The sequence below is a fragment of the Lonchura striata genome, chromosome 3, assembly GCF_046129695.1.
Source record: "Lonchura striata isolate bLonStr1 chromosome 3, bLonStr1.mat, whole genome shotgun sequence".
Classification (NCBI taxonomy): Eukaryota; Metazoa; Chordata; class Aves; order Passeriformes; family Estrildidae; genus Lonchura; species Lonchura striata.
Window position 1 is genome coordinate 71,141,749 of NC_134605.1, and position 144,179 is coordinate 71,285,927.

Consider the following 144,179-nt stretch of genomic DNA (forward strand, 5'->3'; position numbering starts at 1 on the left):
TGTCTCAGACTCCAGCACCCTGGCTTTGCTTGCACTGACACTGTTTAAACTACTTCTTAAGTAAATAAAATACATTCTGGACCCTGCTTGGATGTGATTTTTGAAGACAATGAAGGGATGGCACGTGACTTTCTTAGGCAGCCTTAAGAAATTGTTTATAAAAAGCAAGAAAATGTAAACTGGGGAGCCCTTTTAATTTTGTTTTCTCACTCAAGCAAACAAAGCTCTATTTGGTTGTTTGGGTTAGATTTTCAACTTGGGCCAAGCAGCTTTGCCAACTAGTCTATTCATTACCCTAAAAAATTACTCCACTTAAGCAATCAACAAGACTCATCCTGCCATTTCCATGTGCTCACTATCAAAGAAGGTGAGCTGAAAAACCCTGTATATGAGATGTGTGTGGGGAATCCAGGGTGTCCTTCTAACAAACCATGTTGCAACAGGCTTTTTGGTACCCAGCCACATTCCAGTGTTTCCCTTATGAAAGGGAGACATGCAGCAGCACATCCTTCTGCACGCTAACCCAAGAGGCTACAACAAGCTGTTCATCAGGGTCCTAAACAAGGGATGGGTGAAATTGTTTTGTCTAATTTCCAACCCACTTGAATGTCATGGGTTTTAAAGTTCACCAGTCTTGAATGGTTATTTGGTTTGCATTCCTCTGAGGTGAAGCTGCAAGGGTGGGGTGAAGCAGAGAGAGGTCCTGGATGAAAAATGGGGCAGAGAAGACAAACAAAAACAGAGAGATAATGAAAACAGAAGCACAGAAGAGGAAGGAAAACAGTTTAAAAAATGAAACATAGCCTATAGGTATCCTCTGTATGGCATTTTATTGTATGGGGCTGATATGTGCTTCAAAGCCAAATGCAATTGTATTTATGTTTATAAGACTTGAGGTCTTAGGGGCAGTAAGGGGTTGAGAGGGAGAAAGAAGACAGGTAAAAGAGATTTAGAACAGAAACAGGGAATAATGGGTTTTCCCCACCTCAACAGATTAGGTTTTTTAGTGTATGTAAACAAACCAGTGATGGGGTAAGGGAAAACTAAAACATAAAACCAGGGAGAGCAATGATTAATGGATTTGGGAGTTAGGTTCTTAGGACAGGGTTTAATTAGGAAGAGATTAGTTACATAGAAAGACAAGAAAGGGAGTGCAATCACAGGAGGAACTCCAAAGAAAGGGAAAGAATGGGAGGGAATAAGAAGGTAGAAATAGTGAGGGCACTGGCTGAAAGTGGATTACCTGGACTGGCAATGAATTGGCAATGAGCTGGACTAGCAATGAATTGACTGCCAGCTAATTACAGTGTCCCCATTTCTGCAAATTCTACTGTCATGTAATAATTGCTACCAGTTTGGGAGCATCATAAGGACTCCTCCATGGATGCTTTTTTACTCTATATAATCTTCCTCATATTCTACAGGAGGAATGAAAGTCTATGCTTAACCAGATGAGCAAACAAGGTCAATCTGTGCTTGCAGAAACGGCTTCAAATTCTGGGAAAGGAAAGTTCTAAATCAGTCTCCTGAGCAAGCCCAAAGAACTTTCTCCCAGTAGCTCTTGCTTTCCCACTGCCATGACTATGAGTTTCCAGGAAAAAACAAAAACAAAACCAAAACCAACCAAACAAACAAAACCAAAAAATACCCAACAAAACCTTGGAATGCAGGCAAATGTCTTTCTCCTGTTGCTGGGGGTCTCTGGAGGGCAGAGCCAGAGACACAGCAGAGCTGTCCTATTGTCGTCTTCCCCTTAGACTCTGCTGCTCTGGAAGAGCTGCACAGTGAGTGGGGGACAGGGCTGCAGACCCTGCCAGGTCCCCCTGCAGCCCGGCAGTCAGAAGAGGATGCTCACTCTGCTGCCTCCCCCACTGAGCTGCCCAGGGCCAGCAGAGCCCTGCACCACCCTTGTTGCCAGCCTGTGTTTAAAGAGTACATTGAGTTCCTGGGTATTAGAGGGGGGTCTGTGGGTGCTGTGTGTGCTCTGGGACACGTGCGTGCCGCTGAATCCCTTTGCAATAGAAGGAGTACCATCAGCACCTGCATGGGTGCTGCTTGAAGGAGTACCATCAGCACCTGCATGGGTGCTGCGCGGCAATGAAGCATTGAAAGAGCACACACACTTTTCTGGTAGGACCCGAGCAGGGCTCTTGCATCACCGACAGCACTTGGCTGTGCTGAGAAGGGTGTATCAGGCACCTCTCTGCAGCCTCACCCGCAGCCTGCCCTTTTCCCTGGCTTGTGGCTGCCCTGACTGACATGCACCTTTCCTCCCTCTGCAGGAGTGGCCAGTATGCAGAGGTGCTGGAGTTACCAGCTAGTCTGTAGCTTTCTGGAAGGATACTAATGAGAACTGACAGCAAAGTGGGTGCAGTAACAGAACAAATGTTAATGGGATAATGTCCTGCTTTTATTATCTTCACCTGCCTTCTATATTCCCTTACCTTCAGAGATAATCCCTAGCATTTAATTTAATGAGGTTTTGCGTGTGCACGGTAGCTTTCCATTGTATTTTTAAATCAGAAAAGCAAGCTTATCAGGCAGGATTTTTCAGTCTCTTGCAGCTGCAATTGAAATGTTTGCAGAAAAAAAAAGAATAATCATGTGGTAAATTTCTATTATATAGCTGTGGTCTGCATTGTTTTCTGGATTAAAAAAAGCCCACCACTCTCACCTCACATCATAAAACCTGACAGACAAGAACATCTATGCACAATATCTTCCATAAATTCTCTAGACCAGAAGTTTGAAAACACTTCATTATTTTTTTATTTAGCCTTTTGAATGAAAGTTTTTAGATTACCGTCACCTAGTAAAAACATTTTAGGCTGCACAAAAAATGGTGCTAGAGAAACTCTCTCTTATCTTTGTCTTACTTATCAATGGATACTTGGGTAATATATGTGTTGGGCTCTTAGCACTTTCCCTTTCTGACATTCCCGTGCCTTCAACAAAGACCTTTGGTTTTTAATCATTAACTTTCAATTAGACATCAGAGAGCCTGATAAAAGTCTGCCACTAAAAATTAAACCAATTATTTTACAGATCTAGAGTTTAATAGGTAAGTTCATTAGTTAGCAGTAAGGCAGATGGATGCAAGTCTCTCTATTATTGTTATGGCAGTGTGAAACCTAGCATTGCTGTGCCATGTGGAGTATTAACACCCAATGTGAGACAGTGCCTGCCACAAACCTCTTGCAACTGAATGTATCATTTAAAGGACAATGAGAAAACAAGAATTCTAGTCACAGGTGGAAAGCTGAGCATTCCAAGGATGCAGTCAGTGTAATTTTCTATCAACACAAAAACCAGGACAAGTCTTCTAAGTTCCCAGTCAGTGCATTTGGCTTAAGGCCATTTCTCTTTTGATCCCCACAGATTAATATTGCTTTAGTGATTTGGGGTTATGGCAGCAAGAATACTACCAAACACTTAGATATCCTAAAAGCAGATCTGGGCAACCGTAAATGTTATCTGACGACATTTTATGAAATCCATGATACCTCCTGGAGTTATTTTTTTGACGAAGGGCATTGCCTTAGACAACCCAGAGAGAGGAAAGTGCTCGCTGCTCCTCAAAGGAGCAGATTTCACTTGCTGCTGCCCTCTTTGCCTGCTTCCTATTTCTCACAGCAATTGCCGAGGATTACTCCTGACCTATCAGGATGTGTCTGTGGCAGCATTCCAGGCAACTAAACAACACTCAACAGTTTGGCAATATCAGGCCAGGAAGGGTTTAGAAGCACCATCATGGGCTGTCTCCTTCATTGTGTTAGTGACTGAACCACCCTGTGCTTGTTTCCTCCAAATAGCAGCCCTATAATTGTTTCCTCTTGTCTAGTTCATTTTTAGAACTGTTTTAATTTCGCCTATTGTTGACCCTCCTAGTTTAGTCTATTAAGCTTTACATACACATGGAAAAAAATAACAGCACCTAACTTCCTGCCTTCCACTAGCCTCAAGAGTAACTCTCAGGGCAGCAAATATAAGGAACCAGGAAAGATATATTTTAAGCTGTGACATGACCACTGTGGCAATTTAGAAGATTAAAATGAGCAGGATTTAAGGTATGAAAGGGCAACTCACCCTTTCAACACCTGTGTTGTTGACTTCTGTCACACATTCTGTGGGGCAATGCATCTGGTCTCGGTAGCTGCATTTTTGAGATGTTGCCCAAAGACTGACTCGCTGCAGCATTATACTACAGATTTATCAGTTTGCTCTGGTTTTATTTCACAATCCCTTCTTCTGCCAGGACAAAAAAATCCAGGCACCTGGTTAAATTCTTGGAAGATGCTGCCTATTTTAAAATGTTACAATATTTTATATTTTAACCAAGATCTCTGAAATTTTCCTTTAAGATGTATTCTTGCCTCTAGTGTAATGTAGTCAATTTAAAATATTTTCTTTTGATTTCCCAATAAACTTCATGTTAGTCTGTTCTAAAGTTTTAACTGTGAAGTGGCTTAATGTTGCTTTTGCATAGCAAGCCTGTGCTGAAAAGATGAGGTTTACTTCTTGCAGCGAATGGAGTGGCTCCTTCACACTGAAGACAGCAATATCTGTTTCGACTCCTACTGGCTTTGGGTTGGATTCTGGTTACTGCAAATCTGAGATTTTGTCTTGCAAGAGCTCTGTGTCCCTCTGCATCCATACCTGGAATCATCCATACCCTTCCAGGTGAGTTTGTGGTGACCTTCAGCACTTGATGGCACATGTTGTGCATGGCAGAATGAGAATGTACTGAAGCAGCTGGCTCACACCAGTGAGTGTCTATTACCTAAGCCATGGCACCAGAAGGAACTTCAGCCTTTTAATAACACACTACAGGCTGGAACACCTGGCTGTGGAGGGGGATATCTGGGTGAGGTATTTAGCAGGCTGAATGGACAGTGGTAAGCACCCAACAATTCCTGCCTGAGTGCTCTACTCAGCGTGACAGTACTTTCTAAACAAACTACAATGAGGACTGAAAAGAAGAGGTGTCAGGAAATATTTTTCTTTTGCTTTCATTTGGTACTCTTGTGAAACGGCTTCAGAGCTTCAAATAGTTTTCTGTGTTCAGGGAAGAAATGTTATATCCTATATTTCCTTAAGCTTGGATGAAGAGGAAAGTACCTGTACCTATATTAATAGTGCATGATGCCACAGTCCCTTCATCCAGGAAGAAGAAAATCTTCTGCCTTAGAGAGTTTGACTCCAAAATTCCCACACCTTGTAACCATCAAATCAGTTCTTCTGGGACAGAAAAATCTCCACCATTCCCACTGGAGATGAGTCTGGCTGAGCAATGACGGGTCAAGTCAAAGGTCCAAAAGGAGAGCAAATAAGCAATCATGCTCCCCTGAGGAGGACATGCACAGGTGAGAGGGGTGCTCCCATCTGCCAAAGAGACTTGTGTACAGGGTCCCACAGCAGAGAGACCTAGAAGCAGTGGTTCACTGAGAGCCTTCCCTGTTCAGAAGACCGATTCCAAAGCAGAAGCATTTCAGTTGCAAAAATTATAGTGGGATTTGTTTTCTTTCCCTGAGTAAAATCTGTTTTCAGTTAACTTCACATAAAAATCCTAGAAGAAACTGTAAATTGTAGGGGTTTATTATACTCAAATGAGCAAGCCTACAATATATAGACAGAAAGAGCAGGAGATGAAATATGACACATTAATATACTTAGCCCTTTGGTTGACAAAGCAATTTTACCATTAAGAAGAACGCTCATAACTTGTAACCTTAATGACTTTCCTTTTGTATACAGTAGGGTGACAAGAAATATACACAAACCCCTGACTTTGGTTTTCTATGCATATTTCTCTTTTTATCATTTCATGTCTTTTTGCTTTCCCAATAACAGAATATGAATTCTCCAGATCTTTTCAATCCCATTTTCCTGATTCCAATTTAATTTCTAGTTTTGTTTCTAAAATGCATCGCAAAACAAGGGCCATGAATGTATAAAAATAATCAAGGTCAAATTGAGGTGCACTCTGTGAGCAAAGGCACAGATGGAAAAGAGGGACAGGTCTCTCTTCTGTCTGACACACCCAATGCTGGAAGCATGGTTCAGGGGCAGTGGGAAGGAGGCTGAGCATCATTAGCTGGCAAGAGGAGCAGAGAAAATAGTGTGTCACTGCTTTGATTAGGAAATGCAGCAAGTTTCATTCCCGGCTATCTTGGCTATCTTGCGCATTTTGGCTTGCTGCAGCTGCAAGCTCTTCAGTATTTTCAAAAAAAAGTTCCAAAAATATTCCTGTAGAAGAAAAAAAGGACTCTTCTTTCATGTGTTCCATTGGTATTGATGCCAAGCTCTGATTCAACAGTAATGCAAGCACATTTCTGAGAAATGGAGTCTTGTTTATTTCTATTTCAGGGTGCAACATAATTTATCATAAAATATGAATCATATGACACCAATATTAACTTGACATACAAGAACAACTCTAATAGTTCCCAAGTGCATTGAGCTATCTTCTCTTTTTTGTGTGTGTTTATCTCACCAAATATTTCTATATACTACTGTATACTTCCTCCACAATTTAGATTTGAATGAAACATAGTACTCAATATAACAACGAATTCTAAGTTAACTCTGACATATATTCTGCTGTTACTAAACAACATGCTATCAACTATATCAGAGCATCTAATCAATTAAATAAAAATCTGGAAGCCTCCAAGTATTTTAAAACTGAATTCACTAATCCTTACATTAACATAGGGGCATATGGTTTCTCTGCTCACCAAGAATGCTTTTACCTTCCTTGTAACTACATAGCTCTGAAGAAATCAGGACCTCTTAAGCTCTTCATAAATATAGTTTATAATAGGTAGATTCTTCATCTGTTTGAAAAATTGCAAGCACTAACTGAACTGCAACTTGTTAGCACTCCTGAAACTCCAATGCCTTATCTATTAACCTGAACAATGTGAGTGATGTATCAGGTAGAACAGAGTGACAGTGTTTGCTGACATTCCCGTTTGTAGAAAGCAAGAGGAAACCTAATACTAAAAAGATCCTGACAACTCTGGTTGCCACACTTCTTAATTTTCAAGGAATGGAGAGCTAGCAGGTGTTAAATTGCACATGCCTGCATGCTGCTCCTTTGAGACTAATGGATGGGAGAAAATCTATTTTTCAATACTCCAGTTGCAGGTTAGTGTGCCCTAAGAATAAATACATGACAGCTTGTCTCTGGTCTCTGTGCCAGTTGGTGCAACTACAATGCTGTTTACTCATCTGCACGTGGCTCAGCACATTATATATCCTGTGCCATGATACCATAGCTGGTGCTGTGTCACTTGAATGCCATTCAGTGCATTAAATGACACAATGAAATGGAGCAGAAAGACTGATGTGACATTTCTCAATAAGAAGTGTTTATTTCTGTTCCATCAGTGGTTTAATTGACTTGCAAACCACTCAGGACTGTGCAAACATTTAGTGAAGAGGTCTTTAGCAGACAGTAACACTTTTTACTAAAGTGTCTTTAAGTACACTTATTCATAGTACAAATGGTCGATAAATAACATAATTTAGATACACATGCTGCGAATATTAACAATTACATTTACCTTTGAGTTCTCCTATCTATGTAATAGAAGGAAATTTATGCTTAGCATGCTAAAAATACTTATGGAGTTATACAGAGAAATCTCTGCTTGTCTTTGCTATTTTCCCATATATTCTAGTCTGTGCTTTAGAGTCTTATAGCTCAATTGCCAGAAGTTTGCAAGTAATTGTGATTAATGCATTAAGTAGCACAGGTAGTGTTCATGATACATGCACAAAATGTTTTCTTGCCCTCTTCCCAAGAGAAGACACATGCAGTGCATTGTTTCAATTTTCTGTTAGCATAATATGTCCTTTTTTCTCCTTAATATACTGTGAGATCTAAGACTATCACACAGATTGGGGACCAGAAAAAAAGCCTAAAAGAATGCTGGGCACATGTATTCCACATGTCTCCATCTACCACAAGCCATATAATTCCCAGCATACCACAGAAAAAAAGATTTGTGAAGATTCTCGCAGGACCATGTAGTGCCACAAGAAGGGAGCAAGGGAAATCAAGATCACTGGCAATGTCCTGTTTATGTTTGCTGTTTGCTCACAGGGCTGCAGGAATTTATTTGTGTTCCTCTGTAGAGAAGCCCTCACCCCTTCCAGGCACCTATGGGCCTCACCAACTGGGCATAAGGGAAAATGTGTTTCTGATCCCAAATCTGGTGGTTATTTTATGCACCCAAGAGAGCAGATAGGAGCCCCAGCACTTCTTATGTGATATCCTTTTTCTTACTGTAGGTAGTTTATTGCTGCAGAACGGAGTAGGAAGAAATAATCTTCAAACACAAAACAAATTTGGAGTCAAGTTTAATGTCAAGAGAAAAAAATCTTTGGTTTCTGCTAGTGGCCAGTAGAAAGGTAAAGCCTTTCCTTAATGTGACACAATTCATTTCATGATCTGAGATCACACTTATTTTAGTGCTTATCAGAGGGTCCAGACATGAAACTAACAAAGCCTGATGGCTTAAATATTAACGTCCATGCTTGGAGATCATCATCATCATATCTTGCTGTTTAATCCCATTCTTAAATTTATCTTAGAAGTAATTTTGTATTCTTTCTCCATGAACTCTGGCAGATATTTCAGAACCCTTTGTTTCAATGGTTGAAAAATATGTTCTAATATTTGTTCCAGATATGATTATGTAAGGCAAGCAAGTCCAAAAAATGGGCCCCAAGGTATTAGGCCCTTGGAAGGGAAGTTGACCAGGAGTTCACTCATGGATCTATAATTTGTCTTCCTCAAAGACCATCATCCTTATTACATTTAGTTTTATTAGAGCAGGGGAAGGGTTTTGCTGCCCATGGTCTTCACATAGCATGGGAATTTCTTGCAAATGTAATGGTTTGTCGAAGCTGAAAAATAAAAGTTTTCTGATAGCTTTAGATAATTTATATGCTGTAGTGTCCCATGCCATCTAATGCTTCAAAAGCCTGTGTACATCATATTGCCAAAGAAAATTGGCAGCTCTGATGCCATGTAGGACAATATTTCTAGGTTGCATCAAGCTATCAAAGCCAGGAGACTTATTCACTATGGCCACAAAGCCATTAAATACTTTCTACAATGCCGTTACACATTTTTTGGCATGATTTTATGTCAAATCAATCACTCTTTACTATAATTTTACCTGTCAAATAAATGGGTTATTCAGGCAGAAATAGTGTAAAAGAAAAGTGGAAGAGATGTAAAGATTAGGACTTCTTCCAGTGAGATATTAGTTTAATTTATTGACCTAAAATCCTACCCCTTATCTTAATGGAGACAACAATGTCTTGGTCATGATTTTTAGAAGATAAACACAGGATTTTAGGCACAGAAATGCACGCATATTCCTATAAGTATGTCTATTCACCGGAGTTATGGAATAATTCATAATTTTAAGAGATTACCATTTGAAAAAGTAGTTCTTTCTGGACCTAAAATATTGCTTTTCAGTAGGTGTTCTTGCAAATGGCATATTATTCCACCAGATTTATGAGCAGGGTGTTTATCTAATGGCATTTTACAATGGTATAGTCAGACATCTATGCATTTGTTAAGGGCGAGGAATACTTGTTCTCTGTGTGAAAATTGACAATTTTCTTTCAGAGATCTCCCAGTGAAACTTTCAGGAAGGACACAGTATGTCTGTAATTCTTGAGCTCAGATCTTCCTTGAGTGTTAGCAGCTTTAAAAGCAAATTAAAGAGCAAGCAATGCAGATGAACCACTGATAAATAGGTACCATGATGTTTGAGAAGGCAACATGTATGTGTACAGAATTATTTACACATACACTTATATATGTGTTCAGAGCATTACTTCAATGCCTGGTCCTGAAAGGCTGCAGGTACTCGGGGCTGAGGAAGAGATTTTATCTTCAGTAGAGTGGATATAAGGATGCTCCTAAATTGTAACATAGCTTCAGCAATCAGAGTTTATTTTGATTCCTCTGTCTGTACAAGCAGAGATGTCTTTTTGAAACCAGGAACAGCGTTGTGGCAAAGTGCATGGAAGCTTTTGGAGATTATCTGTCTGTCCTAGGTACATTTTTCAGGTATTTTACTACAAATACCTTCCTTTTAAATAGGCCCTGCTCTCTTTCTTGCTTAATCATAACTGAATTTCCTTGGAGAGTCTGGTCAAATATTTCAGCAGGCACTAGAGAACAGTGATTTACAAAATCTGTTAAATTCTGTGCACTGCTCATCATATTTCTATTAGGTTAAGAATTTTCACTTGGTTTGCTTGCTTTTTTTCAAATGTGAAACATTCTTAAGGTATTTATTATTATTTGCATGCCACAGATTTTTGCTTGTGTTTATTCTGTATTGCAGCAAAACAATTCAGCAATGCAAGGAAAAGAAGAGGTTGCTATTAGTCCTCAATGTCATCAGTGCTGTGGTGAGACAGTGCACGGGGTGCTTTCTCTGCTACATTTATGGTCAAGAGAAGGGACTCAGCTACTCACCAATGTATCTCTCTGCAGCCATTTAATTTGCACAGGATTGGTGTCTTTGAACAGCAAAGTCTGTCTCCCCCTCTCCTGCCAGTCACCAGGTGGTGCCCCACCTGAGCAGGTGATTAGGAGACCCTGCTAGCGACAAACACTCCCAGCAGCAAATGACCCACTGCGGGCACATCTGTGAGAAGCACGTGGGAAAAGGAGTCACAGATAGTCCCGTAGCCCCAAGCAAAACTCTTACAGCAAGGATGGTTTCTTCATTTTAGAAGAAAATTTAATCAAGACTTTACGCCCTAAAAGTACATAAGAAATTACTTTTCTACCCAAAGTTTCAGTTCCAGGTTAGTGAAGTTTCTTAGTACCTGATCTACCTCATAATATAGCATGTTACAGAAGCAGCCTCCTTCTTTCAAATACACAGATCACTCTGAAATAATTTGCACTACAAACTTAAGCAATTACTTTTTTATTGCTTAAAATACCCTTTTCAACTTTCATTGTCACCAAGGCAAAAGAGCTTCAATAAAAAAAAATCCTCTTAAAACAAACAAATGATTGAAGGGTCATGAATACTCAAAAATAACAATGCAGGTCTATTTTGGTAATCCACTTGGCAGAGTAACATGGAAGCTTCTCTCCAACAAACTGCTTCCAAGTTTTCAAGGGTACAGATCATAAATAGATTTTTCAGGAAATTCACAAAGTTTGGGTATGATAAGGAGAGAGTAGATAATTAAGAGCAATTTTTGATTTTACCTATGTGAGTAGGGAGAGTGGATTTGTTCCCAAAACAGGGCACCAGCATATTTCTTTTTCTTAACCCTTTATGGTGTTTTTTTCTCCCCCAAATTAAATCTCCATCCTTCTTAGTGAAGACTTTATCTCCAGAGCCAGAGATAGCCTTTGAGTCTGAGAGGACACAGTACAATAGAGGACATAGAGGTCTTGGTGATGACAACAGGAAAAGCTCAAGGAAGAAAAGAGAGTGGCGCTGAAGGATGTGTGCCAGAGAAGGACTGGGGAGGGAAGGGATGCCGGGGCCGGAGAGGGAAGAAGGTGAAGGAGTCCTGGAAGTCGCTGTTATTTCAAGAGATGGCACAGATAGGCAGAGAGCCGACTGCAGAGCGCGGCCGCTGACCTTTCCCGAGCTTCATGTTACAGCAGCCGCGGGCTGCGAGCACCGACAGAGCCGGTCCGGCCCCAGCCCCGCTGCCCCGCGGGGACTCCGCTCTCCCTGCAGGGCAAAACCCACCCTCTCCATCCAGCCGCTCCTAAACCCTGGCACCTCCCGGGTGTCATGCAGCCTGCGCTCGCTCAACAGGGCTGGCAAAAAATTTGACGCTACATGGTAAGAGGAGGAAAGGAAGCTCATAGAAATGATTCACAGAACTACAGAATAATTTAAATTTGACAAGAATTATTTGGGAAAACTGTTGCTTTCTTTTCAAGACTTTTTTTTTTTTCTGCTGACAAAAATAAATCTACAGACTTTTAAAAATAGAAACATGGGAAATAGGCATTGTTCAATTATTTCTCTATTTTAAATTTCATCTGAGCAAGGAAGGCTAGCTTTATTCTGGCCATCTCTCTCTATACAGACATATTAAATGGGAAAGACACAACATGATTGGCATTGTAAAGATTTTTTCCATTAGTAGTAAAAAGAAAATAGCAGATTCAAATTTGTGATTTTATTAATGAAGAAAAGGTTTGGATTAACCAGGTCACTTTCTCCTAAAGGATTGTAGGAAAAAAAATCTAAAGGACAATGGATGTGCTATTGACAGTCAATCATTCTTCCATAGAAAGTCAGCACCTTGTTGGCAGCAGTACTACCCAGTTATTTAAGACAGGAAGTGAAATATATTTCATTTAATTGCAGGAATAACATATATGGCTAGAGCAGTATTTTGATATGGCATTTGGTCACGTCACACACTTAATAGCTGTGTTATTGTGACAACTGCTATGCCATTCTCCACAGCCCAAGCGGTCAACATCATTACATCTGAATTAAACAGTATGGCACTACCGTAAACATCAGCTGGGACACTGATTCAGTGCTGACTCAGAGGGGATATGCTCGCATGCTGAATTACAAACATTGTTCTCCACACAGTGGTTACTTGGACATTTTCTCCTCTAAGCAAAATCTTTTTTTCACATTAATTTTGAGAACTGAAAGGTATCATAGAGTGTGAAAACCTCCTTCAGAGAACCAGAATTACCACTCATTCTTAGTTTGCTGTTCTGATCTAGGTAGACTGCAAACCAAAACCTGAATAGAGAAACAGTACAAGTTCTGTGACATTTCAGAATACTTTTTATTGAAGTCTGAATATATCCTCAAAACAACTTTCACTCTGTTTTCCAGAAATATTTCAAAGAGTTTGCTTTCTTTAAAAATGGGATAAGCAGGAAGTTAAATTCTGCAGCTCGACTTGTTCAAACTTGTATGCAACTGTTCATCTCAGTAAATACACACAGGTACCACAGAGAGTATCACATCAAAAAGCTGCAATATAGCTTTTTTCTCAACAGAAAGCCTGTTGTGCTTGTTGTTTAGGATCTTTTTCTGTCTTTTGGGTGTCTCCTTGTCCTGGAACTGTTTTCCAGGTATGTGAAGAAGTATGGCCTCTTAGTTACTTCCCCCAGCCTATTTTGTGAGAGTAAGACAAGTTAATTGTGCTTGACGATATGGATGACCCTTTCAAGTCATGTAAAATGATACTGCTCTGCTTATCACAGGTAGATAACCATTAATATTATGTGTACTGTCTATGGGAAGAGAAAGGGTCTTGTTTGTTTTGAATGTTTTCAAAGGTAGGAAACAAAGGATCCTGTGGGGACACCAGCACACAGCAGACAGTGCAGCTACACAAATCAAAGTTAAAAGACAGGAACCTGCAGTAAAAAATAGGTGAAAGACAAAAACCTGTTTCTTTATAATAAGACTAACACATTTCATGGCAGTGCATAGTGGTGAAGAACTAAAATACCATATTTAACTCATGCAGAGCTCCTAACTGGAGCTCACTCCTGGCCAGTCATTATTTTTACTTAATGAATTCCACAGTTCTCATTCATTTTAACTGGGTTCATGTGTGTTATAGAAAATTCCTTTTTAAAATGGGCATCTCTCAGAGTAAGGGTCAGAAAATACTTTGTCATTTTGTTCATATAAGACCCAAAGAGAAGGAGGCCTAGAGCCTGAAACATTGCATTATTGTATCATTTATCATTACAGCTTAGGAGCACAGGTCACTAAAACTAACTATGAACAAATTGCCCTAGTACAAGGGTCTTTCTTTGCAAACATGGGCACCAGTCAGCTTATATTCAATAGAAGGGCAAAGCAGGTTGGGGAAGGATCTAGTCAGCTAGGTAAGTGATGGGTGCATTTATGAGCTGAATTTTACCTTAGTGAAATATTAATACTTACCGAACAGAATTTTCAGCTTGATTGAGCCTTCTGAGTCCACTGGACTTTGGAACTAACTTTTAAACTGATTGTTTAAAAATCTCCACACCACAACACCCTCAAAAGCATGAAAGTAAAATTCACCTATTACTTTGTAATTCATAACATGTTTTGCACTCTGAGGAGTGACATTTTTAAGTCACTGGAAAGTGTCTCATTAGCTTGAACTGGCTTTGGATCAAGCTCCTGAAGGTTTTCAAAAGACATTGCCAGCATCTGTGGACTTCAGACAGCCTCACTTTGGAAGCAGAATATAATAGCTTCTGGTGCTATTTTAGAATTGCATACCATGCACTGCATCATTTGTGGTAAAACAATATGATAAGAAAGATCAAGTATATATCTCATTTGACAGATTTTGTGTTATCTGCAAAACAAGAATGTAAAGTATAGAATTGCTGGGCAGGCAATGAGCTGATTGAGGAAAGGGATCTCTCAACAGAGCTCAGTGGAAACACCACATTTTGGAGAATAATGAAGATCCCAGATCCCCCATGCCTCAGTCCTTTGGAATAATTAAGGGGTTCACTTACTAAGGGTCAGATCATCTCATTGACCTCTAAACTTTCTGATCTTTAAGAAGTTCCTCAAGAAAGACATAAATCAAACAAGAAAGTACTATCTGCCTTTTAAAGTGAGTTTTCAGGAAATCAAAAATATATGATTTCTCTGAAGTTAATAAAACATTCTAAAATTTTTTGAGTTTGAAGCCTTTCAAAAAGACAATTATGCCACAGCTGAGTGAAAACTTAATTTATTTGTTGTATGTTACATAGAAGAAATGCATTTTTAAATTACTCCAAATTAAAATTACCATTGCTAGTTTTAAAAAGAAAACTTTGTTTTAGGGCAAGTTTTTCTTTACATTTTGACATTCAGTTTTTAAGGATGGAAAAGCTGTTAATTTGAAATTTCTTGGAAAAGCAGAAATCTGGGGGAAAGCAATCAAATTATTTGGGCTGATTTGCTTTGAAAATCCTGCTGAAATATCATAGTATTAGTTAGTATATTTGAAATAGTAGGCACATATTAAATGTATAATTAATAAAATGTGCCACATAATGAAAATGGATTATGATGGTGAAGTGGGAGCAACTGAGTGAGTCAAAAGATTCAGTACAACTTTCATCTTGGAAATACAGACATTGAAATGCTCTAAATCCTTTTGATTTCAACAAAAAAACCTATAATTTCTTTTTACCAATAATAGAAAACCTCAACATCATGGTGACTGAAATAACCTTTGTAGTGTGTCTGTGAAAAAAGACACATAAAAATTATGTGGTTGAAAATTAATGTTTTTGCTAATGAATGGTATGTGCTCACTTTATTTATGTAAGGTTGAAAAAAAAAAGTATCACAAAGTATCTACAGGGTGATACAATTCAATATTGATACCATTGTGTTGTATCTGAGTGTGAACTTACCATAATGGCCGCACAATTTTAGTTCACTTGTAGCATGAGACACTAAAGATTTTAATTAGGAAGATAACACTATTATGTGCTTATATATTTTCCTGTGTTTAGCAGAAATTTCATCTGACCCCTGATACTGCCACGAAACATCGCTTGAAAATATTGCACGGAAACTTCCTTCTTTTCAAAACAAATCTTAACATTGCACTAATTGCTGTAACAATGTGCTTATCTTTCTCTGCTGTTAAAACAGAATATTAAACCAGCAACTTCAGACATATTAACAATTTCTCTGCTACTCAGAGAAAATCTCTCACAAAATGAAGTGTCAGAAGCATCATGAAAACCCCTTGACCTTGCTACTGCCCTTGATTTTATGTAGAAGGTACTAAGATTTCAAAGATGCTCATGTACCCAGTCTCTTTGAAATCACAGTACTTGTTAGGTACTTAAATACTTTCAAGCATTTAAGCTTTACATTGCAGTTGTAGGCTGTAGTGTGCAATTCTTAAACAAACAACAGTGCTCTTCCAAATTCAACAGTAATAGGAATAAAATTGATCACTTTCGTATTCTGAAGTAAAACTTCTTGTAATAGTTTTCATGTAAGGTTTCATCAGATATTTTGCTGAACCCTTTAGGAAAGGCTCTTTTGACCTACATGGAAAATAATTTGCAAGAAAACTGTGCAAGCATAAATTTTAGAGCTCTCATAAAACATCGTGCATGGGACAAGTGAGGCCATGTTACATAGAAGAACGGACTCTGTCCATAGAGTTATCAGTTGGGTTAGTGGTTAATGTGTAATCTTCAATCTACAAACCCTGAAAAACGAACTCTCTGCACTCATATCACCTCGAAAAATGTGTGGGTATAGTCACTTTCCATGATCTCATTACTTAATTACTGATTTTCTTAACTTCACACTACTAAACAGAACCAAAGTTCTCTTACATCTATTTTTCTGCCACAGAGAAAGTTTTTATGCTAAAAAGTGACTTTCAAATTCTCCTGATACATGCAGTTTTATTCCAGCTTTTTTTTTACCTAGTTAGAGTATTAAAATGATTTTAGGTTTTCCTAAGTTATATGATCCATATAACACATATGTAATATATAACTATATTAACAATTAGATGTATTTCAATTAGCTTATTCAAGGATTTGATACACCATTTCATATAATAAATGGTATTTGCCAAGCTAATGAAATTGATCAAGCAAAGTGCCAATGGTTTTAAAATTTTAGTGTTTTTGTTAACATCTTTTTAAAAGCTAATCTGTATTATGCCAGTGAAACTTCTATGACAAACCTGATTTAAATGAAGATTTTTTTTTTACTTCATTCTTGTCTCACAAGCCTTGAGATAGACACATAATGCAGAGTTCTGCTGATACCTTTGTGACTATTTTGTTTGTTGCTACTTTACACTAGAACTAGAAGTCCTACAGAAATACTTTTTGTTCTAGGCGAGAATGGATTTGGCTTTTTTATTTTCCTTTAGCATCATCATGCTCAGAGGAAACTTACTCAAATAGAAATGAGATTCAGGGGGACATTGTGTTCCCTAAAATCTCTAAATAAAGACCCTTTCCCTAATTATGACACTGCTCCCTAAATAAATATTCAGCCTTCAGAAGTGACTGAACTTTTATTGAACCCCAAAGTTTTGGCTTATCTCTTAGGCAATGGCTGGGCTGGTTCTTATTTATATCCCTATTTAAAACAAGCTGGTTAATTCTTGGGTTTGCTTTCAAATTTAGTTACACATGGAATGTCTTAATTGTTTGTTAAAGGAACAGCAGGCTGTGGTCAGGGTCAAACGCCCTTGTGCTCAACAGATTTTAACTTTGCCTAGTACTTACTCTGGAGACTGTGATAAGCAAACCTAGAGGCAGATCATGCTTTATGTGAGGGAAGTGCTGAGTGTGCAGGTATGCAAGGGCAGGGGAAAGGAGGAGGGGACCTGACTTCATTGGCCTGGGCATTTTTTTACCATACCAGACAGCATAGTATGTACTGGTAAATGAGCTTTCAGAGCACACTTTTGGACAGCATTGGATTCTGCAAGATTTGTAGCAAAACAATGCAAGATGTCTTCATTGCACAGTTAAGTTGGATGTTAGCAGAAAGGTTTAGGTATATTGGCCAGAAACATGGCTATGTGTTCAGTTTTGCTAGTTATTCATCACCTGCTTTGTAGGTGCAAGCTGGACAACAGACATGCTGATGGTCCTCCAGTGGTGCCATTCCAGAATTCAGTTTTCCTAGACCAGGTGGGGTCCTCCCTGAGTCACTCCTGAAGGGTCTACAAGTAGTTTAATCAACACAGCATAAGGTAACATAAGATTTTTGCTCACCTATGGTGAAGATGTCCTTCGATGTACTTGAGGAAAGGCAAGGACCTGATAGAATGACAGAAGTATGAGGTTCCATGAAAGACCTGCCTATAAACATGATCCCAACAATTTGACTAGTGCAGCTATGAGCCCTGGGCTGGCTGAGTGGTTTCTAAGGCAGACTCCCAGGGAGCTGGGCAGTCAAGGCTCTCCTCATTTCCTTGCTTTCATTCCAGACCTGATCTTGCCCATTCAGAGACAGATTATGAGGGGGATGGGAGGGGTTGAATGGCAGTGGGGAAGACACTGATAAATTTTTTTAAAGTGATTTGTGAAGTGTCAGGCTCAGATGTAACGCTCTGTCTGATCACTGAGTGCCTCTCCTCACTGGTGAGCAAATAATCCTAAAAAGGAGAAGTTAAGAGGAGCAAATCAGGGAGAGTTGACCTCCCCTAGGTATGGAGGACTGTAGGGAGTGGATGGCTCAGGAGGCAAGCCACCTGCTCCAGCCTGGTGGGTGGCACAGTGTCTATTTTGCATATCAGGCTGCCTCCAGAGAATAAAAAAGGGTTAACTCCGATAACCATGATTTCAGATCTGTTCTCTGAAAAAAGAAAAAGGAAGACTGCCCCGTGTTTCCAACCAAGGGACTTGTTCTGTTTGATTTTCCTTGGAGAACACTGCTTGCCAACTTTTCCACTCCCTGGAACAAGGGGTCTGGCTGAATTTATTTTCAGCACCCTCCAGGAAATGAGGCTGTTAGGTTTATTACCCTGAAACTAGAAGACAAATTCAGTTTCTTTAGTAGGTGTAAGGACATGGTTACTAAATTTACTGTGCTTTTTCCAAAGGTTTGAGTCTTGGAGCAAATCTGTCTGATGCTCCAATGTGTCTTTGGCTGAAACCCCCAGCTCAGAGCTGCCAGTGTGAGCAAAGATCTTATCTAGGCAGCCACCTTCAGTTATCTCTGGTAAAAGAGAAATCCTATGAGCTGTGTAGAATTGTGTCTTTCTCCATGTGAGTGGTATCAGTAAAAGGGCAGTGAGTGCAGAAGTGATTAAGAAGGCTGGTTTACAGCAATATGCCAGTCCCCCATGAGACAAAAAGAAAATCCAGGTAGCATTACACAAGAGAAAGGTGCATTTCTTTCTCTGATCTCTTTAGTGCTTACAAGATTTAGATAACATGCTTATCATGAAGCAAATGGAGATATTTTGCAAGTTTTACTTGGTGTGGTAACAATTGTTACCCTTTATACCTTTGTAAATACCCTGAAGTTCGCAAGAGTAAGCACATAAATAAAGTGAACAAACACAGCCTAACTCCAAATACCTCTTGGCTTTTCACATACACCATTTAATTAAACGATGAGGATGATTTTTTGGTGAGATTGTAATAAAATAAAATTATTTAAATAAATAACTGACAAAATAGTCATATGGTCAGAATAAATTACCACAATGTTTTTAATTACTAAAGTAAGTTTTGGTAGGAGCGAATGAATAATATTAAAAGATTTAATTAGTGAATTCAGAGGGATTATTTACAGCACTAACATCAACAACATAACATCTAACATAATTAGAGATCAAAGAAAGTCTACCAGGCAAGCAAGACCCTTCTTGCAGAAGATGTGGTGTCCTAGTCTTTAATTCTTGTTTTTCTCTCATTTAGGTTTCTTTCCCAAGTACTTTTATTTCCTCTAGAATATTTAATTGTAGATAATTAAATCATTTTTGTAAAGGAGCAAATAACCTGTAGCAGTTGCCTGTTGGTTCTACAGAAGCTAAACTTCAAAAATGGGTGAAGAATATTGACATCACAATCCCACTACATATGAGAGGAACAGGGAGAAGGGGAGCTAAATAACACCACTGTTATTTAGTACAAATGCTCATTTAAATTTTTTTATCAAGAATCATAAGGGGTTCTTATGACCTGGGTAATTTTAGCAGTGCTTTGGAATAGTTGGTCTATGAAATTATAGGGCAGAGGCCTTGTTTTACCTTGGCCCTGTCCTGTGCATTTTGATGACTCTCAGGCATGAGCAGAGTTTAGAATAGGAGACCTGCCAAGAGGCAAAAATAAATTAGAATAATTAGATACAATGAATTAGAGGGAAGTTTGTGTGGATTTTTTTTGTGGAATTTTTTGGTACAAATGTGTCATACATATTTCTGCAATTTCTCTGATTTGCTTCATGTTTTCTGGCTGCATTCAGGAACGTGTTCCAGGCACTGAAAAATATCTCTTCTGTCTAGACTGAAGGCAAAGGAAGAACTTCCAATAAAAATATTCAGAAGAGGAATTTATTTCCATTACATTTCTCTCAATTTCTCCTCCTTCACATTTTGTCAGAATTTGAAACCATAGCAATAAAAAAGCCTAAAAAAAAAAAGTTTGCAAAAATTGAATTAAAATTTCCAGTTGAAGAAAAATGTTTAACTTGTTCTAATATGCATTGGATCATTGAAATTCCTGCACAATTTTCCAAGAGAAGGAAAGAACAGGATTCATAAAAGACATTAATTTTCAGTAATACTGTTGTAACTTGAAAAACTTCAAATTCTTCTACAAAAGTGACTATTTACAGAATAAACCACATAGGGCTTCTGTACTGGCCCCACACTACTTTAAAAGGTATCTGTTGAAAAGTTTTGGTTGCATGGTTTGAAATTAGTTATTAACAGCTTTTCTTATCAATAAATTGCATATTGGAACAGGAGAATAACATGCCCCCATTTGTCTCCAGCTTTTTGTGAGCTCCAGAGGGCTCTATCCTTGGTCAACTTCCCTCCTCCACTGAAAAGGGCACCTCCTGTCTGGGGAAGGTCGTCTGTACACACAAGCCCAACTGCTCACACGGATCACTCAAATCCACCTGTCTGCTCCAGTCTGTCCAAGCCCAAAAATCTGCTTCTCTCTGAATGTCTCGCCATCGGCTCAAGATCAGTATGGCTCACCAGAGCTCTTAATCTGTCTTCTAAGCTCTCCTTGCTACTGCTTTTTCCAGTCACCGTGGTTAACATCACTGGCTGTTTTGTTGCTTGGGACTTGAGCTTGTCCAGCACCTTCACTCTAGGACCCTCGAGATTCTCTGTAAATTTTGATACACAAAACTTCAGAGCTATGACCTTCCTCATACTTCCCCATACTTACATACAGCTAAAATTACCAGTCCAGCTTTCATCCTTTCACCACAAGATGCTTCTCCCTGATTTGGATGTTAGTCAAGGTGAAGCCCTCTGTAAAAACATACAGAACTTTGCCATTATGCACCTTCAGCCTTTCCCCAGGAGCTTTCCTTTTTCACAGTCTACAAAACACCAGATTGTGGGCATGCTGCAAATGTTACATGCATAGTGACCTGTAACATTGCATTATTTTCCTCCATGTCTCTGAATGCAAGCTACCTGTTGTCTTGTGTTCTACACTTTGATTGAAAGTAGTAGATCATAAATGCATGGAGCATCTGTACCACCTGGCCATGTGTGGAAAATGGCACAGTAATGCCCTGGTCCTCATCTAAATTGCACAGAATCTGTAGCACTAGAAATACAGAGATTTGATATTCAGCATCTTTGGAATGTGTTATTCAGTTTCAGGACTAGGTTTGACTCACACGCCTTCAGAGAGGAGGCTAAAGTTATCCCTAAATGTTTAAAAAGTGAATTATTATTATTTAGCATCTACTGAAATAAAGTACCGTTCTTAAAAAGCAATTCTGGAATTGAATTTTTTTTTTTATTCTTCTTATTTTTGTCTTCATTGTGGAATTATAGAGGTAATATTTTAAATTAATTGCTAGGGTGGCTATAAGCACTACTTTGTGGGATAACCTTGCACAGTGTTCAATTCAGTTTGAATTTCAGATTTGGTGATTACTGAATTATATATAGTTTTCTTTCTTTCTCTTTCTCAAGTATTGAGTGGTTCTTCTCAAAGGCATGTGCAAGTCCCTCTTGGAAGCAAATTTCTGGTGCTCTGACTCCAAAGTTTATTCTTTCTGCGGGGATCTATAACTTCTATGTTTTTATAACCCAAGCCAAATATTTCCTGCGGCATAACAGAAAGTTTTGTTTCTAAGCCATTTGAACACATACATTCAAAACATATTAAATATGGGTAGATTATGACTGCAGAAGAAGATATTTCTAGATGTGGAGTCTTTTAAAAAGAGCTAAAACTGTTTTCCTTTCCAAGAAAAATATATCAGATTCCCTATGTTTAGTGTCCTTCAAATTCTGTCAACATGTCATAATCTATTAATAGGAAGCTGCCAACTGGTTTGCTCACTGCCAAGATTAGGGGTGACACTCCTACACTCTTGAAATCAGTGACAAAACTTCCTTTGACTTCAATTGGCAGAAGATTTCATCCAAAGCAAGAAAATTTTCATCCTTACATTTTCAGAATGGAAGAGAATTAAAAGCCTTCTTCCAATTCGTATTTATCTCTATTTTCAGATATTGCCATGTAAGAATTATTCATACTGTCATCCTTTTTTACGTAAAGAATACCTCAGATGCTTTTGACACTGAAGGTAGGAGTTAGCATATAAGGTGTTTTTGCAGCATACAATGACAACCACAACAGAAGATACTTCGGAAAGGCAAAAGCAAACACTAAAAATTAACACTTATATTTCCATTTTATCAATATGTATTTGCTACATTTCCACACAAAAGAATGAACATATTTTCTTTAGATAGAAAATAATATTTGTAAAGATAATTATTTTTTTCAGAGTGATATTTGGTGGGAGGAGGTGGAGGAAGGACTGATTCAAGATTCAGTGAAATAGGTGTGGGGAAAAAGTAGACAGAAAAACCTCTATTGACTTTGTTGATCTCTATGTCACACCCTTCTCCCCAGTGTGGTAATAAAATACTGTGTAGCAAGAAAAGTTCAACTCCTTCTGACTTTTCTTGTGCAAGAGCCTCTTAAGAAGAATTTGGCAAGATACTTGAGCCAGGAGTCCCAGCTGAATTGTATAAGATTAGGATTAATTTCCAGAAATGCTGAAGTAAGTATAATCTAGGTATCAGGAAGACAGTGATTTGGTGCATAAGTAGGCACCAGACCTACAAATCCTGCAAATAGTGAAGGTCTTTGTGAAAACTTATTAAACAACCCAAGCACAACACATGCAGTGAGACATGAGTATTGACTGTCTACCCAAGGACACAAGAACATAGATTTTACTATGTGATCTCTGGTTTTTGGCAAATCCTTATTTTAATGTTAAAATGTAATAATAATAATAAAGAGTCATCAGTCTTGTCTATGATTAGAATTTTATTCGTACTTCACCTCAGGTCACTGCACAAGGAAAAGGTGAACCTTAACTTTCATCTGTCTGAAAAAGTTCCTTCATAGAAAAGTGATTTTGGATTGGGTGTATTTACACTATAATCTCTGTTTTCACCCTCCTACAACAGTTTAGGTATGTTGGTTTAGATTGCCTACCTGATGAAATACCTTTTAATACCACTTTGTAATTGCAATGCCATGCTAATGCTTTGTGGACATCACTACATCACTGAACTGACTCCACAGCAGTGTAAGCACATGTAAGCACACCAATGCACATACCTAGGGAAAGCTAGAGGATGGTTCTGCAGTGTGACACTGACTTCAATGAACCCATCCTATCCCACGGCCTACAGAGAAGTTTGCCACAATGAAATATTGTTTTGCTTGATTGTACATTCAAATGTTGACCAGACCTATGTCATGTAGATGTTTCTGTGACTGAGATAATAAAATCATATTTTATTATGTAAGCAACTTTATAGTTCATCTCAAAAACAAGCAATCCTTTAATTACTCATTAACAATACAAAATTATTATAATTAATGTGTAGGCTAGATGAACATAATTTAGGAATCAAGGGATCACTGAAAATCAACAGGACTTAGGCTCCTGAGTCAGTGCTTCCAAAATAGAAACCCATCAGGGCAGACAATTTGAGAGTCACATTCCTCTGAAACTGGAGTTATTTGTACACCTCAGCACACGCTCATCGTAGCACAAGACTGAGGTTCTGCTGACACCTGTTGGTAAACATCTGAACAGCAGAACTGATGTCATACAATCAAGTAAATGAAATAAAAAACATATACAGAAAACAGGAGTAAAGGTACAGACGTGTCTTCACTCTATAACTGAAAGGTTTCCAGTTATTGCTAAGTCATTATGTGACTGAGGTTGGGGAAAGGGCGACAAGGAAAGGTAAAAACAAAATCTGCTGCTAGATTTTTTGTCAGATCTTCCCTGGCCAAGATGATGAGTTCACTTCCTACTGAGTCAATATACTTCTTGCAGTGAGTCATTGTGGAGATGCTGACTAAGCCAAAAGAGATTTGCTAATGACTGGATGATCAGCAGAATTATAATTAATATCCGCAGAGACCAGTATCTGTTTTGCAAATGATCAGAATCATGCTAACATGGGAGTGTGATGACAAACACTACTGAGAGATTTTCAAATTTTTTGTTTTATATATGGAAAAGAAAAAATTTTGCTTACTCAGCAATCTATCTTCAAAAGACAGCAAATATCAAAGCTGAACTCTGTTAGTGTTCATTAGGCCCAAGAAACGGTAAAATTTTAGTAGAAATTTACTTTCTGCTACAATACAAACAATTAAGATAGGCTTCAAATTTTCAGTCCTAATGTGAATAACTTTTAATTTTGTGTTAACCAAACATATTGAAAAAGGCAGAAGAGTGCTACACCTTTCATTGTAAGGATTTCTGTTACCAGACTGTACACTGCACTCTTTCATTTGTACAGGGTGTGCATGGTGTCTGGTAAGAAAGATATGTTTTGTGCAGTGTTTTAGACACTATGTGGACCCATATTAACTGCTTTCCTGATAAGAAAACATCCAACAGTGTAGACTTGCTCCTTCTGCTATTATTCACTTCCTTCTCCCCCCATTACCCCCAAAAAGCACGGGAGAAATTTACAGTAGAGAAATTTCAGTCCCTGGTGCTCATCTTTGAAAGAAAATTACTGCTTGTAAAATTACAGGTCCAACGATCTTACCCTGGACCTCTATGTACTTGGGTGTTTTTTGTATATTCCCACCTTCATCCTGTATCTAGGATGAATTGAAAGGTATTTTGTGATGGATAATTGCTGAGCTTACTGGATGCTTGCCAGCCCGTTCAGGAATTACCCTGCCCTGCTCGGAGAGCGCTGCTGGAGCCCGAGGAACTCCGGGTGCTGCCGTGTGGAGCCGCGGAGCGCCTGCGTGGCCAGGCTGCCTCTCCCGCCAGCTCAGGGAGCTCCGGCTGCGTGGAAGAAGAACAGCTGCCCAAAACCTCCACTACAACTCAGACTGGCTTCTTTTACAGCATGAAGCTGATCTTCGAAGACATCGTGGAAATGCTCAGGCTATTGAGATGTACGGCTGTTCAGTCAGATATATGACAGATAACCTTGCCTGAGCTGCTAAACAGTCAGGCATTCTGGATAAACATAAATACATTAATTGCAGACAATACCTTCAGGCTGAAAAAGACATTTTCACGAGGAAAACTGCAGCTCTGAATCAAATGCACGGCCCCTAGTATCTACAAAACAAATTTGCAGTAAGCTGCCCAAAACTCCCAGAAAAACTGTGGACATATAGCTTGTTTGTGTTGCACACAGGCAAGCTGAACACTTGACAGAGGTATTGAGCTAATAATTCTCCCCATTATGCAAATTTGTGTGCATATACAATTCTGTCTGGGAAGCTTTAGACAGAAACACCTTTGGCTTGCCAGTATCTACCTAAACAAGTTTCTCAGACAATTTGCAAGCTTTTATCATCATTGGGCATGTCAAGGCATTGCCATCAACATCCTTGTTGGTGGCATGTTCTTGAGAAAAAGGTATAGCCTCTGTCCTACTGTCTTGCAAAGGGAGAAGATTAACAAAGAAACAAGGTAAGAAGGAAAAATGACCAAAAGAAAGGGTGAGAGAAAGGAAGCCATATAGCTGTAGTTTAGGATGTAAGCAAAGATGATGAAGACAGTTATGTCACTTAGTAATAGTGACCATTATGGGGCTGGCATATTTCATATGTACACAAACCTTAGCCTTTACACAGGATGTCCAATTAGAGATGGTAACTCTTTCCATTAAGGGGAAGCAATCAAGACACAGTTCTGAGCTGGTAACTATAAAGGTTTGATGCCATTTCCAAAATGTTTTAGGTTATTGTCATTCCAGGTGGTTACTTTATTAAGAACTATGACCACTCTTTGGGCTTACCAGACCTTTAAATGCCACACACAAATGTCCAGCTGGTGCCAATAACCACACACACACACACACACACACACACACACACACACACACACACACACACACACACGAGTTTACCCTGGATGAAGAGCTGCAGTGAAGTTCTCCCCAGGCTGACAGGACAGTTTGGCAAAGGCTGTGGGCAGCAGCGTCATTTGGAAGAAAAGCAGTTCAGCCACGTTGCCAAGCTGCCTCCTGTCTCCTCTGTTGTGCAGGAGGAGTATACCTGGTCTTTCCCTGGAGGAAAAATGTTTGCAGGTTTTCTGACCCAGGAAATCCTATTGTAAAATAAACACCCCATGGATGAGCCTGAAGTCATGCACTTGAAACACCTTTACTGGGAGCCCTTTCATCCAGACTGGCTGCGCAGGCCAGGGTGGGAGCTGGCGTGGGACTACACACCATGACTCTGGGGGTGAGGGTGACAAGCACCAGCCAGCTGGGCTGGTGTTCTGGGGTGGCTGTCTTCACTGGGACCAGGTAGTCAACTTGTCCTTCACTTTAGGGCGAAGGGGAGTCACTGGAAACTTACAGAAGCATGTCTGATGGAAACCACTAAAGGTTTGAGTGGACCAAGCCAGGTTTAGCCTGGAGAAGAGAAGGCTCAGGGGTGACCTTATTGCTCTTTACAACACCCTGAAAAGAGGTTCTACCCAGGTGAGGGTCGGTCTCTTCTCCCAGGCAACCAGTGACAGGATGAGAGATCACAGTCTTAAGCTGCACTAGGGTAGGTTTAGGCCGGACATCTGGAGGAATTTCTTCATAGGAGGGATTATTAGACATTGGAACGGACTGCCCAGAGAGGTGGTGGAGTCTCAGTTCCTAAAGTTTTTTAAGGAAAAGATGGGTGCTTTTCTTGACAAGGTGGTCTTCTGTAACAGGTTGATTATCTCAGAAGTCTTTTCCAACCTAATAGATTCTGTGATTCTGTAACCTGTGTTTGAGCTGCCCGAGTCACATAATTAGAACCAAAGAATTAACTCCATCTAGGAATCAGCTCTGATTTTGGACCTCTGCAAGCCAGACCCGAGCCTCTTCCCTCACCGCGGGCCAAGGCTGGGGAGTCGAGTGGGAAAAAAATGAAAACCTACGATTTGATTTTTTTTTTTTTTTTTTTTTTTTTTTGCAAAGGTTTGCTATAAGGAGGATGAAAGCCAGGTGGAGCTGGGTACACGCCGGAGCACGGCGACCGGGACGAGGGAGCAGCGCCCAAGGGCGGCGGGACGGCGACGGCGAGGCCGCCGCTGAGCCGCCGCCATGGCGCGGCGGGCGCCGGCAGGGGGCGCTGCGCGGGCCGGCCGTATGGCGGCGGCGGCGCTGCGCCTGTGCCGCGCTGCGCGCCTGCTGCCGGCGGCTGCCAGCGCTCGAAACACGGCCCCGGCCCCGCGGCCGCCTCCGCGCCTCGCTTCCTCCTCCTCCTCTTCCTCCTCCGCCTCCTCTGCTTCCTGGCCCTCTCCGCCGCAGCCCGCCATGCCGGCCTTCCAGTACCCCGAGGTGTACCGCGACGAGACCGCCGTGAGTAGGGCGCTGGCCGGGACAGCACCCGGCGTGCGGCGGCCGGGCCCGGGCGCGGGGCACCCGGCTCGCCATTCCCCGCGGGGCCGCCTCGGCTCTCGGGGCTTTGTTGGGCTGCGGCCACGGAACGCCCGGCGTGCTCCCTGCAGAGGGTCTCGGTCTGTCGCGCCCGGGGCCCGCGGCGGCTGCCGGCGCTGTCGGGGCGGGATTCGGGCCCGCGCCGGTGGCCCCGGGCACGTCCCGCGTGTGCGGGGCCGGAGCCGGTCCGGGGCGGGCGGCGGGGCCGGGGGTGCGGGGGCAGCGGCCGCACGGCGCATCCCGGAGCTTCGGTACCGGTGCGTGTGCCAGGGGAACCCGGGCCTCCGCCCGGGCTGCAGCAGCGTCAGCAGAGGAACAAGTAGTCTATTTATATAGGATGGCACATCTGTAACATAGTCTCATCTTCTTGTATTTCCACTGTATCTGGATACACAAGGGATTACAGTGTAAGTTTGGCTACAATGGGTTCGATTTTCTTTCCCTTTCTCAAACCACTGTGCATTGTGCACAGGCCAGGAAAGATCTACATTGCATTTATACCAAACTGTTTGCCGGTATGAGCCAAAGCTGGAAAAAGTCCTGAAGAATTTGTTTTCCCATTTGACTGTAAGGCTGAACTGTGCAAACCCTAGTAGCAGGTATCTAGTCTTATTTAAAGTACTGGAGGAAGGAAGCAGGTAAATTCAACCACGTGGATTAATATTTTGTGGTTTATTTGTTTTGTTTGTTGTTTTGGAGATGGGCTTTTTATTTTTTATATTACGATTTATATATATACACATTATGCACATATTTGTGGGCAACAGCAGTAGGGAGAGCTAAACCAGAGACCGTTTGTGTAACCAGGAACCATACTTTGTATGCATCCAGTAATTGGGTTTTATAGTTTGGCTTGAAAACCTTAAGGGTCTCGGTTTGGTTGGTGGGCTTTCATTTTTGCTTACTAATCTATCTTGTAGAAGGAATTTATGTGCATTTCACCATTTTTCTGGTGCTCTGTGTTTTTTTTCTGAGAACTACTGTGCTGCTGTGATGCCATCACCAAAGATTGGTAATACTAGTGATTTACCTTGGAGCAATGCGTTGGTTCTGTCTTTGCTCCTTAGCACTGTATGCTTTTGTGAAACTCCAGATGCCCTTCATCATGCTGACTATGGTTCCTTGATGGATAGAGTTTTCTTGTGTGTATGTCTTTTTCTAAATTACTGTCTTTTATAAATTCAGGTGTTGGATTACCATGGATGTAAAATCAGTGATCCGTACTGCTGGCTTGAAGATCCTGATAGTGAAGAGACAAAGGTAACCTTTCTTTGCATGGGAATGGCTGCTTTCACATGCTTGTCTCTTACTGACCAGATGCATGGGTACTCTGCTTTTAAGCAACTGCAAATACATTTTGAAAACTTTTATAATGAACAAAGTTCATGTGATATCTCATGGCACCAAAATGCCATTATTTTGCCCCTGTGTTTTAATGGGGAAAAGTTGAATGGGGCTTTGAGCAAACTGGTTTACTGGCAAATGTCCCAGACCATAGCAGGGGCATTGAACTAAATGATCTTCAAGGACCTTTCCTACCCAAACCATTCTATGGTTCTGTGAAAGTCTGAAGTACTTGGTATTTTTAAAATTTTTAAAACTAACCCATGCTTATCTTGCCCCCATTTTTCTTGGCCAGTTCGAATGTTCAAGGTGGTGGTATCATACTGAAGAGAAGCATTAACTTTTTTTCCCTCTTATGTGTGCTTGGTTGGACCAATCAAGGGCAGCTGTTTGTTTGTTTGTTTGGGTTTTTATTTGTTTAGAGCTTCTTTGGTTGTTGGAGTTTTGTTTTGGGTTTTTTTTTTAGGACTCTTGGCTGGTTCCCCAGTGTATGAACTGGAGAGTCATTATTCAAGATATAAGTTGAGTCCTATTAAAGAATTGTGGCATAATGCAAATAAGCATGTTGGATTCTTCATGTGTGACATTGTGTAATCTATATGGTGGAATGATGTCTGTGATGCATTGCTTCTGAGAATGTTTTCTGTAGAAAATGGGAATTTCTGCTTCAGTTTATATTTTTTTGATTGTTTTCTTTCAGGCATTTGTGGAAGCTCAGAACAAGCTCACAGTACCCTTTCTCGAGCAGTGTCCTGTTAGAGGACTGTTCAAGGAACGAATGACTGAACTTTATGATTATCCTAAGTACAGCTGCCACTTCAAGAAAGGAAAAAGGTATGTGAGGAATGTCTTTTGATGTGGTGATGAATGTGAAGCAAGTCAGAAGCAACTATTAATTAGGCAAACAAATTATATTTGTATTTTTTTAATAGTTGTGAAGAAAACTAAGCCAATGTTAATGTGAGGTTGCATGATGCAGAGCACAAGGTGCTTCACTCTCTGCAGTTCCCAATCATATTATCTTCTTCTTTTGCTGGCTTTTCTTTTATAAGAAGAAGAATTTGTGAGTTTATGAGAACCCAGAAAATTTTGTAGAATAATTGTTGTAAAAGTAAAGCTTAGAGGAGTTCCTTTCAGAAAGGCTTGGTTACTATCAGTATAGTTAAAGGCACATTGTCTGCAAACAGCATAAGCCTGTCGTGTGTTCTGTTTTACATATTTGCTAGAGCACTACTCTTACATTGGTCATTCTTTGAGCAGCTGGTAGGCTTTTTTTGTTTAGTCATAGCCAGTAAAAAGCAGTAGGAATTCCCTTGTGAAAAACTGTTCCTGTAGCTGCAGGGTATATGTGAAAAATCATTTGGAGGACATAAAGCAAGTGTTTTCTTAGAAACAAAGATATCCTGCTATATTCCAGTGCCTAATCTACTCATATCCCTAGGCTAAGTGAAGAGGTGGTGTTTCTGTGTCTTACCCAAGATCTGGAGACTGCAGCTGCTGAATTTAATGTGACCTCTTTTAGAAACACTAGCTGGCTTCTAGGGAAAGGGTGTAAAGGGACTTAACTACATCTAAAGATTGTTTTAGCAGTTGAAAAGAGGTAGCAAAAACAACCAGCCACTCTTAATCATAGGAAACACAGATAATCTTTTTCAATGTTTTCAATTTGTTTTGTCCTTGCTGAGCGGGCACCCAGCTATGCTATGTATGTGTTCCCCACCATCCACAGATAATCCACAGAAAAAGAGAGAATATCTTGTTACCTTAAGATTTCTACACAGATATTGAGCGGGATTTGTTTTAGCGATCTGTGTTGTGAAGAAGGCACTGACACTACTGAGGGAGGGAAATTCTGTACTGTGTGGGGTTTGGTGAAGGTGTATGGTAGAGAGTGAACCCATATACCATATACCCATATGAACCAAGCTGTTGGTGGATTTGATGTGGATTTTAATTGTCATGGATATGGCACAACATGCCAGTGTGTAGAGGTGTGAGGTTTAAGCCCAGAAGCAGTGGAGCTGTTTAGGACTGTGCTGCATCTGGGGACGTATGCCTTGCTGAGTGAGTCAGGTGCAGCTTGTTAGTTTGTATGTGATGCTCATGCAGATGTAGCAGGTGACCAGGTCTGGTCAGTGACTGCTTTAGATTCTCTGACCTATTCTCCCTGTGCAGTGCAAACGTGTCTGGGTATTGTTACCTTCAGCGCTGTTAAGGCTTAAGGTTGCAGGAGGTCTTATGGCAGTGATAAATACAGTCTCTGCTAGCAGATACAAATTCTTAATTTAATGCAGCTGACTGTCCTCCAGGAAGAACATTTGTGCCAGGAGCTTGATGTGCTTGTAATTCATGACACTTTACTTCGACTTTAATAGATGTCTTTTTAGTCTTTCTGAGTGGTACTCTATTTCTTGGCATGTGCTGGATTTAAATTGGAGTGGTTCAAATATAATACAAATAAAATAGAAAAGCCCTATGTTGTGGTGTTTGAGGCGATCAAGAGGTCTCTACCATGTCAAATAACACTCGGTAAAGTGTGGGGTAAGGAACTATTCTATTTGAAGAATTTTCTGAACTTCTCATGACACTTAGAAACCCTTACATTTAACTGCTCTGGTTTTCTGATGAAGAATAGCTGCTACAGGACAGTATCCAAAGAGTTGTTCTGTAGAGTCTGCAGAAAGGAAGGGTGCTCAGGGAGGTGCTGTGTCTGTCTCATTGCTTGACCTTTGCTTCCCAGCTTGTTGCTCAGCATTGCAGAGATGAAATTGGCAAGAAAATGGCTGATCAAATAGAAAATTACTTTTCTTTTTCTTCTACTTCTTTTAATCTTACAGTTTTGCACTTGCTGAACATTACTGTTATTACTTGAACATATTACTAGCTCATGTTGTTAACCAGGCCTTTGTGAGTATATTTTCCTCTTCTGGCTTTACCAAGTTCCCATGTTTGTAGCCAAGTACTTGTCAGTCTTAGGGAATATATGAACTTAAATTTAGATTTGAATGTTGCTCTGTAAATTCTCCTCTTCCCCCAGGTGAAGCTGCTGCCTGGTTCTTTAAGTCACGAGTTTGTGTAGTAAAGCACTTGAAAATGGGTGTTAATATCTGTGAGCTCTGTAGTGTCTTAGGATGTGAAGAGTATCACTCACTAAAGACAGTCTGTATTTGTCTGTTCCTACAACTTTTTCAAACACACATTGTAGGGATATTCAAACAGTTTTGGTTCTGTTTGATTTGAACATAAGTCTGTCACCTGGTATGGAATGAAAGCAGCTGTATGAATGACGAAGCTGAGAACATAAGGGATGGGAACCTGTGCCAGTACTTGTAACAGAAAAATGCTGCAGCTGCCAGTGATAACATAGATAGTTATGTGGAGTTTATAGTATACTTAGAATTCTTTGAAATGTACTGTGGCAAATGCAGCTTTTATTTTTAAAGGATATTTTGGATGCATCCTAGCCATGACTCCTACTCTGCTGTGAAACTTGTGTTTCCCTAACCTATTCATCTGTCTTTTATTCGCTTCATGATAACTTCATACAAGTTGTGTTTGCCTAACTGAAAATCAGAGTTCTTCCTACTCAATTTTTCCCTCTTGTGTTCTTTTTAGGTATTTTCACTTCTACAATACTGGGCTCCAGAATCAGCGTGTTTTATATGTACAAGATTCCTTAGATGCTGATGCCAAAGTTTTTCTTGATCCAAATAAGCTTTCTGATGATGGCACTGTGGCCTTACGAGGTTAGTGAGACAGCAGTTCCTGCTGAGTAAGTCTCAGTCTTCAGCAGAAGTTGAAAATTTAATCTTAAATAATTACAATAGCCTTATGTGGATTTGTACTGTGTGTCAGAAGAACACTTCTAAATCTACACTGTATCCACAATAAACTTGGTTCCGTTTCCCAATGCTTTTTTTTTACAACTCTGTAACAGGCTTCCAATTAAATATGAGCAGCTCTTGAGGCTCTCCCTAGCAAGGAAAAAAGTTTATGTATTTATCTTGATTAGTTCTCTTAAAATTGTATTTTGCAGCTTTAACACAGGCCAACAAGTTAGGGACTGTGAAGGAACATAGCATTAACTTCTATGATCATAAGATTGTTTATTTTCACCAGGGCTGTAACTTCTCTTAGCTGTCAATTTTCACAGTCCCTACTTGCTCATTTTTGGAAGTAGATTCTTGGACCTAAAAGTCCTCTAAGTCTGTTCAAGGACAGTTAATAAAAACAGCCATCAGAATTAGTGAATATTTCTCTAAAAGTGACCTGGCTGAAAAGAATCAATATGGCCTTTTTATGGTGAAGTTCTGCCTTAATCTGTGTGTATTGCATTCATGTAATCTCTGCGTATTTCTAGAAGTCTTAGCAGCATAGTCTCCTTCCAAATGCACTTAGAAAACTAACAGCTGTGTAACAAGAGAGAAAACTCCTGGTTTTGATTATTAATTGATTTAAGGGTAGGGAAAGGAAGAACTGATGGGCTGTCAAGTGGAAATCACCAATAAAGCCCTGTCAGAGACTGTTCTAGGATTTGCAGTGTTCATATACTGAACATACTAGAAAAAGGAGTGAGCAGTGAGGTAGCTGAATTTGGTGATAGTACAAAGTTACCCCTGGCTGAAGAATGACTGAAGAGGTGCAGGAATACCTTAATAATAATGAATGGACAATAAATTAACAGGTAAAAGTATTTGTGCAGATAAATTAAGTGATGCACAGAGGACAAACAGTCCTAACCTCATTTATGGAGGAATGGATGGAGTGAACTCTTAGGTTCCTGATGACCTCTTGGGAACAATGCTTGGAGTGTAATGTGTAATTCCATGAAAATGTCAATTTGGTTCTTGGTAGAAGCTAAACAAGTATATCAAATACCAATTTATTCATCAGGAAGACATTTTCTCCTTGGAAGTGTTCAAGAAAAACTCAGTGTGGCACTCAGCACTGAGATTTAGTTGACAAGGTGGTGATCAGTCAAAGGTTGAACTCTTGGAGGTCTTTTCCAACTTCATGATTCTGTGATTCTATGAAATAGTGAACAAAACAAGGAGACACCATTACATTAGCAACTCAGGAGATTATACTGTACCACTGAACATTAAATTTAGTCCCAGTCTCCTCACCTCAAAAGGGGCTCTGAAATACAGGTTTGAGGAGGGCAATAGGAAAAAATCAAAGGAAAAACTGAGTGTGCCTGTATTAATCAGCTTGGAAAAGAAGACAATTTAGCAAGGATATTAGAGGTCTGCAGAACCATTTGTGGCATGCAATAGGATGGAGAGAAGAAATAAGAATTTATTTTTTTATTACAAGAATGAGGGAATATCAAATGAAAGCAGTGGGAGTCCGGTCCCAAGCAAACAGAAGAAGGTGATGGTTCATGCTGCAAGAAGCAGATCTGTAGAACCCCTTATCAGTGGATGTTGGTGGTGGAAAAAGGCAAGCTGCACATAATCAAGGGGAAGGGAAGTATTCAGGAGTATTATCCAACTACTGATTGGAAACAATTCTGCTAAACTGAAAATGGTTGGAGATTATAAGAATATTTGAGGGAAATATTACTTGTGCTTGCATTGTTCTTGCATTTATTCCTGCATATTGTTCTTGTGCTTGCATTGCACAGTATCAGCACAGGCTGTTCGGGAATAAAGAGATTGAGAGTATCCTTGCTAACAAGGACTTGGGAGTCCTGGTGGATGAGAGGCTGGACATGAGCCAGCAATGAGCTTGTAGCCCAGAAAGCTGATTTAATCCTGGGCTGTGTCCAAAGCAGCATGGCCAGCAGGGCGAGGGACGGGATTCTGCTTCTCCACTGGGCTCCTGTGAGACTGCCTGGAGTACTACATCCAAATCTGGGCCCCCATTCTAGGAAAGACATGGACCTGTTGGAGGGAGTCCAGAGGAGTCTGTGAAAAGATTAGAGGGCTGAAGCACCCCATCTATAACAAAGTCCTGAAAGAGTTGAGATTGTTCAGCTTGGAAAAGAGAAAGATATGGGATGACCCTATAGTAACTTCCCTGTACTTAAAGGGAGCCTACAAGAAAGCTGGAGAGGGACTTTTTACAAGGGTATATAGTGATAGGACAAGGGAGAATGGTTTTAAATTGAAAGACAATAGGTTTAGATTAGATATTACAAAAAAAATCTTTACTGTGAAGGTGGTGAGGCACTGGAACAGGTTGCTCAGAGAAGTTGTGGATGTCCAATCCCTGAAAGTGTTTCAAGGCCAGGTTAGGCAGAGCTTTGAGAAACCTTTATCTAGTGGAAGGTGTCCCTGTCTACAACAGGAGGGTAAGAAATAGGTGATTTTTAAGATTCCTTCCAACCAAACCATTCCATGATTATGTGGTTGTTCCTACTTGTGTAGGTATCACATTGTGGTTACTCCTGAGGACAACTAGGTGGAATTTTGTTCTGAACCAGAATTGCCACTCTTACATTCTTATGAGAGAGAATATATTGATGTGGCACAGTGGCGCCTCTCAAAACTATCATGATTATGAAATTAAACTTTTTCCTAGATAATTTTTTGGTAGCTACTTTCAGGTCTGTACAGGCCTATGATAATTCAGTCTCTTCGCTTGACTTGATTTGCAAGCATGAATTTGATCTTCATCAACTATGATGGAAGCTTTTTATTCATCACTTTTTGGATAAAGTGAAATACATAGCACAGGTTTTAGCTGAGAATACTGGTAATTAACCATTTGCAAGCTAATGTGGTAAAGTTTCCCAGTTACTTCAGTTTTCAGGGTTTTAAAGGGTCTAGTTTTCAGTGACTCAATTTTTTAAGTGGTATTTAACTATTTCAGGATACTTTCAGATAGCTTGCATCTTTTTTAGCTTCTTTGGTACCGTTTCTCTCTTAAACTTTCACTCAAGTTCTCTACCTGTGTTCATTTTCATTTTCTAGCTCTTCCTGCCAAGCTCAGGGCAGTAGAAGAAATATAATTCAAACCGTAATTGTTTGGGCATAAGTTGTGTTACTGAACATGGATATACTTACTGTGCTTAAACTTGGATCTGTGAATTTAGAAGTCCACAGAGAGTGGAAAAGTGGTGTGAATCTCAAGTGATAACAGATGTAGTGTCTTGCACTGTTTTTAGAAAATAAACCTTCTCTTAGTGTTTGGTGAACAGTTGCTTTAACTAGCATCCCAATTTAATCTCTCTTCATTTCGTTTGTTTCCGTTTTCCTAGGTTATGCATTCAGTGAAGATGGTGAATACTTTGCATATGGCCTGAGTTCTAGTGGCTCTGATTGGATTACTATTAAGTTTATGAAAGTAGAAGGTCCTGAGGATCTCCCAGATACACTGGAGAGAGTTAAATTCAGTTGCATGGCATGGACCCATGATGGAAAAGGCATGTTCTATAACTGCTACCCAAAACAAGATGGGAAAAGTGATGGTAGGTATGACTATTCTGATTGCATACTATGTGGAAGCAAAATCACTTTTGCAGTGAATTGGTGCAACAAATAATTAGTTCTACAAATCTGTATTGAGATAAGTGGCTGTATTGGTTGTGCAATTAGAGATGAAATTATGGCTTGTATCGCCAAAGCCTATGTTCAGTTAGTGCGAATCACTTTTTGTCTACCTGCCCCTCTTTTTCTCATGAAAGTTTACTGCTTCCTTTTTCTCTAGGATGATTTACTTAAGTTCCATATTGTTGGTGGTGTTGGCTAGAATTTGATATCTGGTGGAAGCTTACTTAGATCTTTCCCCTTAAGCATTTGTGTGGGCATAGATAAACTGCTTTAGGAGACTTTGATGAGTAGCAATGAGAGGTATAAGGTTTTTTTTATTCAACCAGATTAATTCATGTGTGGTTCACAGCAAAGCAAAACGAAATGTTTATGCTAGCAAAATTCAAAGAGCACTGCACAAAGTGGGATAAATTGTGGAGGAGCCTCATTGGGGAAGGAATTTAGCAGCTTCTGTTATAAGACAGAACTACTGAAAAGTTTCTTCTCGAGATGTGCTCTTCATTAAACAGGAGAGAGCCTGAATTTTGCCTCTGTATTTGCTTTTGAAGCCTGTAATTTTGCCAGACTTGCAAGATAGACATCGACCTTGTTTTGTTGAGGTTTTTTTTTACCTCCCGTTTGTAGTTCAAAAGCTGAAGTGCTGGAAATGTTGCAAGAATGAATTTTTTAAAAAAATTAAATCAAGTGGAGCCTCATACAGTGCTTTAAAAGACATCACTTCTATATTTTCAGCAAATGGAAGTATGACGGTTTCTAGGAATGTTAATTAGCAGTAAATCTCCCCTTAGTTGCTCTGGGTGAAATGGAAATGAAGATGCCATTAGAGGGTGTCAGAGATTCTTGTTTTTCTTAGCTTTGCTTGCTTTTATTTCTAGAAAGCAAAGCTTGAAATGATAAATCTTTAAATTTGAAGAAGGTATTACCAACAGTAAAAGGAAAGGGTTACTTTTATGCAGGTTTCCAGCATGAAGTTTTATCTTTGTTTAGTAGGATGGTATTTGTTTGGAGGGGAATGGTTGTAGCTTGGAACATTCCTAGTTCTCTCTTCTGAATTTCTCTTTTATATACAAAAGGATACACAAGTTTCTAAGGCTTTCATATGGTTGTTACATTTCTTTGACTACTTACTGGTTTAAATATCTGCATTTTACTAGGCACTGAGACCTCCACTAATCTGCATCAAAAGCTGTATTATCACGTATTAGGAACTAACCAGTCAGAAGATATCCTATGTGCTGAATTTCCTGATGAACCAAAATGGATGGGGGGAGCTGAGGTATAGTAACATCCTGCACCTTACCATTATCATATTCTGTTTTTCAGATTCTAACAACTGATAGTGGATATTGATTTGAAAACTTTTTCTTTATTTTGATTTTTTTATTTTTGTTAGTGTTGTAGAGTTGACAATTGAACTAAAAATCATTGATTAAGAATTCCTGAAAATAAGGCTGCCTAATTTGCTTTAAATCAGTCCTCCAGCCTGCAGTGAGACAATCATATACCCTTTTTCTTCACTGAGGTCATTCTGTCTGATACATATTCCAAGACAGAGAAGATGATTTAATGGACAATGTGTCACTGTTCTTGTTTCTTCTTGGTCAGTGTTTAGCCCCAGCTTCTACTTCCTGCACAAAAAGCTTATTCTAATAGCCAGCGTGTCTGGATATTCCCTGCTGTATATTTATTTGATTATATTTAATTTTGCAGTGTCTTCCCTGAAAAAGAAATATATCTATTCTACATAATTGAAGAATGGAGATATACAGGTCAAAATCTGTTAATACTCAGTGTATAATTGGAGAACTCTAAATTTTCCTATAAGTTTTATCAACACACATATGGTACAGACTGTGTTATTTGAAATTGAATTGATTTCCTAAGCTTACTTTGTGGAACTACTACTATATAGTGCAAAATCCCAGTAAACCTTTTGTAATTAATGTGTTTTATTCCCCATGTTAGATTTAGCAATGTGCAGTTGAGTGCACTTATTTGAAGTGCTGCTGGAATGTAGTGATGGTCTTTCTATTTATCAGGGAACTGATGTTTCCCCTGTGAATGAATACTTGTAATACTCTGTACTCTCCTGCCTACTACATTTGATCAGTACATTTTGTTTCTATATTGGTCTCTTTTTTTATCTGACACTTTTGATGAATATGAAGTGGTTTTAGCCTGGTTTGGTGTCCGCAGTTCCTGCAGGTACTCTCATCAAAAATGTGATCATCAGTTTGTGTCAGTTTTCAACACATTAACCTATGAAAATGATAGGGGTGTCTTTAGGTTGCCAGAAAAGAAAGGTTCTTTTAATGGTCAGGAGAAAAATATTGTGCAATTAAAAAAACCCAACAAAACCCAAACCAAAACAGTGCAATTGCAAAATGTGGGTTCATCCTTGTACAATGTGTCACAAATCTTGTTTTCAGGCCGTTCAACAAATTTTATGGTCAGTTTTTCTAAGTGTTTAAGAGAGTGGAAGACCACAAAGTAGTGGGGGAAAAGTTAAAATATCATGCTGTTTGGTGCTGTCCTGAATATACTTCCTTGGTGCTAAGATGCTGCTGTAGATCTTAAAATACAACTTTGCAGAGCTCAACATGTTATAAAATGCATGCTTTCATGTGTTTCTGTCAAATAAATAAAAAAATGTTTGTATTTTACCAGCTTTGCTAGTCCTGCTAACTAGAGACATTATGTTTTACATAAACTTCAGTGAAAACAGTTGAATTGTGGTGTGTGTGTTCTAGTTTTAAGTACCAAACGTTTCTCTATGGTAGGGGGAGTGTTAAACTTTCGTACATAGGTTTGAACAGAATTTGCAGGTCTTGCAACTACATTCAAGGAAGAGAAATACTTGCACCTGACAAGGAGATCCTTCAGAGACTGCAAAATTAATAATGTTGCCATGATACTTCAGAAAAAATAATATCAGGTGTGCTGTAGGGAGTTGGAGTAGTGTGTATTCTCAATGGAGATAGGAAACTAGGTCATTGATAAGGACAAGAGAGGGTTGTATAAAATTTTGTCAGCTTAATATATTTACAAGGCAATATGCAAGCAAATAGCTTCAGGGTTCTTTTCCTTATTACACATTCAACACCACCCCCAAGTATGCTGTGATTTAAACAAAATCTGTGGTGCTGAAAATGATGTTGGCAGAGAAATACAGATGCGTTTCCAGCTCTTCAGTTAAATGGGTTGTTTCTGAGGAAAAAATCTGTTTTTTCTTAGTCAGATATGTCAGCTTTGAAAAAGAGGCTATCAAATCTTTTCATTTATGCCTTAGAAAACGCATAAACATTTCTGGTACAGATTCTAGAATGGTGGGAGAGTTGTGAAGAGCAGGGATAGCATTTAATTGCATTACAGCCCAGCAGAGGGCAGTCTGGTATGAAGATTTTTAAAACCTTGGCAATGTCATAGGTACTCTGGGAAAACAGGAGCTTCCCATGCTTCTGTGTTTAAGTGGCATTTTCTTGCTTCTTCTCCAGACTGACTGAACATACCTCTCTTTCACAGACAGACTGTTATTCTCAAAGTTAAACAATAAGTTATATAACAGTCTTTCACAGTTGGTAGTGTGAGAACTCCCTGTGGTACCAGCAGGAAAGTAAACAGAGCAGAAAGGAGTGGGTGAGAGGAACCCTCCTATCCCAATTCTGCCAGCAGTAAAATAACTACACTTTTTCATGTTTTCTAACAAACACTGTGCACTGTCTCTGAATTGACAATTTTTTTAAAATTCTTGATTTTATATTTAGAGCTGTCAGTTAACATCAGTGGTTATAAAGCAGGGAGGTGATCTTATACATGAAATTCTGAGCACAGAGGAGTAGGCTGTGCCAGATGTGTTCTGGCTATAGTGGTTTCACTACAGCAACGTAGAAGCATCCACAGGGGAAAAATGAGCAGCATGGAGGGCTGAAAACATTGCCAATTCAGTCAAGTGAGACACACTGCTGGGTAAAACAGGGCTTTGGGAATTTTTATGAAGTCTCAGACTGTCTTAGTCAAGGCTGAATCTTGAATAGAAGACTAGTATGAATATCTTCCTACAGCCCTGGCAGTAGGCCCAGAGAATTTTACTCATAAGAAAGAGGCAGGTAATCATGGCTGCACATGGTTCTATGGGAGCTGATAATCTCCTTACATAGCCAGGTTCCAGGTGCTTCAGTGCTTTCATTGTTCAAAAGCAAGCTGAAAGCCACAGTAAAAATTGTGTGTGATGTTTGTCATCCCAAAGGGCTACTGATTTTGTTTTGTGCTAGACTTAGGAAAGAGAATGCTTGTAAATATGTGTGTATATATTGCTGTGATGATCTGGATTCAAAATCCCCGTTCTCTGACTTTGGTATGGCTCCTTCAACTCCAAGGTTAGCAGAGGCTCAAAAGGATATAGTCAGAATAGAAGTACTCTATATACCAGTACATTCTATCTAAAATCCAAGAATAAAAACCCACCTGGAATAAGAGATTTGAATTAATGCCTAGAGCAAGTTTCCTAACCTGGGGAGTGGGTGGATAGAACACATCAGAATGTTGTTCGCATATAACCATGTCCACATCCTGCATAAAGTATGTCAGGCCTGTGCCTCAGAATGTAGGAAGGGGATTCTATTGGACCTCATCCTGAAATGTTGCGTTCCCATCATCACCCATCATTAGGGCTTCTGAAATCTGGTTGATTCTGAAACCAGTACTCTGCAAACAGAAAACAAAACAGTGCCTTTACAGCCTTGAGAGTAGCAGCTTCAGGTGGCTTGGATTGTTCAGACAGTCCCAAGAGGTTCCTTTGTAAGAGGGAGTTCATGTCCCAGTCCTCAACATCTTAAAAGACTGCAGGAACATAAAATGTGATAGGAGCTATTTGCAAGCTTCAATGACTTTCTGGCACCACAGCAAAAATAATATCAAACATAGCTGTATGTTCTCTTCATTAAGAAAACAATAAACCAATACCACACCCCACAATCCCCACAAAAACCTACAACCCTTTACAAAAGAGTTTCCTATTCTAGGAAAGAAAATAGCTTTGATTTTTCTAATAAATGTGAGAGAATAAAAGTGGAATTTGAAAGGCTGGGAGACTACTGTGGGGGTTCTTTGTCATCATGCGGGCAGATTTTTGCAGCACAGGCACATATGCACATCTGTGATGGTAGAACACTTGAGGTTATTCAGACAGTGTAATTGCTCTCTACTTGCCAAATGTTTCAGCAAATTTTACACTATTTTTTTTTATCTCTGTAGAACCAATGTGCTTTATGGATTTTTATGCTTAATATTTTCCTTTGTTCATCTGATAAAAAGCTTGAAAATACTCATAAATAACAAAAGAGGTAATTTCTGCAGCAAGTTAAAGGTTTCTTGCATGTAAATTCTTCTTAGTGGAGTCATACAGGTGTTATGCAAAAGTCTTCATGTAGCATATATCTGATGTTAAGGAAGTAACTGCTGTCATTAATCTGTTTTATTTTGGTGACTGGGTACATTCCTAAATAATTTTAATCTATTCAGTCACTCTGGGTGGTTTTAAGCTGTTACATCCATAGCATATAGTGAAAATTGTAGCAGTGTTAAAATCCAGCTTATTGATGCAGTGAGTTTTTAGTTCCATGCATTGCACAGTTGCAGCTTTATTGCTACACATCTTTCTTTTTCTGGATGATCTGATCTTTCATGGCTATTACAGTTAGTAATTTGACCTTTTAGCTCTGTTGGAAAGCGTTGTTTCTGTCTCTGATTTTTTTGAACTTTGCTTTTTTTTTTTTTTTTTTTTTTACGTGATTCATTTGCTGTGCTTCATTGGAAATGCATTAGATAGCCATGACAATTGCTCAGTTTCATATGCAAAGGGCACCAGTGCATGAGGAGTGGTAGTTTGTGAAATAACTGCAGATGCAGATCAGGTTGTACATTACCATAGTGTTAATGCCTGCAGTTAAAAAGAGAGTTTAGCTTTTTCTCAACACAGGCATAGGATCTAATAACTGAATTTTATTTTTTTTATTTTTAGTGCCTTGTTATGCAGAAACAAATTATGCAGTGATTAGGTTTTTTCCACCTTGATAATAAAGGGCAAAAGTAGTAAAACTTTTAATTTATTGTCTATAAAGGAATGATGTGTATAGATAGTTGCCTTAATAGAATATGACATACTCTAAGAGCCCCTATTTGTGAACTGACTATAGAGAATTCTTCCTTATCCTGAATCTGGCAGTGGTGACTGTCCAGGTAGTGTTCACAGAGCTTGCATTAATATTCACTGTTGGTATGCAAATTACTTGAAAGTAGAGCACTCTAATATGTCTCATATTGATATTTTAGTTGAGTGATACATAAAGACAGAAAGTCTAAAAACCCAACAACTTTTTTGTGTTCATTCTTTTTTGTCGTTGTTAGTTCAATTATGTATGAGTTTTTGGTCTGAAATCTGCTGCTGCTGCTAGACAAAATATTTCACTTTGTTTTTGCTGTGGATTCTCATAACTGTTTGCAGTTTCTTATATGGCTTATATAATGAATTAGTTGTATTTTGTAACAAAGATGAGATTTGAGTGGTTAGAAGATTATTTTTACTTTTTAGACTTCAAATATTTTTGTTTTTTGATATATTGAAGTTACAGGTAAACTGATTCTTCTGTTTATATTTGTCGTAGCAGTGGCTACTGTTCATCAAAATAGAGAGAACAGATAACAATGGAATGAAATCACTAGGCAGAAAAAGAATCCAGAGAAAACGCTCCACTATAAACCAGAACTCTACTATAAAGGAGGATTTAAAGGTTTTGATGCTTGAAAGACTAGATTAAATAGTACTTAAGAGTACAGCTGTCTTAGTGATATTGTTATGTATGTTTGTATGGTGTAATGATGGTCACAATAAATTTTTAAGAAATAGTAGATCTAACAAACTCAAAATTGCCAACTGACTGAATGACAGTAGTAGTGAAACTAAAAGCTACATGCCAACATCAGCTCTTTGAAATAATTCTTCCTTTACTGGTGCTGAGTTAGGCATTAGTGCTGTGTTATGACAGTAAAATCATTGTTATGCTGAAGGTTTTCAAAAGCTGCAGTAGAAAGGCTACAAGATTTCTTCTGTCCTGTTTTGACAGATACTAAATGTTAAGAGGTGAAATCACTTTATAGCCTGCTTACCTTTTACCAGTGGGTGTTTGAAATTATAGTAATTTTTTAATGAGAGAAGTGTACACTGACTGGCATTCCAGAGCTCTCTCAGAAATTCTTGAGATATGTTTCCTTTTCATCATAAATGTAGGAAATCAGGTCTGACATTGCAGCTGTCCCCCTTATGCTGAACCATGAATGCATTCTGAGATTTGAGTGAGGTACTAGTATGAAATTTCAGTTCATAAATTTGTGAGCCAAGAGCAGGGATTGTGACTGAGCTCATGAAGATGATGTATCAATGTAAGAATAATTCAAATGATACTTGGTAAATACTATTTCTTTTTGCCATCCTGAAACCCAGACTCTTGTCTGTTTACAGTGTAGGGTCAGTGGCATTTGGGCTGAGATTACACATTCATCAGTGCTGCAATCTGAGCTGCATTAAGCAATCTCTACCCCTGTTATTAATGTTTCCAGCTGTTTGGTGCTGTGTGTTAGCTTGGCCATTTGTGCAACTGAACAGTGAACTGATTGAGATACTAATCTGGCAGAGGGGCTTCTTTTAGTCTTCTTTTTTTTGTTATTGTGGATTGTTTAAGTATTTTTCCTTTTTCTTTCTCCTTCCACTTCTGGATTCTATGTTTTGTTTGTTTGGGTTTTGTTTTTCGGGATTCTTTCTTCTTCTCTGGTTCTTGGAAGTTTAAATTTTTTCGTTGTTGTTGAACATGCCATTTTTTTAGTTGTGTCAGTTCCCTGAACTGGTGCACTTCACAAATGGTGGATGCTTGTACTGTCATGACATGGGGAATGAACTTACATGGACACAAGCAGCTATAGCTGTAGGAAGAGCTAGAGGTGGAGACTGCATAAGCTGGTGTTGCTGCCAAGATTGCTCATTAAACTGTAACTTTGCAATGTAGACGTCTAAATCTGCAGTATAATCCTGAATATTTTAGCATGCTGCAGTCAACCATCTTGTTCTGTTTCTGTCAAAATCCTTAAGGTTGTAGAACTCACTGGTATAAGAATAGCTTTAGTGATAGAGATACACATAATTGATACCCCACCAGCAAGATGTCTTGGGAGTTCTTACTTCAAATTAAACATAAACTGCTATCAACTCTTAACTAGTCCATCCGGGAATATAGAAGGAAAAGTTAGATATATTCAGATTTGCTGTTATCAGAGATTCTGAATTACCCTTGCAACAACATCAAGAATCTGCACATCTCTGTTCTTTCTTGGGTAAAGTTACCAGTCTTCTCTTAACTGTTTTACTCACAGAATCAAATAATAAATTTGAATGTGTTCTGACAGTGACTAAAAGTTTTGTGTGTCATATTCTAGAGTATAACTGAAATCTGTATTTTTATATACAACTTTAAATTATTTGTTATGTTTTTTTAATTGGTGAGGAAATGAAGGGAACTTGTTGCTTTCACAAGTATGGACAAGATGTTTAAGCAGCCTATTGCAATCATTTTCTTAATTAAAATTTACACCTGCAGTTATTGCTTACCTAAAACCACTGAAGATGTATTCTTTCAAGAAAGATCGCCTAATCTTAGTTTCCATTTCTGGATCTATTTGTTTCTAGGTGCAGGGTGCCCTGTTAAAGATGTCTTTGGTATTTCATATAATGGAGTGGTTTCTTGGCTACAGTGGGATTCTTAGGTGTTCTTTTCTATTTGTCTTGTGAGCTTTTGATTGTATGGACTTTTTTTGTGGTATAATTCGATCTTAACAAAATGCCTGTAAAAATACGATGTGTAAACACTCATTTAGGGATTGTTTTTGTTTCAAAGAGTGTTTGGTTGTTGGTGTTTTTTATTAACTTTCATGCACTGAGATTTGTTTCTGTTCTACTATGTCCCTTTCTTGTGTCTTTAAAATTGTGGATCTGTTGGAATTAGAACCTCATTCCTCTGAATTAGGAATTCAGAACCTGTATAATTAGAACCTAATTATTCTGAAATTTATTTTGCACAATTCATTCTACAGACATTTTGCATGACAAATGTCACAAATATAAACTGAAATATATCTAAGAAATAATTACAATATAAGAATTGTTTTGAAGCTGTGTATAGTGCCAAACAGAAAAATTCCAGAACTCAGATTCATATTTTGTGACTGGGGGTTTAAATTTCCATTAGATAAGGTCATATAAGAATGTGGACAGTAAACAACCTTCTCTATGAGCTCTGTTAATAAAACATCAAAATTTGGTAATTTTCAAATATGCTAAAAACGGCTCAGTCAGGAGAGGGAGACTTCTAAGACTTCTTGTTACTTTCTGCCTTTCCTTGTCGGACTTGCACTTTCAAAAGCTTTGTCAAGAAATATAGTGTGTTTGCAAAGCCTGAGTAGCAAGAAGGATTAATGGATGACTTTCTGTAGTAGCAGACACTATTTCAGAATTTCTGTTGTATGGGTACATGCATGTACAAATGCAAACCAAGAAGCTTCATCAGGTAATTTATATTGTGGTTGTAGCTTGTAATGTTCTTTTAACAGCAGCACTAGATTTTTCTGCGTGTGTGAACTCACTTTTCAAGTTGGACTTCTTTTTTCCAAAGGGTGAATTATGTTTAATTTTTCTGTGTCTTCTTACAGGTGTCTGATGATGGTCGGTATGTCTTGCTGTCTATCAGAGAAGGCTGTGATCCAGTGAACAGACTGTGGTACTGTGATCTACAGAAGGAGTCTCAGGGTATATCAGGTATGTGTTGCTTTGTAAGTTTGCTTCCTTCTAAGACAATATGAGATTTGAAATACTTATGTTTGAATGAAAATATTTATATATATTCAAATACATGTATTGTTTAACTACCTTGATGCAGAAATTAGATAACATAAGCTCTGCTAGCATTCCATTTTCTGTTATGTATCAGTAGATGAAAAACTCCATTCTTCCTTCTGTAGTTTGTTTAAAAAGTTACAAGGAAAAGTTGGTATAATATAAGCAGTTGTACCAGTGCATGTTCCATTTCATTCTGCACCACTAATACTTTTCCATATTAAAAGTTCTTTTTGTATTTTAAAAACTTCACATATCTCCCTGCAAGTGCTGACAGCACTTTTTTACTAAAAGTGACTAGCTTATAGATTACACTTTTTTCTATGTATAATACTAGGAAATACTAGGAAGTAAAAATCCTCCAGTGTTATTTGGTAGCACCATTGTTACAGTGGAAGGATCAACTCTTATTTCAAATGCGCTTTCATGAAGTGCTCCTTTCTTGCCTTCTAGTTGGAGTAGCCTTTGGCTTTTGTGTATTAGGCTTTGTAGCCACAATGGTATGAGCTGAAAGCATGGCACTTTACACTGTATGGCTGTTGTTAATTGTTGGCATAGTTGGCTGGTTTACTGATTGGTAGTTTTGTATTTCCAGAGTATTGGATTATTGAAAGGTGTTCCCCAATATGTGTTTTGCATAGAACACAACTTAGCTTTTTTGATTCTTGCATCTTCTCTCTTCAGAAACTTCAGAAACAGAGTAAATACTGCAACAGCTCTTCATTTAATATTGGATCTCAAGAAACTTATTATCTTGTTTATAAACAGAATATTTCAGGCTAAGGAGGGCACACTACTACTGACTTGTCTACAGCACACCCAATTCTTCATTATTTGTACATACCAGGTTAGGCAGGGCACCTTTCTTTCTTTTGCTTCATGATCACCTTGGGAACTTATCATCAAGGCACTGTAGAATTCTACATTGCTTGAGCCCTAGATTAAATTGTCCTTCCACGCAGAACACATCTCAGTAGCTAGAATTTCCAGTGTAAGGAGTATGGCCTGTGAACATGAATCTCATTCCAGTTGTCTGAAGAGGGCATAATCTACTTCTTCCTAACTAGGAAGTCCATAGCATGTACTACATAGAGCAGACTACTACTATGTGCAGTATGTACCACCACTACAGTAAGTACCCATGCTGGTCTGCCCGTTGATCTTAATCTATGAGCTATTTACCATCTCCTGAAAGTTCCCAAGGCAGAACTCCACAATGTCCAGCTGTTCTTTCACATAAAAAACAACTCACCTCCTCATCTTGTCAGCCTGTCCTTACTAAACAGCCTTTGCCTATCCATGGTAGCAAAACATTCCTGTGAGCTATCCTACCATGACTCCATTATCCCGTTGAGGTCATAGTCCAGAAACTGCACACAGACTTCTGACTCCTCCTGTTTGTTCCCATGTTGTGTGCATCAGTGTAGAGACAGTTCAGGCAGGCACCCAAGTGTGCTGATTCCTCAGTACAGTTTTGGAGTTTTGGGAGCTTTCTCCATGAGGCTGTTCTGCAGGCACCTCCTTCTTTAAGTACTTATGCTTGGAGAGACTCCACTTCAGCTCTGTTTCGTGAATTGCTGTGTCTCTTTCATTCTTACCACCCAGGCCCTTGGCTTGCCTACCCCATCCACATCTTCCCTACTTGTTGAGGAGTCATTTTCTCCTGTTTTTTCTGGTTTAAAGCTCTGCTTACTGGGTTGTCTAACCTGCAAGGATCCTTTTGCCTTGCTTAATCCAGTGGACAACAGTGCAGCAATAGTACAGAACAGGGTAACCTAGAATTGCTGCCAAATCATTGATTTTCCTCTTGGATGTGTATGAATGAATGTGTCCTCTTCCTAACTTGCAGCCTGCTTTCTGTGGAAATAAGAGATACTTAATCCCACTTTGCTTTTGGAAGTGTTGGCTCCCAAATGCAATCAGTGGTAGTGGAAAAGCAGGAGTTGCAGTGGTCCAACCCTCACAAGAATGGGTGGAAGGTCAGTTGGCCAGGCAGATGTGAAACCATAAGCTTGTGGCATAAGTTTAATCTTGTTATACCTTCAAGATTCACTCAAATGGATGCCCTGATAGATTTCTGAGATGTGGAGAATGCTTCAGAAGAAATTTTTCTCATCTTAGACTTGAGCCACTTTCAGTCAAAGTTCTCTCCCCTGTGGATTCTCAGAGATATGAAAGTAAATGAAGATTTGCCTTCCAACTTTGATATTCATAGCAGCTGTCTCCTGTATGAATTCTTGGATGACACTCTCTTTATGCTGAATCTTAATATAATTAAGTTAGAATGACAAATTACTTTATACAAACCCATACACCACTAGGTTTCACTGTTTCCAGTGCTCGGAGACTTATGTCTGTCTCTTCATTGCATACAAGACTCTCTCTGTGTGTTGTACTCATATCAGAGGACTTTTAAGATGCACCCTTCCTGTACATCTGTTTATTTAGATCATTATGGTGTTCAGCAGGGCTTTGTCATCACTGGGAGTTTGTGGCGACCTGAGATGAAGTTTCAGAACCTATTCCTGGATTAGAAGGAACAGTTATAAGCATAGCTACATTTCTAGAGAGCTCCTTAAACAACCTGGTTTTTATTCTGATTTTTCTCAGAAGTGCCATCTGTAGGTCATAGATGAATTCATAGTGTCTTAGACAAGTGTGCTCTCAAGAGTTAAAATAAAGTCTAACAGGGAAGACTTAAATAAATGGGGAAATGCATTGTAATATTGTAGGCAAGTAATATTGGCTGATGGGGAGGTGTATGTTTTAAAGGACCCATAGGGTGGACAAGTGGAGTAATTCTGTTTGGTTTTAAATTAGTAAATCCATCTCCTTGAATGGGCTATTGGCTGAGTTGTGTATGTAATAACAAACACAGTATGTTAGTATAAATCATACTAAGTTAGTATAAGGCTAACTTAGTCTAAGCCATGTTCATCCAACAGCTGTTGCATCATTGACTGCTTTGAGATCCAAAGTGGGTGAGGTGATTAATGCATTTTCTTACCTTGTACTGTAATGAAGGACTCTGCTTGCTGTGAAATTCTGTGTTGGAGACAAAGTGAGAATAACCTCCAGACTGCAGGTGTGATAAGATGGTGGACTGAATGTACCGGTTCAGACCATTAGCTGAGGCTCCTGCTCTCCTGTGCTCCCTCAGGATGATTCAACCCATGTGGAATACAAGTATCTCTCTGGACAGATTTGGACCCCTGTGCTGATTGCAAAAAGTGGCTTGTAGCTCACATGCTTCTAAGATTAAAGGGAGAAGAAGAAAAGAGAAATACCTCAAAACTGAAAGCAACTAGAAAAAATTAAAGCTAGAAACCTGAAAAAAAGTACAAATTTGAGGGGAGAGAGAAAATAAACTGATTATGACATACGTTTTTGTGAAGAAGCTGTCAGAAAAAAAGAACGAAACAGGACTATGTGAGTGAGCATTAGTTATTTCAGAAATTGTACTGACTAGCAAAGGGGGAATGAGGGAAACTGAAAAATGAAAGAAAATGGATATTATAGGTAGTCTAGGATCTAGTAGATAACAAATCTGATATAGATTCTGTTTTAAGGACAGAGTGATTTTACAGTGAAGCTTCAATTTAGTAACCATGAAGAAGAAGTGAAATAATAATGGAGAGGCTCTTCTTATTTCAGTCAAAATGCTTTTGCATCCTGGAGATGCTTGTTGAAGACAGGGGTGCAAATAAGTCTGACTTTGCAACTGAAAGCTGAAGATGACCATTGAATTCTTACTTTTTTTTTAACACCTTATGAAGGTGATACTGACTACACAGCTTCCTGGACTCTTGAAATTAATTGACCAAGGAAAACTTCTGCTAAGAGACAGGACTATGGTTTTGTAATGAAGAGGAAAAAAGTAACTGAACTAGTAATCAAGGGAAAGGACCTAATATATGTAATGTACCTCAGAAGTGAAGGAACACAACTGGTATTACAAACAATCTTGTAGCAATTTTGTACTTAGGTTGTTCTGTCCCCCTCTTTTTTTTATCCTTCCTTCTGTAATAGACCTCTTATATCCTTGTTCCTTATATCACTTCCAGTATTTGGACCCGTCCTTGAAAATCCCACAGAGGCTGGTTATAGAAGTGTCCTTTATACTGTTTAATTTCTATGAGATACATCAGAATTTAAGTGCTGTTTTAGCAGCAGGTCAGGATAAAGGCACATGTCTGTATTTATGGACTAAAGCCACACTATGGTCGTAGAAGCTCCTGTGCTCAGTGAATGACTATGTCATTCTGCAGCAGCATCCTGGCTGTATCAGCAAGGATGAATAGGCAGACCTGACTTCCCTTGTCTGGATGGAGCAAAACAAAGGTCAGGACTTCTTCAAATATGAAGGAATCACAATAATAAACTATTCCTGTGTAAGTATTTTATAGGCTAGTTACCTGTTACTAGCTCTTCTTGTACTGGATAGCAGTATTGTGATTTCTAGGTTGTGGCTCTTGGATTCAGTGAAAGCCATTTGTGTTTCTATGAAGTGAATCATAGTTTGGATCCTTTTGATAGTATATTGTACAGCTTATTTAGAAATAGTGATTGTTTTTATAATTTTCTCATTTCACTGAGACTGAAGAAAAATATTTTGAAAAATTCATGCAATCTGGCAATATTGCAGTGGATATATAGAGGGTGGTATGTGGCAAATTTTATATGATCAAATAAAAATTTAAGTTCTCTTTCATGTATAGACTTTACTGATTAGTTTTTAATTATTTTAATTTGTGGAGACTTGTTTGATTTAGCTGAACTAGTCTACTGCACACAGCTGGACATATGAAATTATATACTCATTAAATATTTCAAGTGTGCTGTCAACAAATTTCTCATACTTCTGAATTATTTGTATTGTAAGATCGTAGTTTAGAAAGAGTAAATGCACTGTATTTAAGGGTTGTTAGAATTAAGGTTGGCTAGCTGATTTGTGGGTTTTGTTTCTAACTTACTGTAGGTTAGAAAGGTGGCACAATTTTAAAAAAAATATTTCTACTTATATGTTAGGAGACCTTCTTGCTCAGAATAAAGTTCATTTTGTCTGTCAGAGACAAAAAAAGGCCTTTTCCCTCAAAGAGCACAGTAGCTGGTTGAATTATTTTGCTTAAATTTGCAGGGTGGAGTGGGGAAGCAGAGTGAAAAGGGGGATGGATATCCATCTTGGGAAAAGAAAGAAGAAACAGGAGTGCGAAATTAAACAGTATGTTATATGTGTGGAAATAAAAAATGCTTAATAAATATCTTCCTGGTAGAACTTGGAAGATGGCTGTGAATTCAGGGATGAGTCAGCTACTGTGGGAATCATCAAGCAGCACAATATAGCCATAACAAGCTTACAGGAGCTCAGGTAGTTCTTTCCCCAGTAGGTGAAAGGAACGTGTAATCTTCCGTTTTTACCCTTACGGCATGTTTTTATGGCATACTCTTATGGCCTGTTTTTATAGCAAGAAAATATTTACTTTTTGAATTTCAAATTAAATTTAACAGTTTGTGGCTGCTTTGAAAAGATTAATCCAACCACATAAGCTCATTCAGCCGAAATAACAAAGCTGTAAAACCCTTTTTGCCTTCTTAAATTGTGAACTTCTTCCATATTTATGCTCAGTTATGTACCTGTCCCATTTTTGCTGTCTGCCTAGACAATACAAATAAAAAAGTAAATTTGCACCTTTTCAATCCAAGAAACTGAAAGGGAAGATCCAGATTGTTCCACAAGAATCATCAAGAAGTGGAACAGAATGATTTTGCTAACAATCTAAAGTAAATTGCTTTGAAGAAGAGGAAACCTCTGGTTTAATTTTCTCATAAGTTATCTTTTTATGAAATATGGTTAGTCCAATATTTGCCACTTACTTTTTGCTTTAGTAATCTTGAGTTAATTCATTTCATTACCTTCCTGCACAGCATGAGTTATTGCTTCTTTTTGCATATGCTGGCATTAAATAAGTGAGGTGATAATGATGTCATCAAAGACTTTCTGGAAGAGAGAACATTATATTAGTTCTGTTGTACTGAAGGAAGTTGTGTCCTGTGCATTCACTGATTGTTCATGTATTTCTCAGGCTGTGAGTCAGTGGATGTTAACTTGTCCTGTGTTGAGTGGGAAATCATCTTAGTCTCTGAATGGAGATCACATCTAATAAATGAGAGTAGACTATTTCTAAATGTTCAGGAGACTTAAAAAGATTTAACTTGTATATTTCTGCATCTGAAAATTAAGGTGTGTCAATAGATCTTCCCCCTTTACTATATGTCATGATGTTTTTGTCAACAGCTATAGATTAATCAAATTTGCCGTGCAGTCTCCTGTGACATTCCTTGTCAGATTGTTTTCCTCTGAAGATAATCTACACAGCAATGTTTCTGTTTCTTTCCATGAACAGTACAGGAAGTATCTGAGCATCTTTTCTGCCTCCCAGATTAACGAAAATGTTCTTCATGCTTTCCTATCCCACTTCAGAGGGTTTCTACTGTATAGACTGAGTTACATTCCTCTTCAAGTGGTCAGGTTGTTTGCTAGGTTTTTAAGCAGATCATTGTGAGCTACTTGTGCCAAAAATGCTCCTTTTGAGAATAGAAAATCACTGTGATAAGTAACCTATGACAAATAGCTTCATTTTAATGAGGATTTTAAATTAGTCTGAAAAGATAGAGATTTGGAGAGATATTGTTTCCCTTCCATATTACCATAGACGTTTTGTGACTCCCCTCCGATTAACTGAGTTCACAGCATAGTTTTTGTGACAAAACTCTTTGTGTTACAAATGACCAGGTTTACTAATTGGAATTTTTATGTTTACAACTAACTTAACCAAACACACTTTAAAAAACATTTTTATCTCATATCAGTATTTTACAAATACTCAAGACCTGAGGTCATAATTCATAGTATTGTGGCAAGATAGTGTTGTGAGAAGACCCCCTGGGAGAAGACAGCTGACTGCTCTTTGTCCTTGACTTTAGCTCCTTGTGGGGTGAGATTTAGAAAGATCAGGGACAAAATTATGGGATTCTTGTCCAGATTTGACCACTCTGTCAGCTAACTGATAAGGTTTACTTTTGCCTTATGAATCAGTAGCAGGAGTGCAGTGCCTGTTGGGTCAGGAAGGATGGCACTCTGGGTTAATGACCAGAAGGTTATTCCCTCTTTCCATACTCCAGATTTCCCTACTTACCTTGCTAAGCTGCTCATAGGCTTTTCAACTCTTGGCTCCTGTAACAAGCATCTTAAAGTGATCTAATGCTAAGTATTTCTTAAAAACCACATATTTACCCAGTAGCTGAGCACTGTAAGGCACAATTTTCGGTAGCTATTTTATCGATCTTGACATGACAGGCAGCACTCAGGTTTGCTTGTTTGTTGAACCAGTCAAACAAGAAAACTTCTCATGACTCATGAATTTGCTTAACTGTTCTCAGTATACCTGAAAATGTCTCATAGTAGCCAAACAGCTGGATACACAGTAATCAAGCAATTATTTATTAGTAAACCTTTTGTATACTTTACCAAAAAAAACGCAGAAACCTAACCAACCAAAAATCCAAACCCCAACCAAGCCACAAAAACAGTGGGTTTTTTTTTACGTAGCATGTCTCTTCATGCTTCTGTGCCTGGTAATAATTTTGTTTTTCCCTTTTCTTGAGAAATGAGATTGTTTCTTTTTTATTAGATTGTCAGCCTTTATTGTTTACTCTTTTGAATATGTGATTTGGTGCTGTGAAGAAGGAATTTAGCACCAATCTGTTGTGCAACAAGAAATAAATGAAAGCTGTTTAATCACCCTTGGCTATGAACATAGACCAGAATGACATGGCCTACTGGTCTTGTTGAAGTTGTCCTTAGTATTGACCTTTTTCTTTATTTTGTATTGTTGTAGCAGCTGGGAAGCCTAATGAAAAGGTCAAGCTCCACTTGTGAACACTGTAAAACTGTTTTGTGATTGAGTTCAGAACTGACTCAAAACTCTGGGCAGAGCTCCACTTTACTCTTCCTGGGGAACCTGAAGCATGAGAGCAGAGGGGAAAAAAAAGGGATATAAACCAGCATGGGGTGCTGAAGAGGTGGCTCTTATAACCTTTGGGTGTGTGGAAACATAGCCTTAATGAAAATCTGCAGTGATTTCTGGAATTCAAAAAGCTGAGAGGGTTGGCTAATTGGAAAGCACACCTGAGTTGTTGGATTGGAAAGGAAGCTAAACACAGATTTGTTTTAAATAGGAGGTACATGGGCTTTTTAGAGAGAGAACAGTGATAGGGACTCTTATGCTTGGTTACTGGGCTACTTGGAGGTTGGTGGTTTGTGTCTGCTGGGAAGAGTGTGAGGTGGTGGGAGGACTCATGTAGAGGAATAGGAGCTAGTGAAAAATACTTGAGAACTACTGTCTTGAAAAAATGTGATAAAATTGGAGCAAACACAGAAGTTCACAGCTTGCTGGCTGCTTAGTCATTGTCAGCTGGAATTGCTTTGTATTAGACTGGCAGGGAAAGGTTGCAAGAAAGAATTTAAGAGCAAGGCTAAGAGTCAGATTTTTGTTGTTGTTGTTTCTTTGATTTCTTTTTTTCCCCACACTAAAAAAGCATGTATGTGACTTGAGGGCAGGTTGAAAAAGGTAATGTTTGTCCACATCAGTGTTGAAAATAGGATTGTTGGCCTTTTGTGTTTTAGTTTAGTCTTGCAATTTATCAGGCTCTCTTAATAAATAAATAAGCAATGAATAGTGCTATATACAGTAACATTAAAGGGATGAGTCAGTATGTGCTGTGTAGCCTGAAATAGTGGATCAAAAACTTTATAATGAAAATGAACAAGAGGCAGTGAGGTGACAGTAGACATCAGCTATAAAGTGGAATGTGTTGAGAGGGAGAATACTCTTCCATGTTTTGAAAAACTTTTTTGTGATTGAAGTAACTTTAAAAAAATACTTCAAAATGAATATCCAAACAAGGCTGTTGTATCCTAACAAATGGGAAGAAAAGAATTAGTTGTCTTGAAAAATATGTGGAAGGATCAACAATAGAGTGTTTTAAGAAAAATATTTCATATCCCTTAAATGTCAATTTCAAAGTCTGGTTTTCACTGTATTTTTTAATTTGTTATACATAAATTTATAGTTCATATGTATTTATTTTTGTAAGCAAATTATTAGCAATAAAAATAAATAAAATTAGTGACAAAAAAAGCACCATGGGGCGTCACCTACTTGAATTTCTGTAAGACCTTTGACGTGATCCTCTACCATATCTGTCTCTCTAAACTGGAGGGATGTTAATTTGATGGGTGGATGAAGTTGTGATGGATGATCACATCTCAGGGGTAGTGGTCAACAGCTCAGTGTCCCAAAGGACAGGGGTGATGAGTGTCTGTGGTCTGATGGGACCATACATACTGAGGGGACCCATACTGGGAGCGGTGCTATATCGACAGTGGGATCGAGTGCACCTTCAGCAAGTCTGTGGGCATCACCAAGCTGGGTGGTTCTTCACACCTGAATGACAGGATACCATACAGATGGACCTGGACAAGCTCAAGGAATGGACCTGTGGGAACCTCATAAAGTTCTATCAGGTCAAGTGCAAAGCTGCTGCACGTGTGTTGGGGTAACCCCCTTTATCAATGCAAGATGCAGGATGAAGGGATTGACAGCAGCCCTGCTGGCTCTGAGAAGGACTTGGTATTAGTGGATGAGAGGCTGGACATGATGGAGCAATGTGCATTCCCAGCCCAGACAGCCACTTGTATCCTAGGCTGCATCCAAAGCAGCATGGGCAGCAGGATGAGGGAGGGAATTCTGTGCCTCTGCCATGCTCTCATGAGACCCCATCTGGAACACCGCATCCAGCTCTGGGGACCCCAGCACAGAGAGGACATTGACCTGTTGGAGTGGACTCAGAGGACAACCACGATGAAGATCAGGAGACGAGCACCTATGACGAAAGGCTGAAAGAGCTGTGGTTTTTAAGCCTGGAGAAGATAAGGCTTCAGGGAGACTTTGCTGTTGCCCGCAACTTCTAGGGAGTCTGTAAGAAGGGTGGGAACAAACTTTTTAGCAGGGTTTGTTCCCATATAAAAAACAGTAATGGCTTTAAACTAAAAAAAGTGTAGGTTTAGATTAGACAGAGGGAAGAAGATTTTTACAATAACTGTGTTAAAACATTTGAACAGGTTGCCACATCATAGAGAGGTGATGGATGCCCTGTTCCTGAAAACATTCAAAATCAGGTGGGATAGGGCTTTGAGCAACTGGATCTAGTTGAAGATGTCTCTGCTCATTGCAAGGGGATTGGCATAGATGACCTTTAAAGGTTCTTTCAAATGCAAACTATTCTATGAAATTAAATAGCTTGCTGTTAATTTGAGCAAGGACACCTTCATGGTGCTACTCTCTGACTGGGCATTGCATCTATAGATCACAGAATTATAGAATGTTGAGGGGTTGGAATGGACCTCAAAGATCATCCAGTCCCAACTCTACCTACCCTGGACAGGGGCACCTCCCTTTAGACCAGGTTACTCAAAGTCTTGTTCAAGCTGGCTTCGAACACCACCAGGGTAAACACTATTCTTAATGAAGTTATTTTTTCAGATGAGGCATTTGTACTTTCATAGTTTTATACTGAAGAAAGTGTAGTGTGAGGGAGAGAGATTAGCTTTGATGCTTGCTTTTCTGTTGCTATGTTCTGCTGTCTGAGGGCATGAGCTATAACTCTCTCAAAATGAATCATATATATTCACGTCTCCTGTCTTCTGAGTGATTATCCCAGTGGAAGTAAAACTGGAGCCTTGAAACTGATTGAGAAATGTCTTCTCATAAAAGTGCATGATTTCTGTCTTCTGGATTAATCTTTAAATATATCTTGACACGTCTGAACTTTTTAACGCAAAGGAATGAGGATTGCTTCCTTCCATTTATTTATATTTTAGATGGCAAATACATTAACTTTCCATGATCATTGAGTAGCTGTCATCTATCATCTGCAAAATGAGTCATACCCTCTCAATACAAATACGAAAGTTGCATTCCTTTTAAGAACATCTTAATATCTTCTTTACAGTATTTCCTCTCTCAGATGTTTATAAGTGAAGTCAGGTCCCAAGACAGAGAGATCTTGCTTTTAAAGAGAGTCTAAATTGTTTGAAAATCTTTCTTGCCCTTGGAGATCAGAGTGAAACAATTAAATATTTGTGGCTTTGAAGAAAAAAGAGGGGAAAACCCTATTTCTTTTCCCTAGTTGCCTCGCTCAGAGCAGGAGCTTGAGAGGAAGCTGAATATTGCATGATTCAAGAAGGAATTAGATTCTGATGTAGAAGTAGATGTCTGACTGAAGGACTCTGCCATTCAGTTCCCAGAATATGTTATGAACATGCCACAGGGGCCCTGAAACAGTCTCTTCCGGTCTAATGTATGCTGTGTACCATGAGATTCTGTCTTCTATTGAATGTAAAACCTAGTGTGGATTAGTACTGTGAAACACTAGAAGAGGTTGCCCAGAGAGGTTGTGAATGCCCCATCCTTGGAGGTATTCAAATCTGGGTTGGACAGGGCTTTGAACACTTGGTCTACTGAAACGTGACCCTATACCCATGGCATGGTGGTTGGAAGTAGATGGCTTTTAAGCTCCCTTCCAACCCAAACCATTCTGTAATTCTATGAAAATCTAGGAGTTAAAAAATCATGATCTTTCTGTGGTATAAGTTTATTTATTTAATATGTGTACTGTAATAAAATGTGGCATAATTTTTTGGGTTAGAAAACCTGTCCCATTCTTATGAGCCAAGCCTCCTGGTTCATTTCCTGAGCTTTCTCAGCACTGCCCCATTTGTGGAAAAGCTGTCTTGCAAAAAATGACAAGACAGAATGGAATTTATAGAGATGAGGATTTATATCTTCACCTGATAATTTTGACTGTTAGAGCCCATTAAAAAAGCCAAATGCAAGTGTTTGCCTTTTGAAAACTTTCTTTCCCAGTGTCAGATAATCCTACCATTAAACCTTATCTCTCCAGTACATAGAGGTTATTTGCCATTTGTTTGGCCTTTACACGAAATATGGAAATATCAAGAACATTTAGTGAAGTGATTAACAGTGACTCTCAGCCACTCTATCCTTTCTGTCTAAAGAGGGTTGGTAACAAGACCTTGTTATAATTCATGCTCTTACCAATTTGTTCAAATTAGCTTTTCCTTCTCCTATAGTTGTCATTCACAGACCTGCTTCATCACCCAGATCTCTCAGCAGACCGTGGAATATTTTACTATGTCCAGAGGCCAGTACAAGATTGAGGGCATATTCTGTGATGCTTACTGAAACAATTTCTCTTTTGATCTTTTGTGGATCCAAAAACTTTGTTTAAAAATTTTGTCTGTATACTGAATATTGATTTAGTCTTTTGCAGAAGTCTAGCTCTGTAAGATTACCATTTTCTGTTGTGTAGTATAGCATTATTGTCCATTGAGTTCTACCTGCAATTCCTATTGTAATGTAGTAATGTGATGATGAACAACTGATTGGTATAAAACATACAGGCAAAACCATCTGTATCTTTTCAATGGTGTATTTTAATAGAAGGACTGGCAAGGGAAAGGATTGGGGTATAGCAGCAGTGTACAGGAAACTACCATGCTTTTCCTGTATATAATAAATCTGTCTGATTGTGTGCTTATGTGGATTAAACTGAACTCTTCAGCGTTTCAGGTGTTAAGAGTAGCCTTAGACTATCCAAATACCACTTCTCAGTGATTCTTCTCAAAGACACGTTCTCAGAGGGCTGCTGGTTAAACCTATAAATTCCATATCAAGATCCAGTTCTTCAACTCTTTTCTCTCCTTTTTATGAAGAATGGATTTAATGTCTATCCTTCACCTTGTTTTTCAAGTACTTATTGAAGTCATAACTTGCAGACATACTGTTCTTTTTGTTACTGAGAGGCAAGGTCAGAGTGCTGGACATGGGGGGCAGTGCCATGCTAGTGAACTAAATGGGCCTGTCCCTTCCTTGTGTTGCCACTGGCATGAACTGGGAAGAAATGGTGTCTATCCCCATCACTTTTCAGCCATGTAAGTGCCCAGTAACTGCCTGTGTTTGTCATTAGGTTGTTATTTCTACCCCAAAGGAGAAGGCTAAGCAAGGGGATCTGAAGCAATGCTAGAATATCCCTTTCAGTCACAGCCACAACCAGGTCACCTGCAACCAAGCATAAGGAAGCATCTTCTTATGGCTGAGAGCTGTGTCATTGCAAAGGATTTGTTCCTCTCACTGGAGAACTGCAGCACATCCTCTGTGCAGCAATGATGTAAGGGCTGCCTGTAGTTGCCTCGTTCCTGCCTGATCCTGGATTAGATGTTGGCATATTTAACCACTTCAGTAAGACAGTAGTTTAGAGGTAATTAATCTGTAATATTTGTCTTCTAAGGACTGCATAAAAGCCACTTTAATAAGATGGATGCTCCTGTTTTTGTATAATAACAGCTAAGTGTACCCCTTACATCAACCCTCTCACTTTTTTACTAGCTGCTCATTTGGGAATGGATGAATGAGTTGTAAGGAAGCAATGTAAATCCCTAGTGTCACATTATTGTCCTTTTTCTTCATGAAATCCAAGTTCTGTTGCACTTGGAGACTACAACTATTGTGCACATTTGCCATTGAAAAAATGTGTTTTTTCAACAGTCTGGCAATTTCTTTTTATGAAGTCTTGTACTTCAGTATGATGGTTTCATTCTGTCAGATACCAGTATTGTTATGGTGTTACTCTGCAGTTAAAGTTTTTATTTACTAAAATGCCATGTGACTTGGGGTCTTGAAATGGTTTCATGTTGTTTATTAGGATTCTCTGTAGAATAGATTTGCTTTTTTTTTGCTGGTCATCAAAGCAGGTTTTTTCTCTGGAACTCACAGCAACTGCAGTGACTTAGCAGGAGTTTGCTTTTAACATGAAATCTCTTGGGCAAAACTTCAGATCTCAGGAAAAATCAAGTTTAAGGGGCAGTGTATTCACTCAGGATACTAAATTGACTGGATTGTGTGGAAAGTTTGTACTACAGCAGCACACAAAGTGGAATTTAATTACTTTGCATGAAGAGACAGGGATGTTTTCTTTAAACCAAAATGGCAATTAAGAGATACAAACTTTATGAATGTACCAGGCCTGACTATACTCTGTTATTACATCTAATGGGTTTTAAATGACCTTAGTCATCTCACTGCTTCCTCAATTATTCTTTTATTTTTTTTCATTTATAGTAATTACAGCTTGGCTATGACTACTTGCATTATTCTGTTCAGTTTTTAATATTATAAAATAAGCTGAAATGCTTTTTTATTGATATAAACATTGCATTACAGAGTTTCACACACAGATTTATGAACAGTTTATTTGTTTATACTTAAAAGCAAAGACCCAACTTGTAGCTTTAGGAAGGGGACAGACAGTGCACTAAATGTTTTTTTAAGATATAAGAGCTTTAGTTTCACATACCAATAAGGATTCTGATTTTTCAGCACAGCTAATGTATGATGCTTACAATAGTAAGATTGGATGATAGGTTGGGTTGTACATATAACAAGTATATCACATATCTTATCTAGCCTTGCTGCTTTTTCTTTCTACTAGCCTCTCAACCTATTGCAAAACAGGAAAATGTGAATGAAAGGCAGTGGAGTCTTAAAATCATATCTTCAGGTTGAGTCAATACTACCCACTCTGTACCACAGTCTGAAACTGAGGCAATTAATTTTTGAGAGAAGTCTGCTTCTTTTACTGAGTGGGATATTCTAGGAGATTGATAGGCAAAATGCAGTTTCTTTCTTCAGAAACCCAGATGTTTCTGCTTGTCGCTGTTGAGTAAGAAATTACACAGACTCACCAGAAGGCTGGTTTGCACAGCATTGCACTTTACTTTGAAATTCTCTCTTTTATGCACTGTTCCAATACAGATAGACCAGATTGGTCAATTAATCAATACATTTCACCTGATTGGCTAATTAACAAAATGCCTTTCTTATAAACAATCTTTGATAAAAACAGGAAAACTGAGAGTAGAAAAACAACACCTGCAGGTTATTTAGAATAACAAGCTATCATTGTTTTTCTTCAAATCCCCAAAGTCTCACAAGCTGATTATGGGAAAAGTTACCTACTTTCCTGGTTCTCTGACCAGGCTGTCTCATCTACATTTGCTAACTGTAGTTGTCCTTTGATGGCGACAAATTTCTGCAGAACAGCATTTCAGGAATGCTAGTTCTGAGTTGAAAGAGAAACTTCTCGTTGAAGTTTATTGTACTAATTCCAATAGCATAATTTCTATTCTGTGGGAAGTTCTGGGCTTTTAAGGAGAATGGAAAACTTTCCATTCAAAGTAAAATTTTTTGCAGGAACTAAAATCCCCAAACATATCTTCATAATTAAATAGTAATTGTAGAAAAGCTGTTAAAAATAAAATTGCACTTGAAAGCTTAGTGCAGTCTTTCAATTCAGCTGCAGCCCTTCATTCTAAGTCTGTTGAAAGGGGCATTTATGAGCTCCCTTGACAAGAGCCTGATGCGCTCGGTAGCATTGGCTTCACAGCAGCCCCTGTGGTAGGAGCATTGCTGTGGCAAACATCTGAGCTCTCCAGAAGCCCCTTAGGAAAGCTGGTGAAACACGAGGCATAATTCTGTCAGTATTTTGCTAGAAATTCCTCCAAACCAATCATCTTAACATGTCTGTGAACTGTCATTTTTCCACTGCAGCCTATTGATCTGGAGCAGTCTTTGGAAGTTCTTAATACCTGGTACAGATTCTGGCCTTTCCATAACTGCGCTGGTCACCGGCATTGTTCAAGAAAGAGCCTACAGCAGTTGTTAGGACAGCCTTGCTCTCAGGTGTTGTAAGGTTTTGTTTGAGGAACTGACATTCTGTTTGATCTTGCAGGAATTCTTCAATGGGTGAAGCTGATAGATAACTTTGAGGCTGAGTACGAGTATGTCACCAATGAAGGAACAGTGTTCACTTTCAAGACAAACCGCCATTCTCCAAATTATCGGTTAATCAACATTGACTTCAGTGATCCAGAGGAATCCAAATGGAAAGTTCTCGTCCCTGAACATGAGAAAGATGTTCTAGGTAAGAGTTCATGTCAGGTTAAAGACATTAGGTTCTGCTTTCTCCAAATTAATTCAGTAATTAGTCTGTTGAATTATCTTTTACAGACTTTCTTGCTGTTTTCCTGTGTTAAAACTTTGTTTAGCATTTGCAATTAAAAGACTTGCTGAGATACAAGTTATTCAGAATATCTCTTTCTCTCTCTAACGTCTTGTGTGGCCCTAATAAAGTTGCTTCATCTGTCCTTGTTTCAATTCTGTGTTTGTAGGAAATGAGGGGAAAGTATTTTCCTACTTCATGTCAGTGAAATAAATATTTACTAGACAGTCAGGAATTACAATAAGAGGGACTTTGTAAGGAGAAAGAAGGGAAAGAGCAAATCTGGCAGTACTGCAGCATGCTTTGAACAGAATTGGTCAGAATTTGAGACAGGATTTCTTTTGTTCCTGGAATAAGAGGAGTAAACAGTACTTGAAAAAAAAAAGCCTCAGAAAAGCATAAGGGCATGGAGTTCTTGAAGTATAGAAGGCCATTCAAAACATAAATATTTGGTTTTTGATATAATTAAAATAAAGGTGTATTTTTTAATCCCATCATTTTCCAGAAGGTTCTATGAAAGCTTAGAATTAGTTTCAGATAATACAGAAGACCCTCCTCTGAGCTGTTTTTGACAGATGCCTAGTGTACATTTATGTAGTTTGTTCTCCATACAGTACAAGGTACAATTATGTACAAGGTACTAATTATCTGACTAGCATAATTAGTTATTCAAAAATACTCTGAAGTTTTATTAATCACTTTTCATACAAATTCCTTCATGTTTGCTACTTTTCCAGTGAAGAGCTGCTTTGCGGAATGAAAATGTAGAATTGTGTATCTGATTTCATATATGCATATACAGTAACTTCTGTCTTTCCTCAGAGACAAATCTATTTTACTACTACTCCTAAGCTATCTTGAGGCTTCTGTCACTTAAAAAATTATTTCTGTCTGCAGTTCACAATGTGCCCTGTGTGATTTCTGCCACAGCCTAGGTGTCCCCAGTGTGACATAAATGTTGATTCTAAACTTATCCAGAATTGTAGTGATGTTGCAAATGACTGGACTCTAGAATATCAAGAGAATTTTAGTGTATGGAAATGTAGCAAATTAGAGCTTGTGAGGCACAAATCTTTTCTTAAGATTGGGAACTATTTGAATCAAGAGCAACCTGCATCTTAAATGAAGTATGTCTCAAGTCATAAGCAGAGAATTAGTAGCAGATGTAAGTGAAAAATTGCTTCTAAGTCTTAATTTTGGTCATGTGCAAATACACAGGCAATGTTAAGCAATGTTTAAGTTATGAGGGACAGCAGTTTATAAAGTGGGGCCAAATTGAAAAATTGACTTGGACGTGGTGAGTGTCTAAACAGAATGGGACAGAAACCTGTGACTGACATGAAATGTGGTTCATATGTGTGGACTTACATGGAAAATGGTCTAGGCAGCCAAAGGAATTTTGACCAGTGTCTCTGTAAGCACTGATTATCTATTCCTTCCCAGTGAGATAAATGCCAGATCTGGTCTTCCCTACACTGTGATATTTAGCTCAACTTCATTTTGGTTTAATTCTAAAGGCAAAGTTGTGATGAGTTCATGTTTGTGCACAAACAAAATTAATGCATGCAACATTTATTTAATGCCTTGACAGTGCAGACTTAACAAGAGCTGCACTACAAAAACTGAAAGCTCAGATGAATGGGTTTACTGAGGACACTGGCCTTCCGACTGTAAACCCAACAGGCATTCAGCTCTTAAACACTTGAAAGCAAGCATAATCTGTCTATAAAAGCATCAGGATGACTTCCAGGAATATGTTATGTGTCATTAATCTTTTACTGTAGTTGAATGTGAAGCCAGAACACATAATCATACGTCTACTTCCCTCTATAGCTTTTTGGAGTTATATGTAAAGAAATTGGATTGAACTAACAAATGAAAGAGTCTCCCTTAGAAGATGAGTTTTAAGTAGATCTTAATAAATATATAGTAGATCTTACAGGAAAGTAAATTTAAATTCATAAGTTGCTTCTTTATTACAGATACTTGCAGATTAGTGTTACATCCTTAGTATCAAGATATGGGAGTTTTATCATGTTCAGGAAGTTGTACACCTGAATAAATAAAAAACTTCACTCCTTCACTTGATGTAGCCAGCAAGCAAGCCAGTCTCCATATCAGGCTCTTTTAATCATTACAAGCTTTGTTCAGGAAGACATAATTGTAGTGATGACAGTTAATGATTAATTCTTGAAAACCTTGGAGTCAACTGAATTTGATCTGGGTGATATAGAGATGACAGTGTAATGAAGTTCCTTCTACAAAAGCTAAGACAGCAGTGATTCAGAGGGTAAATGGGTATTACTGCTTTTTACTTACATGTGGGAGTGACTTTAACAAGATGTAATTTAGCTGTATTAGTATTTCTTCACAAGCATTATAGTTAGTGGTACCCTAGGTTGCAAATGTGTTTTATTGGGATGTATGGATCCTACTCGGTATGACCTACCTGAAAGACATAGCCTGTTCATTTCTGTGTCTTAACTTAGATTCAATTTAATAAAAGCTGCAGTTAAATAGATTTGTTTACAAATAATAAACAGGATTTAAATTTAAGAATCTCTACCAGTATCCATCATGGGCATAAAGAGATGTTTTACAAAGTATCATTGTATTCTTCAAAAGATGCTACAGCTAATACAATCTAACCAAGAAATATATACACATGCCTGCATGATGGTGTGAATGTCATTTGGTTTCCTCAATATATTCTTTAAGATAGAGTTTTCTATTGGCTTTGACCCTTTCTTTTTCAAGAACTGTTTATAAGTGAGATAATTTGGGAAATAAAGGGAAAAATCAAGCATAGCCCTGCAGTGAGGTTATACACTCACTTCATTTTACTGCTGTCAGCAGGGATTCTACACAGAGATATGAGGTAAATTTAGATCTCTACTCTGTAAGCTGAGGGGAAGAAAGAAATGACAGCTATTTTAAAAGGAATTTGAAGAGGGTACCTCAGAGCATATTGTAGTGTGATCAGACTAATTTCCTTCCCTTTGGAGTTTGTTTATAAAGTGTTAGTTTTAATTTTCAGGGAGTCTGAAGTAAAACCACAGGAGAAATTCACATCTGATGTTGAACTTTTGCTTTAAATGATCATACAGCTTCAAGAAGCATGCTAAATTAAAAAGGCAGCTATGACACCATAAATGTAGACTGACCATAACAGACCTGCAACCCTAGTTCTAAGGCACAGGATAAGCCTGCTGCATTTAGAAGATTAAATTATTTATTTTGAGAACTGTTACACCCTCCGTTGCACCCGGAGTGCTCAGTACTGGTAGAGCCGGGCACCTGGAGAGCAGCAGTTTATATCCAACCCTTTCCTTGTGGCAATGGAAAGCAGAATAGATCTCCTGAGTAAGGAGGATTTAGGAATAAGACGTATTCCTGAATATGTTGCAGATGAGGAGGAGGATCTTAACAGTTCCTTGAATCTCAGTTGGCCATTTAACAAGCACAGGCAAAGCTGGCAGTCCTCCCTGTACCCTTGTACACATCTGCACACCTAAACTCAGCGCAAGTAAATGCTTCCCTTCCCTCAGCTACAATTCCCAAATGGAAAATAGTATTTTTCTTTATACCTTTAACCTGCTAACTAATTCATAAATATGTGAGAGATGGGGAGGTGAGGTACTGCAGCTGAAATTTGTGGTTTGACACTGTAGTGAAGACAGGAGGGAAAGTCTGGAAGGAGCACCAAATCCTTGACTTCTTGAAATTGGTTGAAGCTTTCCCATTAACTTTAACATGGCAAGCTGCCACTGAGAATAGGGTTTCAGTGAGAAGATATATGCTTTATAATGTGAAGGCTTGTCAGCATTTACTCACTTGTTTCAGAATTATTAATGTTTTATTCTGTAAATTGCTTGTGCTTTACCTGCAAGGCTAACCATAAGTAGCCTTGAGTGATGATTAGAGCTCATTGTAGTTGAGATCAGCATTGGTACCTGTAATCTGCAGAGCCACTGAAGTTTTCTCTGTGATGACCAAAAAAAGCCACCATGACCTTCCAGGACTGTCTTGCAGCTACAGCTTTGGCTGTCCATTGAAATACATTAATAATTCTCACTGAACAATACACATGTTGAGTGGACTCATAAGCACAGGGTACATCAGGTAACTCAGCAATTCCTGCTGATGCTCTGTGGCTGTTTGGCTCTTCTAGTGGGGTATGTTCTCCATCAGCATTTCATCTGTCAAAGCATGTTTGTATGTTCAGACACTTCACATGCTGTAGTTAGTGCTGCAGAAAAGAAAGGTCAAAACTGTTTTAAGTCATTAAGGTTAGTGGCACAGATGTTTAGTGTGAGGACTCAACCCTTTTTTTTTCACTGAAACTATTTCAAAAGGTTCTTCATAGCAACATTGCAGGTGCCACATTAGCAGCTTTGTGACTAATAACAGCTGTCAAAATAAAAAAAAGTTTTTGGAAAATAGCAGTGTATGAATTTTTCAAAGGTTGAACTAGAAGTTCTAGACACAGTTGAACTCAGTTTTCTAGGCCTTGTTAAGAATTGTATCTCCTCTAACCCAAATTTAGCTGTTGAAGAATTGTGTGTAATCTATTGTAGTCACCAAACTGGTCACTGTATTCTTCAGAGAGAACTGGCCAGTACCAGGGATAACTCTTCACACCTGCTTTCAGTACTTAGGAAAGTACTGCCTCCAAGTGTGCTCATCTCTATCTGATGCCTGAAGCCAGATGCTCATGCTGGAGAAGACAACCTCCTAGTGTTTATTGTGTAGTAATATAAATCCTGTGCCTGATGGATGATGGAAGTAGGTAGGTTGATAAATTTTGGTATATCCAGGAGAGTAACTTCTCTGTTCATCAGTATTAACTGAAAATAAATTGACCTATACATTGATGAGGTTTTGGGCAGTTAGCTTTTTGAAAACCATCACTTGTGTGTGTGAAAGTGCTCAGCAAGCAATTCACAGTATCCCAGAATGGGGTATCCAAAATAAATGGTTCACTTGCACTCTAAAGGTGCTTATTTCTTCTCCCCATTTGTCTGTAAAGGGTGCCTACAGCAATGGTGTCAGACTTAGACAGGAGATTTGAAATCACACAGTCTTAAAAGTTCTTAGTAAATACAGAGGCATACAGGATGCATCCTGCACTGCACGAGCAAGACCAAAAGGTTGGCTGCTAATGCAACACACCCAACAGTACCTGTGATTCTCAGTGCTGAGCATGGGAATAACAGAGACTCATCGCAAAGCTTGCAGTCAAAAAATAGCTATTGTTAATAATTCAGCATTGTTTTAGCTTGCTGTGTATATAAGTGTTGGTTCTTAGTATCTTCTTTTACTTTTGGTCTTTCAAGTCTGCTTCAATGTTTAGCTTTTTGCATTTATTTGTAGCTGCCATTACTGTAAGTTTTGGAGGCACTTAGCAATGCACCAAACCCAGTTATAATACAGGTACTGTACACAGAAGCTGTGTTCCTAAATTTCATGGGAATGTTTTAAAAATATTTTTCATTGGCTTCTCATCTGTTATCTCCACCTGAGAGCATCTAATTTATAAAACAAAGAGGTAATGGAGAGTTGATATTGCTGCTTCCTAGGCAAGTTCCTTAGTAGCAGAAATCCCCACATAAGCCAGCAGCCTTTCTCCTGAGCAATTGAATCTTTCTAATAAAAAGAGTAATACCACTTCATGAATATAAAGTCAAAGTAATAATGAACATCAGCTCTTAAAGAAAAAATCCATTAAACTGATCTGTTTAATCAAATAATTAGTGAGGAATTAAAGCATCACCCGAACATAATTTTAAAATAAAAATCCTTTTTTTTTTTTTTGGGTTTTTTTTTTTTTGTTTTTTTTTTTTTGAGTAAAAGCTATATATTTTATACATTTGAAGTTGATCTGAGTGTTTATAATCCACTTTGTGAAATGTTTTTTAAAGAAATTTTGAGAGTAAAAAGGAGCTCATGGGATCTCCTACTCATTGCAGGGGCAATAATTTTGCATGCAAAAAAGGTGTGTTGCTGTTGGGATGCTAACTTTTAAATTCATATTTTGTGTTAATTTCATAAACCATATAAAAATCCTGAAAAATTTGTGCAGTGGCAAGTTGAAAAATATTTTAAATTACTACATATTCTCCTTGTGTATACAGCCAAGAGGGATTCTATATTTCAAAATATGTAATAGAATAGAACTATTAACTTACAACATTTATTATGTTCTCCAGCTTCACTTAAGAAATTTTAACCTCTCTAGAGTGAAAATAAAACATCGATTACTAATCTATAAACAGTGTTAGGTTATGCAGTACCTTATTATTTCAGGTCATGGCTAAAATTTCAGCAAGTGTTCTCTGGGGCTTTGGTTAGAACATTCCCAAATTTAGACTAGAAGTTCATGAGGGAGTTGGAAAGTTTGTGAAAAACAAAGATGAATGGTGGTGTTTGTGAAGAGGGGAGCAGTAAAGCTTTATTTAAGTATTTATGAAATGTGATTTCACATGTCTAGAAAGACAAGTATTGCATTTCACTGGTCCTTCAGAAACAAGCTAAAAGGATTTGAAGGTCTTTGAGCTCTAGGGGTCATCACAGACCTGAACTCTATATGACAACATATATATGATGCTTTCAGTATAACAAGTTTTGACCTTCAATTCCAAAAACTTGTTACCCGTAATGAAAGGAGCATCACATACAACTTGGAACTTTTATTCTGGAATTTGAATATGCAAAGATGCATTTATAGGACTGTCTTCTTTACAACTCTATGAATTCCAATTATTTGGTTTCATAGGACTTAGAGGAAACTAGAAAGAACTGTTAAGATGTGAATAACATAAAATGGCATAAAATTTAAATTCCATAAATTTTTATATGCTATGTTCTGATATTTTTTCCTTTAATGTTGTCACATTTGACTCCATCTCACAGTGCTGCTTTGGCATTACAGTGTACCCCTGTCTGTCCTACCTAAAATTTCTTGCTCATTTGGTTCATGTCCTCATTCTTTGCTTCCAGTAGGTAATAAAAGCCATTTTACAACACTGGTATTTTGCCCATGATTTAGATTTCCAGTCTGCATTGTCAGAGAAGAAGTTGTGTATATGTAGTTGGAAGAGAATAAGAATCACCTCCTCATCTAGTCTTACAAACAAATAAAAATGTCCTACATTGCCTCCTTCAGGGTACTTTCTTTGATTTTTAACTTTACGTGTATTTTGTCTTGCTTGTATTCAATTTGTGAATTAATGAGAAGTTAAAATACTTTTGTTGCAAAATAATTTCTTAAATGACAGAAATACTGAGCAAGATTAAGATGTTTTAATCTTTCTCCTGTCTGTATGAGTAAATAAATAGACCTGCCACTACAGATCTAAAGCCAATGACACAGGAGACATTATATATTACATTATATATTGTGGGTGTACTGGAGCTCCAAAGAGTTTCTACACTTACAGGCTATAGTGATGGAAGTTAAAGTGAGGTAGTCGATAGTCAGTAGAACCACAGAAACTTGTAGAAATTACTAACCCAGATATTTTATTTTAATTGGTCTTAATTTTTTTAAGTCCAGTGGAAAATTGGCATGCCATGAAATAAAGGTTCACATATGTCTAGTAATTATTCCAAGGAACAAACTCAGGATGAGAAAAGTTCTGTAGAGCAGAACCTCTCATTCCTGCACAGCTGCACAGACACGGCGGGGCTAGAACTAGGACTGCCAGGAGAGACATAAAGGCAGTGAACCTCTGCAGAGGGGTTTGTTCCTGGATCTTTTTGCTGGATTGAGTTCACTGTGCTGCATCCTGCTTCTATTACCTTGCAGTCTCAAGAATGCTGTTTAGCAACATTAGCATCTTGAATAGGCATGTGGGCTTATCTTAATGGCATGATGAGAATATCACCCCAGAATAGCCCTTTTCTTACACCCAGTAGGGCTTGCTTGCAAGAATAGTCTCCTGATTACTTCAGCAATAGAACCAAAACAAATAGTAACATCTAGGTTCTGTTCCTCAGTGTGCAATATGGAACCATGTCTTTTTTCCTTACGAGTTTAGTTTGAGTATAAATCATAATTATTGTTTTGATTTTCATGACTTTCCATAAGTATTTCTGGCAAAGATAAATGTTTTGCTTGGGTTATGCATTGAAATATGTGATATTTAAGAGCAGTATTGATCTATAAATATCCTAAATGCATAAGCATATTGATTAAGCAATTTTTTATTCCTGTGTCTGCATAAATCAACTTTAAGCAGCATGGTTAATGCATTTCCAGAGAATGTCAGGCTTTATTTTGGGTTCATTTACAAAGATCTAAGAGTTAAAGGCAGTGCGTAACAGAAATTTTGCTGCATGCTTTTAGGTATGCTAAAGAATTTTAGGATCAGACTATGTCTGATTGTTTTCTTTCTCGTGTTTTCTAATTGTGTTTTCTGTGGCTTTGTTTTTCTTTTACATGATGTGCAGAATGGGTTGCTTGTGTTAGGTCCAATTTCCTGGTTTTGTGCTACTTGCATGATGTGAAGAATATCCTGCAGCTTCATGACCTAGCCACCGGTGCACATCTCAAGACTTTTCCCCTAGAAGTTGGTAGTATTGTGGGATATAGTGGCCAAAAGAAGGACACTGAAATATTCTACCAGTTTACTTCCTTTTTATCTCCAGGTAAGATTTTTTGTCTCATATTATTGTTCCTTTTCCTGAGAACAGTATCCTTCTCTTTTTTTTTTTTAGTTAGTTTTCTGGTATATTGGTATAAAACTGCTTCCACCCATGTTAGCAGTGATTGTGCACATAAAAATGTATCCTTTGATCCATCAAGCCTAAATAGTGTGCCTGCTAGTATTTGAGACACCTGCATTAAACTAAAGACTGACTTGTACTGGCGATATAATTGTAGCATTCTCACAGTTCATACAGCAAGATAGAAGGTGAAAACCTCAGTAAAAGATAATTGTTAATGTGTTTAATGTGATTTTTAATTAAAATTTAAAGAACATCAATAAAAGTCGCAGAAAGTGTTCTCTGAGAGTTTTATGATTTGTTTATGCATAGCTTTATTTGAGCATCCTTACTATCTGTCCTTACAGTACTTGGTGTTGTTGAATTGTTATAGGAATATTCTTTGTACAGTCCTGCAAGGCTGGAGCTGTCCAAAACATTACATAATACAGGTGTGGCAAAAAAGTAAATATTCTAGGATTTTGCATAGGAAAGAAGTTTCTACACAATTGTCAATCTAGTATATGACAAGAAAATGTATTTACTGTTCACTCTTTTTTTTTTCTTTCTGTATGGCCCAAACAATCAATATCTAATACAACACAGGATTCAAATATGAAGGGGCAGAGAGGTTTCAGCATCTTTATCTTCTCCTAAGGTTTTGTATCATAAGAGGATAAAAATGTAATTATAACATCTGACCTGTTTTTGCTTGTTTCAGTTAGAGCCCAGTAACATTACATTGCAAAAGGGCTGTAAAATACTTTAGATAAGTTTGCTGGTTTTGCTAGAAAGGATCATGTCAAATTATCAAAATTAGGTTTCAGTCTTACCAGATAGGAAGTGTGATGAATTGCCTATTGTCTTAACTGTTTGCATAAAGAGAAATATTATATATTTTCAGTTCCTCTTTTAAACAGCATTCAGATTGCTGCAGCTATTACAGCTGGAGAGTGGCTTGAGGACACTCTTGAATTTATCTCTCACTTCATCCAGCCTGATGGTTCATAGTTGAGTTGACCACATTGTGGGCCAGAAGTTGCCAGTTTTGCAGTCCTGCACTGTTCATCTCAGCTGAGCCAGTAGAGTCTCTGCAGCTGCTAAAAATGTGTATAGGAAGAGCCCAGATCTATTTTGGCCTGTGATTTTCCAGCTGGCCAGCAATAGCTGCTCTCACTGCGTGCTGGTTTCTTAGGCAGATTATTTTCCTCCTTTTCATTAATTTCCTTAGCATCTACAAAGAATTCACTATGGCATAGCTCTGTTAACTGGGGCAGAGTGACCTGGAATCTGGAAGAAAAAGGGGAAGTAAGATATGTAGGTAGACTGAATGAGGATAAGGAAAGAATGAGGAAAGCAGAGCAGAGAGGTAGTTTGAAGGTAGGTTTTAGTTTGTGTGCAACCTCCATTCACCTCATCAGAGGAATAATCAAACAAAAGGTATGGGGCTGATCCTTGGTTAACCTAGATATTCATACTTTACTATTGGAAATCGATATCATTTGCACCTGTATTAGCTTGAATGATTCTTTTTTTTCTAATGAGAAACAAATTAACATACTCGTGTTTAATACCTACAACAAAAGTAATAATAATGATCTATATATATGAAGTAATGAATAAAGCAGTTCTAAACCCATATATGATGAGACCATAAAATAATTTCTGGTATTCCTTGAAAAATATGGTTATTCCTGCTGTCCACTCTGGTCAGATGCTTAGGTGACCACTCTGGTGTTTTACATTGATTTAGTACCTGGCAAAACAGTTAAAAATATTACAATGGCTTTTTATATTAACTGCTGTGACACTAAAAATACAACAGAACAAGAGATGCAGTAGCAGGGGTTGAATTGCATATTAGTGTAACATTAGGTTGATTTGCTCTAGAAATGCAGTCTGTGACTGTGCTTATTCTTTATGCTGTGGTTTGCTAAGATGTGGCAATTCTGCCTGCTCTGTGTGCAGTGTTTGCCAGTACATTGCCCAGCTCGGGCTGCTGCCTCTGTGTCAGCTGCTTTGCTCTTGCTGCCTGGTGGGCTTTACACTGCACTTCAACATCATTTTCTGGATCCTGATCTTTAAGGGAAGTGGTGCCTTAATGCTGGTTTGCACTTATCAACCTGATCAGGCTTACTAGTAATTTTGTGATAAATAAAAAAAAAATCCCAGCAGACTAGAGTAGTCCTACTTTTAGTCCCCTGTTAACTCACTGTTTTGGAAAAAGGCTTTATCAGTTGCTCGAGGTCTTAGTTTACATCTGCATTTGTTTACCAATTTCTATCTTCCTGATTTTCCAGTCTATAAAACTAACCTAAAGAGGCAATGGCCTCATATCAGATAAGTTTCCTCATTATTTCATGTTTTAGTCTGTATGATTTTTTTTTGTTATAACCTCTGTAGTAATTACTTCTATTTCCTGAAGGTGTCTACAATACACACAATACAGTAGGATTTCAATGAAGTCCTGTCCACCTTGGTTAATTTTATTACATTGAGAATCCCAGTAGAGTGCTTACTGCCATACCTTTTAGTGTTCTTTTCCCTAATATATGTTCCAAATTTTGCAGGAACCAGCTTGTTATAAAGGTGGAAAACAAAGAATAATTAACACTTAAGTTTGTTTATGTATCCTGTGTATCTCTAGTGCAGGCATGAATATTAAGATTTTTTGGTATGTTAGCCAGTGTGCAAACATGATAGTCACATTATATGACACATATTCAAATATTATTAGGGTTGAATGACAGGAAATACATTTTATAGTTTAAATGCAAATTTATTCTTGGCTATTTACACATCAGTGTAGTGTCTAGATAGATGCATTCCCTGTGATTCAGCCTCTGCTGCATCCTAGAAGTTCTGTACTATTTATAGACATAAGTTTCCTCATGGGCAAAATTCTTTGGAAATCATAGGTACAACTCAAGTGCAGTTGTCTTCAAACCTGCAGGATCAAGATGTAAAAGAAGCTACTCAAGACCAGATTTTGTTCAGTTCCATAGCTGTGCTACTCTGCCACAATTTCAAGTGAATGTTTAGGTCTTTCTTTTATCTAGGCCATTTGAATTTTAATTTCAAATATTTTATCATAAGGAGAAAATTGCTGATCTGAGTGAAATTCTTGATATATTTCTTTTCAGTCTGATGGATGTAAAAGGGAATGTTTTAAATTTGACTTTACATTTCTTTCCTCTAACATTATTGTTCTCAATAAGTCCTTTCTAACTTTATGTGAATGGTTTTTTTCCTCTATTCTGCTTAAGTCTCCTGGCTTTGTGTGAGTGGTGAGAATTACTCTTTCTGCACAAAAGCCTTTGCACCCTTCCTAGATAAAATGCATATATATAAGTGTTAAATTGTATAATAAATGAAAAAATGAGTCCAGAACTACTGATTTTCACCCTGCTGAGATACCTTTCCCATTCCTGACTTCATCACAGTGCCTAAACTGGCATCATTTTAGTGTTGGATATATACTAAGCTGACAAACTTGCATTATATTCTGTATTTTAGGTATTATATATCACTGTGATCTGACCAAAGAGGAACTGGAGCCTACAGTTTTCCGAGAAGTGACTGTTAAAGGATTTGATCCTTCAGTTTACCAGACAATTCAGGTAATGAGCATGAGCCCTGCTGTCTTGCTCTAATCACCTATGCAAGAGCTCAAGACAACTGGACTTAGCTATTGGTGTGGAGGCTTGCTTTAGAATTATGCTTTGATTTTGAGCTGAATACTGTTGCAGGTGCTCTAAAGGCTCAGATAAGTGTCTCAGTGTAGTAGCATGGGGACTCCTTTGGAGATGCTTATTACGCATAGTGAAGGTATATAAGAATTAGCTAAATTTAAGGTTTATAAAGTTAAGAGAAATTACTTCAGTGGAAAACAGTGTAACCTACAGATTATATGGAACAGGTTCAGTAGAATACAGGGTTCTTCACAGACAATTACTTTGACCTCATAACAAGTATTGTTACTAAAAAGGTTATACAAAATATACATTTCCACTAAACACAGCTTTGGTAGGACCCTGATAAACTACTAGGCCCTGGTCAGGACTTTTAAGACAGGTATGGAACTTGTAGAGAGTTCATGGAAATTAGTTGAAATTGTAAAATCATGTAGTTTGAAAAAGACCTTTTAATAGCAAATCCAACCATAAACCTAATATTGCCAAGTTCATCACTAAATGTGTCGCTAAGTGCCCATCTATTTGTCTTTTAAAAACATCCAGGGATGGTGACTCAACTGAAATCATTAGGGGTCTAGAAAAACAGTAATTAAATTGAGATGTCTAGCATATTTAAGACCTACAATTTATAGAATAAATACTGGAATGTGGATTCATTTTCTCATATGTAGGATGTTTTTATGTTCTGACTAAGAGTAAGAATGGAATAGAGGCTTTTTCTTTCTATAGACAAAGGCATCACAAAATCTAGTGCCAAAAGTGGAATTTAAATAAAGTTAGCCTGCAAAAAGGTGAAATTATGTAGAAAGTAAGCAACATAAAGCCATGTGACAGCATGGCTTGGAGTCTTCAAAAAGAGATTAGATACTTCTCTTAATATCTTATTTTTAATTTTGCCTCTGACACATGCACAAGGCACATTGTCTAAAAGCGTAAAGACAGTAGTATGTGTACATGAGGTGGTTGTAAACAGCCCCATCTGTTTGTCTCTGCATCTCCAGACAGAAATAAGTGTGTGAGAGAGAATAATTTCCTGGAAATGTTCTTGCAGAGAATGCATTTTTGCTGCTTCACTCATACTTATTAAGGGACTTCCTCAGGATACCTTTAGGGTAGAGTGAGTTGGATAAGAAAAAGAAAACTGCATTCTCTTTAGGAAGGAGCTTGGTACAATTGTAATGCTGCCATCAAACCCAGAAGGATAATAATGAAACACAAATACCCATATAATTAAAAAGGGTATAGACAAGGTTGCTGTAGATTAGAAATAATGTATTTTTCTAGTAAATCAAATTTTATAAAATAAATGTCTGGAAAAATAAAGTCTCATTTTACACTTAAATCAATTACATGCTAAACTAAGGTAAAGTAGAACAGTAATACAAATAATTTCAAGGAGAAAGCATGCTGTTGCTATGCCCTTGGAAACCTTCACTTTGTAAACCACGGGCAGAGATTCACTGCTAGGCTGTAATGTGGTGGAAGTCAGTATCAGTGTTTCTGGTTTTCTCCTTACTCAGCTTCTGCTCAGTTCCAGCTCTAGGGAAAAGTGACCCATATAGATACACTGGGATTAGTGCTTATAAAGAGCACTCTTGGCTCACCAGTCATCCAGTTTTGCTTTATACCAACAAATGATCTCAGTATGGCAACCTCTTGGAAATTAGTTTTTGATGTCTTTCATTCAGATCCATAGAAAAATCTCAGCTGAGCTGTGAAAAAGGCAGTTTGTCAAGGACAGGGCTGTGACTGCCTGGTCAAGTTTGTGGTAACTGACCCTGTGCTGCACAGGTCAGATGAACTCGTCTTTGTTTCCATTTGTGTGGTCCCACTTAGAGCCTTGAAAGTGCTGCTTGGAGGAGGGAAAGGGAATGGAAGGATATCAAAGCAAGGTATGAAAGGCTGTCAACCTAAATGAATACATAGCCATTTCAAAACATAGCCAACGTTGCAGGGAATTGTGGAAAAAATTAAGAATGCAAGAAATATACTGAAAGTAGGCAAACCCTGATTATTATAGGAGAATGACCAAAGCTGCAGAATCTATTTAATCATTTTAATTTCCGTGAGAATTACTAAGTAATAAAGGATAATGTTGCTGACTGTCCTAATCCATGTCCTTAATGAAAGGCAGGTCTTCTGCCAAGGTTCTTTCTTTGTTCTCATATACCTGAAGAAATACCTGCTAATACTAGCAATCTTCCAGCTTTGCTGTGTAGCATATATGAAACTGTATTGAGTTGTTCTTCAGCAGTCTTTGAATATAACAGGGTCAAGATCTGAACTGAAATGTAAGCAGTCTTGTGTATATGAAACCTGAATTAATGGCAATTGGAAAATTGCCACAGTGCCTCTTTTTGGTCTTTCAAATCCAATCTACAGTATTTGGCATATGTTGTAAAGTGCAAGGGTAGAGCAGTGATAAAGTTTACTACACTAAGAAAATTTGTAGTAGAACTGCTGCTTTTTTTGTACCTACGATTAAGATCTTACACTTTGACAGCCCAAACTAAGAACAAATTAGCCAACTTGTACTGAAGGGAGAGCTGTTTCAACACATGTGACTTTTGCACCAGGGTGGGAGCATATTTGTAAGTTATTGGCTCCATGTGACACCCTGCAAGTGCAGTCTAATTTATTGTGCTGTAGCTTGTACTTCTGCCCTTATCTTGAGGGACTCTGTGACCTTCATGAAAAAGTCAAACTGTTTTAAATGGTTGCCACACATCAAAATTTTTTCCTGGCTGCTTTTGTTAAATAATATGTTAAGTTGCTTTCATTACTCTTTCTCTGCCAAGCACTTTTTGAAATTTGGCTTCTCTTCCCCGCATACTTCCATCTATCACAATGACAGACTTTTTCAGGAAATATCCTGGGATGGGCTTTACAGAAGGAAAAAAACACTTTAACAGGAACTTAAAAGCAGCACTTGCCCTAAGATGTTTACTGTGTTAATAACTCAATTGTTGCTTTAAATAAAAGCATTTTATTTAAATACTAGTATTTTATCTCTGTAAAGTTGCCAACTATGTTCTTATATGACTCTCCATGTTATCACCTCACAGTGATACTTAATCATGGATAAACAGTCTTCTGGTGTGGCTCACAGCACACCTACTTTAAGGTTGATGTGTAGGCTTTTAAGTGTTAAAATTGCAACAATAAAAATGTTGATTGGCTCCTTTTACCATTCTTTGCATACCCTCCAGTACTTAAAATACTTTGCAATGAACCAAAAATAGATGTTGCTATTGACAGATGCACTTTGGATTAGTTCTTGCAAAAGGTGAAATTCATAACACAGCTTGGTTTTACAACTTAGTTTGATTAGAAAAGCAGCTGCTGTTTAAATATTGCAGCACAAATGCAAGAAGTACAGGTCTTAAAAAAGATCTTTCTCTTCGGGTTGGGAGGAATTTCCACCTTTCTTTTACATAAATTATTTTTGCAGGTGAAGTAATTTTCATGAGAATCTTTCACTCCCATCACTAAGTCCTTGCAGTACTGATTTCAAATTATGAGGCATTGATGAGGAAAATTTTTCTACAGTCATTCTCATTCCAAGTGGAACTTTACACCATACAGTTTGGCACAGTGATTAATCTCTGCTTCAGGAAAATACAACACTAAGAGAAGATGAGTCAGGCTTGAAATTGATTGGCAGAGAAACTTGTGCCCAGCACCTGCCCATGCTATTCCTGGATCTTGCTGTTGCTGGTGGTATCATTCCATGAGCATTATATTCCCTCATTAATATAAAAATAGCAGAGGAAAGCAGTGTCCTCGGAATACTGTAGTAAGCTCAACCTGCTAAGCAATGTAAGAGCTGATATTATAATTATCTCTGATTTTCCAGTGTAGTTACAGAGATGATCTTAACATAGTTTTCTTCCCCTTACCCACATGCGTATCATAGAATCAAAGAATGGTTTGAGTTGGAAGGGATTTCAAAGACCATCTAGTTTCAACCCCACTGCCATGGGGCAGAGACATCTTCCACTAGATGGAAGATTGCTCAGACCAGGTTGCTCAAAGTCTCATCCTGTGGGAGGTGCCCCTGGAGAAAGCAGTTTGGGGATGCCCTGGGAAACTGCATTTGTCTAAGATAGGGCATTTTTCCCAGAGCTCACTGCTCCCTCATGCAAATGAGTGTATGTCCATAATTTGTTGTAGTCTCCCCAGTTTTAGAAAGTTCCTTATACTTGGTTCCCCCATTGTTTCCCTCCAAAAACCATTCCTTCCCTTCTCCCTCATTGGTCCTGTGCATGTCACCCCACCCCTGCTCCTCCCCTGAACCTTTCCCTCACTGGACTGTTTGTACCCTGACCATGCCTATCCTGCCCCAGTTATATACCTGGCCCCTCCTTCCCCAGTTGTTCTCAAAGCCTTCCCCTTCACGTGAAGTTGTCTCCCTTCTCCTGTTCCTGCTCCTCAGTCCTCAGCCTCTCCTTCAATAAACCCACATGGATCTTAACAGCTCAAGAGTCCTCTCATCTTTGGTGGAGTTCCATTACTCTATCTGGGCACCTGTCAACTAGCCAGCAGCAGGTCACCCTGCTGGACTTGGTCCAGGGCAATTCGCACATCCCTCTGGGCCTTGAACACTTCCAAGGACCATGCATCCACATCTTCTCTGGGCAACCTGTTCCAGTGTCTCACTACCCTCACAGTAAAGAATTAATTCATAATCTCTCATCCAGACCTTCCCTCCTGCTTTTAAAACCAATTTCCTTTTTTTTCTATTGCAATAAGCCCTTGTAAAAAGTTCCTCTCCAGTTCTTTTATAGACCTCTCTTAGATACTGGAAAACCACAATTAGGCTGCCCCAGAGCCTTTTCCAGGCTGAACAACCCCAACTTTCTCAGCCTGTCTTCATAGGAGGGGTGCTCCAGCCATCTGATCGTCTTCATGTGTCACCTCTGGGCCTGCTGTGACATGCCAGTGTCCTGCATATGTTGGGCACCCCAGAGCTGTATGCAGTGCTCCAGGTGGGGCCTCACCAGAGTGGTGACCTGCTGGCCGTGGTTCTTTGGATGCAGCCCTGGTCACAGTTGGCTTTCTGAGTTGTGAGTGCACATTGGCTGGGACACATTGAGTGTCTGGTCAACCAACACCCCCAAATATTTCTCTGCAGGGCTGCTCTCAGTCCACTTCCATCCTGCCTGTATTTGTGTTTGGGATTGTGTCAATCCAAGTGCAGGAGTTTGCACTTAGCCTTGTCGAGCTTCATGAGCTTCACAAAATCCCACCTCTCAAGACTGCCATGATCCCTCTAGTTGACATGCCTTCCCTTCAGCTTGTCCACTGCAGTGCACGGCATAGTTTGGTGTCAGCAGACTTGCTGAGGATACTCTAAATCCCACTGTCCATTTTGCTGATGGTGTTACGCACCAGCAGCCCAAATGCCGACCCCATTGACCAGAGCTCGAGTGTAACTTTCCATATTAGTTGATCATTTTAAGCTGGAGAAAAGTTCAGTAGCTTTGAATCCATCTGCTGAGACAAAGCACTCTCATACCAGAGAACTGAAGGCATGTACTTGCAACTGATTCTGAACAGAGACAAGTAATTTTCCCCTTTTCTACAGAGGAGTATTAATTTTGGCATAATTTTCATCCCTCTCCTGAGAATCCATCACAATCAAAAGGGTTGATTTGTGAAGAGTCAAACTTTCTTTTTCTCACGGTATTTGGGGTTTGAATCCTGCCTTGATCTCATGCGAAGGGAGGATAGAATTAATGCTTGGGGAAAACAAGTTGCTTATTGTTGTTTGTTTCTATTTTATTCTTTTTATTTCCTTGAGGTTTTGTATTGCAGTAAGGAAGAAAATTAGTTCAAGAAGCATTTGGACAATACTTTCAGTCACATGGTGTGACTCTTGGGGATAGTCCTCTGCAGGACTAGGAGTTGGACTCATTGATGCTTGTGAAGCCCTTTGAACTAAGCCTGTTCTGTGATTCTGTGAAATACATGGGGGAAGAAGGAATGTGACAAACAGCACAGTTTTAGTGCTTGCCACAGTATGGCAGATACCTACTCTCTTGCAGGGGAGAAGTAAGCTTTGAGCCACTTCTTTCAGAGCTCCCAGGAAGGAGGTTGAAGGCTTTGGCTCTGATCTCACCTAGTGCTTTGGCACCAAGGCACCAGTCTTGCTCTGGAGGACATCAACAAAATCACAGCGAAACTGTGACAGCATTGGCAGGTTGCCTGTGGAATATAGTATTTTACACCCGTGGATTGCTACAAACACCACAGTAGTCTGCCATTACCTCTTGTAATTTCAGTGCTTCTCATTGAAGAAACACTGAAACAATGCAAATGTAGTGCTCTAGTTTAAAGGCCTTTGTAGTTCTTGAAAGCAAAGAGATTTTATATTAAATATGTTAAATATTTGCAGCCACAATACACTCCTTTTTAAGGGAGGAAACTGTCAGAATCAAGGACTTTACATCTAGGTAGAGTATCAAGAGATTAATTTCTTATGATGACCTTAAATGCTCTTGAACTTTGAAATCCATATGCTGGAGTAGCAGAATAGCAGTTGGCTCTACATCCATTATAATTTAAGTAACCCCAGCCAATGCAATTCATATACTCCTTAGATATCTGGAGTAGGAACCACATCTCCAAACCATCTTATTCCAAATAAGATGATGAAGTGATAGACTTCACATTGCTTTCCTCACCAATCCAGTTAAAATCCTATTTTAAGGTCTAAATGTGGATTTTCTCTATCCCCTTCTTATATACCACTGGGGATTGATGCATAGTTGAGGAAGTTGGAGCTTTTGTTTAGCAGAATGCAAAACAATGAAAATTATGGTTTGGGATGCAGGGGAATGCAAAACTTCTCTTAGGAAGAATTAGCACACTACTGACCACACAATGTGAGAAATAATACTAATTTTTTTTTTCATACTATGTGTGTTCATTTGTATTATCATAAAGGCTTTGAGATTCAGCAGTTCCAAGCTTTTAATAATAAATTGTTTATTTTCCTGTTGAGTGTGCAGGGAGTTGGAGAGCTTCTTAAAATGGAAACATCTGTAGACCTTTCATGCTCTATACTTTATAAAAATGTTCATTTGTTTCAAGCATACAAGAGAAGTGATTACTTAGTAGTTTAACTAAAGCTCATTTTGAAATACTATTCTTTGCCTTACTCAGTAGAACTTTGGTTTGAACTTGCAGTGGTTTGCTTTCCACTTTTCTACTGAAGGGAGATGTTAGTTGGCTTACAAGCTCTCTGAGAGCATTCCATGGAGAGCATTCCTTAAAACACAAGGCAAAATAGCATGGCCTGAAACAGACCTGTAACCATTAAACTTCATGTAGTGAATTGAATTCCTGTTTGCACCCAGGAGTTTTAAACAAGACCTTAAGGAATTGTAGTGGAGCTTAAAGGATGTCTTAAATGATTGCATTGTTGATTGTAAATAAAAAATAGTTTTGATTTTTGAAGTAAATGAGAAAATACCTTTTGCCATCAAAAATATTTACAGTCATTCACTCAGACAGCTTAAATGAACACATGTTGAAGTCTTCAGGTGCCTCAGTAGGTAGATTCTTTGCTGATACAGAGATATTAAAATGATAATGTTGTAGTAAAAGTACTTGAGGTTTTCTTCTTTCTAAAAAGTCACTGAAGAATTTCTTCCGTTCTGTTTTTCCTCCAACTCTCATATTCACTCCTCTGATTGAACTCACCTCCCCTAATTAAGCATGAACACATTGCTATTTTAATTAACTCTCTTACAGGGTAAGTAAGAATTCTGTTTAATGTTCCTCAGTGGAAATCTACTTCCAACTTTTCTTCTCCCATTTGTATAGGCTTATCAGTGTTATTTCTCAAAGGCAGTGAATATTATTAACTTCATTCTACAGGAACAGAAACATTCAGGATGAAATTTGTCCATGGCTTCACATTGATGAGGTGTTGCTCTGGGGATATGGTTTGTTGTTCTAATGGCAGGGGTTTGCTGATCCTCAGAGTTGAGTTTTCAGATGTGGGTTGAAAACCTAATCAAGATGGTTATTAAAATCTTACACAAATAGTTTGGAGAACTTCAGCGTCAATAAAAAGCCCCCCTCTTGATATGTCTAATAGCAACAAAGGCTGACAGCACACAGTCTTTTGATCATTATATATATAATATACAGTTTGTGTGTATTGTATAGTGCAGATTGAATGGCCAATACCATCATGGTAGAGGGTCAAACACAGAATGGTTCCACAGGAAAATATGCTCTAAAGCCTCTTTATAACTGTTTAATTCTTGCTTAAACCAAGTAGTCATAAAAATGGGAAATCTCAGCATAGTCCTCTACTGAAAGAAAAAAGTGATAACTGCCTCTTTTCTCACTAAGGATAAATGTTAAACTTTGGCATGCCAGCATTGTTCAGAACAAGAATGCTCCTCTGCAGAATATTTCTATCTGTCTGCCCACCCATCATTTTGCCTCACGGAACCTGGTTGATGGGGTGGGGTTTAATTGTGATGATAATGGTGTATTGAGGACAGATTGCTCTAGGACCACAATCATGAGTTTTATTCAGCTGGCAAAAGATCATTAGATGATTGCAGTTGTCAGTCATCACTGGCATAGGCCAGCATTTGAGCCACTGACCTGGCAGGGAGGCACACTGACTGCCTTTACTAGGCCTCCAAGAAAACCAGACTTCTCTGGTTGTATTTTTCAGTACTGTGCTAGCTGTGTCATGTAAGTGCATTTAATAGTCTTGAGGTTTCCTAGGAAGAGGAGTTATTTTAGTAAGCGTTACATACTCAGGTATGTATCTGTCTGTGCCACAGGACAGTGTTTAAATTCAAACAAATTTCTGGAACAGTAGGAATTATAGTAATTTATTTGTTAGTGAAGCTCATATGGCTTGAAAATAAAACATTGGGCATTCTGTTAACAGGTGTTTGCACATCTGTGTTATTCTGTTTTAGAGTCTGTCTTCTTCACTTCTGCTTTTGAAGCTTCTCTTCTTGAAATCACATAAAATCTGTGTAAGAACAATCTCAGTAGCTCATCTTATCTACTGAAGTCCCAGGAGGTATGATACTGTCTTTTCCTGCAAGAAGAGAGAAACCAACTTTCTACTGCCCAACAGGTGCCTGCAGCTGTGAACAGAAAAACCTGTAGCAGAGCTGCTGTAATAAACAAGGGGCAAAAAGACTGGGAAAAAGAAGAAACTACCATGCCTGGATGTGCTTGGATGTTGTGTTGACATGGGCATGACTGAGCTGTCATGGGCACTATGGCAGGTCACTTCTGCCTGTACCAGTTCCTGGCTGGTTTCTGTCTGCTTGTGTTTAGAATTATTCACACTCCCTAGGCAGTCTGTCCCAGGTTCTCACTGAGATTACTGTTAAAAAGCTTTTGCAGGGAATAGGGGGACACCACCTAAAGGTCTTGCCTGAATTCCCTTCTTGAGTTTGAAATGTGTTGCTTTGTGTCCCTCACTGCCACGGAAGGCAATTGATTCTCTTCAGGTTACAGCCAAGTTCTGCATATTTAAAGACTTTCACTGTGTGTCCCTCTTTTATTTTCCTGTAGACTAAAAACAATCAAAACTAAAGAAAAATCTGCACTCTGTTCAGTTTCTCTAGTGGATTCTATTTCCTGACCTCCTATCACTCTGCATTCTCTTCCTGGAATCTGTTTAGATGCTCAGCATATGGTATGCCATTGTTTCAGCTGAACACAGCACTCCAGCTTTGCAAATGTGAATAAAACAGGGGGGGTTACTTCATAACACATTGTGGGTGAGACTTTGGTTTATATGTCCTCATGTAGGATTTGCCTTTCCCCCAACAATTTATCGTTCAAGTTCAGTTTGGCATGTCTACATCTTTAAGATACTTTTCTAAATTACTTTTTAGTGAGTTGTTCACTTTTCTTTATGTGATTGCATCTGTCAGGTTATATAGTATGTTGTATTTCTGGTCTTGCTAGATTGCATTTTACTATTTCAGGTAGTTTTGGCTTCTCTTTGTTACTCCTTTCAAAAAGGACTCCCTTGTCCCCTGTTTTCTGCAGTGGAGATGTTTCCCGTTAGCAATTAAGTTTCACCACAGCTCCATGCTCCCATTTAAATACTTTACAGTGGATGCATCTCTCATTCTGAATAGTGTCCCTGTAGGCAACTGGGGAACTGGAGTGTTTTCAGAATAGCAGTGGCTCTGGCAGAGCTGAGAGGTTTGTGTTTCAGAGTTGCAGGCCTCCAGGCACACACAAATTCATAACTAGTTTATGCCGTTATTTATTAGGCTTGGCATGCAACTGTTACAAAGAGGTTTAAGGAGGTAGGGCAGCTGGCAGAGAATAAATTAGAAGGTTGTTATTCTTTTATTTGCTTGGTTATTGCAGGACTTAAGAGACTTAATCATGGGCCACATTTAACAGTGTGCTGGACAGCATGCAAATGCAGACCATCACAGGGCCCTTACCAACCAAAGCTTGAAGCAGAACAGAGAAATAAATTACATTTGGAAGACTGATAATGATAGCTATGCATTAACTACCTAAAGGAGACAAAACCAAATTAGAACTGCTAAAAAATGCAGATAAACTCTTGATAAATATATATATACACACGTAATCACTGCAGCCCAATAAAATTATACTTGCTGTCTTCATCCAGGGTCAAAACTGTTTGGTGGATTAGGGTTTTTTCTTGTTGTTAATTAATATTTATCATCATCGTGGAAAGCAGATTAACAGAGTTAAGAGTGGAAAACAACTATTTCAGATATTGGTGAGATCTTACATAGACATGTGGAAGATGAAAACCTCTGAAAAATGATTGAGTCTGTGTGGCCACTACTTGGAGCAGAGTGCTATTGAAAAGGGAAAAGGGAAACAAATTATAGTGAGTCTTGTAACCTAAAGTTGCATTCACTGTGAGCATGATTACCTTAGAAAAGGATGCATATTAAACCAGGATGATCACATAATATTTTGAGCAGTTCAGTTTATACTGAGAAAATATTTTTTTGATAAATAGCAGTGAGGAGATTTTGGAGAACTTCTATTCAGTGTTTGATGGCACAATCACACCTCTTAGTAATATGCTGGTGTTGCTGACCACTTTGAAGGGCATAGTCTCCATTTACTCCATTTATAACAAACACTGAGAAAAAATGCACTAGAAACAGTAAGGCAGAGCTTAAAAAGCTTAGTCAATGCATTCTCAAATTGGGTTCACTGCTGAAAAGACAAGCTAAACATAATGTGCTTTGATAAGTATTCAGAGATGCAAAGTTGCAAAATTGTGTAAGTGGAACACATGAGTGGAATTGTTCCACAAACCACTCTTATTTGTCCTCAGTATAAGAACTGAAGTGGTAAAAACTTAAAAATCACAAAATCTTGGTGCATTCTGAAAGAACATTTTTTGGAATGAAAATAAAGGAAGATAGCTCTTTTTCAGTTCCTTTTCATCCAAAACCATTTAAGTCCCTCACTTTGTCTGGGCTTTTGTCTGCTTACGATGCAGCACAAATTCATCAGTGTGCAATTTTATAAATGGTAAGCTAGTTTGCATCTTCATTTAGCAGTTGATGTGATTTTTTCAACACTTCTCAGAGGTACTGATAAAATATTATCTTCCCTCAGATTAATTATTTCTGCTCTGTGCTTGAGTCATCTCACAGGAGATTTATGGGACATGGGGAGCCTCTAAGAACTATTATTATTCACAGTAACTAGTGTTTCAACTGTGTGGATGAATGATAGAAAAGAGATTATTTCTCTAGTTCCAGCTTCTATTCTCACAGACAGGGAAAAATTGCTACATAAATTCTCCCTGACAACTCCCTGAACTGCTTGGTCTTCATCCAATTTGTCAATTATTTTTGAAAGAACCAGTGTACAGAGATCTCTGCTAACAGCTAAAAATAGTCTGGATGCAGAAAAGCTTCAAAGCACAATGCCTGAAATCTCAGAGTTGTATTTTACATCCCTGACTTTTTCTTTCTGCTTACTGGTGTTTTTTTAACTGATAGCTCTCATTCTAGTTGATCTGGTGTCATTAGATATTTGATCTGTTGATTTATTGATAATTGATTATTAGTTGTGGACTATGATACAAATTTATTGACTTTTGCTGTCTTGTTCATGTTTTGCCTAAGAAAGATTGCTGCAAGTTTTCCTTAGTCTTAGGGCTTTAAAAAAAATGTTCCTCTTTTGTAACTTGTTTTTCTCTACCCCGTTCCAAGAGTTTACAAAGGTGCTTCAGCACACTCCTTAGTGTTCCTGATACAAAGTCCATTCAAAGTCTTAATTTTGACATCTTTCTGAAAACTACACCATCAGTTGAAATTTTTGCTGGGTTGCTTTATATTAGACTTGGAATAATTTTTTCCCTAAGCATTGTTACAACAATGAATGAAAACTCATACTTCTCTTTTGTTTCTTGCTACTCACTGAGTTATTTTTCTTCATTGTACAAATGGCTACTACAAATCTGAAAACAGTAGTACTGTCTCCAGAGGAAACTGTTGAAATCAATAGCATCTGAACCTTAGAATGATTTTTTTCTAAGATAGCACCCTAGATATTTTACAGGACTTCAGTTTTACCATGACCATTCTAAAGGGATTTTTTTTCCCCTTCTGCTACCATTTTGGTGGTCTTATAGTCATGTAGGGGCACAAATGAGTAACTTGAATTCAGAAAGTAAATTATATTTAGCTATAATTTGAGTGGGAAAATGTATATGGAACTGCATCACAATACTTTTAATGACCTATTTATTTCAGTAAGTACTTCAGAATAAATATTTACAGGAAAGTGATTTGAAACTGATTTTGAAACATGCACTGTCTGGTGTAGAAGATCTCTCTTTCAAAGCAAAAAACATTTATGAATGTTTTAATATTCCACTAGCCTCATGCAGTTTTTGTAGATTTATAGCACTTCTGATTTTGGGTACCCAACTTGACATCTATAAACATGGTATGATTCTCTAAGGAAGAGAGAGCAGAACCCTCTGAAGTTGCCTTTGAAAGTCATGAACAAAGCTTCTTGGCCTTATTAGCAAATGCATGGATCCTCTTGAGGCTTTGACATAAGCTGACATCTGACATCCCCATTTTCAAGATTGAATTTTTTCTGTGCAAGAATTTTTGGATATTAGCTAATAGGTGAAATTTGAGCACCCTGAACTGTCTAGATGCCCGTACATTAGGGAGAAAATCCAACAGTAGTTGTGTCATTTTCCTGAAGTTTGTAAACACTCAGCAGTGAGGCTATGTTGAGATGACCAAGAAAGTGTGAAGCAAGATGGAGTCAAAACCAGGAAAGGTGAATTAGCTAGTTACTAGTGAATGTTAATTAGTTAGCTAATTGCTAGCTAGTTTGAGTGAATGTATCTCATCTCTCAGCGTGTCAGATTAGGTGTGTGCATCTACCACATCATAAAACCATAAATAAGAATAGTTATTTTGAAGTAGCTTGCAAAAAGAAAGTTCTTCCTCTTGCTTACCCCATGCTAAGTTGTCTCTATATTTTTGCTCTTAGAGTATTTCTCATTACAATTTGAACTGATTTCCAGCATGGTAAAAATGAGTAGTGTTTATTTTTTAATGCCTACACACTACTGCAGTGAGTTGTCTCTTGTCAGAGCAGTTTACTCAGTGAAGTAAAGCTTGATTTAATGAAAGAAAATAGACTAGCCAGCAGCTGTTATTTGTGATTTTATCCATGATGGTGTGCTACTTCCATCAAGCCATCCCTGTGCTTGTCTCATGCTATACTACTTCACAGTAGTACATTTCCTTAATGCATAAACATAGAGGTAATTCAGAAAATAGACTGTAACTTACAAAGGCCCCTGGGACATTTTTCTGTTTAACATGACACAGTGTATATTTAAATGAAAAGGTAAATTTATCTGTCTCCTATCTGTCTTGTCTCTACACTGTACACTAAATCATCTTCAAGGCAAATTGATGAAAGAAAAGGAATAACTGTACTTGGCAGATTCTAATTATTTTGCTGCAGGAAGCTCTGAGATTGCACTGAAAGGGGCAAAGGATAAAGAGAAGAGGCAAAAAGCCTCTCTGGTTGCAGAAGTAGAGGGTGTGTGGGAGTCTCACTGGATCCCATTTACCACCAAGGCTTTATGCAAGGGGGATGATACCTTTTAACTTACCTAGAAAAGAGTGATTTAAAAGCAGTTTCTGCCATGCCAGTCTTGCAGGATTTCTCATCTTTCATCTGTATTTTTTTCTTGTCTTCCCCTACGTCCTCCCACCACCCTGTGAGATACCTCCCTGTAGTTAGGCAGCTGAACCTAGTAACAAGGAGACATTTCCTCTAAAAGACCATCTCCTGGCACTTTGCCTCTGTCAGCATGAGTTTGCTTTTTGTGCCGGTGGGTGGGTGGGTAGTGAAACAATTTCTTGTGAGCAGTTTCTTTATTATTTTCATAGTGCTTTTGCAAATGTCTGTGGTGGGTGTCCTTTCTCGGTTTTACCTGCATGAATTTTTGCTGTGCTGAGTTACTTTGGCCCCTCTCCAGCTCAGTGTTAAGCTAGCTTTGCAACCCACACAGAATTGCTTTGAAGCTAATTTAAGAGGCTTAAAGAAGATTGATGAGGATTCCCCTCTGAAGAAAGGAAACTTCAGATCCTGTGGATTTGCTCTGTAGTGGTAACAGTTCTCCTGACTTCTGATTCATGACTATTTTTCCTGACTTCTGATTCATGTTCTATGTAAGAATTCAAAAACCAGTATTTAGTAAGAGCTGCTCTTATGTGTAGCCATTGGCTGGCTGCTAGAGCTGCCTATGGGGCCACTGCAGATCTTACACTTGGGTCCAAGCCACTGCTGCAATGAATGGGGAGCTTTGCTTGTGATGTACTATAGTCTTTAACTCCAGACTAGTGTCTGTTTTGTAAGGTCAGAGGTGATGAGGAAAGGAATGGACCGATGATGTGGAAGGTAGCACATGATTCTGTTTGAATCAGTGAGTTTTTTTGCGCTGGCATCTCGAGAGAGGATGCCAGCACTGTGTGCTCAGACTTGTTTGTGTGAGGGCAGGGTCTTTGTGACTTGCCTTCCTGAAGCACCGAGTGTTAGGACTTGTCAGTGGAAGATGTTGCTATGTGGCATTGTTCTGGCACTGTTATCTCTGTACCTAAATATAGGTTTGAAAACTTTGATGCCACCATCTGTGAAAGAAGACTTTCTCTAGGGACTATTCCTTTAAGTCACCTTTCAGAGATACTGGTGTGGGATTTTTAAAACAGTAACTATTTAACAAAGCATTTGTGACATTTGGCAAAATGTGGGCAATGTTATGGGATTTACAATGAATTCCTTATACTTTTCTTCCCCAAATCTCAAAAGGCAAATGTTGGTGTAAGTGTGATGAGAAATCTTCACAGGGGGAATACTTTATGTGAAACTGTGTGTTTGAAATCCAGTTCCAAGTGGTCATTCCCTGTAACCCCTGTGCCAGGGGTTGCTGGGACTGAGCAGTGTTTTGCCTCCCCAGTGCTGTCTGTATCTTTGTGGTGGCTGCAGCAGTGTGAGGGCAGCTGCTCTTACCTAGAAGCAGAAAAAAATTGCTAAATCCCACAAAACTGCTAAATCCTTTGTTTGTTCCAAATGAAAAGGGAATATCTCAGAAAAACTATATAGGAGACATTGTAAAAAACTATTTTGAAGGCATTATTGTGATGTTAATAAACCTAAATTATTGATCATTATTTTTAATAAGGAGCATTCCAGCTTGGTTTATATGCCGTTTTAGTTGCTCTTTGTAAAATTTTTTGGCATTTCACACAATGGTTGTCAGTCTAATGACAAGTGTGATTCTTACCTGGTTTTGATCAGGCACACATAGACATGGAAACAATTGCTACTTCTGGTATGTAACACCTTATCTTGAAAGAGAATTTGGGAGAGATATTATTAGAATAACTACTAGCTTCCTAAGAATAATTATCCTACTGTGACTTAGGGGGTGTTTTCAAGTCTCAGAAATTAAAGTTGCTTCTTATGTATACAATTCATGTTTTATCTACAGGACATAACTCTTTCTTGACAAGACAAACTAATCACTTTTTAACTGGTTGTTAGTGCTTTGCCATTAATGAGCAAGTCAGGCAAATGATAAAAGATTTATGACCATTCAGATATTGTTCACAGTTCAAAAAATATATGCTTTAGATCCATATGGACAAGATTATTTTGGATTTGTGTTTTACAGCAGCATTTCAAAACTTGTGTTGAAGCTTACTCTAGAAGGTTCATTTTAAATGAGTAAATGTTTGGCGTTGTTTTTTGTGTAGAAAGATTTCAGGTTTTGTAAAACCAAGATGATTTCAGGTGCACTTTTCTTATTTTCTTACCCAAACAATTATAATGACATACATGTTTTAATCTCTCCATTATATAAATAGATAAAATACTTCTGAAAGGGAGAAAAAGTAAAACTAAATACTCAGAAGTTGCTGAAGTTTTTAATTTTTAAAAATTGAAGTTTCTCTTCAATGTCAGTAATTTTAGGTATTTTTAGCTACATGGCACAATGTCAGTATGCAGACAGATTAGTTTTATTTATTTATTGAGATGATTGTGTCACTTTCTTTAAGGTACTGATTTACAAGTGAAGTGCAAATTGATGATTGCCAAAATTATTTTTAGTTCTGTGTGTAAGTATCAATGTCTGGCTATGTTATCTTTGTAGATAAATTAAAGAAAAACTTCTGCAGCCTCTGTTTTTCAGACCTTTTGGTTTTCTAAAATACTTCGTTTTGCCTCCTGGTAGCTTGAGATGGAGAGGATTCTTCTTGTCATTGCAGAGGTGGATAAATATAGAGCCTTTCTGAATTTAGGTTTGTGTCCACAATGCCAGCTGATAGTTCCCCTCTTCCTAAGTGAAGATTCACCTAATATAAATACTTGCACATTTAAAGCAGATGATAATTAGGAGGACAAAGACCTCCCCAGGAATGAATGTACTGAACTTTTTTATCTTGTTTAAGCCCTAAGTAAATTTACAAGCCAGACCACAGAGCTATTAACTGTATTTGCTTGTAAAACTTACTCTGTAAACTCTCTTTGACTAAACATCCATTGACTTTTTCTGGTGAAAATGGACTGTAAATTGCTATAAATGGAGTTAAGTTTCAAATGCTAAGTTTAAAAATCAAAAGAAAGTAATGCACCACTCTATAAATACATATGTATGCACTACAGAAGAATGATTAAGATTGGGCTCTGTTTCACTTATATAGCTTAATTTTCATGTAATTTGTAGCAGTGAGTAGCTGTGCTTTCTTCTAGCACAATAAGTAGACTAGAGGCTATAAATGTATACTTCAGGCTCTGCTATCAGAATTGCAGGTGATTCTGACAATGTGACCCCACTGCCATGTGACACAGGGACATTAATGTGAGACTAAAAGTTAGGACTATTCCAGGGCTGTTCTACTGCTCCAGTACTATAGTCCTAGAATAGCACCAAGGGTTTTACGCAGCAGGAGCGCCCTGTTAATCACACAGCATTGCTCTAACATTCCTAAAGGCTGAAGATACTTATTTTTAGCATGTCTCGCCTTGAATGGTGAGTTTCAGCATTCATAATAATATTTGTGAAGTCGTTTTTTCCATCCTTTTCCCTTCAAATTCATTCTCTTAAGTTACCCTCTTCTTTTATATGCTGACTTTAGTGACTTAAGACCTTATTGGAAAATATATGAACAATGAGTAATATAATGTGACTGTCACAAGTGGATCTCTCCTATCTGTGATAAAGCAGAAAAAGGTAGTACCCTTTTATGAGCATTTACCACTGTAAAAGCTGACAGCTTCTAAAGTTAAGCATGAAACACCATCTTGGGAAATCCTTTTTAGCACTTGCCCTTTGCAGTTTACCTTAATCTTTGAGATAGAAGCATATCCCTTTATTGGTGACATGAATAAACCATTGGACTTTCTTCAGAGATAACAGCTAATTTAAAGGTGAGATTGAATCAGTTGTTGAAAATAGTCTATTTGGAGAAGCTTAAATGGCTTCACATATCTTAGTGTCTCACTGAATTGATTTCTGCCCCATCTCTCATGTGTTCTTGGAGGGAGAGATAATAATCATTTTTAGCAGAAATAGGACTGAAACCGCTTAAATTGCAAATTTAAGCAATGACATGCATCTTGACATGCATCTTTTTTTTCTGTTGAGATTTCATTTAACAGTGTTTTATCTTAACTGATGACAATAAAAGCCCTACAGAAGTCAGTTTTTAGGGAGTTGTTATATAGAAGATAAAGTCCCCATTTAGAAACCAGCAGTAAAATTAGTGGCATACTTTAATCATCAGGAAAGGACTGGCCAACAGCAGTAAGTTTCTAGAAATATGTAAAGGTCAGGTGCTTGCTTCCTGAGAATTTCCAGCAACAGCTGGAGTTGACAGATGATGTTTTAGGGAAGAGTCTCTGGAACTCCTCATCATCAGCCTCAGCAGTTCTCCTGCTCATCAGTTATTTTATTTGTTTATAGTGTTCAACTATTTAAAGTGAAAATCCATTATACTCTACTGTTCTGAGAAGTACTTTGTCAGTTAAGATACAGTTATGGCGATTGGAATCTGTGTAGAAATACCCGTAGGCTTTTGGTTTTGGGTTTTTTTTTTTTTTCATCTACTGTGGGCACTGTGAAATACTAAATTTTTATCTGTAATATGTCTAGATGTTTTGTTAAAGCTTTTGGAGGTGGATGTGATTTCATTTGAAATTTCTCACATTTCCTTAGCCATGATTAAACTAAAATTAAATGTGATTACTTTGTTTTCATCTATGTGGATTTCACATATTTCACATTACAGGCAATGTGCGGAATAAATGTTTTGCATAGGTTCATATTACTGATGAGGTTCATGTAAAAATAGAACCTGTTGATCATGTGCTTTACAAATCATGGTATGTCTATTTCCTTTAAAAGCTGAGATTGTAAACATGCAACTAAATTATAAGAATGTGTCATTCTTCATTTACTACATTTTTGTTCTCATTAAAGTCAAAGCTGTGACAATGTTAAAGCAAGGCAGTGAAAAGGAATCAGCCAGAATTTTAGGAAAAGCCATAAACTGCATTCACAGCCACATGTTTTTCTTGACTAGCAAAATATGACACAGTGGATCCCAAATTAGACTATGCAGGCAGAGACTTGCATCAAAACAAGATGATGTGGGAACTGTGTTAAGCAATTACAGTCTAGTTTGTGTACATGGAGTTCAGCTTTTAACTTCACACAGTGCTGTGGCAGCAACAGAAAGATGCATGAAAGCATGTGCTATGTGGATACTTGGTGTTTTGGGAGCTGATTTCCTTTCAGGAAGAAAGCCAGTGGGCAGTTCAGTTGTCTTACTTGATGGACTGGGGATTCTGCAAGGTTGGGTCTCCTTGTTCTAGTTGCCTAGTAATGTCTGAAAATGCACCAAAGTGCTACAAAACTTTCTGTCATGGCTTGTGTTACCACCCTGGCAAGGTTGAAGTGTCCCTGAGACAACCTGAAAGACTGGGCAATGCTAAGTCCACTTTTACTGGATACCAGCTTGCCTCAGTGAATTCATCTGTGCAGGAAATCTGGTTTTAGTTCTGTTTGTTCTCTGTACCAGCTCCTTTCACATGTGATGGACCACGCATCCCTTGTGTTTTGACAGTCTTCCCTTGCAGAGAACTGTATTCTTTTTTTTTAACATTTTCTTAAACCCTCTTATGTGTAGAATTGATGGATAAGATACCTAAAGGTGATACCATCATACCCTTTGTATTTTCTCATTCTGATATATTTTCCAGAGCTGCTAAGCAACCAAGCAGGTGGTGCCCATTCCTGAACCTGACCTGGGCAATTGGTGCAAGTTGCTCAGCGGGTTTTACCCATCAGACCCCATAGAAATGGTCACCTCTGATTCTTGTTAACAGCACTTGTGGCGAGTTACAACACTGAGTACATTTTGTATTTCTTTTTCTCTTGTCTTAGGTTTTCTACCCTAGCAAAGATGGCACTAAAATCCCAATGTTTATTATTCACAAGAAAGGAATTAAATTAGATGGTTCTCATCCTGCCTTCTTGTATGGATATGGAGGCTTCAACATATCAATTACACCAAGCTACAGGTAAGCAGGGTGATTCACAACTTCTTCTGAAGTATCTGATATTACCAGCTGTCACAGACTGTGGGCAGGGTGGACCATGAATCTGACAGGATGCATTTCAGGTTCCTAAGAAGCAAGATGGGTGACATAAGGGCTGTCCAGGCATCATTTGTCTGCCTTGTTAGTTCTGAATTTGAGGCTCACATGTTGGAGCAGAGAAGTGCCCTGCGCTCCTGATGTTTACAACAGTCACCTTGCCCTTAGGATTACACCTTAACCTCTTCTTGCTCTGTCACTGAGTTCAACAGCAAAACATGGAGAAATATATTAAAGGAAATATTTGAGCCCATTGTTGAACTATTAGCATAGGAAGTTTTCTTTTTTCCAAGTTAAACAATTGCCCATATCTAAATATTATAGAAAATCAAATGTTAGACTAAATTTATGTAAATAATTTAAATTTGGCTGCATTTTCGTATAATACTTTTGAGATTACATCAGAAACAAAATCTTTCTGTGTTCCATATGATCAGGAAGGAGGATTGTGTCTTGAGACACAAATGATACAAATGCAAAGCAACACATTGTGAACTAAAAATGCTGTGTTCAGAACAGGCTTTGTAGCTCTCAAAAGCCGTAAGCTTTATTGCATAGATGATCTCTTTAAAGAAAAGCCTTATTTCTTAAGCAAGGCAATTTGAATAGACTTGCCAAGAAGCAGTGCTTGAATACTTAAGAAATGCTCCTAGGTGAGGCAGAGGAAAGCAGAAATGGAAAGGGCTGAATAGAGAACAGTTTTTCAGGAAGCAAAAAAGTAGCTCACCAGAGAAAAATAATCTATTATGAAACAATCCTATTAAATTTATGATTGTTACCTACCAGTCTTGCTTTAGAGTTGCACATTTCAAGAAATCCTTTATAGTGCTTGCCCTTCTTGTTTGCTGTGATTGTATTTCTGAATAGCATTTACTGTTTCTTGTCCTTTTTAGCAAATATCTTGTCTAACAATGGACCTCCCATCTTGAGCTCTGTGATTATTTGTAAGCTTTTTATCTGCCTCATAAAGCTACACTTCTCATTTTCTGTGGTTCTTGAGACATAATTATATGACTAGCATAGCTTTAAAATTCTTTTTGACTTAGGTTCAACCACTGATTTATTACAGTTTATGGTAGATGCTGAAAACTGTGATAAAACTTACCATGTTTTCATTTTTAAAGAATGTAAAATAAATATTACCTATCTATTGATTTAAGGTAAAATTCCACATACTGCAGAGCTGTTTGCTGGCAGAAGGAAAAGGTACTTCATAGTCCCTGCTTCCACCGCCCATCCATTGGCCCTGGTGCTTGCTGGAGCCTTTGCTAAGCTGATTTACCTCACAAGAATGACAGAAAACTATCCCAGCAAAACAGAGTGGGTGGTTTTCTGCCATTTTGGCAAGCTAAAAATTGATTCTCGTAGGAGTCCAGCAAACAGCAGCAAAAGGGTGTAGCTGACATTTAGAAGAGAGGAAGATGGGAATTAGAAGCAGTGACCTATATTTTCCTGAACCCTATGAAACCTTCATTATACAGTTCATAAATTAAGAATATGAATCTGTAACAGTCCCTTAAAAGTGCACAGAGAACTATCAGTGACCTCCAGATCAAAATATATTATCCCACTGACAATGTAAATAAAACATAATTGGCTGCACCTCCCTCCTTACTCTCCCTGTAATATCAAGATATGATTTCTCAGTTTTCTCTTTCTAAAAGAAAAAAAAAAAAAAAAAAAGAAAAGCCAAAGCCTTCAAATACATGTTTATGGCTAATAACTTGAGAATTGAGTATTTGGTGAGGGAATGTGTTCCAAAAGTCGGCAGGCAAAATCAGGGAAAGGAAATTGTAAGAGGGAATTTATGTCAGAAAGGCAGGATTTCCAGTTCACCCTTTACTTGGCAGATTCCACTAATGTTTTATTCCATCCCTGTTACAATATACTCCAGTATATTGTATTCCACGAGGAGTACTCCACAAGGAGTTCCCAAGTGCTGTTCCATCCACAGCCCAACATCAAGATTTGGTGGGGCTTTGTTTTGTTTTGTTTTGCTTGTTTGTTTGTTTGTTGGGTTTGGGGTTTTGGGGTTTTTTTATGACCACAGACATGAGTGCTAGAAAGCAGCCACAGGATGGCCAAGGCTGAGGTTTGCCACATCATTCACCCAATTCTGAGCTGAGATGTAGCATTCCTGGCTAAATACTCCTAGGCATTTTTACTTAAACTTATAACTCTTAAAACTTTCCACAAAGTATTCTAGCTTCTCCTTTCCAGTGGTTAAATTATGTCCTGTATGTCCTCCACCCTATACAGTATTTTATTACTGGTATTTTACGCCCATTAGCATAAGCCAGCTTCTGATCTGAGGAACTTACTTCTGCTTAATTCACAAATGGTGTTCCTTTTCACATCAAAAATGAAAAAAAAAATCTTTTTCACTGAAAGCAATAGAAACAAACCAACAGATTACAGGATCCAGAAATAACTGCAAGAATGGTAGGCCAAAGTCATTAGGTCAGTTACAGTAGTGGTTTATTTTTGAATGTAAGTATGCATCTTTCAGATGCTTCTCTGGACTGGGGAACTTCATTTGGTGGCATTTTGAGATGGTGCTTGCTAGAGCACTGTCATTAATTATACTGCCCACATAGCAAGTGCAAGCGAAGGCTGATGGAGCTGATACCAGTCAGAGCTGCTGGGTAAATGCCATCACAAACCCACCACTAATGCCTCAGATTTGGCTAACTACACTGTAGGAACCAACATGTTTCCCTGCACTGTTCTGTGTGTGCCTGCGTGGGTACAGGAGGAGCAATTTCTAAGTCATCCTGGAATACAGCTGGTTGTGCAGCAGTCTGTGAAATTGCATATCAGTGCCATGTTGTTCCCAGCCTTTAAGCACAGAGGTGGTGCAGGGAAGAGAGATTGTGAGCCTGGAGAAAGGTCAGACAACAAAGCAGCCCTCAGTGCAGAGTAGAGGATTATGCCTTTTGCTTATTCTGTTACTCCTCTCTTCAACTCCACAAAAGCTTAAAAAGCAACCAAGTCCTGTGGCTCAGGACTTCTTCCCCATCACCTGTGCACTAGCCTGCATTTTTCTGTCAACTCTAATACCTCACAACAGATCAGTAATTCTGGGGAAATGTTCTTGATATGTGAAGCACAGCTCCTCACATGATTCTCTGCTGTAAAAAACAACATCTGATTTATTATTTTTTTGTTTTTTGCTCCTTAAGAGTGATTAGAGTGTCTGGAAGGAGCTCTCCATAGCAGGAACTATCTTCTGATCCTTCCACTGACTCCATCTTGATCCTGTTGCCCTTTACTTTACCCTGCTTCCAGGAGAGAAGGAAGAACAGGGACAGTGAGCAAAAGCCTACAGAGACTGTTGGAAGGAGCAGGGAGCCAGACTTTGTTTTGCAGAATGAGACATTTCATAGACGTGCAGGTTGACTGGGCAGTTTGCTGTGACTCAGACACCGAGCTGACTTGAAATCAAATCTGGAAGCAAGAATCTACCTGGAAAAACACTGGAGGCAGTAATAGGGTTGTGTGTAAAACTTGAGCTTTGTGCTGTCTGATTACTTGGAATTTTCACTTTTAAAAAAAGTAATGAGTTTGGATTCTATAATTGTAATACCTGATTCCTTAAACTTAAAAGTAAAGGTCAAGAGAAAAGCTTTGAGAAAGTTTGTTACAAATATTCAAAATATTGGTCAAGTTAGGGTCCTGACTCACCATGATCCTTCAGACAGGAACAGTTTCTTTTAATAGATGGAAGAGGATGGATTCTGTTGTGGAATATCTTATTTTTTAAAGTATTCTCAGTCAGTATGTTTGGGAAGCAAACTTTTATCTTGCCTGTAATTGTTACTTGGTACTTCTGACTATTAGGGAATCAAATAACTTTGGATCAAGAGGTCCAAAGTTTGAGGCAGACAAGGAAAAGAAGTGCAGAATATTTTGGGAGGGTTTGTACTCTACATACCAAAAATTAAGAAGCCAGTCTCATAAGGCAACCTTCTCTTACGTTACTCCACATTAGCTGTGTAGCAACCTTAAGAGTCCTGGAGCTTGACAGAGTAATACTCTCTGACCTTTGCACAATGTGCTTTTAGAGTAGCAATCTTGCATTTGATCAGCATGTCACAGCAGTGTAAGGAAAATGTAATTCACAGTGATGGTCTTAAGAATTCATTTTACAGAAGCTGAGATAATTCATGGCTCCTGAGCCATCTGATGGGCCAGATAACCAGCCTAGGTAGAAGGTTTTCCTTTGATGGTTATGAAAATACAGAAATCTCTTACCAGTTATCCTTGTGCTTTTCTTTTTCTTTCCTTACTCCTTGATATATACTCTCAAGAGCATGTGCCAGTACATAGGTAACTTCTTTGGGAAGTATGAAAACTCCACCTGTTGCGATACTATATCCACATGAGACATACTGTAAGACTACCATTTTCAAGCCATTTCTTATTAGTGGGACTTTAAGGGAAAAACACACAATCCTTGCCCCTGTGGTTGAACAAATTTATTTTCTGCAGACAGTGGTTTCTGGATGACCAAAAAATTCAAGTAAATAAGAAATTGAAATATACTAGAGGGGGGGAAAAATACTTGTTGCGGTTAAATTTCAATATTTTACTTGTCTCCTTAGCATATGTGTGGTTTGCCTTCTGCAGCTTCTGCTATATTAAACTACTGCATCAACCGCAGATCAACAGTTAATATTTTTTAATTGTTAAATATAATTTGAATTACTTCAGTCCATTTGAAAAAGAAAATATAATAATATCTTTGATGCTTTTGTAATTTAGCATTTCTAAAAAATATGCCATTTTGGCTTTCAGACAGGTTCAGGAGATAGTAGGGGAGGCAGAACCTGTAATTTTATGTTATACTATTTGTTTTGTATTTAGCAATGTGAGAGAAAACTGAATGAGAATGAGATTGACCACCTGCTGATGTGACTGCTGACCGTGGCACAAAAGAATGGTAGATACAGAATTTTTCTTTGCAAACACAGTATTGCAAAGGTCCAAAAGAAGTATATCAAGCAGAAGTTAGGTTGAAAATACCTGCTCATAAACAAAGATCAAGTGCTGATCTTAATTCTTTGATTTCTTCCTTTGGGCTAAATCTTCCTTTCCTCTCTGAAGAAGTGGAGGTCCCATGAAGGAGGAACAATTCAGAAAGCTATGGAGGTCCAATGGTACTGCATAACTCTAGTCTGCAAACTAAGTGCTTTGAACATAATTTTTGTAAATGGTGACACATTGAGTGGTCATCTGTTAGGCCAAACCACTGGCCACACTCCTCCAAAGAGCAGAACTAAGGGAGGAAGAACAGACCAACATTGGTTCCTTCCTCTCCTAAAGCTGCTGGGAGTTTCATTTCCATGGATAACCATTATATAAAGCCTAGCTACTCAGGTTCACTATCAAGAGGGACTTAATTCACAATTTCATCATTGATTTTGGGAGAGATCTTTCCCTCAAAGTATTTTTGCAGAAGTGGTAGGTGTATAAAAATTGGAAAATAAAAATTATCCTCTTATCTGTTTGCTTTTTCAGTGTATCAAGGCTTATTTTTGTGCAAAACCTGGGAGGTGTTCTAGCAGTGGCGAACATCCGGGGTGGGGGCGAATATGGAGAGACCTGGCACAAAGGTAAGGCAGTCAAAGCACAGGAACAAAACTGCAGACTTAGCAATGAAAATTGCAACATTTTCTTTTCACTCCTTCCTCCTTTTGCATTTTACTTATTCTGCAAAAAGTAAATCTTTTTCCTTACTTACATGTTAGATCTGTATGTTTTCCAGTGTTAATCTCATAGTTTTCATCTATTTTCAGAGTATAAACTTTTCTATATTGTTTTTGCGTAATTTATGAATAGACTTTTTTTTTTTAATATTTGATGAATGTGACTGGAAAAATGTGTTCAACAAAAGGATTTTCAAGCACTGGAACAGGCTGCCCATGGAAGTGGCTGAGTCACCTTCCCTGGAGGTATTTAAAAGACACATAGATGTGTCTTAGGGACATGAGAGTGCTGAGTTGACAGCTGAACCTGATAATCTTAAAGGTCTTCTCCAACCTAAATGGTTCCGTGAATCTGTGACTGAAGTTCATATGAAAACCGTCAGCTCCAGAAGTGCATTCACATCATCCCCTCCAAGCTCTTGGCGTATCCAACTTGTAGGTAACCATTTGTCCTTCTAGGGTTTTTTTTAAGATGACTGTCATGCCACAGGGAAACTCAGTAAACACTGAAAAGCTCTGTCAATCTCTTTTCCCTTTTTCTTAACACTTTTGATGTATTTCTGTCCATGTTTTTCCCATCAAGTTCTTAATCTTAATCAGACAAACTGTCTTTGTCTACTTGCCTTATTGTTGACAACTGTCCACATTCCTCCACCAGGGGAAAAAGCTTGAAAAAGTCGTTCTTATCTCAGGAACATACCTATCCTTATTTAACCATGACACTTTAGTCATATTCCAAGAATCTGGCACATAAGTTGCTGGGAATGTTGTGAGCAAGGCAAACGTACCAAAACAGTGGTGCTTATGATCTAGCAATTTGCCATGGCAGTAATCCATAATATCTTTTTATCAGACAAAATGGTATTTCCAGATCATTGCATCTTGATTTTACTATTTCATCTCTGGTAAATTGTCTGGGTCATTTCCTCACAATTGAGTTAATTATGTAATAGGTTCATAAATAGAAACTGTATTTGCTTGCAGATACAGGATATTATTGCTGAAGATGAAATATCCTTCATTAATTTTAATTTGCAGATTGATTTGCAGTAGGTTTTAATAAAATTTATCTTAATGTGATAATACTTCTTTGATCCACCTATTTCCTGCTTGATTTTGACCAAAGTCTTTTATTGCAGTTTGAAATAAAATATGTATCTGTTCTTTTTTAATTCCAGAAGCAATTACAGAAGTTTTTTTTTTCACTTAGGTTTAATTTTAAGTAGGATTCTGACCTTACACCAGCCTGGTGTTTTGAGCAAGGAGTAAGATCTATTTTTCCTTTATTGCCACCTGCTTGAAGACTTTTTTGTCATCCCAGTATGTCTCCCTTCAACAGTCTTGTTAATACAAGAACGATGTGTATTTGTTAAAAAAAAAAAAAAAATACAAATGTATTGGTTTCAATTCTACAAGATCTTTTTGACTAAATGTCAGACTTATCCTGCTAAGCTTCTGTGACATAGAAACAAAGCAGCCATTGTAAACTGGTTGTCTAGGATCACTTGATGGAGATTGGAGATGAAGAGACACCTCCAGACTGTAACTCATCTCACTTAATTTAGGGTAAAAGTTAATTTAGGGTAAGTCCTGGAGGTTCCTGGATCATAGGGAGAACCTTAGGCAATCAGCCTGGAATAACCATCCAGCTTGTAAAGAAAGTAGAAGAAACTGGACTTCATTTCTGCATCCTATGAGCCCTGCTTGCCTGGCTGGGCCACTGCCTTTGCTACAGGAATGCAAGGATTTTCTTCCTAGTTCCCATTTCTTACTAGCATTTAATTTCCTGAGATTACCATGGTCTTTAGGTATGATAACATTTGAGGAGTATCTAGTTTTAGTCTCTTGCCAAACAACCAAGATTTGAATAACTGTGAGTTCTCTAAGCTGATATTCTTCTATTAAAATAATTGAAAGATTGTAGGGAAAACCATCCTTTTCCTTCCCTATCCCACCCTGCAATTTTTTTTTTTTTTTCAGACCTGGAGATCTTATCAATGATGTCATCAGAACCAACGTTTTCTGTCATTATTTGTTCCCTTATACATCTGATGACATTTGGAATTTCATTCAACATGATGGCAGTATCTTAAGCATTTTCATATTGAAAGTTAATTAATAAAATTTCAAAGCAAGATGCAACTCGGAGAGCTTTATATCATCTGGTTTGAAAACAACTAATAGAAAAAAGAGTAAATTACTCGCCACATATTATATATCCAGGAAATTAGAAGTGCTTATTTTATATAGCCTATTTTATAAGCGGAATCTTTATTGCCTTAAGAAACTGTCACTGAGTTTAAGGATGTTAGAGTCCCATTAGCTCAAACCTCAAGTGTGTTGTATATGGTCATTTTGTATATATTTTGCTGTGCAAAGCTTTTAGCTTTCCTTTCACTGGTTAGGAACATTACCTGGCACTTTCTCCACAGTATAGGTATGTATTATTCAGAGTTTCTGAAAGCATCAGAGTTATTGACAGAACCATCTTACAGCCTCTCAATGTTGACAGAATCTTTCATTTTTGCTGTTTTTCTAAGCTGCATCAATTATTAAAATATTCATGAAATTGGAATTGTTCCCAGGTATTTTTGGACACATGTTTTTCTGAAGAGATGGTATCAAAAGGATTTTGTGGTATCAATTGATTTGTTTTGTTTCCGTGCTAGGTGGTATCTTGGCCAACAAACAAAACTGCTTTGATGATTTTCAGTGTGCTGCCAAATACCTCATCAAGGAAGGCTACACATCCCCAAAGAAGCTGACTATTAATGGAGGCTCAAATGGGGGCCTCTTAGTTGGTAAGAACTGCTTGTCTATTTCTCAGATTTGGTGCTGGGCTTATTAAAGTAACCAGACAGAAATTGATGAGATCTGCCAGTATGTCAGTGCATTAATATATACCAGATGTTAAATATGTACAGTAGTACTTCATTTGCTGTTTGCACAGGACATTGGAATTTTGCAGTGTCTTGCAAAGGCTGTTAAAAGCCACACAATCTAGTGTGGTAAGAGTTAACCTTGTGGTAGAATCACACAGAAAGTAAGAGTGGCTTAAAAAACATGGTGATTTTTTTTTTATCTTTCTTTCTTCAGGTTAACCATTACAAAGTTACCACTGAACTATTAATTCATATAGCACTGGGAAACTGTGTGTGGTCTTTTAAGTGTATCATGTTCATTTAAAATTCACTGCTGTATTCTTAAATTCAAGGAAATTAATAGCCTCCTCTTAAAGAAAAGTCTTGTCACAGAAAGATCTCTTTCTGAACAGTCTAAGAGTTACAAAATACATTTCTGATAAGATCCCTATCTGAAGGCATCTGAAAGTAACAGTAGAAAAAAGAAGGTGATTTTTTATGCAATTTTGAAAGGAAAAGGAGGCACAAAGTAAATGTATCAGGGTCTGTTTGCCTTTTTGAAGCAGCATGAAAGGTGACAGTATGACAGATTTGAGCTACTTACATGAAAAGGAGGTAAAAAAGGCACCTCAAGTTCATAAACCACTGAATTACGGAAAACAAGCAGTTTTCCTGGGCCTACTCTGCTTGCTCTTGTTTTTGTATTCATCTGCTGCTCTATACTGACTCTGTTGATTTTATTCTGCTTTTCAGTGAATTGGCATCCAGCATAAGAAAAAGGATTTGGAATTACACAGCTCTTTGGTCTAAGCCATCTTGGCTAGACCTGCATTATTATTTTTAAAAAGCAATTGTTTTAAAGATCAAGTAACAAGTACTTGTAAAGCTGTATTTTGGGTTTTGCTTATATGCTTCTCAATAACAAGTGGCAGAAGGTGTTTCTGCATTTAAAATAGAAATGGGTGAATATGATAAAGGATTAAAGGGTTTGTACTCCCATTTGGAATGCAAGCATTACACAAGTCAGTTTTATGTTGGGCCTAAATATATAGTTGGAAATACAATTAAACTTTGCATATATTACATTTCTTCTGAAAATACTTTATCGTTATGTGGACTTCACTTCAGTCAGGATGAGATTCATCCTACCCAGCTTCAGTAAGAAAACCCCCTGGATTACTTCCTGAATATTCAGCTGGGCTCCTTGTGTCAATAAGGGGAAGCAAATGACAACTTCAGGAAGTACATCATTCTGGTAGGAGACAGGTGTTAGGAATCTAGACCTCCCTGCTCTAAAAAATCTTGTTAGAATCCTTCCCTTGAATTTACTGGTAGATTACAGTAAATCCAGAAGTCCAGCAGGATTTCTATGCTCTTGATGAGCCAGGTAGGGATTTTCCTTGACCGAGGTGAATTCAGGAAATTCCTATAAGGTCTTTTTTATCAAAGCAGAAGTAAATTTTGCAATAGTTGCTGATGCAGCATTAGAGATCCTAACTCATCCTGTAGGTTCAAGGACCCACTGCCAGATTTTCTTTGTTCTTATTTATTGAAGAAAAAGCTGACAAGGAAGAATATTGTCACTCTTCCAAAAAACTGTTTTCTTTCAGTCAGAATAGCAGGAGGTGTCTCTGAGGACTGCAGAGCCCTGAGCTCATCTTGCCTCATTCAACTGCAAAACAAGACTTCCTTGTCCTGCAGTGTGATCCCCAAGCTAAGCAGAGCAGCACAGCTGTGAGCTGAAAACCTCTGTGCAAGTGCAGTGTTTGACCTCTCACGTTTGCCTAGACAAAACCAATTCTGACATTTTGAAGGCTTATTTTCATACTGAATATAAAGCTCAAAGTTATGTATAGGGGCATAAAATTCACAAATAAATTGTTGTTCCAAATTACACTTTATTAATGCATATCATTATTGTGGCTAATTGAAAAGGTGCAGTGTGCATGGATGAGTGTCTCCATAGGTGAATTCTCACTGAAGTAACTACTTAAGGAACTAGCAAGAAGCAATTTCTTCCAAAATCCTGAGCAACAGACAGTGCTTCAGGAGACACTCTGAAATAAAGAATATTAAAACAAAATGTTATGGTAGTTGTTCTGACTTTTGTTCCTACCACAATACCATTTATGTTCATAAAAGAAGATAGCTTGAAGAGGAGGAATCTGATCTTTGTGTTAAAACCTAGAGATCTTTTACATAGCATCTTTTTAATATGTACCTTATGGAAATGACTCATAAATAAGGAAGAGTTAGCAGAGTTGCATATCAGAGATGACCAGAAGTAAAATTTCATTTTTCAGAAAGTAAAAATCATGTTTAAATGAAGAAAATAGGATATAGTGTAAACTCTTGGCAGGGACAGACAGGAGACTGATGAGAAAATTGCTTTCAATATTAAGATTAGCAATGACATTTTTCTATGCACATCAGAGGCAGGAAGCTGGCCAGATGATCTGTGGGACTTGCAGGTTAGTGAGATGAAAAAGGAGCATCAAAGAAAATTAATTGCAAATCAGAACAACTAAATGGTCTGTTTGTATTGATGTTCCCTCCTGAGGAGAGGGTTGGAGGTTCCCTGCACCAGTCTGTCTTCATGGGGAGTATTCTGGGGAGATCCAGTTGAAGCATCAGCAGGAAAGTTTCAGACTGAATCAATCCAGTGAAAAGCAGTGTGTTGCCAGGACCAGATGGTGCATGTGCAGGATCCTAAGTGAACTCTGATATGAAATTGCAGGCTACTAAGCCTGAATGTCTGAGGAACAGAAGGGGGCAAGTGTAATGCCAAGATTTAAATGTTTCGTGGCGATCCACAAGCTGCAGCTGAGTAAATCTGACTTCTCTAATGGGCAAGCTAGTTGAAACCAATAAATAATAGCTGACATAAAAGAAAGAATTCTGCAGGCTGAAGTTGCAGCTTTCAAATGTATTAGAGTTATCTGAAGGAATCAAGCTACATATGGGGCTTGTAACAGTGATTTAGGTGAGGAGCTATTCTTGGATTTTCAAAAGCTGTGAAAGAAAGTCCTTGCTGAGCTGGAAGCAAAGTCATGTCATAGCAATGTCATGGTTAGCAGGAGGCAAAGAGTGGCGATAATCAATCCATTTTCACAATGGACTAAAACAAAGGAGATAAGAATTTGGGAAAGATTATACCTACATGTGGATGCACAGTGAATAGTTCTGAATTAAGGGATTCTGGGATCTATTGTAGTAGCTATGTGATGATTTCAGTGCTCTTATTTCTTAAAATTCAAAAAAGGCAGGGGAATTTGTAAAATCACCAGGGAAAAGGTTTAAATCAAGAAACAGCAATTGGAATTGAAGAACTTACAAGATATGATGAACACTGGATGAATAAACAGTAAGAGAGGAAACAGTTGTATTTACAGAGGATATGTGTTTTGATAGCTTTTTTATAGGATGGCTGAAGATAACTCCAACTCAGAGAAAACGGAAATAACTAGTTAACCAGATTATAATTTATAGGAGAGATCTCCCAGTTGCCACTCTTATACACTGAACACTGAGCTTGATGGGCCTACTGCAGTTATTTTTAAAATATATGAAGCAAGCATTAGTCTTAAAGAAATTGTCCCTTCCAGTTGTAGGAATATAAAAAATGTAAAACAAGAAAATACAGCACCAATTCATTTTGTTAATTTGAAGTTATTCCACTGTTCTGTAACCATCTGCTTTTATCAAGACCCTTTTCTTATGGGTTTACATAGTAGTAATGGAAGACAATTTTCATCAGCAAATGGAGGGCTTTTGATCCTTAATGCCCTTTTCTTTCTTGAGACTAGTATTAAAAGTTTAAACAGCGAATGGTTTAGGTACCTTCAGTACAGTAGTTCAAAATTTCACATGCTTTACAAGTTCATTTCTCCTTCAGTCCCAATTTGGTGGTTTGAAAGGAAGTTTTCATAAACATATGAAGAAGAGCACAGAAATGGTTCTTAAGTTCTTTTGAACATACCATTTTTCAGAATTAACGTTTTTTATCCATTTGTGTATTTGCTTACAGTTTTGCTTGAAAGTCTATTTGACTTCATATTCACTGACAGCCTGCTCCCAGTACAAGTTGGTAGTGAATCTTTTACTGTTGAACTTAATTCTTTAAGATCTGAATACTAATGGAATTGTTTCCCTGCTGAAGCTGCCTGTGCTAATCAGCGCCCTGACCTGTTTGGTTGTGCCATTGCCCAAGTGGGAGTGATGGACATGCTCAAATTCCACAAGTACACCATCGGCCATGCTTGGACCACGGACTATGGTTGCTCCGACTGTAAGGAGCAGTTTGAATGGCTGCGCAAGTAAGTGCCTTTAAATACTTTCTGTGGTTATAAAACACGTAGTCTGCTCAACAGTTTCTAGTTGTCATGATCAATATCTATTCTAGTGATTACTTCATCCTTTCCCACACTGAATTTGGGGAGTTCAGCATTCCCTTACTAGTCAGTTTTGAATCAAAGACTGTCTTCAACACCTTGTTGAATCAAGTGGTTCTGTTTTCAAAGACCTTGTTCTCCTAGCAGCTTTTAACAGTTCATAAGGTTTTTTTTCTGAATAATGACTCTTTTAGGCTATTGCAACAGAATATTCTCAAGTGGATCACTACATAAATTGTATTTTTTACCATGAGGGAGACATAGTCACCATTGTGAATTGTATTATACAATGTGGGTTGGATTTGTAGGAATTGAATGGCACTAGACCATAATAAGATCTTAATTTCTCAGCTTCTGTTGAGAGTCTCAATTTCCGTTTCCAGCAGGATGGATCCTGCTATGGACTTGACAGGTTTTGCTTCAGTTTCCCTCCCGGCTTCTGATATTTTGGACATTCCTGTGAGATGTATGCATGCACCTCTCTTGAAAATAAAGAAATGTACTTGCTTCACATTTCAGAGCCAGAGATCTGTGGCCACTACTACGTGTCAGTTGCCATTAGCACAATTCTGATTAATGTAACTGAGCACTGTTGTATTCTGAGTACTAACAAATGCCACTGTGATGGTTTCAGTAAGAAAGGACCTTCTTGTTGGGTCTTGAGGAAGAAGATATGGAAACATTTGTGTGTTTTTTCTCAGGTACTCTCCACTTCACAATGTCAAACTACCAGAAGAAGATGGCATCCAGTATCCCTCCACACTGCTTCTCACAGCAGACCATGATGACCGTGTGGTCCCTCTGCATTCTCTGAAGTTCATCGCTACCCTGCAGTACATTGTGGGCCGAAGCAGTAAACAAACCAATCCACTTCTCATCCATGTTGACACCAAGGCTGGGCATGGAGCAGGAAAGCCAACTGCTAAAGTTATAGAAGAAGTGTCAGATATGTTCGCTTTTGTAGCACGATGTCTAAATCTTGAGTGGATTGAATAGGAAAAATGCTTATTACTGTCTCCTTTAGAAAACAAGGGCTTTAACATTTAAGAACAGCCACACTACTACTTGGTGTAGTACTTACATTTAAGAACTGCAGTTTAATATTTTATTGATCCAATCTGCTATGAAGTTTTGATCTGTGCTTCCCTCTTTTTGGTATTTCTTTGATTTTTTTTTTCTACTGCATTCCAAACTCCATTTTGAAAAGCATGTTCAAAAAAATAGCTGAGCTATTCTCAGTACTGGTGTGAAAATGTAGATTTCAAAATTAGTGCTATTTGAGCTTATTTCCTGTAAGCAATTTTAATGTATTTCACCTCTAAACATATCCAGATCATTTGTAATTAAATGTAAGTACTGTTCACATACAAGATCTCTGAGCATATTTTATTTACACAATAATTTATTTAAGAATGTAAACGGAAGGTGTTCAGTGATAACCAGGAAAAACTGAAGAGACAGTAATCTAGTTACATCAAATATTATTAAAAAGCTTGTATTGCATTCTGTTCATAAACGTGTTACAGTCTATAATAATGATTTTGCTAAATTGTTCTTTCTTTCCAAAGAGACTTCAAAATGTCACCAGTGTTCTCTTCTGCCATTTTATTTCTACACAGAAGAGAAGACTGGAGGCTGAAAAACTTGATGAAATCTTAGGTTCTCATTGTAATCTCAGTCAAGCTATACAGATACTCTCCAACAACCCATGTGAAATTATTTCTTCAACTGTTTCTGAAGAGTAGACCAGGCACTGATTTAAATAAATGAACAAAACATAACACAAAACAAAATAGAAAACCCACCCCAACCCAAAGGCACAGCTTTGTCCAGATTACTCAGGTTCAGTTTTTTTCTGATGCTCCTCACAGGACATTCTCTAACAAAGCAAAATCTGAACATGCATATATAACTTAGTTTTGGCTACAAAACAGCAAGAGCTTGTAGTCAGACTCCCCTGTTGATTTGACATAGGCATATTATTTGAACTGCCATTTTTCCCATCTAGGCTGTAGAGCTGTAAAGTAGATGTGAGTATTTGCCTACTATTTAATCTCTGATGCACTGCAGGAATTACAGTTTGATTTGCAGTGGAAAAAAGTATTCTATCAACTATTATTAGTCTTGTTGCCCCTCCAGAAGACATCACTGTTTCTCATTTTTGGATGAACTGATCTAGTATTACAGAATCATGCTTGTCATCACATTCATACTTAGACCCTAAGGACTGTATTTTAACTCTGGGCTCAGGAGTTTCATCTCTAAACAAACAATGTCTTGGTGCAGGAAGAGCAAGGAGTGGTATTCAAAAGTGAAGGAGATGCTCTAAAGAGCAGCAAAAATAAAAATAAATTTGTACTAGAGTCACTCTGTGTTTCCCTCATGATCTGGACTTCTTTTATTCTCTTTGGAGTCCAGGAACAATCATGCTTATTATGTATGGCTAATTTGACTTTAGGAGAAAATAAAAAACTATTTCTGCTTTCATATGAAATACCATATTTAAAATCTGTATGTGATCTGGGGTTTATTGTAAATGCAGGCGAACCCAATGGGAAGAAATGACGATGTCTGACTCAATTGGGAAGGCTGAATGATTTCTTTATTATAACTATGCTAAAATACATTAATATACCATATAAAAAGCAAGATACTAAAACTACATACTACTGTCTCTCCACAACTCGTGACCCTCTCTCGAGAATCCACACGCAGGTGGATTGGACTGGCCATCAGGCTCAATCCTCACCAGAATCCAATCAAGCACTCACTCCAGGTAAACGATTCTCCAAACACATTCCACATCGGAAAAACAAGGAGCAGAAATAGAAATTGTTTTCTATTTCTTTAATTTCTCTCTGTGCACCTCTATGAAAAATCCTGAGAGTGAGAGAAATGTGCTTGCCACATATCACCCTTTCTGTATAAATTAAAAAAACCCCTGCATTTGCAGTTATTCTGCAGGGCCCTTGCAAAGAAAGCAAATACATCTCAAGAGGTTCCCTTATCAATTTGCTAGTTATCAATCAGAAGCCAAATCAAATGCTGATGTGGAATGTTCAAAGAGATCCTTTACCTGCAATAACATATATCAAATCTCTAAAACAAAACTTACAATATAAAAACCCAAACAATAATGAAAAGAATGTTCAAATCCCAAAGTCCAAACACCTGAGTCTCGGGAGATGTGTCCATCAAGTGGAGATGTTGATCTTGACATCCTTAAAAATCCTTCTCAGTCCTGAAACAGAACAACTGAAGAAAGTCCAAACAACAATGAACAAACCTATAAAAAAAAAACCAAATGAACCGCCAAATGTGACATCATGTAATTATCAAACACCAAAACACCTTTCCCGTGCAAAAACCATCACCAAATTCAAAAAACTCAGAAAATCTCTGAAATGCCATGGCCAAAGCTTTGAAATCAACCACTTTCTTTCTTGTTTCTTATTTTTTTCAACCATCTCTATTTAACTAATCTTAAATCTAATTCCAGTGAATTGTTTTTTTTAATCTTGGAATCAGAATGCCCAGCAAGCAGCAGGCTTTAAGACCTGCGGAGCTGGTGTCCCCGGTCCATGTGGGCGGAACACAGACCCCAAACCCGGCCGTGGCGGGCGCGGGGGCCCGGGGCCGGGGGGCTGGACCAAGAAGAACGCTGCTCCCCGGAAAGGCTCTGAACTTCCTAACTCTCGCGGCAGCCGCAAAGAGGCGCCGGGCAGCGCCAGGGAACAGGCTGGGAGGGGACGCCGAGCCGAGCGGAGGCGGCGGGGCGAGGGGCTCTGCTTCGAAGGCGGCGGGGCGGGCTGGGATCTCCCCCGGCATCACAGCTCGCACCACGAGCACGCTCCGTCGCTGCAGGAGCCGTGGCCGCCGGCTCCGAGGCCGGCCCAGGCGGGCCAGGGCGGCGTCTCCGCGGTGGGTGCTTCCCTCGGCTCCGCCGGGGCAGACAAGGCACTGAGGCTGCGGGCCGGCTCCACCTCCTCCGTAGGAGCAGGCTTCTCTTGCAGGGAGGCAGAGAAAAACATCTGAGCCCCGGAGAAGGGCTCTCCCCACAGCGAAGATTCCTTAAGCAAGCTGGTCTCTGTCCGGCCATGACGGGGGGCTGAAGGGCCCCGCTGGGTGCAGGGGACTCCCCCCGCCCTCTGCAGACGTGCTCATTGGGATCCATCTCCGGACTAGCCGAAAAAACTGTATAAAAACTGTCGCGTATCCAAAGTCTGGGAAATCTTGCGCGCAGCGTTCCTTGAGGAAGAAAACAGAGCTTTCCAAGCCTCTGGGTTCAGGGCAAAAGCCAAACTCCTGAAAAAAACACGAGTGTCTGCAAATTCAAGAAACTCCAACAAATCATCGTCGGACACAGTCTCTCCAATAGATCCGAGCCAAATCTCTCCAGACGGTATATATAAGCTGATCCTCACAATAAAAATCTGCGTCCAAGTCATCAGACATCTCTTCCCAAAGTTAAGGTCCACCCCAGGTCAGGGCAGTATTATAATCAGAAAATCGGTACCTTTTCAAAGGCAGGCAGAGGCGTCCGATTACGGCAAACTGCTCGGGGCTGCACCTGGTCCTATGGAGAGGGTTTCCACGGTGTCTTACATCCTCCGATCCCTCGCAGGGACTTCGGACAAGCCTTTTCAAGAGGGTTCACCTCCTTTCCCGTGTTAAATCACGGCTGTGGGCCGATCCAGGTCCTGGTTCTTCATCCAACGTTCGGGGTCACCGCTTACTGTAAATGCAGGAGAACCCAATGGGAAGAAATGACGATGTCTGACTCAATTCAGAAGGCTGAATTTCTTTATTATAACTATACTAAAATACATTAATACACGATATAAAAAACAAGATACTAAAACTACATACTACTTTCTCTCCACACCTCGTGACCCTCTCTCGAGAGTCCACACACAGGTGGATTGGATTGGCCATCAGGCTCAAACAATCCTCACCAGAATCCAATCAAGCACTCACTCCAGGTAAACAATTCTCCAAACACATTCCACATAGGAAAAACAAGGAGCAGAAATAGAAATTGTTTTCTATTTCTTTAATTTCTCTCTGTGCACCTCTATGAAAAATCCTGAGAGTGAGAGAAATGTGCTTGACACAGGGGTTAATTTGGGATCCACAAGTATGAGAGTTGTTTGCAAGATACTCTGTAAACTTTTGCACTCTGATCACCGCATTAAATAATCAGAATAGAGAGTTGAGGGATGGCTGATTTTTTTTCCTTCCAGACTGTGAAAATGAGGTACAGATTCAGCAGATTCAGCCCCTTTTCCCAGAGGTATATGAACTGCTTTCTTTGATCATCTAGAAATTTTCAACAGCTTTCCCACGTGGCAGAAACAAAGCATATGAAGATGTGCCATCTCCATTTGAAATACTCATAGATTCATAGTTGTGGCATGTAGCTTTCTATTGAATTTATAGTTTCTGTCAAGAGGGCAGTACCCAGTTCACCTCTGATACAGAGCTTTGCAGGATAGGGTGTGTGAAAACATGGTCCTCAGACATTCAAGAAATAGAGCTGAACTGTGTCAATGCATTAAATTGCAAATACCTGAGTACAGCCAGCTCAGTCATCTCTAGATCTGTTCCTAAAAATGCTTTTCCATGTTCTCCAGTTGCTCAAGCACAAAACTTCTGGCACAGGTTAAAAGTAACTCTTTTTACTCCTGAAGCCTTCTGTTGAAACTGAGTTCCCTGAATGACTCAGTGTCATGACAGATGACCCATAATCTGGGAACTTTGGAAACAAACATTTCTCGGAGTGACAATCAGTAGTACTGAAAGTGGAGCTACTTGCTGGAGACACCACTCACAAAGTAAATGTTCCAGAGTATTTCTTGTGGCATGCTGGGGTAAGTATTGGAAAGGCATTGTGTTTCTGTAACAGGGTCATCATGTCAACATTTATTTGATCTTAATCAGCTGTGCCAAGTTCAGGATGCAGGTGCCAAAAAAAATGGTGTTGCAAAGCTGTCCTGTTATCTGAGTTGCTGCTTTTGAGGCAGACAGGGTCATATTCCAGCTGGAATCTGTAATTAAGTCTGAGCAAGTAATGCTCTTGTAATATAGTGGGATTTCAACCTTTGGGGTTTTGCTTAAATAGACCTGGAGCCAAACCATTCCTGCTGTATAAAACATAATGAAATTTCTGTTAGTCTAGTTTCAAGGTTATTTTCTCTATAGTGGAAATGCTATTTTATGAAGATGCTCTTGTGCTTTATGGTGTCTATTTCCAGTGTGTGAAGCAAAATTCACAAGCTGGGCAAGGTAACCTACCAAATATATGCTTTTTCAAAACCACCTTAGAAAAATAAATACTGATGTTTTGCACCAAGATCCAAGCCCCCAAAAAAGCTTCGTAAGAGGCTTATGTTACATGAAGAAAAATCTGGTTTTATGTGAAAATAAATGAACTTTTTACATAATTCTTCTAATAGTCTTCACAACTAATGTAAAGATATCTTAGTTGTCTTTCCTCCCATGAATGTACATTTGCATTAGAGTTGATTTATGTGAAAAAGGTCAGAAATATTTTTAAAAGCTTATTTTTAAAAGAGAGATTTTAATTCCTTTGCATTGGAGTTAATTTACATTTTGATAGCTGCAAAAAAGATAGATATATAGATAGATCTATATGTGTGTATGTATGTACTGATTTCAGCTGGGAGCTGCACTCTATAGCCTAGGGATTGAAGAGGGCAGCTAGCCTGTGGGTATGTAAGAATAAAGGATGCTCAAGACAGAGTTTGGAGATAGATGCCTATCCCTGGCACCTAGAACTTCTGGAGCAGGATTTTCTTGACTCGGCTCTACTTTGCCATCTGTCTGTAGGAAGGCAGAAACATGAGCAGCAGTACTTCTGGATTCAGTATGGCAAGCAGCAGCTTTCAAAGATCAATGTTGCCAGGTCATTTATTTATTTTTAGCCTGAGGTTGCCCCTCAGGATTGCCTAAAGATCTGCTTATAGACTTCCTGACAGTCTCTCCTGTGACAGGGGTTTTCCAGCCTGAGTAGGATTTAGGGGGAGGGCCAAGAGAGGGATTTGGAAGCCAGACTTAATAAACAACCACACAATTTTCTGCCAAGCTGTTCTACTTCGAAAATTTAAGTAGACCACTTTTGTGTAATTGTCTCTTTGTCCAGATCTCTCAAAATATGGATAGGTCCTACTGATTTGAACAGCCAGATTTGGCAACGTGGTTCATTTTTCCATGTGTTAATTACTTCTGCCTTCAGATACGTGCTGGGAGGAAAGAAAAAAAAAAAAACCAACCCCATTGCTTGGGCTTTTTTTAGCTTGTTCTTGCAGAAGAGTGATGTGGGGTAGCCTTCCAGTTCTCGTGTCCCTGAAGATAACTATAGTGTGTCCTCAAGATAACCTTATCCATTAATAGAAAATTCTGAATAAGCTTATATCCTCAGTGTATTCATGGGAGAGGAATCCTAGTGACAGAGTCCTTCAGTGGAAGCTGGACTAGCTACTGGCACAGAAATTTACTGAAATTCTGGACTAGCAGGCTCTGATTTGACTGTTTCTTCTAGTTTTCCATAAGAACAATTGAAAATTCAAGATTTAAAACCAAAACTAAGCATTAATGTATTAGTGAGAATCTCTTTTCTGAAGACATGCCTCTGCTTTGTTGCCAGGAGTAAGAGAGGCAAGGAACAAACTTGGTGCTCATGCCCTTACCCATTGCAGTGGAAATTTTGTGCTGAAAGTCTGAATAGCAAGAGTCAGTGTGTGGTGACTTCACCAAACATTTCCAGCTCCCACTGTTGATGCTGCATGGCAGCTGTAATCAGTGGATGGATAACATCCCTGCAAATGTGACATAACCAGCTGGCCATATGCTGCTCTGAAAACTGTTATTTGTGTTTAGGCACTACTTTCAATGCTTCCCAGGCCTTCTGTATGCAAAAATGAAGGTGCTACTATTCTTGAAGCCCCTAAGGTGGGGAGACATGCTGTTTTAAGCAGAATGTGTTCTAGGTAGCTATCTGATAGTGCAAACTAAGCTCTATAGCATATACAGGGCATTTCTAGGCCCAAAATATTATCTGTAATTTTTATCTTGTCCTCACTCTTAAAGTAGTGGGGAAATAATCAGAAAATGAGAAGTTCAGCAGTAGCACCTGAACTAATAAGAAGCGATATTTTCATTTAGTTCCTAGCACCATGATTTTTATGCTTCTTTTCTTTCTCTGTGAAGAGCTGTGTTTAACCTCTGACATCTCCTTAGCAGAACAGATGAACCTGAAGATACGTTGCATTTCAGTGATGCCATCAAATATATTCTGCATGGGACATTGAAAGTGTCAGAAGACAAGAGCAGCAGAAAAAAAAAACCAGTTTGCTTTGCCACCTAGCAGTTACTGAACAACCATGAACATACTAAGTAACAGAGGAGTTTATTCATTAGTTAGTTTTGCACCAGTTCAGGCAAACTTTTAGAGTTTGGGGAGTGCTTAGCTGGTGAAAAACTGTTATCCATGCTGATTTATTCTTTCAGGCCATTTCTGATGTGCAGCAAGAGTATGTCGTTGTGGCAGCAAGTGACAAAATGCTGTGACTTGGACTGTTGTTTCCTTCCTGAGGAAGAAACTGAATAAAGGGCTTGGGCATTTCACTCTTCAGTTTCCTTTGGAACAGTAACAGAAGCAGATCAACAATACTTATTGTCTTCTGATTGTTTTAAATGAACAGTGTCATGTCAAAGCAATAAAATGCGTTGTTTTCTGGTGGTACTGCTGTTTAAGAGGAAGCTCTGCTGTAGTATAATAAGATTTGTGATGTAGGTATGTGCAGATATTTCTTTCAGAAGCTGGGCCAAGCTGTTAAATACTTCCTACTTCATATATTTAGTGTCCATAATTAACTGCTTTTTGGTTTAGTTTAAAGCTTCTCAGCATTAAAACCATGTTTTCATCATAAGGGGCATAAAGCTGTAGATGTAAGACCATTGACAGGGGACCCAAGCTTCAGCTCCTGAATGGGTTACCTTTCATTTTGTGTCACTGAGTAGACACAGGTAGAATCACAGAATGGTTTTGATTGGAAGGGACCTTAAAAATAATCTCGTTCCAACCACCCTGCTCTGGGCAGGGACACCTTCCACTAGACCAGGGTGCTCAGGATCCCATCCAATATGGTCTTGAACACTTGAAGAATGAGGCATTCAGAGCTTCTCTGGATTACCTGTTCCAGTGCCTCTGTGAAAGAGAAAACTTTAATCCTAATAACTAATCTAAACCTACCCTCTTCTGGTTTGAAGCCATTCCCCCTTGTCCTGTCAATACATGCCCTTGTAAAAAGTCTCTCTCCATCTTTCTTGTAGGCTTCCTGCCTGTGAAAGGCTACAGTTAGGTCAGCCCAAAGCTGCTTTTTTCCATACTGAACTAGAAAAACTTCACATAACAGTAAAATAACCATAGATAATCACTGCCTGTAAATTGAAAGTCTTGAGAAACCTCTATGGTTGATTGTATGTAAACAAGCCTTCAGCTGTTATTTGAAATTAAAGGGATTACTTTTCCTAATTAGAGATGCTCACCCCTCCTTGAGCTTCAGGGAAGTACAGATCCAAATCTGAACTTCACAAGATCACACATCACTCAAAATGCCTAAAAGCAAAAGCAGCTCTTGAAATTGCCTGTCTTTGCAATGTGGTTATCCTTCAGCAAAGTTTCAGCTGCCAAGGACAAACTGGAAAACATCCTCCTCTCACAGATGACACTCACACAACAACCCAGTCATTAAATAGTTTGCTGCCATGGGCCTGCTGCCCATTCTTCCTGCCTGGTGGAGCCTTCCAGGGCCACTGTGATTGCCAGAGGAAGTCAAATGAGTGGGAGGAGTACCACATTTACAAAATTGCTTCCTAATAATGAGTTAGACAGTTATTAAGAACATTTCATTGGAGATTTTGGATTGCTTTCATTATTTTTGATACTTGTTTCCTGTAAGGATCCAATTAGTGGGAGATGCTGGGGGGTCCGTTCTCCCCCCTGCCCCTGCGAGGACAGAAAATCTCCTACCTGGCTCGCCATAATGAAACGCGGATGAAAAATTAAAACTACAATTTTAATAATTTTTGTAGGGAATGGTATGTTTATTTACAGCACTGTGGACATATGTGGGGACTTACTGTTTTTTAATGCATATGTGCATTTTTGAGAACTCTTGATCTTCTTTATTATTTCGACTAATTTTTATATGTATAGAATTTTACAATAGATTCATGTATATTTATTTTGTTGATTTTATGTTACACTTACAGCTAGTTACACTTGTACTTAGTTTTTGTTAGAAAGTACAGAAAGAACTCTTGGGTTACTTTGCTTAGTCTGATTTAAGGTTTGAGGAGTCTTTCTTATCTCTTCCTTAGCTGGGAGAACTTTGCTAGTGCTGTAGTTATTAGACTAAACAACTTATTTTACTTATGTTAGTAAGCTCAAAGTGGTACATTTTACTTAAATCTAAATGGATTTTTACTCTGTTAAATTTTTACTGTTTCACTTTCATCACTTTCACCACTTTCAAGACTTTCACGTTTCCAACTTTCACAACTTTTGCTTTTACTATCACTTTCATTACTTTCACTACTTTCACTACTTTCACTTTCACTACTTTAGCTTTTGCTTTCACTATTTCATTTGTCATTAGTTTCACTTTCACTTTCATATTATCTACTTTCACTTTCATTGTCACTTCTTTTGCTTTCAATTTTGCTTTCACAGCTTTCACTTTCACTTTAGCTTTCACAGATTTCACTTTCATTTTTGCCACTTTCACCACTTTTACCAATTTCAACTCTTTCAACACTTTCAACAGTTTCACAATTCCAACTTACACAGCTATCTCTTTCACTTTCAAAACTTTTGCTTTCAATTTCACAGCTTTTGCTTTCACTTTCTCAGCTTTTGCTTTCACTTTCTCTTTTATTGCTCTCACTTTTTCACTTATTTTGCTTTCAATTTTGCTTTCACTACTTTAATTTTCACTTTCCTTTTTTGACTTTCACTTTCTCTTTCATAGTTTTAACTTTCACTTTCGTTTTATTTTGCTTTCACTTTCACTACTTTCATTTTCACTTTCTCTACTTTTAACACTTTCAACATTTTCAATATTTTCAACACTTTCACGTTCTCAACTTGCAACACTTTTGCTTTCACTTTCACTACTTTCACTTTCGCTTTTATTACTGCACTTTCATTTTCACTTTTTTGCTTTCATTTTTGCTTTCACTACTTTAACTTTCACTTTCACTTTTGTTTTCACATCTTTTGCTTTCACTTTTGCTTTCTCAGCTTTCCCTTTCACTTTTGCAACTTTTTTTTTCGCTTTTGCCACTTTCACCACTTTCACCAATTTCAGTACTTTCAATGCTTTCAACATTTTCAACACTGTCAACACTTTCACGTTCCCAACTTTCACAGCTTTCACAGCTTTTGCTTTCAACTTCGCTTTTATTACTTTCACTTTCATTTTCACTTCTTTTGCATTTGGTTTTGCTTTCAGGATTTTCACTTTCACTTTTGCTTTTATTACCTTAACTTTCGCTTTCACAGCTTTCACTTTCACTTTGAACTTTCACTTTCGTTTTCACTTATTTTTATTTCACTTTTGATTTTGCTACTTTCATTTTCACTTCCACTACTTTCACTTTCTCTTTCACAGCTTTCTCTTTCACTTTCGTTTCCACTAGTTTCACTTTCATTTTTACTGCTTTTGCTTTCACTTTCATAATCACTATTTTCACTTTCATTTTAACTTCTTTTGCTTTCATTTTTACATTCACAACTTTTGCTTTCATTTTTGCCACTTTCACCACTTGCACCACTTTTGAAACGTGGATGAAAAGTTAAAACTACAATTTTAATAAAGATTTGTAGGGAATGGTATGTTTATTTACAGTATTGTGGACATATATGGGGACTTACTGTTTTTTAATGCATATGTGCATTTTTGAGAACTCTTGATCTTTTTTATTATTTTGACTAATTTTTATATGTATAGAATTTTAGAATAGGCTTATGTATGTTTATTTTGGTGATTTTTCTTGTACTTACAGCTAGTTACACTTGTACTTAGTTTTTGTTAGAAAGTATAGAAAGAACTCTTGGGTTACTTTGCTTAGTCTGATTTAAGGTTTGAGGAGTCTTTTTTATCTTTTCTTTAGCTGGGACAACTTTACTAGTGCTGTAGTTATTAGACTGAACAACATACTTTACTTATGTTAGTAAGCTCAAAGTGGTACATTTTACTTAAATCTAAATGGATTTTTACTCTGTTAAATTTTTACTGTTTCATTCCCCCCTTTCTTTAAGATTATAAGTAAATTCTTTTCCTTAATGTAAATTTTTATATTAGTAAGTTATCTCTTAATGTTTTATTATTTACTATGTGTTTGACTTACTAGGTACAATTACAGTAGTGTAATAAGTATATTAAGTATATATAATTTTTACTACTATATACAAGCACAGTTTTTTGATCAGTGACTGGATGAATTTTGAAGTGTTAGATAAGTAGTGATATTGTGTGTAGTAAGTACTAAGGTAGGGGTTACATTACAAGTGGGATTATAGGTTATAACCTATGTTATATAGGTTATATGTTAATCATTTTTGCCTGGCTGCCATGGTAAAATTCAGAGGTTGTTACCTCAGCCTGTGCCAGGAGAGGTTCAAGTTGGACATGGGAAATAATTTCTCCACAGAAAGAGTTGTTAAGCATTGGAATGAACTGCCCAGGGGAGCGTTGGAGTCACTGTCCCTGGAGGGGTTCAAGAAATAGCTGGACTCAGTACTGTGGTGTAGCTGACAAGGTAGTGAATGGTCAAAGGTTAGAGGTCTTTTCCAACCTAAGTGATTCTGGATGCTTGATTCTGTGACCTGGGTCTTGTTTGTGGAGAAAAATGGGCTTACATAGGAACTTGGGAAATAAATTTAGAATTTGAGGTCTGGATGCTGCCAAATTACAGTGGCTACCTTTCTCTGCCTTGAAACATCTGCAATCAAAGCTGGTTTTTTCCAGGTTTTTTAGCCTGCTTATCTCATTTGTGGGTTTTCTCTACTGTTCAGGATGACAACAGACATCTAGGGAAGCTAATTACTCTTCTGTCAAGCCCTCGAAGGCTGCTCAAGCCTTTTGGGAGAACATGTCATCTTTATCTCCAGCACAGATTTTGATGAAAATACCAGTTTAGTTAGAAGCCAGCTTCCCAGGGGTTTTCCTCTCTGCAAGAGAAGCATGGAGCTGATCTCCCTGGCTTGCCAACCCAGAACCCACACAGACCTATGGATAAGGGAGATGCTATAAGCAAGGAGACCCCTTGGACCAGCAAGAGCAGCCAAGGCAAGGAAAGCTGGGGAGCCCTAGTTTATACAGGGCTTACCAAAATTCTTCCACTGGCTCATTTGTTTCAGCTGTCCTGCTGTCCTGTAAAGTGTAAAGCTGGCAAGAAACTAAGCCTGGCCTGTCCTTCAGTGCAGAGGAGAAGAGAGGAGAAGTCCTGCTCAGGTCAGGCCTTTGGCGTAGCAGAGACCTCCAGCTACCAAGAGAGATTTCTGGCCTGGATGAGAGATGCTTTTGGAGGGAAGCAATTAATTGACAGGGTTTTCTGAATGACAGTTTTAGACTTAAAAACCTAAAGCCTATCTGCCATAGATCCTCCTCCTATTGACTCTGAGCTATGTTACAGCAACAAGTTTGTCCTTCTCATTCTCCATCCCATTTTCTCTACAGTTTTGCATGTTACAGGAATACCTAATTTTCTTCACCTTTGAGCTCCAAAAGGTGTTCTCATCTTTCCTAATTGCATTACATCTGATAATTTTTCATTCTTTGACCTTCTTGCTTTTTAACTTTGTCTACTCTTTGAATTATCTGGAGGTTCAGCATGTGAGAATGTCTACAAAGCTTATGGCAAAACAAACAAGCTGCTGGCTAACACATATGCAGAGAGAGACCTTTTTTTGCTTCACTTTTTCTCTTACTTGTTCCGGATCACTTTTTAGAAATTCAGAAATCCCTTGAGCCAGTTTCTGAAGACCAGCTTTTCTCCTTGGGTGACATATGGTTGCCACAAACATGGCCCTCCTAAGGCCTGTTTCACTGAAACAGTTCTTGGATGCAGCAGGACAGTGGCAGCATGCTTATTATCCACAGATGACTGAATCTCTCCCATCAGGAATGTTTGGTACTAGCATTAAAATTCCCATTTTGCCCTCTGGTTGTAATCCCTGCTTTCACTGTGCTTTCACCATCTGTTGCAAACTCCAGCTGTTGATTTTTAAAGAAACACTTTTGGAACATAAATTGGGGCTCTGAAAAACCTTCTCTCCAGTTGCTTCTGTGATAATTGGATGTCCTTACTTAACAAACAAGTAATGCCCAAGACATACTGCTGCTCTGAACTTCCTCCTGGTCTGTTTAATCAGCTCCTCAAGCTGGAATTAGCTGTGATTTAGCTTCTGTTGTTTTTTCCTTTCCCTCATTCATTTCCACTAGGGCAAGCTGTCCCCACAGACTGCTGCCACCTCTTGTGCATCTCCTCCATCTCATTCCTTGAAATTGCTAATGAAGAGATGTTGCCTGTGCATGCTTTCCACACTGGAAAATAGGCAGCTTGCAGATCTTTCAGCCCAGATGGTGATTTCACCTCTACAGCAGCCACTTGTCCCAGTAATTGTCTCAGAGACACAGGCCCCTGGGACAATGTGGGCTTCTCCTGCAAATTCCATGCTGTTTTCATTACAGCATCTCCTGCAGACACACAAATAGTATGTCTGGCATTTCCCTGTTCTCATTTCAGGAAAGCACAGCCAGCAAGGTCTAAATCAAACAAAATCCAACAGAATGGAGGAGTTTGGGGAATTCCTCAAAGTGAAACACCATCCCCCCTAGCACAAGATTTTTGGTACTGGAAGCTGAAAAATGACTGGCAGCAGAAGGCAGTCCTCCATCCAAAGCACAGCAATCCATGTGAATCTTCCTATTTTGGCAATGAACTTTCAGATCAGATCCAAAAACAGCAGGGAAATTTTCACACTAGTGTAATTGTGAAGCTTCAGCATAGATGGTATGAAAGAGCTCTCAAATACCTGTTGAGATATTTCAGTATACCTCACTAGGATAGTTCTACCACTGCTAATTTTGTGCCTATATTTAACTGAGTCCTTGAACAATCTGGGAACTGCTGGTCATTAATTATCACAGTCACCCTGAGTGACAGGGTGGGTGAGAACACATGTTAGGGGCTAGGGACAGGGATGAGGCCAGGGATCTGTGTCCTATCCCCAGGAAGCTCCCCACCTGGCTCCAAGCCAGAAGCTCACCCTAGGGAGCCCTGCAGCTAATCCTAACAACATCTCCCTCTCAGCCCTGCTCCTGGGGGAGACTCAGCATCAGAGAAGTGGCAGCCTGAGACCCTGTTGTACCTGCTCACTTCAAGTCCTGGGAAGTCTGAACCTTACCACAAAAGTATGGACAATCTCTTCTAAACTGGAGCAAATCACTTTTATGTACCATTTACTGTTGAAATTGAAGGGAAAAGAACCTCCAAACATCATGGTTCTCAGGTCTCCATAACACATCCTGAAGATTGTTCACACTAGAAAGATGGTGGGAGAAAAGTGAGGAAATGGTTGTAAAAAGGAAATATTTTCCTTCATTCTTAAACCCTTTCCAGCTCTTGCAGTCTGAAGCCATTTAAGATATAAAAAGGAGTAAGATTATAAAGACTAAGATCACTTGTTTTCTGAATGTGACACCCTAGCACTGCTGGGATTTTTTCAAGCAAGGGAATGCACTTCTGTACTCAGTCCTTGTGTGTCTTCATCTCCTGTGATGATCTGAGGAGACTTTGCTGACCCATGGGAAGGTTCAGCAGCAGAGCATTTTGAAAGAGAGACACAGGTAAAATGGTCAGAGATGGTTTTATGCAAAGGAATTTGTATGTACCTGCTCATTTCTACTACTCCCTTACTACTTGGATTCATGCAAGGGTTATCAAGGAGTTTCCTGAGCTACTTGCTTTCTGATCCAAACAAAACCAAGCTTGTGATGCCAGCTAGTTACTAGAAATGCCTTTAAATACCTACACATCCTTTGCTCTACTCACACTTAATTTCAAGCTGGCTTGAAAACTGACAATTAACCTGAGATCCTTTCACTCTTTTTCCTTCTCTCTTCTAATTTAACTGACTGTGCTGTAGATACTGACATTGATGCCAGCGGTCTCAGCCTTTTCACTTCCATTTTCCACCTCTGCTATTTGTGCAAAATGTGGTTTTCAGTTTTCTAGTCAAACTCATATATAATGGGTTCAATGTCTTGCTGTTTGGTTTTTTTCTTCGCTGAAACACATGTCCTAAAATTCTTATTTAATTGCAGAAAAATTGTCATTTGTCCAGGAAAAAAAAAAAAAACAAGCACATCTATCACAAAAGGGAGGAAATTTGAAAATTAAATTACTTGATTTTGCCAACATTTTGTGAGACTCTTTTCCAACACTTCACTGAATGTGTCATGAACACATTACTGTGTGGTCCTAAAATATGGAGTCCTGTTTGAGCAAATTGTTGTTCACTATCCTTCATGCTCTAAGTAATTCTACATTGCCATAAAACTCCCATGCTGTTTCTAAAGCATTTATACCTGGGAGAGATTTTTGGTGTGGTTCCACCTTTACTTTTGTAAGGTTCCTTCAAAGAACATGTCTGCTGCTGCTCCTCTGTTTTTTTCTGCCAGATTGTTGCTGAAAACATATAAGTTCTCAACAGGAGCTAGAGCATAATAGCATTAATCAGTGCCTCCTGCCAAATTCTTGACAGTTCAAAATAGCACTTGGGGGATTATTTCTCAGCCTCGATTCAAAATCAATGACCTCTTACTTATTATTTGAACTGCAGTGACAGTTCTCCTGGATCGAGAGACTTCCCCATGTGTCCTCTGTTAGATTTGTAGCAGTTACATTTTTGTATTCCTAAATTCATATTTAGGTGCAAGATTTTGTCCTATTGTAAGTCTTGTCTTCAAATGGTTGTGCCCAGTGAATGGTCTTTCTCCTTTTCCCCTTCCTGCATGCTTTCTCTTTCTCTTACAGTCTCAGACAAAGGCAGGAGGGAAATCTCTGATCCTCTAGGACAAGTCTGAAACAGTAATGAGCTGTGGGTTTCAGCCTCCTTCATCGTTCCCATGTTTCAGGAAACGCCTGGCTCACAGCGAGCGCAGGAGCCACAGCCTCCCCAGGGCTCCCCTGCGGCAGCTGAGCCCCGCCGTGCCCAGGCATCGCCAGGCCTGGGTGCCTCACCTTCACTGCCCGACAGCAGCCACCAGCCTCGGCAGGCAAGGGCTGCCTTTCCTGTCAGGAGCGCTGAGGATGCTGCAGGTGCCATGAACTGCAGGGAAAGGCAGGAATGGCTCCAGCAGTAAAATGGACAATGGGATGCTGTCACCATCATGCTGTGTTTCCCAGTAACTTTACTGGGAGACACATTTGCCCTAAGCTCAGTTTAAAGATGTTCAGTGCAAAATTATGAGGCACTTACTGGAAAGCTTGTCTTAAGCCCTTTGGGCAATTCAGGTTATGCCATTCTGTTTTTAGTTTCTTCTTGCCCACTTATCATAGTGTTACAATGAATCTCATAGACACATCTTCAAGGGAAAATGGAAAATATCTTTTTTTTTTGCCAGCTGAAAAAAAAAAAAAAGTTAAGATGAATGGCAATTGTCAGCTCTGTTAACAATGTTTTTTGCAGATTTGTCCAATCTTGGTATTATTTCCATGCACAGTGAATTATTAGCTATTGTCTCTGTCAAAAGCAAAAAATTCCATTTCTTTAGCAATGTGTTAAGACCAGAAAAAGAAAAATTGTGCTTCATAATTCCTATCAAGATTCCATTATGCTGAAAGAAAAAGTTTTCTTCAATTTTATGTGCCCAAAAAAATGATGTCTTAAAGGCTATGATGCCTCTGTTGCACAGAGAATATTTTTCCACTTCAGTATAGTTACTCTTGGACCACACATGAATTACTGCCCTCCAAGTTTTTATTTCATCTAATATGGGACTGTGTTCTATGGAAGACACATGATGACTTTCATATCAAAGCAGAATTAATCAAAATATCACAAAGAATTTTTTTTCTCAAAATCTTTAAGCCTAATCAATTCTGAACAGAAATCTGTGATTTATAAGCTCATGTGAGTGCACTTTATGTCCACAACATGGACAGTAGGGCTGATACACTTTGGACAGAAAGTCTTGAGTCACCCAAGAATTAGCCACCCTCCAAAAAAAACTTAGTTATTTTTACCTTCTTTGCCAGAGCAGGGCTTGTAAGAGGATGCCCAGTCACATCTCTGACACCAATATTCCTGTTCTGAGGAGATTACTCATAACTTTACAGTCCAAGTGTTTAAATATGTCTTGGTACTCCTGTGTCACCACAAATACAGAAGTTACACTCTACTCACTCACTTGGCTTCAAAAATAGAAACTGTCCAGCAACTACAAATATTAATATCATTTTTATCAGGTGCCATTTTGTTATTTTCAAATGGTTTTTCTCCTGAGGTGACAATGAATTAAAGTGGGATACCAACTTAACTCTTTTCAAGGGCAAGGTCTCAGCATCTGAAGCTTTGTAGGGCAAAGCTTTCTGGTTACTGGTGTGAGTATGGACTTCATGGTGGTTTAGGAGTTACTTCAAAGATTGGCAGCTTAGTTCAACTATTCAGATACTGCTTCTGCTGTCAGAGTTTATTTCATATGCCCATTTTTCAGTACAAACCATCTATGAATGCTTTGAAGACCTGAAAACTGAAGTTGCTGTATATTGGCTTCCAAGTGATAACTGGCTTGAGTTTTTTAACTCATGTTTTCTGCATTCATCTGTTGAGTAAAGAAAATTTATTTCACTGGACCAGAAGTAGAGATCTCATCCTACACCTGGTTAAAAGTCTTGTGTACTCCACACCTGCTTTGATGTGCCACAGAGATCCACAAAAGGCATTTGGGCACCAAGCTTTTTCTCTGCAGGCCCCCCAGGTGCAATGCTTAGATAGACTGGAAATCTTGGGTTATTTCCAATTCTATCATACAAGCATCCAGATTTAAATGCACAAATTTCTCAAATGTCATCTTTTGCAAATGCAGGTTCTGAGTTTAGTCCATACCTAAACAGCTGTGTCCTGTGGCCTGACACACAAACCCTTGCATGAAAACGCACCTGGGATGTGGTAATAGAGTGGACACTTGTCCTGTCCCAGGTGTAACATGGGTGAAGGCAGCTTCCCAGACAGCATGCTGGGTTTGCAGCATGGTATGCACAACAGTGATCCCAAAGCAGGCTTTCTGACTGTTTTCAAAGAGATTGTTTCACAGAGGAGTAATTAGTTTATTTAATAAATAGTGCAAAGTACATGTAGTCTATACAGGAAAAAACACCCTAAAACAACGAGCTAATTATAAACAATTTTGTCTCTATCTCCTATTCCAAATGTCTGTAATTTCTTATCTGATTTAATTTCATTCTAGTATTTTTCTCAGAGAACTGATATCTTTGCTTCAAGTCTTCATTTGCTCTCACTTGTCATAATTTAGAAGCTAATAATCCTCTTCATGACTTCATACACACTCACTGAAACCCATATGCCAAGGACAAAGTATGACAGTCTCAGGCGTGGGGAGTAGGAATAACAAATGAAAGACAGCAACAGATGTAAGTTAACTGCTAAAATCAAAGAATTATACTGTACCCTTCCACAGAAAAACTCTGGGAGGAAGGCAAACAGCCCAGCAGGGCTCTCTGTACCCTGGGGATGCTTTCTAAAATCCCTCGTCCGTCATTAGCAGCAAAGGAATTGATCAGACCAAAGCTTCTCCTTCACAAAGGAAATGTAGTGGGCTAACAAATGGCAGCTAAAACACAACGTTAAACACAGCCTAGCACTTAGTCTAACGAATTCATGGTTAGCCTTAGGTTGCTTTTAGTTCTAAGTAAAAGCATGGCTTTACTCCAATTCATAGTGTTATCTGTTTTCCTCTGCAGCTTGAAATCATCTCAGTAGTTTTTACACAACTGTATTTTCTTGGCTAATTTCTTAAGGATAGGTAGCACTGTGCACTGAGCTGGGCAGGAGTGCTGGAATTATAGGGATATTTTGATAGCTCCCAGGCTGATTCAGTGTCATGTTTAATGTGGCTTTGGCCAAAGGAATCCCACCCTTATTGGAAAACTGAATGCTTTTATTAGCATTGCATTGTACTACAGTCAAGTGGTGGAAACAAGTTCAGGGACCACAGTGGCCACAAAAATGGCTTTTACTCAAATAAGGGATTCCCCATAAGTGCTCACATCTGGTACAGATGAGGAAGGAAAGTAAATTGGAAGGGTGCAACAGCAGGCTCAAATGTTAAGGGTCAAACAGTATTTGTCTTTTCACTGTAAGTTTCTATTTCCAAATTTCAGACCAGGAATCACTCCTCCTCAGCAAAAAAAAAAAAAAAAAAAAAAAAAAAAAAAAATCTGCTTTTCTTTTTTGTTTTTTCAACATTTAAAACTGCTGATTGCAAGACCAGAAGAAAGGTCCTTAAGGTGATGCCTTGTCTCCAGCAGTGACTGCAAGTGACAACATGCTGTAATCCTCAGAAAAGCTCTTTTCCATAAGTTTGTCCTGTGCCCCTTGAGTACGTGCAAACTTTGGACATCCATGTCTGTGAGCAGGAGCTCACAGCCCAGGGACACCCTGAGGGTGGAACAACCTCTGGTGCTGTCAGCTGAACCTGTTTCCTACTACTTCCATCTGCCAGTGCCCCATTCCTCTACCAGGAGTGTTCTGTTAATCCTCTCTCTCAATGCTTTTCATGACTTCATTAACTTCTGAGCTGGCTCCCTTCCATGCTATTTCATTGACTCTTTTTTAGACTGTTTTCCTCCCTTCCTCTTGTTGTTTCTCATACAAAAGCATTTTCATACTTTTGATCATCCTTGTTGCTCTTTTCTGAAACTTTTTCAGCATCTCTACACCTTTTTGAGGAAGAAAGATCAGAACTGCATGCAGAATAGAAGGAATGAGAAATCATGGGCATAACAAGTGGCATGATGATGATGTCCAGTTTTCTCTTTCTTTCTTTTCTGCCAGTTGTTAATACTTGCTTTTCCTTAGATTGCATACTGATAACAAGCATGAATAGTTTTTGTGGCATTATCTATCATAGCCCAGAGCTTTTGCTGTTGAGGGAAACAGCCAACCCATCTTTTTATATTTGAAAACAGGATTGGTTTTCCCCCACCTTCATATCTGTCTACACCAAATTTCATCTGTCATTTTATTGCCCACTCAATCTAGCAGGTTCCTTCTGCAAGTCTGCATAATCATATTTGCTGTCCAGAATAAATTATTAACTTCATATTCTCAGAAAATCCTGCTCCTCACCCAGCTTCCATGTCCTTTATGACAGTGTTGAAAAGCACAAGTGCCAGTAAGAATTTCTTTGCAGGACTCCCCTTACAATTTCACTTCACCATGAAAAATGACCATTTCCTCCCACTCTTTGGTTTCTTTCTTCTCATAAATTATTTATTCACACATGAACTTTTCCTTTTGCCCCACAGCTGCTTTGCTTCCTTAAAAGCTTCTGGTGAAAGACCTTGCTGAAAGCCTTTTAGAAATTACAGTAGACAGCACAGCCAGCGTTTTCTTATTCAATTGTTGTTGACATTTTCAAAGAACTGAAGGTCTGAGAAGGTGATGTTCATCTATAAAAGCTATAACAATTATTCTCTAGCAAAAAGGATTGCTGTTATTCCAGCCAAGAAAATTTCCTTGGTGAAATGACAATGCAGGGAATCTATCACTGAGGAAACAGATGATTTTCCACATGACTTATTATCCAGAACTCATTTCCAGGGGAAATCACCCACATCAAGAAGTCAGCAAGACTCCAAAGAATGTTTGGCAACCACAATTGAAGTTCTTCTTGTTTTCCACTAGTATAGGAAGGGATATTGAAGCTCATGAAAGAGGCAATAAATTATTATGTCTGTATAAAAGATCAGGATGAAATCTAATGTAGTAGGTGATCCTGATATTTCTGGATGCTCCTGAATTTGAGCCTCATCTGACAAAGAGGAGCACGAAGCTTACAGGGTGGGTTAGCAGGAGAATCGGCTGCTCCCAGGCACGGAGCTGCAGGCTATGGAGCCGAACAGAGGAGCTGCTTCCTGCTGAGCACCGGGCTGCAGCACTTGGCCTGCACAGGAGGGTAAAGACTCAGACTAGATTATCTGCAAATGTTTTCAACTGCTTACTGAGCTTCGTTTTAATGCTGATGCTTGGGTTATAATGTAAGCTAGTTGAGATCTCAAAATCTTCATTTAAATGACAAAATATCCGGTTTATAATGCTCATAAAATAACTTGCAGCTCTCTAAATCCAGCCTAATGTTTGTGCTTTGCATGTTTTTCACATTAGTTTGCTCTTCACTTCCTTTCTCTTCCCTTCCTAGCAATTTGCAGCAGGATGAGATTCTCACTCTGTTCAAGTTGAATCTTGTGTTATTCAGTGTATTACAGTTAGTGGTACAGTATTGTTTAATGATAAACATCAGCTGATCAGCACACTGGGAAATATTTTGGAGCTCTGCTACCATATCAGTCTCTCGAGGTTGTTTTTTAGTTTGTTGTTGCTTTACTTCACAGACCATTTGGTAAAATGCAGTATAGTAAATTGTATTTCCACTTCTTATTTTTTCCTGTGTAATACTTTGTAACCAGCGCAAATAATAACAAAAGAAAGAGTAAAATATTAACCTCCTAGGTTCCATCTTGCTTCCTGAAAACTGCTGGACAGGATTTGTAGTGCATCTATGTGCCTGCAGGACTAAGCAAGCACAGACAGCTCTGAGCTGGCTTTGCACTAAACCAGGTACGTCTCCTTTACAGCTGGTGGACAGAAATAGCATAGCACAGTAAATTAGCATGCTCAGAGGGCTCTGATTTGAAAATTAACTTGGATAAATCTCTGATATGTATCTGTCCACACATGGTTACTTCAGAAAGTAAAGCTCTGAAGTAGGAAAAAAGAATAGCATTTTTTTCTTTATTCCCCCTTGATTTTTATATGCAGGTAATCACTATAGTATTTGAGCATGTCATCCATGCCCAGAATACTCTTACAGATACAGTTTTCTGTGCATGTAACAGAAAAGCACAGTGCAGGTTTTAGTAGCATTTATTAATTTTATGTGTGCAGTGATACACAGCCTGTTGGCATTATGGCAGACAATCCACATTAGTAAGCAGAATGACCTTCCCAAATTTCCAGCCTTCAGGAACACAAGTCAGTTGCCACTTTCATAAACACTTCTGAACAGCTTCATTTTTGAGAGCAATCCCAATGAAGCTACGTTTTAGCATATATATCTGCAATTAGATCTGTCTGTGTTACTCTTTTGGCTGAATGTGTTTAGCCAAAGCATACACTGCAAATTGTAAAGTTAACACCAGAAAAGACTAAAGAAAAAAATTTCTCAGTTGCTATAAATAAGTGCAGGCAAATATATCTGACAACAGATCATGAAAAGAGTAATTGAGATCCTCTTTTAAAGTAATTAAGAAACAAGGAGAGTTAACTCGATTGAAAGACAATGTCTTTATTACGGGAGAACAAGATAAAGGAATGTGTTGAAGTGGATGACTCTTTCCAGAAAAAATAAGCCATGAAGTCCCTAATTGAATTTCAATTGTTATCCATTTTCTTATCTAAGCCTGTGTATGTGTGCCTGGTATGAGTATATATACTCTGAACTCCATCCTCCCTTAATGCATCCATTTTCTCCTCCACTGTGCTGCCCTGGTAATACATTTGTACAGCTAATCCACTGCCAGCAGAGGTGTTTCACGGACATGCTGCTCCATGAGAGCAGCAGCACCTTCCTGTTTGGGGAAAAGAAGTCTCCAAGCCTTGACATACCAGTACTCACTAATTTTCATATCCTGTTGCACTTGTACCTTCCTGCTGATTTCCACGGCACAGAAATCTGCTTCTGTAGTCACAACAGAGATCATTAAACCAGTAATTGCTTCTTCTCTGGCTGCTTCCCGTGGTCAGTCTGGTCCTGCATCTGGGCAGAGTCTGGGTGAGCATCTGGAGGTGAGGAGGAGGCAGTGATCTGTGGGAATGGTCCAGGAGCCAGATGCTCTCTGGTGCCACGGAAGCCCCGGGTGAGTTTTTCTGAGGAAACAGCAGCTGTCCTGATGCCACACCACAGAGACAATGGGCTGGCTCCCCAGTGCTTGCATCTTTCTTCATCTGTATCTGAATAAATGAGGAAGGCACAAGCAAATTCATGTGTCAGGAAGCTGGTCACAGATGCTACTTCATGCTAACGAGCCCGGCTAGCCAGGCACTTCCTGGCAGTATCAGGGGAAAACAGATTTTGTCAGAAATAGCTGAGTAGTTCTTGCAAGGGCTTCTCTGCCCAAGCAAACTGGGGAGATGGTACCGAGTCAGGGCATGGCACCAGGAGAAGGCTGCTCCCCTGCTTTCAGCACCTCTCCCCTCCCTCTCGTGGCTCCATACGCAGTATGGAGGCACTGGCCACAGCCCTGCCCAGACAGGATAACCCCAGCAGACTGCAAGGACAGAGCCTTTACTTGGCTTTTCCTTCCCTCCCTCCCTGCCACACGTGCTGCAGGACTTGCTCCCGACCATGCACGGTCCTGGGAGGAACCACTGTCCTGCCACCTCCATGGTGACAGCCTGCCTTGTCCAGGCTGGCCAGGCTACGGGATCCCACTGCTGAAAGGGACAAAGTCAGAGCAAACAGCACATGGCTCTGACCCCTGTGGTTTTCAACAGTAGGACCTACCCCAAATCCTTCCTCGTCCAGAGCTACCCCTAAACACCCCTGAACTCAGCAAGAGTCTCCTTTTCCATAATGGATTTGGAGAGGGGTCATCCAGAGGGCTGCTAACTAAATTCGGTGAGAGGAAGGTGCAAAAACAAAGGCAAGATTGAACCAAGAAAGAGGAATGTTAATAGGTGAAGGAAATAGTGTTCTTCTCTGCTGTGTTTTTTTCTTTTAAATGTCATTTTCCCTACATGTAATTGTTGGACTTTGAAGAAAAAAAGCACTATCAAATGCAGTCAGCTGTGGTTCAGGCACTTTGCCTTTTCTTTGTCATCCAAAGCATTTACAAAATACTCATCTTTTAAAAACCTTTGCTTTTTTCTTCTGTAAGTTACTGATTTTGTTTTGCTGCAGCCTATGTACAAGGTAACTCTGAGCATATTTTACTAAAATTTCACTTGAATCAAGTGTTTTTAATACAAAGAGTACATAAAAGATGGATTCTTTATGTTTGGGTATTCTTCAAATTGGCCTAATTGTATTTTGGTTTTTCTTTTAACTTTAATCAATTTTAGCTAAACCTTGAAAGAATATACATATATATATATATATATATATACATATATATATATATATATATATATACACACCTTGAAAGAATTGCACCCCACAGCCACATGTGGTATATTCCTAGTTAATACCACCCTTCCTCATTTCCTGTCATTGTAAATTGGTCACTTTGCATTGTGCAAGACAGACTGTGCTAAATGAATTCTCCAGTTCTTTCTTTCCATGTAATTGCAGATGTTGACTTACTAGATAAAAGTAACCTGCTTACTGACATCTAAGTAGTTGGGCATAAGAAACAACATTATTAACTATCTTCACTGACATGAAGTCCATCAGTGTCAAGGACAGCTGGCAGTCAAGATTTTCCATGTGACTTGTGCTAGAAAGCCAAAGAGGAATACCTAAGCTCAGGAGTGGCTTATTTAAATTCAGTACAAAAGCATTTTTCTCTGCCCATGACCACTTTCATTAAATGAATCCTAATCTTTCAACAATGATATGAATGCCATTATGCAAATAAGCAACTGCTTTTCAGCCTTGCAGAACGATGTCACTCACCTACACAAAGGTTTCTGAGGCTCTTTCATAGTGGCAGTCACTGAACTTCACAAATACCAATTTGTAAGTATTGCATTGAGTGATAATGATTTTTTTCTGTGAGACTGGACACTTTTAAAGCTGTATTTTGAAGCTGAGAACTAATGAAATGTTTAATAATCCGGAATAATTCACCTCTGTGCATCAGAATGTTGTAAAAAGGCTCTTATCTGATGACGCCCGCAGCTGGCACAGTACGCTCTGTATTTATCACAGTGCTCCAGATAATATTAGTACTTAATGACTGCACTGATAAGCTGAAACTGGATGAATAGACTGTCTTTCATCTCATTCTGCTTAAGGTGACATGAACTTTCATTTATGTCACAGCCACTTGCAGCTGTTCAGATGCACTCTAAAGATGCTAAAAGAAATACTCTATCAATCCACAACCAAATGAATGACCATAAGAATGAGTCTGTTGTCTTACTGACGTGGATCTGCTTTAATAAAAGCATTTGTATTCCAGGAAGGAGGCAAGAATGTAATTAATCATTGACACAACTGAGTAGGCACATTGTGTAAGTGATTCATTAGGAAGCAATTTCAAGAATATTTATTTTGATGATACACATTTTATAATTAATTTGAAACATAATGAAGTGAATGCTCACTTCCTATTTTTATACCTTTGAATTAAATATAACTGCATCCTTGCTATCTGTGGCTCTTGGCAAAGCTTTGTGTCTGAAGTAGAGTGTAAGAACAATGATCATGATGGAGATATTTAATCATATAGGGAACCTGTTTACAAGGTTGGAGTCCTCTTTGTATTGATGACCATGACTCACAGAACCATTGGCATATTTAGGTTGGAAAAGACCTTTAAGATTATTGAGTTCTACCATTCAGATCAGAAGTATGGAATTTGTGGTGGAATTCAGCCCCACGTCTCAGTATTACTGACAACCCCTTAGCAGGCAAGTCTACAACTAAACTAGTGTAAGCACATGCAAGAGCAGATATTTGCAATGATTTTTCTATACTGCAGCTGCACTGCAATGGGTCCAGATATGGGCAGAATTCTCCATGTGCCATGTCACTCTTCTGTACCTACATGGAGCTTGGTATGCTACATGATTTTCTCTCTTTCAATACTTCAAGGTAAAAAGTTTGGTTTGAAGAGGAGGCTTTTTGATAAATATTTCAGTGGCATTTCTTAAACTTCACAAACTTTCATGACAAGTCTGCCCACTAAGGCTCACCTTGGCTCAGTTCACTGCTAGGGCTCAGTGACTGATGTTACCCAGAGTTTCCACCTGCAATTAATCTAACATGTTTTTGTAGAAGCACCTTCAGAACACAGTGCTACAGTGGATGAAACAAGAGGTAAATGACATTTGTGTGTGTGTCAGCTGAAACTGGTGTGACTCTAAGCTAGTCCAAACTTGGTTTTAACACGAACACAGGCTCCCTCAGGCAAACAGATCTCTTGCATTATCACATCTGGTCATCTGGATCTTTCGAAGTAAAGATAATAATTTATTCAAAAGTTCTTTATCTATTGTTAATGACACGGCTTGTGAAAGTCGCTTGAGTGGTAAGGACTGAGGCAGAAGGCTTCTGGGAACAGATGAAGGGTGAGCCAGAAGAAGGTGAAAAAGCAAAATGAGCAGTAAAAGTGTAGAGTTAAAAATAAAAGGTGTAAATCTAACTATTGAAAACTTTATATAACTACTGAAATATTTGACATGCAAGCTAGGCTGGGAATTAAAGATTTCCTTCCCTTTTCCAGCAACATCTAGTAGGAGGCTGATGACAGCTCAGAACTTCAGCAAGAGAGAGTATCAGAAACAGAAATAACCTCTACTCCTGAAGTCTTTAAACATTTGTAATGGAAAATACCTGCTTTATTTGCCTGACTATAATATAATTTTTTCACTTTCACAGTTGATATCTTCCACAGTTACATAATGCTTTGAACAGCTTTTAAGTTTACACTCTGTATTTTTAACTTTACATTCTCACTCTTGAGCAGACACCTTACTTGGGGGATGAACTAAATTGCAGCTCTGCAGCGATGCCAACAAACATCAGCCCAGTGAAGCAGCTCATCTCACAAAGCCATGATTCAGTCACATCCCCAACAGACTCATGGTTAAAGCACCCATCCAAGCAGCTGGAGGTCTAGAACAATTCAAATCTAAATCCCTTTTTCACCATACAAGCACTTACTGTGCCCTATTTGCCAGCTTCTGGACACCCTAACCCTAACCAGGACATAGCCAGTGTCTGTGAGATGTACCTGAGTGAGGCAGGGATGCCATGGGGCAGTGGCTTTGGCACACAGTCCAGATTTAGTGCTAGCTCCCTAATTTGATTCTGTAACTTGGCATTAAACTATGTTAGCTGCAAAGTGGAGACAATCTTGAAAAAAATGCAGGTCTTTCCCACACTGAGTGCTCTGAACACTGGGCTTTCAACACATCCCTGGTTTTTGCATCCTTCTTTTTGTCCCAGAGAATTATTAAAGCCTTCTCTTGTTCCTGCATTTGACATCAGATGAAATTTTTGCAAGGCTCTAATTTTTGAGGGCAAGAGAAGAAGGCTTTGAGCCAAACCCTGGTTCCTGCCATGGTCCAGCCCAGCAAGGGCTGTGGAAAGTGCCCTGAGCAGAGTGACTCTGGCCACATACAGAAACCAGAGAAGGCCATTTACAAACCTAAACACAAAAAAGCACTCACTAAGTGTATTTAAACACCTCTTCCAGCAGCAGCCACTGACTGGGATTGTTACAGCTAAATCCTACATTGGGTACTTCTTCTACCTCTTATAGATGGTAGTGTTTGAAATTAGCTCAGGGTGGGAAGAGCCACTTTCCAGAAGGAGAAATGTCAGGTCAGGCTGCTTCAAGGCATGAGGCCACTTGGACAGTGAGCTATGTCCCCCAGACTCTTCCTTATGGAAAACTGGGTGAAGGAGCAGCTAAGGCTCTCCACCTTAACACCATACTCAAACTGAAGGTACAAAGGTACTGTGATCCTCAATTCCAAGTCTATTAGCTGAGTGCCTTTACATGTGGAAAGATAAAAACTTAAATGTACTAGCATTTTATTTTACTGATGTGAAAAAAAAAAAAAAAAAGAAAAAAAGTGCCTTTTCCTTACATTTAAACTGCAAATTAAAACTCTTTTATCTTTACTTGGAAGGGAATGTTAGTTGAACGACATTTCAGAAAGGGTTTCCAGTTTGTTTTCTTTCAGTTCTGCAGGCTGGATATGATTGGAAATACAGTATTATGTTCTGTTATGACACAACTTGATGATGTCTTGCTTGTAAGTGTTAGCACCAAAAACCAGTTCACTGTAAAAATGCAAACCTGATTCTATTTACTTCATCACTCACAAATAAAGGGAGGAGTTTCATTAGAACTTAACTAAACTTAAGTCTGCTAAAATCTTTTCAAAGTACACAGAAAGTTTAATTCTCTTTCCAAAATGACTAAGAGCTCCTACAGAAGAGCTACCTGAGAAGAACATTACATCCATAGTGGAAAAGAACATCGCTTCTTAAAGAGGTAATTCATCATGCCACCTGCTACCATGTTCCCATTCTTCATAACTTATTTTTATTGACCAAGGACAATGCAGGGAAAGAAAAATGCAGTAGAGATGTATTAAACATTTAAAAAGTCTAAGAAAATAGAAAAAATCTTCCCATTAAACAGTTATTGATAACTTCTCCTCTTGGGGGACAGCATGATGTAGGGAACACCATTACTTTACTTCAGAGATAATGCAGAAGGCAGCCATCTGATGCTGTAAGTCAGACCCTCCTTAAGCACTTGCTGAGGAAATAGATGGGCCTGTTTTCTAGGCAGTGAAATCATAGACTGAACTTCCTTTTCCCTCTGTCTGGGGGAAGTTGCCAGCACACCCAAGGGAAGGTCTGGCGCCAGCTCTAAGGGGGCACTTTTGGATGCCTACTTGGGTAATCCTGCCTTGCCTACAGCACCAGTACAAGCGACATTTGGAGACAGGGCAGCAGAGAAGCCAACAAACAGCAAGGCTTTCTGCATGTTTTATAGAGCTGCCAGGCTTCTCGTAGGATGAACCATGTTCAGGTATTGGTGTGTCTAAGGTCCAAAAATCCAATAGTAAGTGTGAGAAGAGGGAGCTATTTACAAACAGACAGAAGCTCACGATGCCCAGTCTCATGGCTAAGCAGTGGGAATGGCCCAAAGATGCCTGTTGAAGTGTTCAGGTTCCTGTCCAGCACAACTGGAACTAATCTTGCCCTTTCTGCTATGCGTTCCCAGCTGGCCCTTCAGGCCCCTTGGCCAGCTGCCTTCCCACCCTCTGTGCAGAGCATTTGCCACAGCTGAGCCTCTGTCTTGATCCAGGGCCACAAAGTCTCCTACAGCTTCTTGAGCCCAATATTGAATTTCTGAGTCTTACCACAGGCTCCCTTGTAAGTCTACCTCTAAGTATGACCTTTATATCTTGCCATACTGCTGCAAAGAATAATATTGGTTGTAATTTGGCTTTACACTAACTAGATTATCTGACCTTTTAGAAATAGACTTTATATAAGTACAACCAGCAGTTTAAAAAATACCAGCATAGCCTGATGACTCAAGTGGTTGGTTCAAAGGACCCTGGGCAGAGCTAGTCTGTTTGTACCACATGGCAGCTCTGCCATCTTATTATTGCCTTGGGTCTCTCATCCAGGTTTGATTTCCAAGGCTAGATTGAGAAGGTCATTTGTAGCCTCAGTCTTACAGCACTAGATAATATTGACATGGAGTTGACTGATTTAAAATCAAAAATATGATAGTGGTTCTTGTTCCTTGGTGATCTATATATCTATGGAAGATTATGATGGCCTAAGTACAGCTCAGAAAGTACCTTACAGATATGCCATCAGTATTTCCTTGCTTCTTTTATGGTGATTAGAGGGAACATAATTTAATTGATGGTTTACTGGAATAATGTAATCTCAGCAGATACATAGATCGAATAAAACACTTTAGGCTTCTTTTTTTTATTATGTATTTCCTCATCCCTTTGTTATCATTCCAGTGAAGAGTAAATACAATGAGCAAATTTATGCCTAATGCAACTGGGTATAAATCTGAATAAGTGTTTCCAACTCTACCCAAGTATAAAGAACAAAAAGGAAGAAAACAACGAATCAGTATTGCTTCAGTTTTGCCAGTATAGAAGTCTCTCAACTTATACTGCTAAAATTAAACTAGTTGTGAAATAGCATAAAGTAGTTGTGAGAAAGCATGCCTGGAAGGTAAGTATTTGAGCTACACTGCAAACCCCTTTAAATGTTTCATTAACTACAAGAACCTTAATAGGTATTCTAATAGATACATAAAAATATTTTTTCCTCAGAAATAATACATACAAAAATAAGTACTGCTATCAGATAACAAAGATTTGAATATATGTAACTCAGGGTAGTTACATAAAATGCTCTAGCTCCTTGCTTTCTCAAGTTTTAAGAGAATCAATTATTCCAAAAATGTATGTATCTTCTTCCCTGACAAACATGGAGCCAAGAAATCTTTGAAAATAAAGAACCCCCTTGGGAAAGCAAGTTCTCAGAAGTGTTGATCCCTTTACCTAGAGCAGAACAGGTTTCTCTGTCCTTTAACTGCTGGAGAAGGTGCCGTCAGTGCCCTGCCCTACTTCTCCCTGCTGCACGACGAGCATGCCAGCCTGCCTGCAGCTGGCCACCGGCACACACACGGGCTTCTCCACTCTTGCTACTAAACAACGTTATTGCTTATGCTCCAGTTACTGACAAATAGCTTCTGTAGTAACAGGAATTGCGCATGTAATGGGCTGTGGGTTTTTCTGTCTTAACAACTTGTAAATCTGCCTCCTCCTCCGCCCCCGTCAATAAACTCTGCCCGAGACACAGAGTAGTGACCACAACAAGTGCGCAGGTAGCACACTGAAAGGCTCATGCACTGACACCTCTGTGTTCTTGGGGAGGATTTGCTTCCAGCGAAACGAACTGAAAACCGGCTATGAACGGTGTGCCAGCCTGGTGATGAAGGCGACCCTGAAGGCGTCCATCTCCCCTCTGAAGAAACACCGTGCTGGGGTGAGTAGGTGAAAGAGAATTGTAATGTCATTGATTCCAAACCAGCAGTTGCAGACAGTTTAACCCCAGACAGCCGTGCCAGGAGCAGCAGGTTTTTCGTGCCCGTCCAGCCCGGCACCTGGGCTGCGCCCACGGCGGGTTTTGGGGTGCCCAAGTTCAGGGTTCTGCTGTGCCCGAGGGCTCCCCGCCGCCGGCGGTCCGGCCTGCCCCGTACCCCCGTACCCCCGTCCCGACGGCTGCGGCGCGCACCGGCGGCGCGGGAGCCGCGGGAGCGGGGCGGGCCGGGGAGCGCGGCCGCCGCCGCAGAGGGGCTCTGCGGGACGGGCGGCAGCTCCCGCCGCCGCCGCGGCTCCCCCGGCCCGGCCCGGCCCGGCCCGGCCCCGCTCCCCGGGGCTCCCCCGGGGCTGCCCCGGGCCCGCGGCGGCGCCTGCGCGCTGCCGCCGCTCGGAGCCGGCCCCGCTGGCGCCGCCCGCGGCTCCCGCGGCTCCTCTGCCTATTTTAGTCACAGCCGCGGCTCCGTGCCCGCCGGCGGCGGCGAGCGGCAGCCCGAGTCCGTCCCGTCCGGGCGGCGCGGCAACTTTCCCGGGGCGCGGGGCAGGTAAGGGGCGCGGGCAGGGCGGGGGCCGAGCCGGACCGAGCCGGGGCGGGCAGAAGCCGCGGCGCTGCCTCCGCCCGCCCCCCGCCGGCGCTGTCCAGCCAGGCAGCGCTCGGAGCGCCGCCCGCCCTGCCCGGGGCAGGGGCAGCGGAGCCGGGGACGCCTCCGGCACCGCCGCGCTCCGGGACGCCCGCGCCGGGGCAGGGGCGGCGGCGGGAGCGGCGGTCCCGGGAGAGCTGCCCGCCCCAAGGGATCGGCAGCGTCCCGAGCAGGGTTACAAGGGGTCACCGTCCCGGGAGGGGAGCCCTCCCTCCCTGCGTGCCCGGCGGGGGTAACCGGAGCTCCCGAGCCAGCCCTGCCTGGAAGTTGGAGAGCTCTGCCGTGTCCCCTCCAGAGAGGAGCGCGACACGGTGCCCAGCGCTGCTCGTCGCCAGGGCTCTGTCTCAAGTGGGACCCTTCCTTGTGTGTCTCAGGTTAGGGTTTGTCCCCTAGGTCAGCGGGGTTTCTGATTCTGCCCGGGTGCTGCCGCTCATTGACAGAAGAGCTGGCTCGGGGAGTTATCTCTGCTGTCACAAAACCACCTCGGGATTCGGGGATTTCTTCCCCCGGCTTGGGGGTTTGCTTCATAGGCTGGCGTTATTTGGTTCTTCTCCCTCTCCATCAACTAATGGTAAGAGCAGATGAACCCTGAAATTGCATTTGCAGTTGCTCCTTTCCGAAGATAGAACAAGCCTCACAAAGCACTTCCCTTCCCCAAACTACAATTTGGTTTTGCCAAACACATTCTTCCAAACTCTAATATTTTATCACATTTTCTTAATTTATTCTATAAATCTTCGTCTTTAGACTGTCAATCACTTTATGAACGAATATTTTATGTAGTAGATCTCTTGTGATACGGAATCATGGACTACCTGATCGTGTTACAGAGATGTCATTCATGAAACCCGGGTTCCAGAGCTAGGGCTTCTTGCTAACTTTGTTGTTTAATGGGAATATGATTGTACACATACAATTAAAATGTCTTCACTGAGCACAGCAAAACAACGGATGGTTTCCACTTCTGCAGAACTGGTCCTGTGCAGGCTTTCCACAAAGTTCTGTGTGGTTCCAAATAATAAAGTAGCTTAAAATGTCAAGTTTTAAAGAAATGCCTTGCCTGCAAAATAGTAAGTACACTGCAAATCCTCTAGTGAAACAGAAGAAAATGGTAACTGTGGTCAGTTGTGGTTCCTGACACAAACTTTGCCTTTACAGATACCTTAGAGCTTTTATGACAAAAGTTGAGAACAGACAGTATATTAAGGATTCAAAAGAAGTTATTAACTGAAGCTATGTTTGATCTTTTTATTAAGTGTCTGGGTTCTTTAGAGAGCAGATTTTATCCACACTTTTAGTGTGTTCTCCTACTTTGCAAAGAAGAGCTCTGGTCAGTGTTTCCAGATGATGACAGACAACTTGTGTTCATGTGTTTAGACTCATGGCTCATGGCACATCTCTAAGCCAGTTGCAGGTATGGTGAACCAAGCCTCTTTTTTGGGAAATAAAGTTCATGTCAGGTGGTTGGTTTCATGGGAATACATTCCCATTGAAAGGCACTACTTCACCATACAAACTCAATTAAGCAGAATTCTGCAGAGTTCAGCTGTAGTTCATTAACCCACTTTTAAAGCACTTTTGAAAAGTGCCTTGTGGCTGCTTTCTCCACTATTAATTTAAAAGTTGAACTGGAGAGAAGTTTGAACTTGTATTTTCTTTCAAGTTTTATTCTAAAACACAAGAAAACAGACCCCTTGAAGTGTTTTTTGGTAATGCCATTCAATATTCAAGAGCCTTGCTCAAATTTATTCAAGTGCTGATCTTAAAAAAAAATCTATCATTCTGTATTCATGTTTTTAGGAGCAAAAGAACTTACGAAATGAGTTATACTTCTTAATTTGGTGAGAATATCACATCTCCTTATGGCTTATTAATTCTGATTCAATTTGAAAGAAATATGTGGGTTTTTTTTATTTCAGCCACTGTCTAGATGATAAAATAGACAGCATCTTCAACACTGGCTTTGTAAACACAGAGGGCTGCATTGTATATTTTACAGTGATAAATGAGGAATTGTTGGAGTACTGGAAGTGTATAGTTAGCTGGTCTTTAAAGAATTAAAGATTAAGTAATACTGGCTTCACTGTATGCAGTGCTCCTAATAAGCCTTAAACTCGGGTATGCACTGCATATAGTGATTAGAAATTTGGTGGGCTCTTTGTGTGGAGTGTTGACTTCAGTGTAGAGGTGGCATTGGGGTGTCTCCAGGGCTGGGCAGCAGCTGGCTGAAGGGCTGCTTGGTTGAACAACCTTAAGCATGGTCGCCTAAATTCTGCCTGACCAGAGCAGGGCTTTGGTCCTGGAAACTCCTGCTTGGCTGGTGGTCGTGTCTCAGAGCTGCCCTGAAAGCAGTGAAGCACCATTGGTGGCTGGACATGCCCCAGCTATCTGTTTTGCAGCTCTGAGCATTCCCAGAAGGATTTCTGTCTGGGGAGGTATCACATCACGTGGATGATCTCGGTGTGGCGGGTCCAGTTTGGGAATTGCAGCCCAAGCAGGTACTGGAGGGACTAGGAAGTGTGGTCTGACTGCTCTTCCTAAGGCCTGAGGCACTTTACCTTCCATGTGACAGCCTGCACTCACAGTGCTGAGCCAGTGGGTGAGGCAGTGATGAGACATGAATGGGACATGGAGTGCCTGCCTCAACCCAAGGGAGTGCTGATCCATCTTCTGTCTTCCCATGACTCACTTTGACTCGTGTGGGTGGGTCACTTGCTCCCTTGTTGCAGCTGTGAGGTTATGTAGAAGGGACACAGAACTGCACTGCAGTCCCTCTTCACTCTCCCACCCAGGGAGTGGGATCCTGAGGCTTGGTTGCTCGGGTTGCAGACGGGCTCCACAGTAAAGCATTCACATTCCTTTCTTTGAATATATTCACAGGAAGGGATGCTGGCTCCACACAGATGAAGATTTCATCTATAATGTATAGAGGAGGAATAATTTCAGAGATATATGTGTCTTCAGTGTTTTCTGTTGTCTAAAGCAGCTCTTAGTTGGTATCTGTGATAGGCTTCTGGATTTCTCTGGGAAGACCAGCTCCAAAACTTTCTAGGTATATACAACTTTTTTATATCAAGTAACTCAAGACGAAAGTCCAGGAGACATTGTTGCAATCATCTAATGTGATTTCCTGTAGCATAAAAAATAGAATTGTAGTAAATAATTTTTTTTAATAATAGTGTA

The 144,179-nt window shown here is 39.1% G+C and overlaps 2 protein-coding genes across 2 annotated transcripts in view; both read left to right on the forward strand.

Annotated features, from left to right (window-relative positions):
* Positions 1-27,388: 27,388 nt before the first annotated feature.
* PREP (prolyl endopeptidase) lies at positions 27,389-110,688 on the forward strand. Its single transcript, XM_021553809.3, has 15 exons — positions 27,389-27,564; positions 28,828-28,902; positions 29,687-29,820; positions 32,602-32,732; positions 36,191-36,400; positions 37,637-37,758; positions 46,236-46,341; positions 62,350-62,541; positions 71,071-71,268; positions 74,842-74,945; positions 95,023-95,159; positions 100,755-100,849; positions 103,612-103,743; positions 107,963-108,119; positions 108,896-110,688. Exons 1-15 carry the CDS (start codon positions 27,520-27,522, stop codon positions 109,188-109,190), a joined length of 2,133 nt encoding a protein of 710 aa, XP_021409484.2. The 5' UTR covers positions 27,389-27,519; the 3' UTR covers positions 109,191-110,688.
* A 30,124-nt stretch (positions 110,689-140,812) lies between these two features.
* The window catches only part of POPDC3 (popeye domain cAMP effector 3), a 13,067-nt gene continuing 9,700 nt past the window's right edge, over positions 140,813-144,179 (forward strand). Inside the window, exon 1 of the mRNA XM_021553776.2 lies at positions 140,813-140,900. The gene's annotated coding sequence lies outside the window, so the exon portion shown is untranslated. The remainder of the gene's footprint in view (positions 140,901-144,179) is intronic.

Excerpts from the sequence above, each read along its gene's own strand:
- PREP (XM_021553809.3), top strand. The coding sequence starts at position 27,520 with ATGCCGGCCTTCCAGTACCCCGAGGTGTACCGCGACGAGACCGCC. Across the intron at positions 46,342-62,349 it reads GGAGTCTCAGGGTATATCAG|GAATTCTTCAATGGGTGAAG; the intron begins GTATGTGTTGCT and ends TTGATCTTGCAG. Across the intron at positions 100,850-103,611 it reads TGGAGAGACCTGGCACAAAG|GTGGTATCTTGGCCAACAAA; the intron begins GTAAGGCAGTCA and ends TTTCCGTGCTAG.